Source organism: Lycium ferocissimum, chromosome 12, assembly GCF_029784015.1.
Source record: "Lycium ferocissimum isolate CSIRO_LF1 chromosome 12, AGI_CSIRO_Lferr_CH_V1, whole genome shotgun sequence".
Classification (NCBI taxonomy): Eukaryota; Viridiplantae; Streptophyta; class Magnoliopsida; order Solanales; family Solanaceae; genus Lycium; species Lycium ferocissimum.
Genome location: NC_081353.1, coordinates 53,554,074 through 53,698,252, shown reverse-complemented (window position 1 = coordinate 53,698,252; position 144,179 = coordinate 53,554,074). Strand labels below are relative to the sequence as shown.

Here is a 144,179-nt window from a genome sequence, read left to right as displayed (position 1 = left end):
AGGATTTTCATGGAAGCATCACCAATATCAATATACTCCTTATTGAAAATATTGTTATAGTGCACATCATTATCAAAGTCGAGGTAAACATGTTTAAGATCGAAATAGGCAATGGTAACCTTACCTATAAGATGAAATTGACTGTTAAAATTATTTCTTATCCATCCATAGTAGGTTATCCTCTATAGAATTTTCCGATGATGGTGAATTTGCATACTTGAGCAAGTTTGATAAAGTAGCTCAGCGTTAAAGAAAACTGCTAGTTTACCTAAATGCATACCATGTTCCATTTCAATAATAGGTTCTCCATCATTCAAAGACGGAAGTTTAGCTCGTACAGTAGCCGGTAAAGTTGGTTTCAAAATCTGAGGTTCCCCTCTTTTGTTCCCAATTTGTTTCCCACCTTGCCACTTTTGGGTTGTATTGGGTTCGTTGGTGGGTTTTTCAAATTGGGGTTGTGTGTGCTGAAAGTTGGTGTTTTTGTTCTTGTTGTTTGTCGAAATTCGAAGAAATTTTTTAAAAAGAAGGGGTGTTGTTTGGTTCTTTAGTGGAAGATGGGTTGGTAAGGTTGTTGTTGGTGGTGGTGTTAGCAGTATGATTGTTGTCATTGTTAATTCCGATGTTAATTGCCGCCGGGTTCTGGTCGATTGTACCGGCTAAAGTAGTTGTTACAGGGGAAGAGATGGTTGCAGGGCTGGGGTTAAGAGGTTGGAGTGGCTGAGTTGTTTTAGGGGCATTAGTTGTGTCTGGTGGGTCAGGTAGTTGGAGGATTTTAGGATTCGTTGAAGACATAAATGCTAGAGAGAAGGAGGAGAAAAATTATAGAGAGAGGAATTTTAGAAGGATCCAGGAGTATTTTTTTTTTTTTTTTTAATTTTATCCTATAGCTTGAATAATAGCAATATATAAAATTTGAGGAAGATTAGAACTGATTTGGACTTTTTGGAGTTAAAATTCATATTTAAAATTGAGTTGAAAAATTTCTCTATGGCACATGTATCTCACACAGGGATATACACAAATATACAAGGAATACCAAAGGAATACATAGGGATATACAATTATACTAGCACCCGCATCTTTCGCGACACTCATCTTGTGGATTCTCGGACAATTGAAGCCAATTTAGCTTTAAAGTTGCAACTTATAGTACTTTTTATGTAATTTTCAAATATACAAATTTAATCTTAAAATATTAAGTTAATCTTATCCAACTTGAATCTCAAAAAGTGAAAAGTATCACATAAATCGGGATAGAGGGAATATTAAATACAGGTCTATAGTTAAATATTTAGTAAATTTAACACATATACAGAGTGAAAATATTAAATTCACGTGAATCCATAAATTACCAGTCCAGTCCAATTTTTTGGCATAGATGCGGGTACAAAGGGTATCTTTTTTTTCTTTTTTTTTTCCTCACAGATATTTTAATTACAATATCTGCACCCATAGCTAATAAAAATTTGGCACCCTCTAACATTAAGGAGAATAACAACAGATAAGTTGATCGATAAACCACAACTCAATGGGAAAAAATATGTCTATAAGAGACAAACAACAGCACATTTCTCTTACTTTAAGTAGCAATTATATAGAAGTAGATTGGAACGTGTCAAACTGTCAATCAATCATCGACTAGAAAATAATATTTAAAAAAAAAAAAAACTTGCATACGTACAGAGCTTAATCCTTTTAAAATAAAAGAGTGATAAACTTTTCTTAAATCAATCAGTTTATAAACAAACAAAGGTGAGTCATTAAATTTGTTGGATGTAACCAGTGTGATGTGCTGATTTTTTATTTCTAATTCTAGAACATTGCTTGAGGATAATTTAGTCTTCACTTTGAATAAATCATGAGAGAAACAGTTAAAAGAAACAAGGAATAATGTAAATATTGATTTGATCGCCATCCATATGCAAATACTGAACTGAACTTTATAATTTAAAATATGGCAAAATATTGACAATTTTATTTGAAGATCATTTCAAATTTATATAAAAGTTTTCACTCATAAATCTTTGCTTTTTTCATATAAAATTTATGTTCAAATGAAATTTCAATTTTCGAATAATCTCTTTTAATTTAACTTCAAATATTTTTCTTTTTAAATCTTAACCAAATATTGTCCAAACACCTACTAAAATATATACTTTACATTTGGTAAGAAGTAGAAATGTGAAGAAACAAAAATGAAGTGCGAAAGTATAGTTATAGGTAAACCACTCTGTAACAATCATTTCTATAACCTTATTTTATTTCAAATTTTCTTTAAACCGTTTTTTCATGTTAGTTATGTCAATTTACCTATAATAACGATGTCCATCATTAATTATTCATGTACACTCTTTGTAATTACATTTAGTATAATAACAGCCTTACTTAATAATTGGTTGATTTTGCCTTTTACTATATGATCCCAATTCAGATTGACGGAAGGGAAAGCGTTAACCTTCTACTAAAAGTTTGGATGAAAATTTTCGTTAATTCAAGCGTTGAATTGCCACGAAAAGACTAAAATCTAAGAAACAACCTACCATTGTAGATTTCTTCCATTAAACTTGATTATTATTATTTTTCAATTTTCAATAGTATTAAAATACCTATGTGTTTTAGAGAATTTAAATTTTGCACGTATATTACAATTTAGCTATGAATTTATTAATAATGTCTTATTTTTCTAAAACTTTTAATAAATAAATTTAATATGAATATCTTTTGAGATTTCCAATTGCAATATTATTATTTTTTACAACATAAAGAGTTTGGGAGAAATTAATTTTTATATATTTTTCGTCTATAATAATCCAATAAGATTTAAACGTGAAATGGTATTATAGCAATTAAAAATATTCGAACAAACTACGTCTTAATTGTATATATACAGGGTGAGGAAATTACAGAAGATTTTGAAAGAAAAAAAATCCTTGGGGAAGGAGATGATTATAATAATAATGATGAGACTACGCCTCATGTTTTTATGGAAAATATACGGTCAATGTTTTTCTAGAATTATAAACTTTAATGTTATTAACACCTAATATAACAGACAAAATAGGGTGCACTGTGCAATGTCTAACGAACACATAAATGAAATATACTTGGATGATTATGATGTTAAGCTGCAAAAATCGACAGTACACGTATCAGTTCAGAAAAAGAACACCTTTTTAATTAGCTTGATGGTGGGATTAAGGGTGTCAACCGGTTCGGGCTAACCGGTTTTAACCGAAGTAACGGACGGTTAAACGAACGTAGAACAGGTTAACCGGTTCCGGTTAACAGTTTAATTATCTGCAGTCCGGTTCCAATATTTTAGGAACCGGAACCGTTAAACGCCGAAAACGAACCGGACGGTTTAACCGAAAATTAAAAAAAAAAAAAAAAAAAAAATAATAAGCCGTTGGGCCAGCCGTTAATGGACCGTTGGCAACGGTCCATTGCAAAAATGGCCGATGCCAAACGGCCATTTTGTTAATTTTTGGCCCCCAAATTTTTTTTTTTTTTTTTTTTAACACTTTAACCCATCCCCCACCCCTATATAAACCCTTCTTCATTTTCATTTTAATTCACACCAATTCACTCTTCTTCATCTTTCTCTCAAATCTCAATCTCTCAATTATAATTATTTTGCAATAACTAGCCACAAAGTCTTATTATAGTTTCAACTTTCAATTATTAATTTTGCAATTATAATATTGTTGGTGGAGTTGGTGATTTTGCAACAATCCGAAGTAGCTTTGGTGGATTTGCAATTCTAGCCGCCTTGACTTTCTTTGAAATTAATCCGGCAATTTGGTACCTTCGTTCCAACTCTATCTTTATTTTTCGCAATTTAATTTACGCAATTTAATTTACGCAATTTAATTTGTTGTAATTTATTTTCTTGTGATTTATTTGATTGTGATTTAAATTAATTCTATTTAATAATGTCAAAGAGATTAAGACGTGGTGCCGGTAGTAGTAGTCGTATTGTTAGAGGTGCGCTTAATGAGGAAACATTTGTGGAAGAAACACCTAATGTAGGTATTGATGTTGGTGGAAATAATCCACTTTTAGGTCATGAGGCAATGCAACAACATTTTACCGACACTTTTAATGAAGACTTAAATGATGATGATGAAACACAACCCCCGAAAATCCCATAGGAGATACATGTCCCGCACAATCACATACACAAGACAAACCGCCTAGAACTCGTAAGCCAACAAAAAAAATTTGGAAATTTATGACTAAGAATAGGGAAAGCCAATCGGCCATGTAACATATGTGGACAAGTATTTAGTTTTAAGCAAGGAACTGGTAAGGATGGTGGAACGGGTACACTAAATTCTCATATGAGAACCAAACATATGGATGCTTGGGGAGAGCAAACGGGTTCAAATGTGGGGGGGGATTCAAATGACGATAGACCCACGAACCGGTAGAAATTTTAAGTATGACAAGAAAAAAGAACGCGTAGAAATAGCTAAAATGGTAGCTTATGATTGTTTACCATTTTCCTTTCCCTCGGGTTTGGGGTTTGTTACTTACATTCAACGTTGTTATAATCCGTTATTTGAGGGTATTCCTAGAAGTACTTGTAGAGCCGATGTTATAGATTTGTTTAAAAAATATAGATTTTATTTGCGCCACGTATTTAATTCTTTAAATTGTAATGTTTGTCTTACCGCCGATTTGGGTCTTAGTATTAACCATTTAGATTTTTTTGCTATTACATGTCATTGGGTTGATGACAATGGGTTATGCAAAAAAAGAATTATAGCTTTTTTTATATGACGAAGGAAAAGGTCGTCACGATGGAAAATTTTAGCCGATTCAATGTCTACTATTATGAGATTTTTTAACATTTATAGAAAAACACTTTGTATTGCTTTAGATAATGCTTCTAATAATACAAAGGCAGTTGGTCTTTTAAAAAAGAAATAAACCCTCCTCTAAAAAATATTTTTCATGTAAGATGTAGTTGTCACATTTTAAATTTAATTGTTAAAGATGGTCTTGAGCATTTTGATGATTCGTTCAAAAAGTTAGAAATCTTTGTTGCGTTTCTTTTTGTAATGCTAATAGGGGAAGAATTAGAGATTTTAAGAATGCTTGTGTGGAAAATAACCTTAGACCTAGGAAAATTCAAATAGAAATTGAGACTAGGTGGAACTACACTTACATTATGCTACAACAAGCATATGAGTATAGGATTCCCATACAACAAGTTCACAACAAATATAATACCGATAGTCGATTGGTTAAATTTTATGCATTGGGAAGATGTTAAAGAATGTATTGAACTCTTAGAAAATTTTAATAATGCAACTCTTGCTTTTTCTAGACAATTTTATCCCACGGTAACCGGAATTTTAGCCTACTTAGCGGAAATAGCTAGAGTTTTACAAGAGTATAAACATAAACCCGATTATCAAGTGGCTATTTTTGAAATGATAATCAAATTTAAGAAGTATTTTTTTCCCATCCCAACTTTATTTATATTGGGTTCCCTTTTAAATCCTTGTTTAAAGCTGTCTTATACTAAAAATTTGGTTAGTCAAATTTATACATTTTTAGAAATTGAAGCGGGAACTCAACTATCTTTAGTCAAGCCGAACTCGCTATTGATGATGAGTTTAGAAAAGTTTTTACTCATTATTCTAGTTTGGAAGAACGTGCGACCCGTTGCTCCACGCCCTACTACTTCTCAAAGTAGCAAAAAGGGCTTGTCGGGTTTAAAAGTTTTACATTCACAGCCAACTTCTTCTTCTACTGCAAACTTTGATGAATATAATTTTATTTGATGCACCCAAATGTAGATATCAACCAAGCTGGATGAGGTGGACGTCTTAGCATGGTGGAAGAAGTACAAGGCAAGCTATCCGGTACTTTCAAGAATGGCTCGAGATATCCTTACGGTTCAAGTATCAACCGTGGCTTCGGAGAGCGCATTTAGCCAAGGAAGACAGCAAATTGGAGACCATAGACATTCATTATCCGGCTTTAGCTTGCAAGTACTAGTGTGCATTCGAGATTGGATTAGATCGGAGCGACGCAACCAAAACTCAGAAGCGGAGGAAGGCGAAGAGGAAGAAATTGAAGATTTGATAGCTAGTGGACCGGACCAAATGGAAGACTTTGAAGATATTTCCATGACCGAATATGATGTGGGGAAATTAACGAAATGGTTCAAAATTGGTGATTTTATTATTCTACTATTTTTGTACAACTCATGTATTATTTGCAAGTTAAAAAAAAATACAACTTGCAAATAAATGTTATCCAAGAATGAATAAAAATATGGCTCATTGAGCTTACTTCTATTTACTTGTGTTCATATTTTTACTTTTATTAAGTTAGGAATATACCTAAAATATACTAAGAATATACTTATAAGTATATTAAGTTATATAGTATACTTAAACATATATAAGTATATATAGTATATACTATATATAAGTATATATAGTATATAAGTAAGTATATATAGTATATATATTAAGTTATACATATATTTAGTATATATATTAAGTATATATAGTATATATGTATATATAGTATATATATTAAGTTATACATATATATAAGTATATATAAGTTATACATATATATGTATAACTTAATATATATACTATATATATATATATATTAAGTTATATATATTTAGTATATATATTAAGTATATATATTATACATATATTTAGTATATATATATATATATAGTATATATAGTATATATGTATATATATTAAGTTATACATATATTTAGTATATATATTAAGTTATATATATATATAGTATATATATTAAGTTATACATATATATAAGTATATATAGTATATAAGTATATATATATATTAAGTTATATATATATAAGTATATGTAAGTTATACATATATATGTATAACTTAATATATATATAGTATATATATATTAAGTTATACATATATTTAGTATATATAGTATATATAGTATATATGTATATATAGTATATATATTAAGTTATACCTATATATAAGTATATATAGTATATATAGTATATATATTAAGTTATCCACATATTTAGTATATATATTAAGTTATACATATATTTAGTATATATATTAAGTATATATAGTTATACACATATTTAGTATATATATTAAGTATATATAGTATATATAGTATATATGTATATATATTAAGTTATACATATATTTAGTATATATATTAAGTTATATATATATAGTATATATATTAAGTTATACATATATATAAGTATATATAGTATATAAGTATATATATATTAAGTTATACATATATATATATAAGTATATGTATATATATATATATGTATAACTTAATATATATACTATATATATATTAAGTTATACATATATTTAGTATATATATTAAGTATATATAGTATATATAGTATATATGTATATATAGTATATATATTAAGTTATACCTATATATAAGTATATATAGTATATAGTACATATATATAGTATATATATTAAGTTATCCACATATTTAGTATATATATTATATATATAGTATATATGTATATATATTAAGTTATACATATATTTAGTATATATATTAAGTTATACATATATATAGTATATATATATAAGTTATACATATATATAAGTATATGTAGTATATAAGTATATATACTATATATATTAAGTTATACATATATATAAGTATATGTAAGTTATACATATATATGTATACGAAAAACACTATTCTGTATTCTTTGACTTACACTTTGTTGGTACATTAGTCGATAAATATTTAAACTTTAATTATAAAGTTGTATAACATATGTAAATATACCTACAATATACAAATAAATACTATAATATATATATATATAATACAAAAAACAAAAAAAAAACATATTTTAAACACTCCAAACCGGACCGGTTCCGGTTTGGAGTTTAAAACCCAGAAACCGAATCGGTTAAACCGGAACCGGTTAAGCGGTTCCGGTTTTTTAACCGGAACCGGCCGGTTCCTTAACCGGTTCCATAACCGGTTCCGGTTGGAACCGGTTGACACCCTTAGGTGGGATCACATCTAAATCTAGCATTATTTGGTAGTAATTTATTAGAAATATTATTATACACCCAATTATCTCTCAACATTGATATACAATGATACTCGATAAAATTTATTTTGTGCAGAGTGATGTCTGACTTATTGTCATAATTTAGCTCATCAATAAAATATAAGTTTGGGACAAATGATTTTAAAGGTTTTACTTTTAATTCCAAAATTAGTTTTTTCTTTATGTTCTTTTCAAGCAACGTAAGCTAATTAAATATACATATTATGTTTAGAAAGATATTATTTATACGCATAGAAGAAATTTCTATGCGAATAAGTGTCCAATTACAGCCCCTTAACGTGTTTATATCGTCACGTCGTCAGCGAAGTGGCATGTGAGTATCTTCTCTTACTCAGTGAAGTGGTTATGTAATTTAATGTTTATATCCTATCTAAGTGTTGTGGTTAGGATGAATATAAAATCGCTCCCTTAGTTATAAATTTTGGATTCTGAGTTTCAGAATTGAAAAATCTTACCCCTTCTCTTGTAATTTATGTGGCTTGATTCGGAGTATGAAAGTCAAACTAATTAATATGAGGTGTGAATTGGGACATAGAATCTTCAAAATCTTTTAAATGAAATTGACATTTTTAGAAACTGCATAAAAAATGTTATAAGTCATAAGTAATAATTAACAATTTAAAATATTTACGAAGTATTTATAAATTATGATAAAAAAATATCTTTTGATTATTTTTTATTTTTATTTTTTATCCACCATTTTGGAACATCTACAATGTTTCCACACTTCCCCTCCAGTGTGACTTAAATCCTGAATCTACCGATCGTAGATGGAGATGTTTTATCAACTGAGCAAGATAAAGAGCAACCCGCAATATTAAAACATCAACTAAGACAAACAAATTAAAACGAATGAAACATATTTCTTCCTGCAATAAATTTTACGCGAAGCGAACCTCAATTAATCTGAATATCATATTGTTGCGAACGCCAGATTGACAGAACAACACTTATTCATTCTGTCACACCAACGCTCTCTCCAACCAATACTTCATCCTTTATGTTTCCCTTTCATTATCACCCTCCTTATTATGGTAAGTTGCATTACACTCTGAGATTTCTCTCTTTATATATATCTCCTACTTTTTGGCATTCAGATACATACTCCCCTTTATGTACGTAACTACCAATTTCTGTCACCAAACAAGTACAATCATCTCTAAAACATTAAATTAAATGACTCAAGTTATACAATCTTCCTCTTCTTCCTCCTCATCCAATACCAACAAGGCAAAAACAGAGAAACGTATGACAAAACGAACAAGAGACCATGACCATCCAGTTTACAGAGGAGTTAGAATGCGAAGTTGGGGGAAATGGGTGTCTGAAATTCGACAACCTCGTAAGAAATCACGTATTTGGCTAGGTACTTATCCGACACCAGAAATGGCTGCAAGAGCACATGATGTTGCTGCACTAAGTATCAAAGGAAACTCAGCTATTCTTAATTTTCCTCAACTTGTTGAATCACTGCCTCGTCCAGCTTCAGGTATCCAAAGACACTTCTAGAGTAAATGGTTTCACATACATACTATGAACTTCCACATTGAAATCTTTAAACTAATGCACCTAGATTTCCCAATAGTTACTATATGGAAAACACTATCATAGACAACATTTAGTCCCCGTTTGGCCATGAGAATTATTCACTTTTTTCCTTAAAAAAAAAAAATATCACTTTATTTTAAATCAATATTTGGTCATGAAAATCTCAAATACAACTTAAGTTGTATTTGGATTTTTGGAAAACACATAATACCCTATTTTTATTTTTTTCACTTTTAATACATTCATACAACCAAATATTCTTTATAAAAACTATTACCAAACACAATTTCATCACCTCTAACTTCAAAAATTCCAAATAAAGTAAAAAATATGTAATTTCTATAGCCAAACGCCTACTTAAACATTTAAGTTTACTATTTTCAACAGTTTCACCTAGAGATGTTCAAGCTGCCGCAGCAAAAGCAGCTGCTATGGATGAGCTAACCTCTGCTTCATCCTCATCCTCATTGTCTTCATTGGGTGTGTCGATGGAGACAACAGCAGCATCAGAAGAGTTGGGCCAGATAATAGAGTTACCGAGTTTGGAGGGGACTTTTGACTCGGACGAGTTGAAGTTGAGTGACTCGGCTGATGCTGATGGATGGGTGTATCCACCGTGGGGGGCATTTGACAATGAATTTTGTGGGCATTTCTTTGAAGAGACGCTGAAATGGACTTGATAATCTTGATCAAAGACAAGTGTGAGCGGATTTAGGATATTGAGTGGGTTCTCGCGAATTCAGTAACTTTTGCGTGTTGTATTGAGAAATCTAATAAATATGTAAGAATTACGAATTGGGAATCCATTAACAAAGAGTGTTATTGGTCTAGTCGTAGAAAAGAACCTGTTAACCTTTGGTGCCGTCTTTGTCGAGAGCTCAAATCCCCGTGGTCACCATGTAAGTAGGTCTGTTTTAGATTTTTTTTTACTTTTTTGGTTTATTTTTCTTTGCATTTGGATTATTGTGGTATGCTTTGTCCATAATCATAATTTCTTCTTCTTACACGTTTTGTAAATAAAAGAATTCTCTTTTGTATGTATGATGAAGGGAAAGTGATCAAGATTTGCTCATTTTGTGAAATTGTTCAATTTTATCGTTCGTTACACTTTTGAGTTATTCATATTTTTATTGTTACCAAATCATCTTATATTTGCCAATTTCATTAACTAGATTCTAGGATGAAATGAGTGGACAAAGGGGTAAATTTGATCTATTTTCCTACCATGAGTTAGCATCATTAGTTATTGTATAAATGTCCATCCCAATCAGTTGAAATTAAGTTTAGTCATGTTAATATATTTACTTTAGTTCCAAATTTTATTTTTCTCCTATAACACAAGTCCGTTGCTTTTGAATTGACAGCTTAAAGAAATTAATGCAACACAAAGAAAGGCCAGCCTCAGCATATGATATCTTCTCATGTCCAAAGTTTCAATAACCTTGATTAGCAACATGTTCCTGGTTATTTATGCAAGAGTTTTCTCCTTTTTAAGGTACCAATAAGCACCAAGTATATATAAAGTACTAGTTTCATGCTCAAGATAAATAATTACAGCATATGTTAATTACAGTAACAATGCTATTAAAATTAACCCACCTTTTTAAATCTTACAAAAAATGACCCACTCCCTCTTCCTCCTCCTCTCTTGCTCTTTCTCCCTGCCTTCCCTCTCTCACTCTCGCCCTCTCTTGCCTCATATCTCTCTCTCTCTCTCTCTCTCTCTCTCTCTCTCTCTCTCTCTCTCTATCGATCACCGGATAATTCACTCAGATCTGGTGGTGGTGAGCGAGGTGGTGTGGTTGGTGATTTTCGCGGGAGAGATAGAGATGAACGAAAAGGAAAAGAGTCTGTTGCTGCTCGTGGGACTTCGTTGGTGGTGTTGGAGTTCCCCATAGAATGGAACTTCGGCGATGGCTGGTGGCTGCTGCTACTCCGTCATTGGTGGTGTTGGAGTTAGTTTTACGTATAATAGTGGATAATATTGTATACCCACCTCTTATACACTATTATACATTTTTACACACCTATATACATAATATATCTGCCTTGTATAAAAGTGCAATTCTTATTCAAAACCAGTCCAGATCTATGTTTATATCCACTTATACAACATTATATAATTATGTATAAATGTGTATAAGTGTGTATTTTTGTGTATAATATTGTATAATTATATCTTTGAGTGTATATACCTACACATTATACACTTTCATACACCTATATACGTAATTTACCTATCTTTTGTATATAATTGTATAACATTGTATAAAAGTGTTTTTGAGCTATATTTTTGCAATGTAATTCAACGAATTGTACATTTATGGAATTTCCCCTATAAAAATAGATATCTTAATTAAAGAAATATAATTTATTTTGCACTCTTTAATGTATAATAATTAAAATTTCATATAAGTAAATTTATAATATGTAAAAGCAAAATTTTCATTTCACTTTTTTAATATCTTAACTTTCATTTTGATGAAATTATTTACTTCAACTCAGATGCGGAGTCAGAATTTGAAGTTTATGAGTTCTGATCCTAATTTTTTTTAACCTAAATTAATAATATATACATACTCAATGAGTTTTTAAGACAAATACATAATTTGAACCAAAGCGCTATCGAATCATACTAAATCCGTAGCTGACACACCAACTGCGTCCTGCTTCAAACTCATTTTGTGCTACTTAGAAATTTAATTATGTAATTTATTTTCACCCGCATTAGACAAAATCATGTTTTCATCTTCTAGAATCATCTACGGCAACATATTTTTCAATAACTCCAAATTTATGCACCATATTTATAATCTTAGTTTCGAGTTTTTACACAAATAAACCTAACGATCCTACATGAGTATTAATAAATTATAATTAAAATACATTAATAAAGTAAAAAAAATTAAAAATATACCTTAAAATTTTTTAGGACAGACCTTATACGCATATGAGCTCACTAAAGAAGCAAAATATTAGAGGTTTAATAAAGGATATAGTAAGACCTAATAAATGCTCCGATTGTAAAAGAAAATTTAGCTCCAAAGCTGTGTAAATTTTTACCGAAACGTATAGGGACAACTAATATACTCCATCTATCTCAAAATATTTGTCATTTTAATTTTTCGAAAGCAATTTAATTAATCTTTAGAGCTAAGTCAAATTAGATTAATCAAATATTTTAAAATTTAGATACTCATAATTATATAAAAATATTTGGGATGAAGAAGTAAAAAATATTTTAATAAGGAGAAAAAAGACCAGTTTCAAATGCTACATATGCAAAAGTGAGAATTTGACAAAAGGGTAAGCAACACACCACCCACGTATGCAATTTTACTACACTGTGGGTCCCCCCTATGATATGTGCGGACGACAAAAGTTTCGGATAAACGCTGTAAAGTAATATAGTATGGCCTTAATTTCTTAAAACATGTCTATCAAGATTTTGCACCTGAAGGACCAGTTTCCTTTTGTAAGTTGTCTTTATAAAGTAACAAAAATTAAAAAACAGAGGCGTGGTTCTTTTGTTCAATAATGCAAATTACATCACCTAGTCCTATATTTGCCGTTTGTTCAATCCTCTTTGGCTCTTTGCACTGACAAGTCAAAATTTGCACCATATTTTGGGTGCTGCTCCCCCACGCGTTACAACCAGCAGTTAAAGAGTGATATTTACACTTTCTTATTAAGGAAAACTTAATTCGTTCTATAAATAAACTAGGTGAAGAGAAGAGAAGTACATAAATTGATTGGAAATAGAATCAAATTCATAGGCCTTACCATGTCATTTTCACAGTTCAATACTTGCCAGTGTTGACTGGACTCCTTTAGTCTATGTGAAAAGAAAAAAAAAAATGATGTAGTACATATGATAATCGCTTAAATTTATCAGTAAATTTTATTGATACTTGAACTACGGCATGTTTTCATTGAGTACCTGAACACATAATAAAGTATCTTTATTAGACACATTCGACTCAAATTTTGAAAAAAACTTTGCATGTAGTATCAAGCACCATCAATTACAATTACATAGATATGTGAAGAATCACATAAAATATGTAACTTGTTTTGATTATGCGCATTAGCATCAATAAGCCATAAATTTTAGATTTGTTGAAGTTGACGCTGATGTGCATAATTAATGAAAGTGTCATATTTTATGTGGTTAACTTATCTACATAATGAATGCTTGAGAAAATACATGTAAAAGCTTTTATAAAATTTAAGTCGTAAGTATCTAATAGAAATACGTTATCATATGTTCAAATGTTCAATTAAGACAAACCATTCTTCAAATATCTAAATAAAATTTACAAAACAAGTTTGAGGGTTTGCCAATATACTCAACCAAAAAGTAATTAGTCCTACATGTTTTTATTTTAATTTGAATGAGCTGAGTTGATCGTGATACTGAGAAGTGGGGAGGTTATCTTAAATGGGCAATGATTGTGCACCGTTTTTGACATTGAATATTCAGCCACGTGTTGTATTCAGCTTTATTTTTTCTTGTCAACTTGCCTCTGATTGAAGTGGATGCTCATTCATCTAGTTGTATATGTGTTTCCCTCTTATTTGTCCATTTTTGACCTTTTTGTGTTGTCAACTCTCAGACAAAAATTGTGTGCCAACCCATCCCTCAACTTGATGTTTCCATAGATTACCCCAATTTTGTAAATAAAAAACAAATAGATTATTGCTTCGAAACAATGCGAGTTTTCTCTGAAAAAATTAGATGTTATAAACCATCGGTCAAATTGTAATTTAGGTATATTATTAATGATTATATCTAGAAGTGTATATTGTACCACTTGATTTAAAGTGATAAATACAACTTGAAAGTGCAAGTTGTATCTTAGTTGTACCAAGTTATAGAGCAACTTGTACAAGTCTACAATTTGTACAAGTTGTATATGTTGTAGGTTTAGAGGCAAAACTCTTCTATAAATAGGGAGCTTTGTTTCTCATTTGTAACATCAAGAAAAGTGATAATACAACCTCTCTCTCCTCTCTATAAAGTTATTTTTGGTTTGCTTCTTTTATTTATTTGCAATTACAAAATTTTATAACACGTTATCAGCACGAAACTCTATTACTGAGTTGAATTCCAGTAATTCAAAATTGACGAGTTTTTTAGGGTATGCTGTCTGTCGAGAGAAGGTTTGAACTTTGAATTTATAATTTATTTGCTCACCTTAAAGGTAAGTATTTTTCTATCACCTACATTTATTGTTGTATACCTCAAAAAAAGTCTAGTAGGGGTTATTGCTTATATTACAAGAAGTCAAGCAATTCAATATTTTCCATAATCCTGTAGAGTTAGCAAGCAATGTATGGCCAATAGTAGTGGCAATATTTTCTAATTAAGTTCTGTTATTGCTAAATTATATTTACACCTGTAACCACCAGAAGTGGTAATATTTCATACGCTTATTGTGATTACAACTGAAGATATATTGAGAGAAAAATTCTCTATATTATGTGTATGCCTCGATTTGCTTGGGAAGTAGCAATATCATAAAAGAGGTCCTAAGCTATCATAATTTGATATGCTTAAGGCGCGATAAGATATTTTCATTCCTGAAGAATGAGTACATTTGATAAATGTTACAAATACGGATCCAGTCCCTGAAGTGAATGTGACAGTATGTAGTAAAGCTTATAAATATGGACGTGTGTTTGGTTGTGAAGTTATCACGACTCATCTCCAGAAGAGGTAGAATAATTGGAAAAAAAAAATATTTTAAATATTATATGCTTTACTCCCGATGTAATAAACTCAAAAATCTACTCTCGAAGTAGCAAACTCAGAAATCTGCTCCTGAAATAGCAAGCTTTGAACTCTACTCCCGAAGCAGTAGAACTTTGAACTCTACTCCGGAAGTAGTAGAACTTTAAAAGTAGTCGAACTTTGAACTCTACTCCCGAAGTAGTCGAACTTTGAACTCTACTCCCGAAGTAGTAAATTTTGAGCTCTACTCCCGAAGTAGTAAGACTTTGAATTCTACTCTTGCAATGGTAGAACTCTGAAATCTACTCCTGAAGTAGTAGAACTCTGAAATTTACTCCTGAAGTAGTAAATATTCTGAAATCTACTCCCGAAATAGTAAGACTCTGAATCTACTCTGAAGTAGTAGCATGTTGAAATTTACTCTTGAAGTTTACTCTCGAAGTAGTATGCCTTTAAACTTTACTCCCGAAGCAGTAGAACTTTAAAGCTTACTCCCGAAGCAGTAGAACTTTGAAATTTACTTCTGAAGTAGTAGGACCTTGAAATTCACTCCTAAAGTAGTAAGACCTTGAAATTTAGACCTTGAAATTTACTCTCGAAGTGATATACCTTTAAATTTTACTCCTGAAGCAGAAAAAAATTGGTAAAATATTTGAGAAATATTCTGAAGCAATGTCTTTTTGTGCTTGAGTAAAATAATGAACTATAGATGAACATCGTATATCAAGCACATTCAAATAATCTGGTTTCACTCCCCGAAGCAAATGAAAAAATACCACAACCTACCTCCTAGAGATATAAAATAACAAAAAAAATACATGTGTTATAAAAGTCATTGCAACACGTACCTGTCGTACGTAGAACATCTCAAATAATTTTATTAAGTATCAATCTAAGGCAAAAGAAATCAGAGTAGAATGTTTCTACTATAACCACAATGATACATTATGGTTAGTTGTTATTGATATCCTCGAAGGATATAACAATTAATGTATCTTTTTCATGAAGGATGTGATTACTATGCGATTTCCGATTTGATACAAAATATTCATATGTTAATGGTTAATCTCTTTGCAGGAGATATTTTAAATACTGAAGTTTAGAACTTAACATTTACTTTTTGTAATTTATAAATTTAGATTGTCTTTAAATTTCTATTTGATTATTATTTTCTTTCACGATTACCAGTAGTGACTAACCAAATTTTCTTTCATGGTACCAACAATATTTGGTAATAAAAAAAACTAATTATCAAGGGCTCCAGAAGAGCTAATTGTTTGCTTACAAGATTCATGATACCAATAGTCTCCAAATAATATCTGATGATGGTAAGTAAATTAAAGTCTCTTGAATAGGTTATATATGATAGCACCATTCATCTTAGATCGTAATTGGTAGGATCAAAACATAAATTAAAGTAAACATGTAGTTTACTTGAAATAAAAATGGTTATCATATTGAGACGACAAATGATTGGAAGATTGAATATCTTCAAGTTACTCCGGATAAGAAATACGTATGTGAAACGTTACCCGAGCATGTTAAGATCTCACATACCGCAATAAATCAGAAGTTTATTGATATAAAACCTCATGCAATAGTAAATTCGAAGTTTACTAAACTAAATAGCACAGGTCATAGTAAACTTGGAGTACAGATAATTTTATCAGTTGACATGAAATGGATGTACTGATTTGAATCTGAAGTGCTAATTGAGTACACAAAACATATTAAAGAACTAGAAGATTTTTCAAGAATTTGTTTGTGTTGCTTGTTCTCATGATAAGTTGATTACACCAGCTAACGTTGGGACTGAATCCCCGAAATTCTGGAAAATATAAAAGGTGAATGTGGGCCCCTTCACCTGCAATATGATGTCTTAAATAGATGCATCTATGAGATGGTAACATGTAAGTTTATTGTCAACTGGCAGTTTGACATTTACGAAGTTGCTTGCTCAAAATAATTGAATTGGAAGCACAATTTTCAGAATATGTAATCAAGACAATTCATCTTGATAATGCTGGTTTAAATCTAAGTTGTTTGCCATTGGATGCCTCCATAATATAGCTAAACCGTTGCTTATGAGAACATAGCTTCAGATGTTGGTCTGAGATATGATATATTGCACAAAACGACACATGTATGCTTCAGACCAATAAATTATGATAAATTCTCCCCTTATAATTGGTTCAGGGTCAGGAACTAGATATTTCCATCTTATAGCTTTTGATGTGCGGTATAAAATTAATGTATATACCATGATGCACACAGATGGATTTCCCAAATAATATGACCATATATGTTAGTTTTTCTAACATAAGGGGGAGAAAATACGTAGCTAAGAAATATGTTGTGAATTATGATCAGTATGATCCTCAGATAATTCAAGTCAAATGCTAGAGGCATTTGTTGACCCAACTATTTCATATTTCATCTGCAAAATGCTCCTAATGTCCCCGAAGGATAGAGTCTACAGTATGCATGAAGCATGGTAGACCAATCGGTTTCAAATGTAATAATCCTTGAAAAGGGGGATGAGCAAATGATCATAATAAGGAGGCAATGTGCTCTTGAAGAGCCTACGGCATAACACTTCATGAAACCTTATGGGAGGTTCAGGTACCTGAAAATAATGAAGTGATAAGATCTCAGTAAGTTATGTTAAATTGCGAACTGATACAAAATGATATCTCATCGACGATATCTTTGATACAATATAGCACAATGTTGTAAAAGATTGTGAGGATCTAAGTTCTGCCTCTATAAACGCATAACGTAGAATAATTATCAAGTGAAATGATGCATCTTGATAAGCGTAAAATTTATTGGACCTGCAATCCAGGCATCAGAAGATGTCACGTTATTTAAATACTAAATGAAAGTTCTCACAACCTATATGGCTTACTTGACAAAATTTATATGAAACTTTCTAAATGATTCAAAATGCCTAAAGCGTATACAAGTTCTTGAAAAACTTGTTTATAATCCGTAGATGGATTGAATGAATCAAGACTGATGTACTGGAATTTCCATAATGAATATTCATTGACGAAGGATACAAAGATGAGTCTGTTTACACTTGTCTCTTTATGATAATCATAATCTTTCATATTATAGTACAAGTTGATGACTTGAATATTTCTGGAGCTCTTGAAGAGTTTTCAAAAGTAGTAGATTATCTGCTAAAAGAAGTTCAAATGAGAAAATTATATTGGTCCTGACGTACCATATATTTGTGCAATTGATGCACTTATTTATCTTGCTATAACTATGAGCATGATATAATTTCTCTCCTTCATAGAGATATTGAAATAAGATTAATTGCATATTGTCAATGAAAGCCCTGACATGAATGCGTTTATCCTAACAAATGTTATCAAGTGTTTTGGATATATAGGGCATTCATCTGATCAGCATAAGAGTTCGATCCAGATATGTTATCTATTTGCATGAAGGATTATTGTCGTACCATGCTATTTTACATGATAGTCAAATCATAGAAGGAAAATAATAATTTATGAATCAAGTCAAGAATGTACTTGGCGTGATTCCAACAATATTATATGGTGATGATGCAACTCTATCTAAGTAATGAAGATGCAAATGATCAACCAGTTCGTCAAATGATCATTTGGCAAATCTGATCGCAAAGGCTCTGCCGACCTCAAGATATGATAAGTTGGTATACAAGATCGGAGTGTATAATCTTCAAAAGCTATGTAATGCTTTAACCAGGGGGAGTAAAATACGAGCTGTACTCTTTTTTCCTTAGCCAAGGTTTTGTCCCATTTGGGTTTTTCTGGTAAGATTTTTAATAAGGCAGCTAGCAATGTGTATTACTAGATACGTGTACTCTTTTTCCTTCACGAAGATTTTTTCCACTGAGTTTTTTCCTAATACGGTTTTAATGAGGCACATTATCTATTAATAAACATTCAAGGGGGAGTGTTATAAACCATTTGTCAAGTTGTAATTTGGATGTATTATTAATGATTATACAACTAGAAGTGTATATTGTACCACTTGACTTAAAGTGATAAATACAACTTGAAAGTGCAAGCTGTATCTTAGTTATACCAAGTTGTGTTCAAGTTAGGGAGCTTCAAGAAAAGTGATAATACAATCTCTCCCTCCTCCCTATAAAGTTATTTTTGGTTTGCTTCTTTTATTTATTTGCAATTGCAAAATTTTATAACATTAGATGTATATTTCTATGGTGTCTATATAAGACACTAACCTATAATTTTCTATAACAAGGTAGAGGCTGACACAAATCAAGTTTTGGTTGCCTTGGGCGTGCAAATAAAAATCCATATTTGTAGTCGAAAAGAAACAAAAATTATATATAATGTGCAGGAATACTTTTAATGGTTGAGACTTTTTGAAGAAAATTATTCGAGCTTGGTTCGAAATGAGATAATATCACGTCATGTTAGCTAGAATATTTGGACCACTTTAGCCAACAAGTTGATTATAAAAATGTGGGTGACACAAAATGAGTCTCCACATAAGCCCATAAGGTGGTGAGACATGTGAAACTTAGTTTGAGGGTCTTGGTGGTGGGCCATGAGGGACTTTAATTTGTTCGAGAAGGAAGATTGTTGGGGTGTACAAATAAAAGTCTTATATTGATAATTGGAAATAAAACTACATATGTAGGGATACTTTTAATAGTATAAGACCTTTTGGGCAAGATCATGCGGGTTTGACACAAAGTGAACAAGTTAAAAAAATGTTAGGAGTATCTTTTAGTTGACTTAACCCAAAAACTGAAATCAACATTAATGGTTCGATGAGATGTGTATAGAGATAGCAAAGTTATGTCATGGGCCTTTCTTACTGCGTTTGCCCATTGGAGACGCTCACACACACAAAAAAAGTAAAAAGAGTTTATGCCAGTGAAGTTTCAATGGTTAAATATTCTGACGAAGTGGGTGACACACAGTTAATTTGTAGATAAGTTCATGAAAAAATGGACCATGTGAAATTTTGTTAGTAATTACATCCGAGGGATTGTTGATGAACTATGTAAAACTTAATTTTAAGAGAAAATTGGAAAGTGTGCAAGTCTTATAATGTTAAACTGCACTACTCATTGCCTATCTTACGTTATACCAGATTTTCGCCTAAGGATAGACCACGTTACTTTACCTGTTTCAAGCTAGCGTTGCTGAATAATAAATAACAGTAAAACTAAAGGCACAGTGCTTTTTACGTGGAAACCACCTGGCTCACAAAGGGTGAAAAAACCACGACTTACACCTCTGTAGGATTTTGTCCAAACTTCGCTACAACGGTGAGCCTTTGCAAAGTCAAGTTACAAACTCTGTAACCTAGGAACTAAACTCTAATTCCTATCTCAATAATCTCTCTAGACTATTGAGCCCACTCCAAGTTATCCCAACTTGAATTTGAATTTGACTAATATTTATACCTATAATAATTGCTTCTACAAAAGCTGATAAGGTACAACTCGATAAACAATCCTAATACACGAATCTAGACTCAAGACCGTAAAACATAAACTCTGTAAAACAGATTCTTTAATCTTCTTCGTAGTATCAGGGAGCACTTCGTAATCGTAATCCTCTCAAATATTGCATTGACAATGTTTGCTCAAACTTTGATTTTCTCTCTTTGTAAGTGCGTAGATCTTCTTCATGGCATGACTTGAATATTTATAGTACTAGGTTTTCATCAGTCGGTTGAACTCAATCCCTATATGGTAAGGCCCATTTTGAGAGTTAAGGTTTTAGTTGACTTGGGATTTTTGCATTCACGTGGCTTCAGTGTTCTTGTAGGAGTCTGAAGCATCTTGATAATTATGGCAAGACATCATGTAAACTTTTCCCCCAAGTCTTTACCATAAAACACAAATTCTACGCGCAATGGTACTCTGAGCTGGAACATGTTCTTGGACACCTTCATGCATGTTACACCTCAAAATTTCAGATTGCTGAGCGGTGAAGGGACAAACGTAAGTCAAGGTGTACATGAGGTCCCTACAAGTAAGAAGGGATGCTAAATGATTCTAATTAAGATTCCAAAGACGTTTGAGGCAAGGGAGAAAAATTCGTCAAATGAAACTTCACTGCAGTTCTGCGAAAGGGGGGGTTCGACGGTCGTTCTTTGTACCGTCGGACGGGTTGACGCCTCATCGATTGTGCTGTAGAATTAATTTAGCACAAAGACCATTCAACTGAGCAGATCGACGCTCCATCAATCAGTTCGACGAACCGTCCTTCTCACTGTAGAATGAAAGGAAACGAAAGGTTGCTCACTAGAAATTTCACGACTTCGACGGTCAGATCGACACTCCGTCGATCGATCCGATCGACGCTTCATCATTCGTACCGTATAATCCTCATCGGGTAGCTTTTGATTTTTTATAAAAAGAGACCCCAAGTCCTCATTTTTCATTTCACTCATTCTCCAACTCTCTCCAAATCTCGAGAACCTTCTCCATACCATTTTAACGTATATCCAAGGGAAATCAAGGAGTAAACACCAAGAGTTAGTAGAATCAAGTGCAAGAGTACTCCCTAGGGTTTGTGGAAACCAAGAATCTCTTTGATGTTGAAGTGGGGTTTTCTCCAAGTGAAGTATTTACATCCAAAGTCCATTCCTACATCATCAAAGGTAAGTTTTATCTTCAATTCATGTTATTAAGAATATTGAGAGGTTAAAAGACTTGGATTATGGAAGGGAGGAGAATATGGAGTGTAATATGGAGATAGTGATATTCTTGAATGATGACTTAACTTGAATAATAGTTCTTGACATGTTATGAGTCCAATCTTGTGTTGAATAATACAAATGATGTTAAGGGATTACTATATGAGAATGAATATGAAGTTGTAAAATAGGTATGGTTATGGATGATTTTGAAGGCGGATTTAAGAAGTAAACAATGTTTAACTTGAAGAAGTTATTGATTATGCTATTATGGATGTTGTTATTGATGTTTGGGAGTTGTTGTATCATATGGAGAAAGTTGTAGAAACAAAGGAAGTGCTGCCCAATTTCCGTTAGCCCTTAGTCGCCTTAGTTTAGCTTCAAGCATGTTTCCGGTTATCTAACCTTAGTACGAACTCTCTTGAATGTAGAATTGTGAGTATTGGAGGGAAGCACTTAGTCGATAAAGCTAGAGCGACATAAAGGTATGTAAGGCTAGTACCTTTCTTTCAAAGGCATGATTCTTATTTTGCGATTCCATTTCTATAATCCCATAATCTTCTTACATCCTAAAAGATGAAGGTTAAAGGTTCTTAAGGGCTCTTATGAGATAGAGATGAGATATACTTCATGATGATGATGTTGATAATGATGCTATAATACGCCCGATATTTTATCCTTATGATTTCATTGACGTTACTTCTTGTTGTTATCTCATCTCATGATATTAGTTCCTTCAAGGTGAGACATAGTGATGAGGATTATTCCATAATGTAATCGGAGGTTCCTACCTTACGTCACTCTGATAGATTTACAGTTTTACTTGAGCTCTCATGCATGCTTTAGATTATATATATGTAAGACTACACCGTGCCTAGTTGGTCGGGCAGACACCACTACGATATGCTTAGTGGGCAGCTATGATGATGATTACACCATGTCTAGATAGCATGGGCAGACACCACTAGTGGGGCGGCATGAGACGTTTACCCCGGATGCGGGCTAATAATAATCACACCGCACCTATATGGTCGGGCAGTTATATATATGCTTATATGATATGATGTTATTTATTATATAAGTTAGCATGCATGACTCCACTTTAAGAGGCAATCTGTTACAGGTTATCCCTTTATCTCATATTGTTGCATCTCTTTATCAAGTTATCGTGTATGCCTTACATACTCAGTACATTGTTCGTACTGACGTCCCCTTTTTTTTGGACGCTGTGTTCATGCCCACAGGTAGACAGGGAGGTGGCCCAGATCCTTAGGAGTTATACCAGCTTACACAGGAGCACCCCACTACTCCGGAGGTGTAGCTTATTGATGCATTCTTTTGTGTTCATATTGGGTATGACGGGGTCCTGTCCCATCCTTATATCTCAGTACTCCAGTAGAGGCTCGTAGATACGTATGTGTGGGTAGTAGTTGTCTCATGAATACATCAGTATATATTTTGTATATCATTTTTGCAGCCGTGAGGGCTTATGTTTACATATATGTGTTGCCTTGGGGAGTATGTGTGTACAGGTTAGGTATGATGGTTAGCCTGAATAGTGGTGCTCGGTAGTCAGCTCCGGGTACCCGCCATGGCCCACTTGTTGGGTCGTGACAAAAGTGGTATGAGAGCAGTTCCGTCCTAGGGTGTGTCTACGAGCCATGTCCAGTAGAGTCTTATTTATAGGTGTGAAGTGCGCCACACTTATAAACAAGAGGCTGCAGGGCATTTAGGAAAAATGACCGTCTTCCTTCTTATTAGATCGTGCGATAGAGCTATGTTATAAGATTCCTTTTCCTGAATGGTGCATTATGATTTCAGCGATGCCCGTAAAAAGGAAAGCCACAGCCGCCTAGAAAGGCAAGGCCACGACAGCAAGGCGGATGGAAAGGGTGCCACCAACGAATATAGAGGAAGGTGAATCCCATAATGAGGCTCCATCTCATACCTCTCGCACTCCGCCTGTTTCGGAGGAGCATGAAGGAGCTTCAGCTCCAGCTCCTATGCCTCCAGTTCCTCCACCGGGTGCTTCGGGTCAACAGATGACCGAGGCTATTTAGCTATTGACTCAGTTGGTTGCCGCGAAGGCTCAACAACAGAGTACGGGCCTAGGCGATCGGGCGGTTAGTGCAAGGGCTCATGATTTTATGAGTTTAAATCCTCCAGAATTTTTCGGGTCAAAGCCGGATAAAGACCCGCAAAGCTTTATAGATGAGATATTGAGGACGTTGAGGATCATTCATGCTTCGGATACTAAGTCAATGGAGCTGACATCTTATAGGTTGCAGGATGTGGCGGTTCTATGGTATAACAATTGGATTTCTTCAAGAGGGGAAAATGTGCCTCCCCCGGTTTGGCAAGAGTTTGTAAATGTTTTTATCCGTCATTATTTACCACCCGAGGTCCATCGGGCCAGAGCCGATAAATTCTTGAATCTTAAGCAAGGGAGTATGAGTGCCCGAGAGTATAGCCTTCATTTTAATTCATTGGCTAGGTATGCCCTGATAATGGTAGCGGATATGGGAGATAGAGTACATCGATATGTGAGTGGCTTAGGGCCACATTTGTTCAAGGATTGCTTGACAGCTTCACTACAGGAGGGGATGGACATCTCCCGTATTCAGGCCCACGCCCAGAAGTTAGAAGAACAGCAACAGCCGCAAAGAGGTGAGCGCGACATTAATAGAGGTCAGAGCAAGAGGGACAGATCTGCCGGTGCTATTAGTGAGTATAGAGGGGGTCAGCGAAAACAGTATTCCAGATATTCGAGCCAGTCCGTGACTAATGCACCTTCTCGGTTTGCGGGCAGGAGATTTGATCGCCCCATTTATTCCGGTCCGGGTCAGAGTTTGAGGGTCTCAGGTCCTCAGTTTGGAGGTGATCCTAGTTAGAGGAGACCACCGGTGCCACGATATAGTCAGTGCGATAGATTACATTCAGGCCAGTGTCGCCGAGGTTCAGATACTTACTATGCCTGCGGTCAAGTTGGGCATATGATGCGTGATTGTCCGTCGCCGGCGGTAGAGTTGGGGCTCACCCGGGATCCGCGGCGGTTCTTCCTCGTCCGTGCGCCCGCAGTCGGCGACCCCCGTACTTCGGAGCCGTGGTAGGGGCAGGAGGAGCATCCGGTTCGGTGGCACCCGGCCCGTATTTATGCTTTAGCGACGTCGATCTCGAGTCCTCCCTAGATGTGGTTACGGTACACTATCGATATTCTCCCATGATATTTATGCATTGATTGATCTGGGTTCTACCTTATCGTATATTACTCCGTATATCGCTGATCGTATGGGGTGAAACCCGAGCCAATAAAGCCTTTTGAGGTATCCACTCCTATTGGTGACCCAGTAATAGCTAGGCAAGTATACAAAAATTGTGTGATTGTGGTATGTAATCGTCAGACTATAGCTGATTTGATTGATCTGGAAATGCTAGATTTTGATGTGATCATGGGCATGGATTGGTTGGCCTCTTGTTATGCTAATGTGGATTGCAGAACAAAGATGGTTCGATTCCAATTTCCGGGGAGAACCGCACTCGAATGGAAAGGTAACACAGCATCTCCAAGGGGTAGGTTTATTTCTACCTCAAAGCGAGGAAAATGATCGCTAAAGGCTATATTTATCACTTAGTCCGAGCTCATGACACCGAAGTGAAACCACCGACTTTTCAATCCGTCTCGGTAGTAAATAAATTTCTGAATGTATTTCCAAATGAACTTCCAAGCCTTCCACCGGAGCGGGAGATTGATTTTGCTATTGATGTTCTGCCGGATACCAAACCTATATCTATTCCTCTTTACAGAATGGCTCCTGCAGAATTGAAAGAGTTAAAGGCACAACGGAAGGATTTTCTTGAGAAGGGATTCATTAGACCCAGCTCATCGCCATGGGGAGAATCTTTCTTGTTCGTAAGAAAGAAAGACGGATCTTTGCGAATGTGCATCGACTATAGGCAGCTTAACAAGGTGACAATAAAGAACAAATATCCGCTCCTGAGAATCGATGATTTGTTCGATCAATTACAGGGTGCCAAGTGGTTTTCCAAAATTGATTTGAGATCGGGGTATCATCAAGTGAGAGTTAGAGAAGAAGATATTCCCAAAACGGCTTTCAGAACCAGATATGGCCATTATGAATTTCGGGTGATGTCATTTGGGTTAACTAACGCACCGGTAGTGTTCATGAATTTGATGAATAATGTATTCAGACCTTTTCTAGATCTATTTGTGATCGTGTTTATCGACGATATTCTAGTATATTCTCGGTCCGAAGCGGAGCATGCAGACCATTTGCGTATTGTCCTTGGAATTCTTCGGGCTCGTGAATTGTATGCTAAATTTTCGAAATGTGAGTTTTGGCTGAATTCTGTGACTTTTCTGGGCCATATTATCTCAGCTGATGGTATTCGCGTGGATACTCAAAAGATCGAGGCTGTGAAGACTTGGCCAAGGCCTACAACCCCTACAGAGGTTCGAAGCTTTCTGGGTTTAGCAAGCTATTACAGAAGATTTGTGAAAGGTTTTCTTCTATTTCAGCACCATTAACGAAGCTAACTCAGAAATCAGCAAAATTTTAGTGGACCGATGCTTGTGAACGCAGCTTCCAGGAATTGAAGGACAAATTAACTTCAACCCCAGTCCTGACACTTCCAGAAGGACCAGATGGGTATGTTGTTTATTGTGATGCCTCCGGTGTAGGATTGAGTTGTGTGTTGATACAACACGGTAAAGTCATTGCCTATGCTTCCCGGCAGTTGCGGAAACATGAAAAGAACTATCCGACCCATGATCTTGAATTAGCTGCGGTTATTCACGCGCTGAAAATGTGGAGACATTACTTGCACAGTGTGCATGTTGATATTTATACAGATCACAAGAGTCTCCAATATATTTTCAAGCTGAAGGAGCTAAATCTAGGACAGAGGCGGTGGTTAGAGTTATTAAAAGATTATGATGTGAGTATTTTATATCATCCTGGAAAAGCAAATGTAGTGGCCGATGCACTTCAATGGGTAGTCAATGTGATGTCCACCCAGAGAAGAAAGAATTAATCCATGTGCTCCACCAGCTAGCTAGCCTAGAAGTTCGCTTAATAGACTTGAGCAATATAGGAGTCACTGTCCATAACCCAGTTGTTTCATCCTTAGACATTGAGGTGTGAGAGCGCCAATATGAAGATCCCCAGTTGAGTCACTACAGAGATACATTCCCTAAGAAAGAGAAGTCGCCATTTGCAGTTTTACGTAGATGGAGTTCTCGAGTATCGAGGAAGCTATGTGTGCCGAGTGTGGCGGATCGTGTCGTCAAATTCTAGAAGAAGCTCATTACTCCCGTTATTCTATTCATCCGGGGACAATAAAGATGTATCATGATCTCAAGTTAATGTATTGGTGGGATGGAATAAAGAAAGATATAGCAGAATTTGTGGCCTAGTGTCCCAACTGCCAACAAGTGAAGATTGAACATCAGAAGCCAGGAGGATTGTTGCAAGGAATGGAAATTCCAACTTGGAAATGGGAAGTGATCAACATGGATTTCGTTGTAGGTTTGCCTCGTTCCCGGCGCAAGTATGACTCTACATGGGTGATTGTTGACAGACTCACGAAATCAGCTCATTTTCTTCCAGTCAAAACCACATATTCAGCAGAAGATCATTCAAGGTTGTATCTTAAGAAGATAGTGCGACTTCATGGGGTCCCAGTGTCTACTATCACAGACCGAGGAGCACAATTTACTGCTAAATTTTAGAAGTCCTTTCAAGAAGGTTTGGATACTCAAGTGAGACTTAGCACAGCATTTCACCCTCAAACAGATGGACAAGCAGAACACACCATTCAGACCTTGGAAGATATGTTACGGGCATGTGTGCTAGATTTCGGAGGTAGTTGGGATGATCACTTACCTCTTATTGAGTTTGCGTACAATAACAGCTATCACTCCAGTATTCAGATGGCCCCGTACAAAGCTCTATATAGAAGAAAATGTAGGTCGCCAATTGGATGGTTTGAAGTCGGGGAGACTCAACTGATAGGTCCAAAATTGATTCAGCAAGCGGTGGAAAAGATCAAGCTTATCCGAGACCGATTGTTGACAGCCCAAAGTCGCGAAAATCTTATGCAGATAATCGTCGATGAAACCTGGAATTTCAAATCAATGATTGGGTGTTCTTAAAAGTGTCGCTGATGAAAGGCGTAATGAGATTTGGCAAGAAGGGCAAGCTTAGTCCCCGATATATCGAACCTTATAAGATTATCCGCAAAGTGGGCCAAGTAGCTTATGAACTGGACTTAGCTCCAAAACTTAAATCAGTCCACTCAGTTTTTCATGTGTCGATGCTCCACAAATGTGTTGGAGATCCAGCTAGAATCGTGCCAGTGAATGATGTTCAAGTTACGGAGAAGTTGGCTTATGAAGAGGTACCCATTGCCATACTAGATAGGCAAGTACGGAAACTTAGAAATAAAGAGGTAGCCTCGGTTAAGGTCTTGTGGAGAAATAATAACCGAGAGGAAATGACTTGGGAAGTAGAAGGAGACATGAAGTCGAGGTATCCATATTTGTTTCCACCCCCGGAAGAGGCTCAAGATGAGCCACCATTGTCCCCAGGTATGAGATGCTTTCTTTATTCATTTTCGGGTCGTGTGTGGCCATGTTTCTTGCTGTGATATTGTAGCCCTGTGTGGCAATGTTATTTTGGGTTGTTGTGACAGGATGGTAGTACCATATTACAGGGGAAACTCTGGTGAAATTTCGTAGGATTCCGAGAACTTAACATTCGAGGACGAATATTCCTAAGGGGGAAAGAGTGTTACACCTCGGAATTTCGGGTTGCTGAGCGGTGAATGGACTAACGTAAGTTAAGGTGTATATGATGTCCCTACAAGTAAGAAGGGATGCTTAATGATTCTAATTAATATTCCAAAGACATTTGAGGCAAGAGAGAAAAAGTCGTCAAATGAAACTTCACTGTAGTTCTGCGAAAGGGGGGTTCGACAGTCATTCTTTGTACCGTCGGATGAGTCGACGCCTCGTCAATTGTGCCGTAGAATTGATTTAGCGCAAAGACCATTCGACGGAGCAGATCGACGCTCCATCGATCAGTTTGACGGATCGTCCTTCTCACCGTAGAATGAAAGGAAACGAAAGGTTGCTCACTGGAAATTTCACAACTTCAACGGTCAGATCGATGCTCCGTCGATTTGATCGACGCTTCATTGTTCGTATCGTATAATCCTCATCGGGCAGCTTTTGATTTTTTATAAAAAAATACCCCAAGTCCTCATTTTTCATTTCACTCATTCTCTAACTCTCTCCAAACCTCGAGAACCTTCTCTATACCATTTTAACGAATATCCAAGGGAAATCAAGGAGTAAACACCAAGAGTTAGTAGAATCAAGTGCAAGAGTACTCCCTAGGGTTTGTGGAAACCAAGAATCTCTTTGATGTTGAAGTGGGATTTTATCCAAGTGAAGTATTTACATCCAAAAATCCATTCCTACATCATCAAAGTTAAGTTTTATATTTAATTCATGTTATTAAGAATACTGAGAGGTTAAAAGACTTGGATTATGGAAGGGAGGAGAATATGGAGTGTAATATGAAGATAGTGATATTCTTAAATGATGAGTTAACTTGAATAATACATGTTATGAGTACAATCTTGTGTTGAATAATACAAATGATGTTAAGGGAGTATTATATGAGAATGAATATGAAGTTAATAGGTATGGTTATGGATGATTTTGAAGGTGGATTTAAGAAGTAAACAATGTTTAACTTGAAGAAGTTATTGATCATGCTATTATGGATGTTGTTATTGATGCTTGGGAGTTGTTGTATCATATGGAGAAAGTTGTAGAAACAAAGGAAGTGCTGCCCAATTTCCGTTAGCCCTTAGTCGCCTTAGTTTAGCTTCAAGCATGTTTCCGGTTATCTAACCTTAGTACGAACTCTCTTGAATGTAGAATTGTGAGTATTGGAGGGGAGCACTTAGTCGATAAAGCTAGAGCAACGTAAAGGTATGTAAGGCTAGTACCTTTCTTTCAAAGGCATGATTCTTATTTTGCGACTCCATTTTAATAATCCCATGATCTTTTTACATCCTAAAAGATGAAGGTTAAAGGTTCTTAAGGGCTCTTATGAGATAGAGATGAGATATGCTCCATGATGATGATGTTGATAATGATGCTATAATGCGCCCGATATTCTTATCTTTATGATTTGATTAACGTTACTTCTTGTTGTTATCTCACCTCATGATATTAGTTCCTTCAAGGTGAGACATAGTGATGAGGATTATTTCATAATGTAATCGGAGGTTCCCGACCTTACGTCACTCCGATAGAGTTACAGTTTTACTTGAGCTCTCATGCATGCTTTAGATTATGTATATGTAAGACTACACCATGCCTAGTTGGTCGGGCAGACACCACTACGATAGGCGTAGTGGGCAGCTATGATGATGATTACACCATGTCTAGATAGCATGGGCAGATAACACTAATGGGCGGCATGAGACGTTTACCCCGGACTCGGGCTAATGATGACCACACCGCATCTATATGGTCGGGCAGTTATATATATACTTATATGAGATGATGTTATTTATTAAATAAGTTAGCATCCATGACTCCGCCTTAAGAGGCAATCAGTTACAGGTTATCCCTTTATCTCATAATGTTGCATCTCTTTATCAGGTTATTGTGTATGCCTTATACTCAGTACATTTGTTCGTACTGACGTTCCTTTTTTTTAGACACTGTATTCATGCCCACAGGTAGACAGGGAGGTGGCCCAAATCCTTAGGAGTTATACGAGCTTACATAGCACCCCACTACTCCGGAGGTACAGCTTATTGTTGCTTTCTTTTGTGTTCATATTGGGTATGACGGGGTCCTATCCCGTCCTTATGTCTCAGCACTCCAGTAGAGGCTCGTAGATACGTATGCGTGGGTAGTAGTTGTCTCATAAATACATCAGTGTATAGTTTTTATATCATTTTTGCAGCCGTGAGGGCTTATGTTTACATATATGTGCTTTCTTGGGGAGTATATGTGTACAGGTTAGGTATGATGGTTAGCGTGAATAGTGGTGCTCGATAATCAGCTCCGGGTACCCGTCATAGCCTACTGGTTGGGTCGTGACAATGCACCCTTGTTGTGCAACTGTCTCTGAGCAATTCATACCTAGCTCTTTCACATATCTCTGAGATAGAACATGTCTGCAGACCTGGATCATTTGCTTTGTCTGCATCTGTCTCTTTGTGTAGATCATGTCCCTAGACCTAGTTCACCTACCTTGTTCAATCACTTTATCCAAATTTCTTATAGTCCAAAAAATGAACATTATATCACGATCACACTAAGATTAAGCCAAATTAGCGTATATGAATCAAAAGCATAAGCACACGCTATATCTTCCACCTTTTGGTATCATTAAAAAGTTGTCTTAGATTAGCTTCAAGTGAGCTTTGTTGGTATTGAACTCATGGCCACTGGGGCAATCGCGCATACACAAGGTAACATAATCAGTCACTTAATTGAGTCTAAAAAAACATTCGAATCACACAGATAAGGCACAAATTTTTAAGATAAACAATAGTTTTTCATTAACTTCATAAAGTACAATTTCAGTCCCTTGGTTACAAAAATACAAAACAGATCATTTTCACAAAACTTAGGACCTAGACACGCTATAGTAATCACTTGAATAAAATTAGAGAGGACCTGGTCAGTTTGCTAGGGACTGTGACCAAGGTGGATTTTACAATTTTGGGGCTAATGTCTAAGGAATCCTAACTAGAAGGTTTTGACAATGGCTTGACTATAAGGGAAGTATATATCTTTCTTTGTTTCCTTCCCCACGAATCACCATCTGAATCAACCCCTCGCCCCCAGGAAGGACTACCATTTTTATCCACCTTTTTCCACTAAGAAGACCTACCATTTTTTCCACTGGTTTAGCCCAGGAGGACCAAGATCCTGACTGCTCTTCTTTCCTAAATAGTGGAGGGTTCTTCTCCTTTTCATCCTTCCTTATTTCCCCACTTCTATGAGCCCCAACCATTTTTCTTTCTTTTTTGTCATTTGCAGAAGGTGTATATATTCATATGGGAGGAAATGGTAGGTTAATGAGAGTGAAGTGGAGCGTATAGTTGGAGGTGGTTGAGTCATGAGAGTGTATGGGAGAAAATTATTGATCGGAGAAAGAAGAAGAATCAGACATTTCCGATTGGGTTTTTGGGGTGAGAGAGAGACTGTGATATGGATGAGTGAAGAGGGATGTGATCGGTTTAAGTAGAGGTGAAGAGGAGGTTAGGCAGTGTGAATAGGGCATTTGAAAAGTCTTATTGGGAAGAGGATGATTTGATTGTGGAAGGTTTTCAAGAAGGGTCATCCTGACTCAACCTTTCCTTTTCTCAGTACACCCTTAATGATGGCTATACTTGACTAGGGTAGTGAAAATAGGTTGCCCAAGTTATTTCATGATTTGAATGTATAATTGACTGCAAGGGAAAGAATACATACCTGAAGTGTAAATGGATAATCATGTGCAATCTTTGATTTGAAGCCAGTTTCGGTGACAAACAAATTATTAGACTTTAAGAGATCATGAAACTATTATGGTATAGGACATACAACCAAATGTACAAGACTGAGTAAAATATATTATTCACTTTTTGGAGACCCATTTAACCTGAGACAAAATTTCTAACCAATTTTAAGGATTACATGTGCATCTTTAATCATTCCCAATACTGACATAATTCTTTCTTTTCTAAGCCAATATGGAGAATTCTTCAAATTAGTCAGCCCATAATTTTGAGATAAGTTAAGACCCTTTTTATATGTCTCTCGAGAGTGACGTCTTATATCAAAGAGACATATGGGCTTAAACTGAACCAGATTTTTAGTAATATTGATAGTATTTGTGTGATCACAAAAATAATTTGCATACTAGACTCCTTCATTTTTGTCAAAATCATAATGACTAAGCACAGTGCAAGACATGACCACATATTTTTGCCTCCACAAAGGATATGCTCTCCGAGTTTTGTTTCCTTGATGGCCCTGAATTCTAGCCCTGATTCCCAGGAATAGGCCATACGTGTAGTAATCCACTAATTTTCTTCTTTATTGACAACTCAACAATGAACAGATCAATATTAGCACTTTTTTGGATCATATTGAATTACTTGTTCCAGTTGACCGTCTTCATCCATTTGGCAGAACAGGTTCTTTAACTTGTTTTGTGGGTACATGAGTATCCACAATTTGATGATCCTCCATTTTTGCAGCAGTTTTTTTTTTTTTTGGATGAATGCTCTCTTTTTTGCTCAACTTTTATCTTCGACGTGATCTATGCATTTGAGGCTTGTCTGAGTCCTTAGAGAACTTGTAGACTATTTTCTTTGACTAGGAAGTTCAACATCCTTAGCAACCATCTGAAGAACTGCAAGGTCCCTTCATCACCAATTATTCCCTATTACTTGCACTTGTTACTTTGTTGGCATGACACTTTCAAGGACTTGCATTCCCTGGCATTCATCTCTCTTTCAGGTACTATGGCTTGAGCTTCATTTAACTTGGTTCAATGGTGACTGCATCAGATGTTCCCCCTGTCTTTGTGCAGTATTTCTCTTTAGAAGGAGGGGTTTTCTTCATTTATGCGAACTATTTGAAGTTTTATTTTAGTTGTTTTGCTGGATTTTCAGTGGTGAACCAGGTTCATCTACATGTTTCTTCCAGATTTCCCCAGTCTGAGTGTCAACTTGTTCAGTATTGAATGAACATAGTCTTTTGTTGTATTTACCTTTCTTGTCATCCTTAGAATTACTTTTCCTCTTTTCAAGGCTGAGATTGAGCAGAGAGCGTTGTTTAAACCTCCTGTTATGATTTGAGCAAGCACTATCTATATATTAGTTTTGCTTGCTTTCTGTCACTCTTATCTGCAAGAACAATAAAAGTTCAGTTCTAGGCACCCAGACAAGCTTTGGTCCTTTTCCTTTAACAATCAGATAAATCAGATCTTTCTTTGCCTATTCAAGCAGAGTCCAAGTGAGCCTGTTTCCGACATCTATTGCAATCTTCTTGATTGGCTTGGAGTTTCTATGTGCAATCTTCAGATTTCTTTCCTTCTAGCTTATGTCCACTGTACACTTAGTTTTGCAATGTCCCATCTTACCACAGAACCACAGAGAGTGCATAATTCCTCTTTTAACGGATCCTGTTTGGGGCCTTCTATCAAATCCCAGCCAAGCTGTCATATTATGTGTTTGATTGATGAGGTTTGAGCGTAATTGGGAGGCTTGAGTCCAGCGACTCTCTCTTTCAAGATGATGTTCTGTTCTTAGGATTTTGAAAAAAATTCTCTGGATTTTTCTTTCTCTAGGTGCAACTCCTCTTTTATTCATTTCAGTTCAGATTTAATCCTTAGTTGTTCACTGCTCCTATCAGATATATCGGTTTTAATAGTCAGCTTAAGAACTTCGGATTGAAGAGCCATAATAGATTAACCAAGTTGAGCAACCTATTCTTTCAAAGAGCAGTTCTCTTTTTCAGTTTTATCTTTACAAGCTTCAATATTTATCAGTTGATCTTTTAAGCTAGTAAATTCACTGATTAACTCAACTCTTTTTGTACTCATTTCGTGATATTCATCAATTAGGGTGATCATCAAGGTCATCAGTATTTTCTTTGAAAAAAGATCCAGTTTATCCTTAAACTCAAGAACACTTATCTTGGTGTCATCCTCAGTGTCTGAGCCTGAATCATCAACAGTCATGAGAGTGGTGTGGTCAACTTCAACTTCAGGTTCATCAATAGAACCCCAGGTTGCCACCATAGTTTTTATTGTTTCCATGTTCTTTCTATCGTTGACCTGCTCCATCTTTCTTTCCGTCTCTATCATTTCTCTTTTTCACTATATTTTTCATAGAGGACAATCTTTGATCATACGACCAATCCTCTCACACTTGAAGCACCCTCCAGTCTGCGACTTGTCGAAACTCCTTCCCTTTTCAGATATATTATTTTTTCCATATTGATTTTCCATTTTGAGGAATTTTCAAAATTTTCTGGTGATCAAGGCCATTTCATCTTCGGCTTCTACTTCTGTGACCTTGAGTGCTAAAGATCTTCCAGTACTTGCTTCTTCAGCTTTTGCATTCTCCATGTCCATCTCAAAGATATCTAGATTCCCTACTAGTTCTTCTAGAGACATGACTTCTATGTCCTTAGCTTCTATTATGGATGTGACCTTCATCTTAAATGACTTGGGTAAAGTTCTTAAGATTTTATCTATTAAGTCCTCAGTGGTGGTGATTTTTCCAAGGTATGTCAACTCATTTACGATGGAGGTGCATCTGGTGAATATCTCAAAGACTGTCTCTCCAAGCTTCATTTTGAATTTTCAAAATCAGTAGCCAACATAGCTTTTCTGAACTTTCTTACTTAAGTAGTTCCTTCATGAGCATTCTTCAAGGCATCCCAAATTTGTTTTGCATTTGTACATCCTGATATTATGTTGTACTCATCAGGTCCAAGGCTACAGATCAAGACAATCTTGACCTTTGCATTCTTTTCCAGAATTTTATAGCCACTTTCAACATACTCACTCTTCTCCTTTTTGACATCAGTTCCATCATTAGCCTTTTTCATGGGATATTTTGGTCTTTCAATAACTCTACCTCAGAGCTCATAATCTTCGGCCTGCAAATGATCTTGCATGCGAGCTTTCCACCATCCATAGTATTTTCCATTGAATAGTGATGGCCTTCTAGGTGAGTATCATTCACTGTGTCCAAGTGGTAGTACAACATTCATCATGATCTTTTCTTAAGGTGTTAACCTTTTAAAGAAAACCTGCTCTGATACCAATTGTCAAATTGCACTACTCATTGTCTATCTTACTTTATACCAGATTTTTTACTAATGATAGACCAGGTTACTTTACCTGTTTCAAGCTAGCGTTGCGAAATAATAAATAACAGTAAAAGTAAAGACACAGTGATTTTATGTAGAAACCACTCGGCTCATAATGGGTGAAAAAATCACGACCTACACCTCTGCAGGATTTTTCCCAAAATTAACTACAACGGTGAGCCTTTGCAAATTCAAGTTACAAACTCTGTAATCTAGGAATTAAACTCTGATTCCTATCTCAACAATCTCCCTAGTCTATTGAGCCCACTCCAAGTTATCCCAACTTGAAGTTGAATTTGACTAACGGTTATACCTATAGTAATTGCTTCTACGAAAGCTGATAAGGTACAATTCGATAAACAATCCTAATGCACGAATTTAGACTCAAGCCTGTAAAACAGATTCTTTAATCTTTTTCGTTGTATCAAGGCACACATCGGCAATCAAAATTCTCTCTGCATTGACAGTGCTTGTTCAAATTCTGATTTTCTCTCTTTGTGTGTGCGTAAATCTTCTTCAGGGCATGACTTGACTATTTATAGCACTAGGTTTGCATCAAGTCGGCTGAACTCAATCCTTATACAGTAAGACCCATTATGAGAGTTAGAGTTTAAGTTGACTTGGGATTGTAGCATTCAAGCGGCTTCAGTGTCCTTGTAGGAGTCTGAAGTATCTTGATAATTATGGTAAGAAATCCTTCAAACTTGTCCACCAAGTCTTTATCATAAAACACAAATCCTACCCGCAGTAGAACCTGAGCTGGAACATGTTCTTGGACCTGGTTCAAGCATCTGGTTTAATTTTCTCTGAATCTTCTCAACGTCTGAGATGGAACATGTCCATAGACTTGTTTCATTCACCCTTGTTGTGTAACTAAATCTGAGGTATTCACACCTAGCTCTTCCACCCATCTCTGAGATAGAACGTGTCTGCGGACCTGGATCATTCGCTTTGTCTGCATCTGTCTCTTTGTGTAGATCATGTCTGCAGACCTAGTTCAGTCACTTTGTCCATCATCTTTCTGTGCCTAATTCATTTACTTTATCTCAAACATCTGTCTCTAAAACTGATTTACTAGCCTTGTTCATTCACTTTATCAATCATCAAAACTAATTATACGTGTTTATGCCAACATATATTGATACATGAATAAAAAAAAAAAAAACCTACACAGAAAGCGTAAGGATCCAAAGAAAAAGAAGAGGGGTTTGACATGGTGATGAGAATTGAGATATCACTTACTCCGATAATACTAGAGAAATTGTTCAATGACAATGACATCCTTGTCATTTACATATATTTTATTATTTTAGTACTAATTTGAAGGGTTGAATATTACTCTTTTTTATCTCTTATCACTTCTCAACGTTAGTAAAAGTGAACTTTCAATGCTCAAATATTCAAAAGAGTGTGAAGAGAGAAGAGGATTGACATGTTCAAACGGTATAGAGTCTCTACTCTCCAGTCTCGACCAATATTATGAATCGTTAAATGATGAAAGATTAGGAGAAAGAATTAACATAATAAGGGACAAATCGTTAAATGATGAAAGATTAGGAGAAAGAATTAACAGAATAAGGGACAGGACAAATCAAAGACGACGCCGAGGAAGAGAATATAATAATAATAATAATAAACTGCTAAGCACTAGGGTCGTTTGGTAGCTGATCTTGGAAGTAAGTTATGCAGGTATTAAAGCCTGCATAAGTGATATCACATTTAATAATTAATTTGGAGATAAATTATTCATATATAAATTTAATACGGTATTTGATTTTCAATTTCAAAACTCACATAACTAATACTACATGTACTATTATAAATTATGATAAAATTTATATATTATTTTAAATATAAATAAATATATATTATTAATATTTGCATAATTCTAATCAGCTACCGATCTTCTCTCTTGATTTATACAGCTTTCAATCAACCTGTCATTCTCCCGACGATAAACTAATGGCAGAATGCCACTGAAAAGATTTATCAGATTTTTAAAGGGGACAGTGACAATGACAACTTAATTTTGCTCATTTTTGGCTTATGGTTTAAATTTGAAGGAAAATGGACATCTGCCATATTGGCCATTTTTGCCATGTGTAGTTAATTATATCAACCACCTACCACCTAATAATTGCATATAAACTCCAATGGACCCATATATACATTCATAATTCATTAAACACTAAAGCCAAACATACACCAATTTTCTTTCAGTTTTTTTGTTTTATTCGTAGTTTTTTTTTTTTGGGTTCGTAGCTACTTTCCCTTTCATATAAGCCAAGCAAGTACCAGATAAGACGGGCTGATTTACATATATATCCCTTGGCTTCTTTTTTTAATTACTATTTAATTTTTATTCTTAGTTTTAAAAATTATGCAAATATAATTCTTTAGATATTATTTTTTCCAAATAATGTTAGACTCAGATATAATGTTTGCTTATATATTGCTCACCAATCTCACATATAAAACATTAGATTGTATCTACAACAACAACAATAGACCCAATGTAATCTAACAAGTGGGGTCTGTGAAGGGTTGGATGTGCGCAAACCTTATTCCTATCTATGTGGAGTAGAGAGGTTGTTCCTGATAGACCCTCGACTCAAAAGAAGTGTAATCAAAATAGGTTATGAAGGAAAATAACTACAGTAAAAGGAGAAGGTAAACAAAACAAATGAATCAACATGTAGTAATTAGAATTAAAGAATAAGAGACTATGCAAATACTAATAATACTACTAAATAAAGAGGAAACTAGCCCTTATCTCTCCCACAAAAGAACGACGACCACACTCAGCTACCTACTAATCTTCTACCCTAATTCTCGACCTCCATAAATTCCTATCTTGGGTCATGCTCTAGTAAGCTCAAGATGCATGCATGGGTCATTTCTTGTCTAATCACCTCCTCCAGTTCTTCTTCGGCTACCTCCACCTCTCCTACAACCTGCTATAGCTAACCTCTCACAACTCCTCACGGGTGCATCCGCTCCTTTTCACGTGCCCAAACTATCTCATACTCGATTCCCTCATCTTGTTTGCCACGGAGCCACGCCCACTTGTCTCATATAACTTCGTTCCTAATCCTACCCGTCCTAGTATGCTCACCATCCATCTAAGCATCATCATCTCTACCACCTTCATTTTCTGAACATGCGTTCTTAACTTGCCAGCAACCGGTCCTATATAATAGTGTAGCTCTAACCACCAATATGTAGAACTTAACTTTAAGCCTTGGTGACACATTCTTATCACATAATATCCTAAGAGAGCCTCCATTTCATCCACACTCCAATATAGTGTGCGACACATTGTCAATCTCCAGTACGATGTGCGACATCATTTGTCATCTCATGTTTACAATAATTTATCAAGTTTTAGATCGTGGTCTGACATTTTCTCATAAAAAACTTAATTCACTTAAAAGAGATCTATAAGTCAAGAAAAGAAAATAAAAAAAAATCATTTATTGATTTTCTCAAAAGGATTTTAAGATAAGATTCTTTTGTGGCATGGCACTTTATAATCAAGAGAATCGTAGTGTCCACACTTTATAACCAAGAAGAATCGTGGTGTACGGACATGTGGATCATACTTATTCTCAATTGCTTTAAAATTATTTAGAATTTAGATTGCTTGCGCAGTAAATTTTACATCACTCAACGAGTCCTGGAGAATGATTGTCGTGAGATCTCCATGCAATCCCTGGCATCACTTTCGGCTACATCATCTTTCCAACCTAACAAAGACGGATTTATGATTTAAATTTGATGACTTTAGATAATAAAAAATTTAATTGTACTTTTAAAGTTAGAAATACATATAAGGCTTATTGAAATTTTAATTGATTTTCATGTATATATATGAATCATATTAACATATTGAGTTCAAGTGAACCGCATTACTGATAGCATGTGTCCGCCCCGATAACAAATGACCCACTATATATATTATCTATTGAGAGTAAGCAATACCTGTCTACGCTATTACTAATTGATAACAACAAGAGGGATTGTCAGCATTGCAAAAGTTCAAAATGAAATAGATTTATGATGTGATTTGTTTAGAGGAAAATGTTTTTTAAATTTTTCATGTTTGGCTGTCCAAAATGTTTTTGAAAATATTTTTTCTAGAAAAACAAGTTCCTTAAAAATGAGGAAAATGACTTCCTTCATGGAAGTAGAAAAAACAAATTTCATAAGTGACATTTCAAGTTCATTGTCTTCTCCCCATTCCACCCCCGCCACCCCCATACCCACACTCTTCACCCTATTGCGTTTTGCTAGATTACATATAAATGTTCGTGGGACAATATATTTTTTCGCTTACTTGCCAAATACTAAAAAATAAGTAAGAAACTTATTTCCAAGAAACATTTTCTAGGAACATATTTTTCATGAAAAACATTTATCTTCGCACCAAACACACCCTTAATTAGTGCAATAGTTCTCTTCCTGTCTGCCATAGACAAATTATAGACTCTCACCCGCGACATGTCATACATGGAAACAAAGCTAATGGAAAACATTGTCATGGGAAATAAGCCTTAATTGACTATAATCTTCTACTATATATCTCTTGTTACAAGTATCAATCGTTATTGTAAACTCAATTTGGTTCAGAATGTTTGACGTTTTTAGAAGAAAATAAGAGAGCATTTATTTATTTTTTTCTCCATATTTGACCATACTGCTAATTAGTGGAGCATTCTTCCCTTTACGAAAAGATGTAATTAGGACATATACTCTTTATCATTTTGAGGTTCTCTTGCAGAACCTGTAAAGTTCGCTTACGTTGATCTTGAGGTCACGGAGTTCAATTTTTTAAAAGCCTCTCTAGAAATGCAAGCGTAAGCCGCTGATACGTATCCTCTCTTCGTGGTCCGCCCTTTTCCGACCCCCGCGCATGTTTTCAGCAAATTGCATCGGACCGCTTACTCTTTGAGTCCGGAACCAAATGCCCCCAAAAAATTATTTTGAACCAAAATACCCCAACAAAAAAAAAAAATGTTACGAAACTACCTTTAATACTGCGCTAAAGCACTTAACCGTAACGGAGCCGTTAAGTGCTTTAGCGCAATAAGACTTAACAAAGAATTGCCCGTTGAGTGCTTTAGCTAAGAAAATATCGCTATAGAAATTTGTCTCTCATCTATAGTGCATTATTTTATCAAGCGCTATAGCGTCCGCCATTTTCCAAAACCAAATCTCTTATTACATTTTCACTCCTTTTTACGTAGTTTAACCGTATATTAATCATGCTTTGAGACTCCGGAACTTCAATATTTTATATAGAACCCTATTTATATTTGTACAATTAATAAAATAGGCTCAATACATCAAGAATGCGCAATACTTTGGATTGTCGTTTTAGTGGTTGAAAAGTGCTCGAAGTATTTTTTTTTGTTTGAAGACTTGTAGTCATTAGCTTTACGTTATTTATCTTTTAGGGTTTCGTCTTATTTTTAAATTAATGCTTAACTTTATTTCGAATGTGTCACGTATTTTTTCATTATCAATTTAGGATGTGAAACTATAAACAATAATAAAGACTAAGATAATAAGATAATATGTATAAATATGCAAAAAATATATAATATTTATGATAAATTATACAACACTAATGTATATACACTATCGAGGATGGGTCCCACATGTAGTATGCCGGAGACTATCCCTAGGCCTAAGGCTGATACTATCCCCACCGCCCTCGCCATCGTCTCCATCGCCCTTTTTCCTCTTAATAACCGAGCGCTCCAAGTCATGATCATCTCCTCTTCCCCTAGCCCTTGCGCCCCTTCAACGTGCTTCTTCGGGGATCTAGTCCGCCGGCACGCTCGTAACCTCGAGCCGAGCTAGGTCTGGAAACTCGACCTCTTTCTCGTCGGGAGTCGCCACCTCAGGCGCCGAAGGATGAACCTGCAAGGTATATAATAATTAGTACCATTTCTTATTTATATTGAATACATTAACGTTATTTATTTATTCAAACCTCGCGTGTCAACGGCGCCCGAGTAGGCCCCGAGATAGGTCTGTAGGCTCGAGAAGGGCGGTGGTGAATACGAGGTAGTCTCCCGGACGAGATGTCGTTCGAAGTCCAAGTAAATGTTATAAAAATTAAATAAATATTTACCTCATATTGAATAAAATTAGTTTTAAGTAAAAAACTTACATGCGCCTCGGTAGTCTCATGAGAAGACACCTCCTCGGGCAGTCACGAGAATGCTCCCGAACGGATCGCTCCCGTGGACCCATCGTTCCGAATATCACACCCCACCATTGGCAAGGCGTGATTGGCACCCAGCACCTTGCAGGAACCGAGCGAACCAATTTATAACTTACATCCTTTGTGTCTCAAATGGAAACAATAAGATCAAGAGGCTAAATATGAACATAATATCATGCATAAGCAAATATACAATAGACCCATGATGCCGACATTACTATTGTCACATTATGACAAAAGTCAGTACACAGAACGTCGCAAAGCTCTATAAACATGACCGAAGTATGTATTCTCGACGTGGTCCCCCCGACATACCCTCTTGTCAAAAAAAAAAAAAAAAAAAAAAAAACATACGCAACTCGTACTCGAATGCTCCGGAAGAAGTGGAGCTCACCAAACAAAACTTGTACCTAAAGGCAAACCTACGATGAAAAATCCTCATCTGCGTCTATCTACACTCGCGGCATGAACGCAATGGCCACGGCAGGGACGTCGGTACATTTGCGAGCAATGTACGAGTATGTAAGGCATGAATAGTAGTATGATATCGTAATGAAGATAACATAAGATGAAGTAAGTAATTATACCTCGTACTCTTCTTAAGATCTCTGTCATGTAAACTACTCGTCTACAGGAAAAACATTTCATACACATCCATACACAACATACATACATATGCATTCATATACACTTACTATACATACATCTGTCATATCCGTACCCGGCCCTTTCGGGACTCGGTGTTATCGGTACTCGGCCCATGCGGGACTCGATGTTATCCGTACTCGGCCCTTGCGGGACTCGATGTTATCCATACTCGGCCCTTGCGGGACTCGATGATATCCCTAACTGATCAGTGGGATACAATGCATACATACATATACATAAAAATACATAACTGAAATCAACATCATCATTACCATTATCATTATCGCTATATCCTTCATTAGAAGATCAACTATCTTAAGGTGAAGTCGACGATGTCATGGGAGTCTCGAGAACCATGAACTTAGATAGCATTAGAAATAGAATCGTCGTCGCTATATCTCACCTCGAAAGAACAAGTACTAAGAGGCGAGAATCACAAAGAATAGTCTCAAAGATCATGAATAAGCTCAAAAACATCGTAAGGATCATGAGATTCATAGGCTTCTAGTATTTGTGGAGGCAAGGATATTATGGATATGGCACAAAGGTTTATAACGAAAGAATCATGCCTTTAGAAAGAAAGGGTTTAGCCTTAACATACCTTTTTGGTCGCCTTAACTTTAACTACTCAATGCTTGTCTTAGTCCTTCAAATAAATCTTTCTAGAATCTCGCTTAAATTTCGAAAGATCTCCCATGTTTATATGCCTAGCCCAAAACACAAGTAATTCAAAGAACCAAAAACAACAACATCAATACCAACATTAATCATAATATTCTCAACACCAAAATACTCCATAAACATCCCATATGGGGTTTATCCCATATTGCCACCAACAAAACTATTATACGGCTATTTGACAGTTTTATCTCTATAAACTAGTGCGAAGATGGAAGGTATGTGTCTCTGGCCTCCACCGCTCAACCATGGCCGTGATGAGCGCCCAATCATGCTGTACTCGACCAACGGACACGCAACGGTAGATGCCGCTCCGAAACAATATCTCCAAGACGCGAGGGTGTGGGGGGTGCTCGAGTAAAAGAGTCCACGCTCTCTGCAGCCTACGGGGACGGAGCCTAGTAGATATCCCTATAGTACGCCCATAATAAGTCCGACCTATGATTGTCTTGCAAAGACAATACCGATCTATCGCCAGTGCCCCGGTGAATAACGGGCCCCGGTGATCATCGCCCCGGGGAACATCGGGCCCGGGGGAACATTCGGATCCATGAAAGAGTCCTCCGTACAAACTAAATTAGTCATTATTCTTGAAATGAAAGATAAATTATATTAACTAATTAATAATTTGTAGGGAATATGTGAATTTTGTAGTATTATATCTTGTGAATAATTAACATGAGATATGCAGTAAATTTAATATGTGACAGTAAGAACACATATGTGATGGCAAAAAGTTAATTACTTTTGAATTATGTGATAGCAAAGACGTGTTAAGTTAATTAGTTTGGGAATCGAAATTCAGCAGTAATATTTGTTTAGAACTCTATTTTGAATATGTGATATATTTTTAGTTGACCAAATAGCCAACACAACTACGATAAAATTAAACTAAAAAAGTATATTCGTTGACCACATATTTTCATACAAACTTTACATTTTTTTTTGTTAGTTTATGTATTTATGAAAAGAAGAACTTTAACTATTCTTTTTAAGATAATCTTTTTTTATTTAACATATATATTCACGCTTTTAAAATTATATAGATTAACAATTCATAATCATTTACAACTTGTTTGGATGGTTGTTACCTATTGTATTATATTATGTTGTTAGTTTAAATACAATGTTTGCTTTGATTGTTACTTTAATTTTATTTTTATGTAATGACGAAAGGTCCTATTTTATGTAACCACTGATTTGGCCCTATACAATACAACACAATACGATAAATGTCAAAACAATACATAACAATCATCCAACAAAGTGTTAACAACATAATAATTCATTACCAATCAACTTCTTTCAATTCATAAACAATATTTAACAACTAATAAATTCATAATCAATATTTAACAAATAATCAATTAACAAAATAATAATTCATTAACAATTCATAAATAATTAACAAATTAACAACTCATAAACATATAACAAATTAACAATTCATAAACATTTAACAAATTAACAATTCATAAACATTTAACAAATAATGAATTAAACAAACAAAAAAAATTCGGAACAGTGGCAAAAGCCACTGCTCAATTGAACAAGAACAAAAAAAAATTATTTTTTTTTTCGAAAATGGCAAGGGTTAAATGTTAAGCATGCTTAGAATATAATGTATATAACAAAATAATAACAAAAGTTCATAATAGAAAACCTTAATCGAAGATTTTTTGTAAAGTTATTTTAATCGAGTTGTACGCCACTTTTTCCCAAAATTCGAACTTAGAATCTTGCTCCTTGATTTAAATATACCGAGAATCTAAACTTTCACGGACGAAATTTAATAGAAAATGACGTTTTTGGATGTGGGGACCACCTCGGTTTCGCCTCCAATGGAGGGACCAGTGGTGGAACCCGATGGGTTTAAAGTGGAGCGCTATAGCGCAGTAAAATACTGCGCTATAGGAGAGAGAGGAATTGCTATAGCGCAGTATTTTACTGCGCTAAAGCACTTAACGGCTCCGTTACGGTTAAGTGCTTTAGCGCAGTAAAATACTGCGCTAAAGGTAGTTTTGTAACTTTTTTTTTTTTTGTTGAGGTATTTTAGTTCAAAATAGTTTTTTTTGGGGCATTTTGGTTCCGGACTCCTTACTCTTTATCATTTTAGTTATTGAATAATGTCATTTTCAAAGAGTTACAGGAACTTTAGAAGAGTACGTAATATAGAACAAAATTGAATTGAATTGGTCGGCCTCGCAGCATTATGAACTGTCAACAGTCAAATCAATAGCATTTAGTATTGACGTTGAGTTAACTAATGAATAGTGGTTTTCTTTTTCCAAGACTCAATTTGATGCTTAATAATGTACCAAACGTTCTACTTAGTAGTTGGTGGTTTTTGGGGAAACAAGTAGAAGAAAAGAACTTGGGAGGTGGTGGTCAACACACGTTTTCTCCTTGCAATGATGTGTGAGATTACTGAAACAGAAATCCATCTTCATCCCTACCTTAATAAAAAGATTTTGGTGAATTGGGTATCTGAACATATGATAAAGTATTCTTAGTAGATATTTTCGACTCAAATTTTGAAAAAATTTCTACGCATATTCTTAAGCGCTCATTATATAGACAAATTAACCACATAAAATATGTCACTTTCTTTAATTATGTAGATCATCCTCAATTAGAACATGCTCAGGGTTTTATAGCTTGTTGAGGCTAATATGAATAATGAAAGGAGGTAACACATTTAAGTTGTTAACTTGTTTAAGTAATGGGCATTTTGGAACACATGTGGAAGCCTTTTCAAAAACCGAGTATAAGGTGTAATACAAATATTTTATCAGCGTGTTCGGGTGTTTAATTGAAATATGTTATAATTTGAGTGTATGAATAAAAATTTACTGACAAGTTGAAGGAGCTATGTATCTTATACCGAAGATTTTCTTGCTTGAACTATATGTTTCAACTACTTCAAATAGTCACACTCACTTCTCAAAGTCCCCGCATGAGTGTGTTTGCATTCTCGGCAGGTGACAACAGGAGCAAACGGATTCATTGTCTTAAGCCCTCACGCTCCAACAACATTTAAATTAATACAGTTAGTTAAATAGCGATTTTGGTCCTTCAGTTATTGCTTAGTTCTAATTTTGATCTATGTATTTTCCAATTAAGTACATTTAGGCTTCAATTAAATAAGTTGTTTGTTTTAAACCCTAGGCTGACCAAACTAGCGGAAGTGAAGAGAAGTTGACAGAATGCTTATTAGAAAAATCAGAAAATTGGAAAAAGGAAATAAATCATTTGTCACAAAAACAAAAATAGTGTCTAATAAGTTGATTTAAAATTTTAAATCCATCTTCGAGTTCCAACTCATATAACCATACTAAAGAACAGAACATGGCACCGAAGCTGCAAGGAAAGAACGAAGAGGACAATCAGCACTAACCAAAGATTGACAAAAGAAAAGGAAAACGAATGTATGCTTTGAGTAAAAACTTAATCGCACCCTGTAACTACAGTAAATTGTAGTACTAATTTATCAGGATTAAATTATAAATTAATATGAAAATTGGCAACAATTAACTATAGAACAAAGGCAATGATGAGTATACAATTTACGAGTGGCCATATTAATCACAGTGCTAGCATTTTCATAGTTAAGATTAGGCAGCAATTTTCTACATAATGATGGTGTTTAAATCAGCTTGCTCGCAGAGTCTTATACAGTTTATTTTAATGAAAATATTATGCAACATATAAAAAAAATATTATGTGTGACCTATTATTCCGGTACAGTATCCTTTCTGCAATCTACATCAAATTGGAATAGGGAAAATCAGCTAAATGAACACCACCACCACCCAAGGAAGAAAAATGAAATAAAAAAATTGAGTTCACTCCATTTGGTACACAATTTATAGCTTCATAGTTCCCAGATTATCATTTGAGATCGAAAGCTTCAAACACATTCAGAAAGCTTTTGCACTCTCTACTCTATCCAATCGGAGGTAGCAGACTCTCCTTCCACAACTGTACCACTTCAATAGGATCTTCAAGACAAAATTAGATCGAAGGAAGTCTTACCCTGCAAACTAGATGGAAAAATATTGTAGTTGCTCGAGCCCCAGTAGCCAAAAAACACCCTTCGCACCAACCACTGAAAGCGGAGAACATGTTTCCAGGAGAAAACTAAAAGAACAAAGCAGCTCATGGTTACATAATGATCAGTTGATCACCTCACAATCCCATATACCTTACTCAATTGTGTCATTGCGAAACAACTTCCTTTTGATTTGCGAGCGTATTCTGGAACTCCAAGCGTTTAGCAGACCTGAGATCGACTACACTGGGAGGCATTGGTTGAATGGACCCATGTAGGTCAACTAATTTAAAGAATCCATCCTTAGTAAGACTTTTCTTCTCAACTAGTATGTCAACGACTGCATCCATAAGGTTCCGGTTCTGATGAAGAATCTGTACAGGCAGTTCAAGATTGCATTAATGAAAACCTAAGCAAAACCTAAGCAGCATGCAATTTCGTAACTCACAGTGTCTTTTTTTTTTTTTTTTTTTTTCCCACTTAGATCAGGGTGTAGAGAGGAAGAATGAGTTCTACTGATACCTCTTTTGCACGATCATAGCACATCTGTAAGATGCGAAGTGCCTCTGTGTCAATGTCCTGACAAGTACAATATATTTTGGAATTCAGGTGGCACGCAAAACACATCAATGTAGAAAATACAGATGGAGTGAAGCACCAAGGGAGTGCAACCCAAAAGAAAAGAGATAGGATATTTTATTTTATTTTAATAGCATATTTGAAACTCTAGGAGCTGCATACCAATGAAGTATCTGGAAGGAGGAAGATATATACTTTTGCTAAAAATTAACTTTAAAACCTAGATGAATTGGGGAAGGCGAAACAGTTAAATAACTAAAGTTAGGAGTGCAGATAGTGAAATCTTACATTTATCCTATCTGCTACCCAGAAGTCAGACAAACCATAATGTTTATCAGATAAACCTCCAAGAACAAAAGTCCGAGCCGCCGATCTTGCGTTATCTGCAGTCTCTGCCCATATCGTACTGAACTGAAATATTTTATATGTATTAGTGATGAATTATCGTCCAAATTAGTGATGAATTATCGTCCAAATGGACTTTCTGTCATGAGAAAGCATATTAACTTCCTAGGTTACAGTCCGATAAAAATACTGTGTTCAATGCTATTATTCAAGGTGCTAGATTAAGATATTATGGTAACTATTGACCTGGAAAGGGTAAGCGTGGGGGTAGGCATAGAGATCCCAATAAGTAATACATGGAAACTTCTAAAAGTTTGGTGTTAACATTATACACGGTAAGTACACACAAAGAACACCGGCCCATACATCTACATAGACAGGTCTAATAATTCATATGTTAATCTAACACGTCTCTGATACTAGTAAGAGACATTTGGCAGCTGTTCAGAAATCTTTTCCATACAGTATCCTCAGAGCCTTTCAAAGCAGAAACGGAAAGAGTAAAAATCCTCTGGATGACATGTTTAAAATAGTAAATATGATTAAAACGCATATGCTCCTATAGGTTCGCATTAGAACAGGAAAAATAAAGGAACGAGCCAATCATATGCTACTATAACTTCTTTTTATGCAAAGTAAAAGCAAAAAGTTGGAACTTGGAATATGTGAAGGGCAAGTGAAACATTTCATGTGCAATAGTACAAGTTGACACCCAGAATGAACAGGCACTCAATGGGTGGGTAGTTGGGACAAGTGGAATATGTGTGAACATCTGTGCATTAACATTGGGGTGTGGTCAAATTCCAAAGCAGCATGGTTTCCATGATAATATCACAAAGCACACCTCAGGTTCAAATAAGTTGGCATGAAACAGATCCATGTTAGATAACTTTATGTATAACATATTCGGGATTTCTCATTGAGAAAGTGGCACTGCTTGTGGTGGTATTGGGTTAGACTTGGGGAGTGCTAGTTTTTTCTCCAACAGTGGCAAATGAGAAGATAAGAGGCATCATCTTTCTTTTACTTTAAGAGCTAGAATTAGAACCTAATGAGGATGGTTGTAATTGGTCTGAATAGAGCAGAAAGAATCCAGACGATTCATATAATCGATCAATTTTTTGATTTAGGTGTAACTGATTGATTTGATGAAGATGGTTCAGAATTAATTCTCCACCTTTTTTTAGAAAATCCAAATTTTTGGATGAGAATTTGCTGAGAACACCATATTTCTTATTTTCACCACTAAGGGTTGTGGTGAGAAGGATAGGATGCCCTGAGAATGGAAAAATCCTGGTAAGGAGCGCTTCCCAACTTCATGGGCCTTACACGGCACGAATCCAGATTAGTTGGGGCCCAAAGCGGGTACTCGACACCGGGTGGGAAAGCAAAAAAAATCACTTATTTCTATCTAGAATATGAAAGTGGAAAATGTTAAATGTATCCTCGAAAGAATTTGGGAACAACCCACTGATCCACCTTATATTCTTCTTGCTCTTCTCTTCTTTACTTAAAAAATCCAACCTTGAAGGTCTAAACCACAAATGTATCTTTCGCCGTCATTTCCTACAAATGGGATATTAATATTATGTCTCATTGATCATTTAGCATACTCAACTGACATTTAAAACATCTCTCCAAATATGCAGAAGAAACGTTTGCCCAGTAATCTGTCTCCGGGTTAATTAGGCTAAATTACATAGTTTATCAATAAATTTGTTCCAAAACTACATGCAATGTGCCTCGTGCATATTTATGTTTGTATGTCTATTCCATGTTGGGCACGAGATTTGTGTTTGTGCCCCAATGGCTATGGAATTTCATCATGATACCTATTAGGCTACACCTCAGAATAATCTTTAAGACTCCAACAAAAGCAACATGGATCATTTTCAAGCTATTTAAACACTCCAGAGGCAGATCCAGGATTAAAACTCTATGGGTTCAATCAAAAAATTCTTAGCATTGAACCCATTATATTTTTGAAGTTATGGTTCATATCTAATACTCCCTCTGTCCCGAAAAAATTGTCCTCCTTTCCTTTTTAGTCTGTCCCAAAAAGATTGCCCCCTTTCTATATTAAGAAGATATTTAACTTTATAAGATGATACAGCCACGGAGGGAGTATGTATTACACTTTCAGTAATTTTTTACACATAAATTTATGTTCCGCGTCGAAAGTTATGGGTAATTCAATTGAACCCGTATCTTTTTAATGCTAGATCTAGACACGCTTCTGTAGGTGACAGATGATGCAAAACTAAAACTTAAAAATTTCTGCATATCTTACCTGATGCTCTCCATACCACAGCTCATCAGCAGCACGTGGTGCTAGCTGAACAGTGATGTGATCCAAGAGCGATTGTCGGCTGCATTTAAATGAAGTCAAAAGTTACACATGCGAAGATGCCTATAATCTGGAAATTTTTTCTCTGACAACAGACAGTGAGGTATTTCAAAAAGCAAATACTTTGTGTATGTGGGGTCTACAGATATGTTTCTTCATATCACTTAAGGTAATACATGAGTAGAAGTTTGAAATACCCTCGCTTCTTCCATTACATATACACTAGCATATCTTGTTGCATTTCCCCAAAAAAAATATTAAGAGCATAAATCAGAAAGATAAGTGCAAGATGAAGGGGATAGAAACCGTGCCTCAGCATTCCTTCGCTAAATTTGACATGATCCATTTTCATCCGCACATAACCCAGCTCCCTCCCAGCCCTTGAAGCAATAGTGAGCTTCACAAAAAGAAACATTAACAAAAAACAGCATATCATAAAAGGCACTATGAAGTAATGACGCTGATAACAACTTTTTTGAGAAGGATGCAAATAAGAACTCAACGCCTTTTGGAAGAACAAGAAAAAGATACTTGCATTAGCAAATGGCAAGAGTCTTTTTTTCGTATTTTGCAAATGGCAAGAGTCTTTTTTTTGTATTTTGTCAAGCAAAAGGCATGAGAAATCAGAATTCAGGAAGAAGGACAAAGACTGATTGCTCTTTCATCAAATTTCTCCTAACTAACCCAAGTTTTTTTTGGCTACTGGTACCAGCAGTCAATCCACTCCAAAGCTTGTTCGTGACAAGTCATATTCTATTACAGGGATACATACAGCTTATTTTATTTAAGACATGGTTAAATTACATTGATATTTTCATAATAGAGGATGAGAAATCCACCGGGTTGATCTTTCCTGAAGTCTCTCCTAACTGACCAAATTCCACTCTAAAGCTCCTTCCTAACAAGTTGTATTCTACTACACGGGTATTGCTTTCCTTTAACACATGGTTAAATCAGATTGAGATTTTAGTTATTAATGTAAAATTTAAACTCATGTCCACACACATTGTATAGGGAACAAATATAATAAATTTAACATTTGAGCATGATTTCAACTACTTCATCAATCATTCAAACAGGCATCTATAGCATGCAAGATGATAGCAATGACACTTTGCACTTCTCTCAAAGTTCTAATATCTAAAAAGTAAACATAACATCAGAGCTTGCTAATTCTTGACAAGGTAATATAATGACATGATACACCACCAACACTGAATAAATAGGAAAAAGTGCCAGAATTCCGTACAGGTTCGCAAGGAGTTATCCCAAGACAGAAATCCAAGCAGTACATCAGATCATTAGCTTTATCATAGCTATGATACACGCATCTGGTAAAAACAAATGCACATTTGGGTACAAATGAAAAGTGAACCGAGTGGAAAGCGAAGCAGTAGGGTAAACATGAACATGATTGCCTAACACAATGAAGATACTTCACCAAAATGTCATACCATACAACAACAATGAGAAAGCAGATATCAGGAAGATTAGAATAAAAAAGCAGACAGTAAACAATGTAGAGGAGCGTAAAGAGCATTACAAACTCAATATTTCTAAGATCTGGGAAGTTCACTGCCACCACAGCCATTGCTGCTTCATTAATAGCCACCTGCTTCCACATCTCAGGGCTTCTCTCCTTCCGGTCAAGCATTCCTCGTTCTTCAATTTGTGCAGCTTGTATCAAGTCGTCAGTTGTAATCTGCCAAGTCCAAACTCTAAGGTTATACAAAGTTTACAGAGTCTGATAGCAGAAGAGCACCATGGAGAAGTGAAGTGCAGGTCTGGACGACCCGTCTTAGGTGAGTACTAAACTTCAGAGATGGATGAAGACCAGAATTTCATCTTTGTCATGATAAATCTAGAAGACAAATTTCAGCATACATTTTTTGTTTTGAGTGGGGAGAGGTTCTCTACAATGATATCTAAACACATTTCGAGACCCATTAATCAATATCAGCACATCCCCACTTCTCAGCCTAAAAAGGGCATCATGTTGAAAGCAACAACGAAAAAGTTTTTCCCATGTCGACTGTGTAATAAATAAGAGCTCAGATCTAAGAAGACGTCATGCTGCTTAAAGACTATGCCAAAAAGTCTATCTGTACAGTCAATAACAACTACTACCACATATATTGCTTAATTACTAGGTTAGAATTCTTTTTGACTCAGTCTGAACCCAAAAGCTATTACCTCAACTCTTGAATCGCGCATCATATTAATAGCAGCAACCTCAACAATGTTGGCCAACTCTGCACCAACCATTCCATCAGTCATACTGGCAACAGCCATATAGTCCACATCAGGAGCCATAGGCTTCTTACGAGCATGCACCTAATCCAAGGAAATGAGATGTAAGAAAAGCAAGAAGCAAAATACATAACAACCTTACTAAGATGTTAAAGTGATTAAGCTTTTGAACAGACAAATTACATATGCAACTTGCACCTTAAGAATTTCTATTCGTCCAATGAGGCCAGGTTTTGGGATGTATATCTTTCGATCAAACCGCCCTGGTCGAACAAGTGCTGGGTCTAATATGTCTGGTCTATTTGTAGAAGCAATAGTGATGACTTCACCTTTGCCTTCAAAACCATCCAAGCATACAAGAAGCTGAAGAAAAAAGGGGAACATTCTAAATCAATGTAGCCTGAGATCTCAATAAGATGAAGTGGCAGTTTCTCATTAGTGCAAAATGCCAAGGAAACCTGATTCAAAGTCGCATCACGTTCTTGTCCACCTGAGCCTTTGATCAAACCACGTTCTCTGCCAACTGCATCCAGCTCATCAATGAACACCACTGACGGGGCCTATGCCAAACCACATAATAATGTTCATACACTTTATAAGTTACATATAAAAGCACTCTACGTAAAAGAAAAAATGGCTTGACAAGATTTAGAAACAAGACTTATGAAGCAACCCACTAGCAACAATCAATCAAGCAATCAACTACTAGTCAATGCCAAACTAGCTGTGTTTGCAATATGAAAAGACAAAAGCAAACAATTCACTTAGAATAGGAGGGAAATGGCAGAATCTTAATCAACAGCATAGGTGAATAAAAGTAGCAGACTATAACACCAAGCGCTTACAAACAAATGACTCTGCACGATGGCATGCATAGGAAAGAAGATAGACAATCGACTTACATTCTCCCTCGCCTCTTGGTAGAGTGCTCGAACACGAGAAGCACCAACACCAACATATATCTCAACAAACTGAGACGCAGAAATGGAGAAGAAATTCACCCCTGCCTCACCAGCCACCGCCTTTGCTAACAAAGTCTTCCCCACTCCAGGTGGACCACAAAGCAGTATCCCCCCTGAAAGAGCATTGTTCAATAGATACATAATGATTTAAGACAAGAATAAAGCAGGCCCAAGCTAATGTTCCAAACAAGAAGGCAAAAAAGCTGAGAGAATCATCAGCGAAGTGAAACAGACAGGAGCATAAGAGTTGCCCGGTATTTTTTCTAGTGGGAGGTAGCAGGTGCCCAGTGGAATGGTCAAGGTGCATGCAAGCCAGTCCGAACACCACATTATTTAAAATAAAAAAAAAAAATAAAAAAAAGACAGGTGCATAGTAAATCTTTTTTTTAAGAATGGAAGTACCCAGGAGCATAGTAAATCTTACGCCTCACAATGTTGTCATTAATTGAAAGTTAATAATGGAGGAAAGAACCGGAAAAGAGAAGATAATTGCAAGGAAATAGTTTTAACTATAAAAATGCAGCAAAGTACACACTGCCAACGCTACAACAACAACAAACCCAGTGTGGTCCCACAAGTGGCGTCTGGGGAGGGTAGGATGCACGCAGACCTTACCTCTACCTTTGTGAGGTAGAGAGGTTGTTTCCAGTAGACCCTCGGTTCAGAAAAAGTACCTGGCACAGTAACATGGCAACGCTATTCGTATAAATTGATGTAATGAATAACAACAAGAATCAGTAATCAAAAACTTTGAGGGGAGAGAGACAGACAGACAGAGAGGTTCTTTCTGCTAAAATTACAGAAGCAGATGTCGAACATATTATGTTATATTTAAGTCAGAAAGAGTTCTATTCTTGCATGTGATATTTGCACTTCAAATGTTACATAGACTGGTGATATTTGCCGTTGTTATTGTTTTCAGGGGATTTGGAGATAGGAAGTCTCTACTGACAAAGGACGGAACAATAGCCAACCTCCCTCGAAAAGAAAGAGACATAGGTAACCAAGCTAGTAATGGATTAAAGGGCCTTGGACCTGCTAATGCTGGAATATCACAGTGGAAGAAGCCTATAACATTTTGTCTATTTTATCCACTTAAACACACGATTTCATCAGGAAATGACTGTATAGTGCAGGAATACAAGAGCTAGGTTTACCCTGTGCACACACAAGAGTAGCGGCTGCGGGTTCCCATGTCATCGGAAAAAAAAAAAAATACACTAGTTCGGAGAACTAATAACTAACATATCCAGAGTAATTGATGTGATGGCTTAATTCATGCTGATCTGAAATAGAAAGAAACAGACTTTCCTATTCAAAGAAAATATGGATCAAACAATAAACTCAAATAGGAAACAACATTAAAGAAGACTCCTAAAAAAATCAATATATGCATATATCTGACCTGGTATTTTGACTCCTCGCCTGCGATACATCTCCCCGTGGGTGAAGAACTTAACAATTTCCTCAAGCTCCTCCCTAATTTTTCCAAGCCCAGCAACATCAGTGAACTTAACATCGACACCTCTCTCTAAATACTGGGGAAGTTTCTTATTACGTGCTCTTCGAACACGAGCACCTGACTTCATGAATTGCATAGCCATCTTCATATAAGGATTATCCTCCCCTTTTTTTCCTTCCTCGTCGTCATCATCAATACCCTCAATCCCTTCCATTTCCCTCTCCAATTCCCTCATCTTCTTTTTCTCCTCAGCATCTGCTTTCTCTATCTTCAACCTATCGTCATAATCCTTTTTCTGCCTCCTATAGCTAAATACAACAGTTCTATAAAATATGTAGAAGAATACCAATCCAAGAGCAGTGGAAACATTCGTATCACTAGCTAAACCTTCCCACATTCTTGCCATATCCTGAGAACTTTTACTCGCTTGACGCAACGACTCCTCATACCTCATTCTCTTCAACTCTCTCTTCTTTTTCCTCTCTTCCATTTTCTTCTGCGTTTTTATCGCCTTCTCCATCCTCTCCCTCTCGTTCCGCATCTTCGTCAACTCCTGGTTTCGCCTCTTCTTCAATTCTTCTCTCACCCTCTTCAACTCCAACGCCTTTTTCGACTGTGGCTTGGGCTTCCCAAAAGTAAACAACCAACCTTGAATATTCAACAAGAACCCCAAATAAGGCGATGGAATCTCGGGTTTTTTCAATGGTGGAGTATAAGCATTCATACAAAGTCCATCAACTTTTAAATCATCCCATTCAGTCCAAAATCTTGGATCACTTTCAACAGAAGGTAACACAATTCTAACAACCTTAGAATCCTCTAAAACAGCTAAAACTACCTCGGGACGTTGTTTTAAACCTACATTAGGTGGTTTAATTATATGCTTAAGTTTCCCTTCTCTTTTCAAATCCAATATTTCTGTATAAGGTAACCTATTACTCACAATTGGTAAACCTTGTGACCATTTTTTCAACTCTTGTGGTGTTAAAGCTTCACTTTTTTTCCTCTTTTCGGATACCTTTGCTGCATTTGCAGGTCTTGCAACAAGTGAAGTTGATATTACAGTAAGTGTAACAGAAATATTAAGTAAACCCAATTGATTAAACTTAGTTTTCTTGTCTTGTTCATTTCTTGATCTTTCAGAATTACAAGAAATGATTACTGGAATTCTATTTTTGGGATAATGGGGTTTGTTAATTTGGGAAAAAGAAGGCAAAAATGGAGAATTGAGAATGCAATTACAGGCCATGAGATTGAAAAAGAGAATTTAAATAAAGGGTTTACGATAATTACATTGTAGAGGTCTTCAAGAATTTGAATTTCGAATTGAGACTTCTCTTAGGCATTTTATCAAACAGCTTCAGGGTGAGAATTATCCAGAAACATACACCAAAATCACCAATGAATGTCTGCAATAAACGTAATACTTATACTTAAGTTAATAGTAGGAACAATGAAGTTGGCCAGGCATATTTCTTTTTGGGCTTTTCTGATAGCCCAATAATGAAAGCCCACTAGGAAAATAACATGGTATGGCCACTTTTCGGACATGCAATTGCAAAACAATTTTTTTGCGCGGATTGTTCTTCGTATGGACTGGTCTTTAATTTTTGACCCTCAAATTGCTGGTCTTTAATTTTTGTCCTCCTTTGCATTTAATGAAATTTGTGGGCCAAAGTACCTTATTCGTTGGTCATTGAAACCAGAGATTCTGGGGCGATTCCCAACAAAGTGTAACACTCTGTAAATTCGAGTTAAGTATGAAAGCGTCTTGGAGAAGCGGGACTCCACTGTTTTTTGCTAACGTAAAATACGGCCAAAGAATACGGTCCGTATTTTGAAATACGGCCCGTATTCCTTAGGCGTATTTCACTCGCCTCTTATGGGGTCCACTGTTTTGTTAATGTAAAATACGGCCACAGAATACGGCCCGCATTTTGAAATACGGTCCGTATTTCTGGGCGTATTTCACCCGCCTCCAGGAGTGTATATATAAAGTGGGTTCAGTTAATTTTATCATTTATTCACATTCTCATAAACCCTAAGGACGAAAATCTTCCCTCCAAGTCTTCAACATCTTTAACATTATTAATCAATCCTAGCATTAAACCCATGATTCTTAACATGATTTTTGAATGAAAACGTAGGGTTGTAAGGTAATCTTTCTCAAAGTGACTCCAGCAAAGGTTTGGGTATTCTTCGTTGTAAAAGTGAATTGTTGAGTTACGTAAGGCTTAATTAAGGTATGTCTCTTTTGAAACCCCATTTTGGATGTATGTCTCCTTTTCAAAAGTTCTTTATTGAATAAAAAGGTGAATTTTTCATACTTCGAAACCCTATTTCATGCTTTGATTGTGGTTGGTGTGTGTAAGGGGACAAGCCCACATTAAACCTTGATTGTATTATACTTTATACTTGTATACGCAATTCAAATCATTTTCCTCTATAAGAGGTTATCATTAATAATGGCTAAGGGTTGGTAATGGTGTTTTATGATGAACTATGACAATTGAACCTTGTTTAAGGAAGTGGAAACGTTTCCAAGATTATCAATGAAACGATGTATCTTTGTAATGACATGATGAACTTAAACGCTAATTGATGATGTGACTACCTTAGATGAATTGTGATTCAGCTTCTATGCTATGAACTTTGTTGTTGTGTTTGGCCTAGCTACCCGGGAGGAAGGGTAGTCACTATGGATCCTAGTGTGGTAATGCCTAGCCATTCGGAAGAAAGAATGGCCACTGCAAGTTCGCTACCCGGGTGCGGTTTATGCCTAGCTATTCGGGAGAAAGGATAGCCACCCAGAGTTTAATAATCCGGTGTGGTTGCGCAGTTATGTTTAGGAAACCTCAAAGGTCATCCCTTCGATGTGATTCATTCTTGGGCCTGTATTGGCATGTGTGATATCTCTATCTCTTTATGAAAGTATTACTGATAATAATCTGGCAATTGAAAGGACATACCCAAAAGTTGTAAACTTGATAAAAAGGGGTTTTATTTCGTTTTAACAAGCTTATTGAACCAAGTTGAGTAACTTCTTAATAATGATTTCATATGATTTCCAGAACTGATCTAATTTTATGTCATATTGTCCCCGAGGTACTCACTGAGTACGAAGTACTCAGACATGCCATTATTGTTTTTGATGATATGTTAAGTAACGAAGAAGAGCAGGTTTGTGGAGACTAAAGCGCTAGGAGAACTTGTTGTTGCTGTTGACTTGGTGAGCCCACAGGCTCATTCGTGGGTCATCCTCCATTTATGCATTCTAGTTATCTATATTAGTTTTCCGAGCTGCGTCCTAATGATTAGACAGTCATTCTTTATTCTTAGAAGCTCCATAGTTTACATTCATCCTGTGGGTAGTTGAAGAGTTGTTGCGCAACTCTTTGGGTACTTGTTACGTTTTGATTAAGCTTTATAATATTAAAGACTTTCGCTGATTTAAATCATATATCATGATTTGATTGTAATTATTTTATAAACTGTTAAAGGTGAATATTGAACCTGGCGGGTTCAAGTGTTGTTATTGCATTTTTTAGGTTCTTCTGATGTTGTTCATGACGTCGAATGCCGGTCACGTCTAGGGTGGGTTTTGGGTCGTGACAAGCTTAGTATCAGAGCCTAGGTTTAAATACGTCCTAGGATTGTTGTCGGTGTCTGTGGAGTTGTGTCTAGTGGAGTTTTCCTTATGCAGTCACCTGCATAACTGAGAAATCCCTAGGATATTTATAAGTGTTTCTTATCTTTCTTGATTCTAGATTGTGCTGTAGAGCTTGAAATCCAATTAGGGTCATTCTAATGCGTTCGTTAATTCGTGCCTATTACAGAAATGGTTTTAACACGATCCAGAAAGGGTAACCGAGGACATCCCATGATAGCTAACCGGAATCTTGGGGGCGCGAATACCGGTAACGGAAATAATGTTAGAAATCAAGCACCACCTCAAGCACCGCCTGCTCCTGCTGTTCCTGTTGCGGGTATGCCTGAGGTTGGTGCGATGCAAACTGCTATTAAAATATTGACTACATTAGTTGCGGCTCAACAACAGCGTGGAGGCGTGGAACCTCATGGTGGAGGTAGACTTAAGCAATTCCTAGACTTAGAGTCACCAGAGTTCTTCGGGTCACGAGAGGTGGATGACCCCCAGCATTTTTTATATGAGACTTTCAAGGCGTTGAGGGCAATGAATGCCTATGGTTCCGAAGCTGTAAGGTTTGCTTCTTATCAGTTGAAGGATGTTGCTCACGCATGATTTGAGATGTGGGAGTCTGAGAGGGGTGATGCTGCTTTAGCTCCTACGTGGGTTGAGTTTAAAGAGGCGTTCATAGAAAGGTTTCTATCTGATGAAGAGAGGTTTGCTATGGCTACCAAGTTCGAGAAACTTGAGCAAGGTACAAAATCTGTTCGTCAATACAGCTTGGAGTTCATCCGTCTGTCAAAATATGCACTGTACATGATTCCAACTGAGAAGCATAAGTTGACTCGTTTTTATGTGGGTTGGTCCCACGAATTAAGTCTGCGTGTGTTGCTGTTGCTATGTCTCCTACTTGCACTTTCTCATCTTTGGTTGGGTTTACTGAACAATAAGAGAATTGGAAAAATGAGGAGAGGTGGAGCGAGACTAGAACAAGAAGGCCCGATTGACGGGTGGTTTCCGTGGTAATAATTATAATGGAGGGCAGATGAGAGGATATTCTGCCTACTCAGTCTGGCGCATATTCGAATGCCAGTGTGCCTTCTGGTAGGCAAGGTCAAAAGAATAATAACCAAAGCAGTTTCTCCCAGGGTAGTAGTCGGTCCGCTGTGTGGGAAGATCGTATCTGTCATCACTGTGGTATTAGAGGCCACATTAAGAGAGAGTGCAGAAAGCGGCTACGCAAGATAGCTGCTATGTCTAACCAAAGGAATGATTCACCTGCATCTGCTAAAAATCCGCCTGTTGGTAATGCTAACAATAATAATCAGAATGCTCGTAATAATGGAAAAGGAAAGGAAGTTGCTAACACTTCTGGTGGAGGGACAGCTCGGCTTTATGGGCTGACTCATAGGGAAGCAGCTGAGGCTTCTGATGTTGTGGTTACAGGTATCCTTACCGTCTGTTCTCATGATGCTTATTCATTGATTGATCCGGGTTCAAATTTATCCTATGTGACCCCTTATTTTGCTCTTGATATGGGTATGAAACCCGAACCTTTGTTGGCACCCTTTGCTGTTGATATGCCTTCTGGTGTTCCTGTTATTGCTTCTAGAGTGTATAGAAATTGTGTTATTGTGATTAAAGGTCGTGAGACCGTGGCTAATTTGTATGAACTTGAGATGGTGGATTTTGATGTAATTATAGGGATAGACTGGTTGTCCGCATGTTATGCTAATGTGGATTGTCGCCATAAGTTAGTTCGTTTCGCCTTTCCCGATGAGCCTGTTGTTGTATGGGAGGGTGAAATTGCTAAGCCAAGGGGTAGATTTGTTTCCCATCTTAAGGCTCATAAGATGATTACTAAGGGCTGTATTTACCATTTGGTTGTTGTTAATGCTACAAAAGCCGTAGTACTCGAATTCACATCTGTTCCCATAGTTAGTGATTATCCCGAAGTGTTCCCTAACTATCTTCCTGGTATTCCTCCTGATAGAGTTACTGATTTTGGGATTGATGTCATTCCTGACACCCAACCTATTTCTATTCCACCTTATCGTATGGCTCCAGCGGAGCTAAGCGAATTAAAGGATCAGTCAAGGGACTTGTTGGATAAGGGTTTTATCCAACCAAGTTCCTCATCTTGCGGTGCTCCGGTATTGTTTGTTAGAAAGAAAGATGGTTCCCTTAGAATGTGTGTTGATTACCATCAGCTTAATAAAGTGACCATTAAGAATAAGTATCATTTGCCTAGGATAGATGATTTATTTGACCAACTTCACGGTGCTAAGTTCTTATCAAAGATTGACCTAAGGTCTGGGTATCACCAATTGAAGATAAAGGAGACGGATATTCCGAAAACCGCTTTCTGTACTCGTTATGGGCACTTTGAGTTTCTAGTGATGTCCTTTAGGTTGACTAATGAGCCTGTTGCATTCATGGATTTGATGAATCGTGTGTTTAAGCCTTATCTAGACCGCTTCATTATTGTGTTTATTGATGATATTTTGGTGTATTCTAAAAGTCGTGAGGATCATGCTAATCATTTAAGAATAACTTTGACAACACTTGAGGAGAACAAGCTTTATGCGAAATTCTCAAAGTGTGAATTTTGGCTTGAGTCTGTGGCTTTCTTGGGTCATGTGGTGACTAGTGACGATATTAAAGTAGATCCTCAGAAAATTTCAGCGGTTAAGGATTGGCCTAGACCAACTAGTGTGACTAATATTCGTAGTTTCTTGGGGTTGGCAAATTATTACAGAAAGTTCAGGGAAGGTTTTTCGTCTATAGCCTCTCTATTGACTAAATTGACACAGAAGACTGCTAAGTTTCAGTAGTCCAAAGCTTGTGCAAAGAGTTTCCAAGAGCTTAAAACAAGATTGACTTCGGCTCCTATTTTGACTTTACCTTCTGGGTCTAGTGGATATGTGGTGTATTGTGATGCTTCCTGTCACGACCCAATCCCGTAGGCCGCGACTAGTGCCCGAGCTGGACACTCGTATACACCTGTTAACTATAATTAGCTCACAATCAGCACAATAGGGAACTTATATGTAAAAAGGCAAGACGTCGTCTCAAAGACATATATAGATTTATCATAGCACTTGTTTGTCCCGAGGAGTTACAACTTTCAACGGATGATATTACACATACGCCAAGGTTGTCATAATATTGGGGAACGTCCCCGGCCATACACGAGCAACAAGGCTACCATAACACACGAGCGATGTATATATATATATATATCTACGTGCGACAAGGCCGCCACTACACACAACATCTCAAAACACATATATATACGCAAGCCGACAGAGTTGCCGCCACTACGAATGGGAACGCCCAAAACATAAGTCATACGAGTTGTGAACAAGAACTATATACAAACCCACACATATGTCTACGGACCTAAGAGTGACAACAAGAACATATGACGGGACCCCCGCCGTACCCCCGACTAAGCATATATATACAACAAAAGGATTCGTACCCAAAATATAGGCTCCGAACAAAGGAGCACTCCAAGATAAATAGATATCCTAAGTCGGATCACCAAAATGAGAGTCCGTACCGCGGGCACGAAACGCACCGAAGAAAGGGGGTCGCACAAAATATGTGCGAGTATGTAAAGCATGAAATACGAGAGATTATAACCGAAATAAGAAGTACACAAAATGAGTACAATAACCAATACCAAAATGCTTGCTTTTGAAACACAAATCATGCAGAGTATCATATATCATATCCGGCCCATTATAAGACTCGGTGAACATGGTCGCCACCCCGTCTTTGGCGCCATAACACAACATACCTGCAACACGCATAACTCCGTATCACAAAGATAGCTCCGTATCACAAAGATAGCTCCGTATCACAAAGATAGCACCATAACACGATAACTCCATAACACAAGATAACACCATAATATATATATATACGTACCCGGCCCTCTAGCGAGGGACTCGTGAAAGATGTAATAACGAGTAATGCACAAACGGAGTAGTGAGTAACTATATGCATATAAATCATCTTTTGAGACTCAATAGATAAGTAGACTAACCAACGCTCGAGTACCAAATGATAGTCATATTAAGGAAACTCTCGAAATATAGATACGTATCAAATCAATACGAGTGGAAAGGCGACATTACTTATTACAGAATCCTTTAGGAATAGGAACCTTTATATATCATTTACTATCCAATCATATAGAAAACCCAAGGGCAGTAACTCGACTTACATTGAGAATTCTATTATCAAGAAGTGAATAAGAATCATAAACATGCTCAGAACTTATGAATAGAGTTGCACCAAAGCTCATATCGTATCTTACTTACATCTAGGACATGCCAAAAGAAAGAAGGGATAGGCTTTACATACCTTTAGTGTTTACTCGCAACACAACCCGTATACGCTGCCCAATAGTACTTTAACCTATATTAAGATATCAAGAACTACGATTAGGCTACGAGGGAATTCAAAACGTATTCTAACGTTAGTAACTCCTTTCTAAATAATTTGACGACATTTCCTTTACATTCAAATCAACCACATACAATCAAGGAACACCAATGATCATACGTTCGGTGCTAACCCGAGACCATTCAAACAGGACTACAAGAACACTTTGACAACCCGCACAATATTCAAGACAGGTGATACAATGCGACCCGGATCTTCCCAACTCGACAAGTTAACGACAACAACACATTCTTCTTCCAAATTCATGAACTATACCAACAACCACACGTTAACAACATCATTCACACAAATGCAAGAAACTATATTAACATCATATTAGCTTCTACAACAGCCCACAAACAATTACAACTCCAACCTAACCATTAAACCTTCATTTTCATCATAGAATCCACAACAACAACAACCAAAAATACTAAGTAAATTTAACTCATCATTCCTACACACAAACAGCCCCTACACGACTTCAACACCAACACATATGGTTCCATAAATTTCATTCATTTCTACACACTACAACACGCACAAACCATCCATAATACATGCCAAGAAGATTGAACCTTACCTTTAACACTTGGCTTCTCAACTTGGTTCCAACTTGTGCCTTGAATTTAAACTTGTTCTTGTTGCCCTAGGATCAATTACACATTATTACACATCTTCTAAGGAGTTGAATTGCTTGGAAAAAATATTTTTTTGATCAACTTTTTACAAACTCAATCTCGGCCACCACGTGGCGAGAGTCTCTCTCTCTATCTCTTAGGTTTTCTAATGTTGTGAAGGTGATGAATGATTTCCTTGTCATCAATTTACCTTATATATGATTCATATAAGGTGGACATAACTCATGTACCAATCAAATTTGGCCATGCCATGGGTAAAGAACCTATGCTCACAATGGCCAATTAATGAAGTAATTAAATTTTTTTAATCCCACTTAATAATTTAATCATGGTTAATTAATCCCTAATCTCCAATAATATTTCTATACCAAATAAAATTTATAAGCAACTTTTAAAACAAAATGGGGTTAAAGTCTCTACCTCGTCTCCCAAAATTGTCTTGTCCTTAACTTGCCGCGATTAGCTTAAAATATCCCGATGTACAAAAATACGGGATATAACACTTCCAGAATTGGTTTGGATTGTGTATTGATGCAGAACAGTAAGGCGATTGCTTATGCTTCACGACAGTTGAAAAAGCATGAGAAGAATTATCCGACTCATGACTTGGAGTTGGCTGCCGTGGTATTTGCCCTGAAAATTTGGAATCATTAATTTTATGGTGAGCATTGTGATGTTTTTACTGACCATAAAAGCTTGCAATACATCTTTAAGTAGCGAGAGTTAAATCTCAGACAGATGAGGTGGTTGGAGTTGTTAAAAAGATTATGACTTGAATATTTTGTATCACCCTAGTAAGGCTAATGTGGTTGCTGATGCTTTGAGCAGAAAATCTATGGGCACGTTTGCTTATTTGCCCGTTCATGATATGCCCATGGGGAAGGAAATTTGAAGACTTACTAGTCTTGGGGTCAGACTTGATGAAACTGAAGATGGAGAGTTAGTAGGAATCACGCCAGCACGGTCTGACATTATGGAAAGGATCAAGTCTAAGTAGTATGATGATGAACTTTTGATGAAACTGCCGGATAGAGTGGAAAGGGGTGAGTACACTTTATTCACTGTTGGGACAGGTGATAGTGTGCTACGGTTGCAAGGGCGGTTATGTGTTCCTAATGTTGACGGACTTCGACAAGAATTGATGGTGGAGGCGCATAGTTCTAAATACTCTGTGCATCCGGGGTCCACCAAGATGTATAAGGATTTGAAATAGCACTATTGGTGGAAGAGCATGAAGGTTGATATTTCTAACTTTATGGCTAAGTGTTTGAACTATCAACAAGTTAAGGCTAAACATCAAAGGCTTGGAGGCTTGACTCAAAATATCGAGATTCCGCAGTGGAAGTGGGAGGTGATCAATATGGATTTCGTTGTGGGTCTACCCCGCACAAAGGCCAAGTTTGATTCGATTTGGGTGATCGTGGATAGACTCACAAAGTCTGCCCATTTTCTCTTTGTGAAGACGTCGTATGCCGCGGCAGAGTACGCCAAGTTATACCTAAAGGAGATAGTTAGATTGCATGGGATTAAACATCCGTCATATGGAGCAATTCACTGCTCATTTTTGGAAATCCTTTCAAGAAGGTTTGGGAACTAGAGTGAAATTGAGCACTGCCTTTCATCCTCAAATTGACGGGCAGGCAGAGAGGACTATTCAGACTTTGGAAGATATGCTGCGAGCCTATGTTATAGATTTCGGAGGAAATTGGGATGAACATTTACCTCTTGTGGAATTCGCGTACAACAACAGCTATCAAGCGAATATTCAAATGGCTCCTTATGAGGGTCTTTATGGGAGGCGTTGTTGGTTTCCAATTGTTTGGTTTGAACCAGAGGCGAGGTAGAATTATTGATCTCTCGATTCGAGTAATCGACAAAGTTAATCTTATTGTACATAGCTCAGAGTAGACAGAAGTCTTATACGGACATAAGGCGACGTGAGCTGGAGTTTTTTGTTGGTGACAAGGTATTCTTGAAAGTGTCGCCGATGAAGGGAGTAATGCGGTTTGGTAAAACGGGCAAGCTTAGTCCTCGTTTCATTGGCCCTTATGAGATTGTTAGAAAAATTGGGACGGTGGCTTATGAGTTGCAGTTACCATCTGATATGGCCGTGGTGCATCCTATGTTTCATATTTTGATGTTGAGGTTGTACAAACCTGATCCTTTCCATGTGTTAAACCATGAAGAGATTGAAATTAATGAAGGGCTATCTTATGAAGAAGAACCAGTTTGGATTCTAGATCGGAAGGTTGAGAACAAAAGATGTAGCTTCAGTTAAAGTCCTGTGGCAAAATCATGATACCGAAGAAGCAACTTGGGAAACAGAGAAAGACATGAAGAAAAGATATCCTCACTTGTTCCCTATTGCAGGTATGAGTTAAAGTTTCTAGCTATTTTTATGTGAAACGTTTGCGTTTGGTTGAAACAACTTGTGGTTTAGTGAATCCTTGGTAGGCTATGATTCTCATTCGAGGACGAATGATCTTGAGGGGAGGATAATGTAACACTCTGTAAATCTGAGTTAAGTGTGAAAGCGTCTTGGAGAAGCGGGACTTTACTGTTTTTGTTAACGTAAAATACGGCCCGTATTCCTTGGGCGTATTTCACCCGCCTCCTATTGGGTCCACTGTTTTGTTAATGTAAAATACGGCCACAGAATACGGCTCGTATTTTGAAATACGGTCCGTATTTGCAATTTCACCGCCTCGAACTTGTATATATAAAGCGGGTTCAATTAATTTTATCATTTATTCACATTCTCATAAACCCTAAGGACGAAAATCTTCCCTCCAAGTCTTCTAACATTAAGGTAAAAACATCTTTAACATTATTAATCAATCCTAGCATTAAACCCATGATTCTTAACATGATTTTTGAATGAAAACCTAGGGTTGCAAGGTAATCTTTCTCAAAGTGACTCAAGCTAGGGTTTTGGGTGTTTTTCGTTATAAAAGTGAATTGTTGAGTTACGTAAGGCTTAATTAAGGTATGTCTCTTTTGAAACCCCATTTTGGATATATGTCTCCTTTTCAAAAGTTCTTTATTGAATAAAAAGGTGAATTTTTCATACTTCGAAACCCTATTTCATGCTTTGATTGTGGTTGGTGTGCACGGGGACAAGCCCACATTAAACCTTGATTGTATTATACTTTATACTTGTATACGCAATTCAAATCATTTTCCTCTATAAGAGGTTATCATTAATAATGGCTAAGGGTTGGTAATGGTGTTTTATGATGAACTATGACAATTGAACCTTGTTTAAGGAAGTAGAAACGTTTCCAAGATTATCAATGAAACGATGTATCTTTGTAATGACATGATGAACTTAAACGCTAATTGATGATGTGACTGCCTTAAGATGAATTGTGATTCAGCTTCTATGCTATGAACTTTGTTGTTGTGTTTGGCCTAGCTACTCGGGAGGAAGGGTAGTCACTATGGATCCTAGTGTGGTAATGCCTAGCCATTCGGGAGGAAGAGTAGCCACTGCGGGTTCTCTACCCTAGTGCGGTTTATGCCTGGCTATTCGGGAGGAAGGGTAGCCACCCAGAGTTTAATAATCCGGTGTGGTTGCGCAGTTATGTTTAGGAAACCTCAAAGGTCATCCCTTCGATGTGATTCATTCTTGGGTTTGTATTGGCATGTGTGATATCTCTATCTCTTTATCAAAGTATTATTGATGATAATCTGGCAATTGAAAGGACATAACCAAAAGTTGTAAACTTGATAAAAGGGGTTTTATTTCGTTTTAACAAGGTTATTGAACCAAGTTGAGTAACTGCTTAATAATGATTTCATATGATTTCCAGAACTGATTTTTTCCACTTATTATTGTATCTAATTTTTATATGTCATATTGTCCCCGAGGCACTCACTGAGTATGAAGTACTCAGACATACCATTGTTGTTTTTGATGATATGTTAAGTAACGAAGAAGAGCAGGTTCGTGGAGACTAAAGCGCTAGGAGAAATTGCTTTTGTTATTGACTTGGTGAGCCCACATGCTCATTCGTGGGTCATCCTTCATTTATTCATTCTAGTTATCTATATTAGTTTTCTAGGCTGTGTCCCAATGATTAGACGGTCATTCTTTATTCTTAGAAGCTCCATAGTTTACATTCATCCTGTGGGTAGTTGAAGAGTTGTTGCGCAACTCTTTGGGTATTGGTTACGTTTTGATTAAGCTTTATAATATTAAAACTTCCGCTGATTTAAATCATATATCACGATTTGATTGTAATTATTTTATAAACTATTGAAGGTGAATATTGAACCTGGCGGGTTCAAGTGTTGTTATTGCATCTTTTAGGTTCTTCCGATGTTGTTCATGATGTCGGATGCCGGTCACGTCTAGGGTGGGTTTTGGGGGGTGACACAGAGTTAAAAAAAAAAAATCGCCAGACAAGGTTCCATAGAAACTATGCTTATTCGGACAAAGTTACATAGAAACTATGCTTTATTCGGCATAGTTCTATAGAAATTAAGTTATCCAGCATAAGTTTATGGAAGTATGCCTTGTTCAACATAATTCTATAAAGATTAAGTTATCCTACAGAACTATGCTGGACAAGGCATAGTTTCTATGTAAAATTGCCCGAATAAGCATGGTTTCTATGAAACCTTGCCTTGCGAAATTAGATCATAAATTTAAATTTCTTCTTTTGTTTTTTTTTATATCAGGGGTATTTTCGGCCACTTTTTTATTACTTAAAGTGCCGAAGGAAAATAATTAAAGACCAGCAATTTGAGGGACAAAAATTAAAGACCACCTCAATATAGGGGCAATATCGTGCAAATTGCCCTTTTCGGACATGTAATTACAGGATGACCATGGAACTATTCGAATGGCGAGGGTATTTTTAAGCCAAAAACGTATCAGCGAGGGCATTTTTGAGTCAAAAATATAACGAAGGGTAAAATTGACCCATTTTGAATAGTTTAGGGATATTTTTGGCCCTTTTCCCTAATTTTTAATACAAAAATGTGTACCCACGTAAAACTCTAAAACATTTTTTTTGTGCGGATTGCCCTTCAAAAGCACTAATCTTTAATTTTTTCCCCTCAAATTTGAAATCTTTAGTTTTTGCCCTTTGCCTAAAAATTCATGGGTTCCGAATTCGAATCCCTGCTCAGACAAAAAAATAAAAATCGCAAGGCAGAGGTTTAGATGCGCTAGGGCAAACTCTGCCCCATCGGGCATAGTTTGCCTTAGGCCTGAATGAGGCAGAGTTTGAAGGCAAACTCTGCCTGATGGCTTACAAAACTATGCCTGAGGCCTAACTTTGATGGCTTACAAAACTATGCCTGAGGCCTAACTTTGGCTTGCAAAACTTTGCCTGCAGGTAGAGTTTGCAAGTTTGCAAGAAAACTATGCCTGATGGCTTGCAAAACTATGATTGAGGCCTAATTTTGGATTGCAAAACTATGCCTAAGGCCTGGAAGCAGAGTTTTGCATCAAAATTCTACCTGAGGCCTAACTTTTGCCTGAATAAGCCTAACTTTGCTACAAAACTCTGCCTTGCGATTTTTTTTTTTACTATGCCGGGGGTTCGAACCTCAAATCTCATGATATTAGGCGAAGGGAAAAAGTTAAAGACCACCAATTTGCTGGACAAAAATTAAAGACCACCCAAAATAAGGGCATTCCTGTGAATTGCCCACTCTAAAATAGTATCCTGGAGCCTGTTAGCCTTAATTATTTATTGAAGCATAATATAGGGGATAATATATCCGCGCTTGAATCAAGGATCAAAGGTTTCTCACATGGGTAGAAATTGCATTCAGTAGCCAGTTTTCACCCTTCTATTTATGTTACATTTAGTTTTTTCGAACTATTCAACTTAGTGTTGACAAACTCAAACAAAAGCTTACCTGCTCATCCCCTTTCTTCTTCTTATTCTCCTTCTCATTCTTCTTAATTATAAGAGTAAATATCCATTTATCAAATTAGACCAACAATTTAGATAAAAAAAAAATTTAAAAAAATTGAACCTAAAAAATTCAAATGTCGATGTATTGAAAATTTGAAATTAAGATAAAATCATAGAAAATTCAAGAAACAAAAATATCTCAAGACAAAATACATTGTAAAAACTGGAGAAATAAATGTTCTATAGAAAAAGAATGATGAGACAAAGGAAATAATCAAGAGAGATGGAATAGTTTATGCTGAGGTGGATATGGAGAAAGATGGATCTTCTCAATTTTGGATAAAATTTCGGATTCAATGTTAGGCATAAATATTAAAGTTTATGTATAAACTTCAGACATAACTTCATATCTGGATTTTAAATTTTCAGAGTTCATTCTTATAGGTCTGAAGTTGATTCAGAAACGGTTAAACCTACAAAATTTATCTATTTCGAGTATTACTTAAAAAGCGGTTCTCAAATCCGCTTTTGCACTGAGCACAAGTTGAGTCTAGTTCACATTGTGCCTAGAGTGCATAATTGGAGAACAAAATCTCGCAAATGATATTCCAATTAAGTACTTGAGCCCAATGTACATGTAAATTGATAGTAATAATTTTGTGGCACGTGTGTTGCATGGTATGCTGAATCATGTACTATTCAATTTCGTAAAATACTATTGATATTAAAATAAATTTGAATTAAATGATTATAAATATGTGGATCGTAATATGGTGAATTATTTGTCGATATCAAGATGAGTGAATATTGTTTGAACCTATAAATATAAACAATCGTGAGTGAATTTTATTTCGTATAAACATTTAATGAAGCATATTTCACCCCATTGATTCAGTTGACCCAGAAGGGTGTACAATTTAGATGGTTGAGGAGTGTAAAAAAAGTCTTTAAAAGCTCAAGACCGCATTAACTACCATGCTAGTTTTGGAATTACCCATAGATTCAAAGAGCTATATAGTGTATTGTGAAACTTCACACATTGACCTTGGGCATGTCTTGATACAGGATGGTAGGATAATTACTTATGTTTCACGCCAATTGAAGGTTCATGAGAAGAATTATCATACCTATGACCTAGAGTTAGCAGTAGTTGTATTTCCACTTTAAGATAGGGAGGCATTATCTCTATGGGTGCCTTGTGAGATTTACACAGTCCACCATAGCTTATGTACATATTCAAGCATAAGGACTTGATTTTGGTAACACAGATGGTTCGAGTTTTTCAAAGATTATGATATTACTATTTCATATAATCCAGGCAAGTTAAATATGATAACATATGCATTGAGTCTGGAATAATCTAGTATGGACTTTGAGACTTTTGACGGTTGAGGAGCGTTTGTTTGCCATGGATGTTCAGACTCTGACCAACATATTTGTGAGACTAGATATTTCTGAACTTAAAAAGGTTTTGGCTTGTATTTTTGCACAATCATCCTTAATTGAGTATATTAAGGCTCACCAGTATGAGGATTGGCATTTGTGTGACCTTAGGTATACAGTGCAATGAGGTGATACTACTAAGATGACTATTGACGATGAGGGTGTTTTATAGCTTGAAGACTGGATTTATGTGCCTAACGTTGATGATTTGAGGCAGTTGATACTTGATGAGACTCACAATTTGATGTATTCTATTCATCCGGAGCTACAAAGATGTATCGAGATTTAAAACAATAGTATTGGTGGCCTAGGATGAAAAAAGGATATAATTGGCCATATTGTTTCATGGTGTTCGAATTGCCAACAGGTCAAATGTGAGCACTAGAAATTGAGTGGTTTGACTCAGAAGATAGCTATACTTGAGCGAAAGTGGGAGCAGACAACTTCAACTTTGTGGTACGGTTACTACGTACTTTGGGGAGTTTGATGCAATTTAAGTCATTAGTCACAGATTGACCATGTCAACGCACTTTATATCAGTTCAGAATACCTATTCTTCGAAGAAGCTTGCATATATTATATTCGAAAGATAGTTCGTTTGTCGTGTGACCCTATTTTATAGGGATATAAAGTTCACAACTCACTTTTAGAAGTCTGTACAGAGAAAGTTGAGTACACAAGTGGAGTTTAGTACAATTTTTCACCTGTAGAGCGATGGCCAGTCAGAGCAGGCCATTCACATTCTAAAGGATAAGGGCGTGTGTGATTGACTTTAGAGGTCATTGAAACTATTTTTTGCCCTTAACAGAGTTTGCCTATAATAACAATTACCAGTCCAACATTCAAATGGCACTGTATGAGATTAATTTGGTAGGGGTTGTCGTTCTCTGATCGGTTGGTTTGAGTCTGGTAAAGCTAGGCTATTGAGTACAGATTCGGTGAAGCATACCTTCGAAAAAGGTCAAGTTAATTTAGGAGCGACTTCGTACAACCCGAAGTAGGCAAAAAAGTTATACAAATTGGAACGTTCTTAATTTGGAGTTTACGGAGGGTGAGAAAGTGCTTTTGAAAGTCTCATCTATTAAGGTGTGATACGTTTCGTGAAGAAAGTCAATTGAATCTAAGGTTCGTAGGCCTGTTTGAGGTTTTGGAGTGTTTGGAGAGGTGGCCTACAAACTTGCCCTACCACTAGGCATGATAGTGGTTCATCCTGTCTTCCATGTGTCTATGTTATGCCGATACACTGAGGATAAGTTCCACATGTTGAAGTTGGATACGGTTCAACTCGATGTGAACTTGACCTATGCGGAGTAGCCGTTGGCTATATTGGTTAGGCATGTTCGAAAGTTGAAGTCAAAAGAGATAACTTAGGTTAAAGTGCATTGGAAGCATCAGCCGAGATAGAGGGACTACTAAAGATTTTTTTAGTTACACACCATATTCATTATTATTCTTATACATAGCAAACCATGATATTAGCAATACAAGGGTTATTAATACATGAATAAACATGGTTAAAGACAAATGTGCCCTTAATATACCAAACTAAACATGGATAAAAAATAGTCCCAATATAACTAATCTCAACATTATTAACACGATCGATTTAGTACTATTCTTATACAATCTACCAAATGATCCCTTACTATACCAACATACAAAAGAATAAGTTTCAAAACACATCATCAAAACACATCAATATATACTTGAGATAAGGTGAGGTTGGTTTGGAAATTTTGAAAAAGGTGACTTTTAGTTTAGTAGTTTGGCTCTTTCACTGCACATTAATAAAATGGAAGCAATAAATTTTGAACCATTGGCAGAGTAGAAGATCTCCAACGATTGAGTATAAATTTAAATACAGATACAGATAGTAGGAGTAGTTAAATAAAAGCACTTGTTCTCTTTTTAGTCCTTAGCAACAAATACAAGTAACAGTAATAAACAAAATGAGGGCAGAAATAGAATCGAGGCGCATGCAAAAAGCCTCATCATGATGTTTTCTGTGACCCACGCCTCTCCTTTTTCAGCCTTCCAATTACTCTTTTGCCTTTATTAACCTAGCTCAACTATAATTAAGGCTTTTAATATGCATTACTTTTTGAATATCACATTTTTTCTGTTTATTTATCTCGGTTGTCAGAGCTCTAGGTACATGCAATACCCTTGTTAGGAACCTCTTTTCATAAAAATACGAACTTTAATGAGAATAGAGAAATGTAAAAGAGCATATAGATTTTTTAGCCCCATTAATAGTTGGTACTAATAAAGACAACTTTGGGGCCTATTTGGAAAGCCACCTAGGTTATTGGAATTGGGTGTAATTGCATAGTTTATCCTGTTTGTTTGACCAAGTAATTACACAATTAGGTGAGAATTGAGTGCAATTACACCCTTCAATTCTCAAGAGGGGTTGAAAATTGGGTGCAACTATACCCTGTAATTTACGGGATTACTTTTTAATTTTTTTAATTTCTTTTGATTTTTAATTTATATTTTATTTCTATTATTTTAATTTATATTTTATTTCTACTATTTTAATTTCTTTTTTATTTCTATTATTTTTATTTTTTTATTTCTATTATTTTATTATTTTTATTTTTTAAAATGTATTTTTCTTTTTATATTATTTATTTTCATTTCCTTTCTTCTCATTCCAACCTTTACTTCTTGTAGTTCCTTGTAATTGCTCATTTTTTTATTTTTTATTTTATTCATTTAGCATAACCGTGTTATTATTTTAATTTTTGATACTACACCTTTTAATATTGGAAAGAATGAGCCATTAGCAAACTTGACACATAACGAGTGACGTTAAAGTAGAATTTCGTTGTGAATGAGGTTATAGACTTATATTTTCCCTTTCTTTTGAATTATTTACTTAAGTTACGTTGGTATTACTTATGTAATGTTGGAATTTGACATAAGAGTATTATGTTAAACTTTTTTCTTTTGAATTTTGAATTTAGGTTATATTTTTAATTTTAAGTTATTTGCTTTCACATTGCATGTTGTTTATTTTTCACTTACATTTGATTGATATTTTGTGTCAAAAATTTGAATAATGTTATGGCATTATATTTATCAATATTATTTTTTTGCCAAACATCCAATCTATGACGTTCTCACAAAAAAAAAAAAAAATCTTCTTTTAAGTTTTATAATTAATTAAAATTAAATATTATTAATTTGAAAAATATATATCAATTATTTTTTACAATATTAGTTACAAATATATGATTATTAATTAACATATTTTCAAGAAATATTGTGTTATTAAATAACTAATTTAATATCATTTATGAAGGCAAATATTTTTTGAATTTTTATAGTTAAATTTTATTTTTAAATTTAACTAACTGTGTAATTACACTTGTGCAACCAAACAGCACGCTAGTAATTACACCAATTCCAATTACTGGGTGGCTTTCCAAACAGGCCCTTAATAATTTACGTACACTCTCTTGAGTCTCCCCATTCACTTTTATTTGTTCACGGTTGTCTCTGCACATCAGTTAAGAATTAATAAATAAAGTATGCATTTTACCATAATACTCATATTAATTGGTGTACAGTTTCAATAGATTTTGAGAAATGATTTAAAAATGAGTAATTAATGTTAAAATTAAAATAAGATATAAAAGTTTCTCCTCCTTAAAAATGAACGGAGCATCTTAGTTTATGCGTTAAAAGTGTTTGTATTTGTTACTTTAAATGTTGTGTATATACAATTATATATTGCTAGTAAATAAAATTTGACGTAGATAGTATTTTCACCTGACCATTCTCCATTTTTGCAAGAAAGTGAAATAAATAAACCAATTATATGGTATTATGGTCAAGGAAATACCATGTTCATAGACAAGATCCATCATCCAAGAGTTTTTTAGTATGCAAAGTATTATTAAGCTAAACAAATTTTCTTTGACAGTGATATAGATTTAATATAAACATATATTAATATTTCTTTCTCATATATTACCACCAAAGAAAAAAATCTTTCTCATATACATTACTTCATAATAGTAGTAATTGGGATATGTTGACCAGCAAAAATTGTAGTGGGATGAATAAGAGGCCTCCACCAAAAGTTTAAGATTTTGAGTTCTGTATATAAAAGAATCATATCAGGGAGCACCCTTTAAATTGGTCTTATGCGGCACAAATTCAAATTATTCGAGATGGCCTTATGCGACATAGATTCAAGTTATTCGAGATCCAAGGGCTAGTCAGACGCCGAGTGAGATTTTTTTTTTTTTTTAAAAAGAGTTAATGATAAAAAACACACTTAAATTATCACATTTTCGCGAGTTTCATGCATTAATTGTCTATTGTTTCATTTACCTACCTAAATTAAGACTTCCTTTATATTAAAACACACCTCGATGCTGAGTTGCCAAATATTTGCAATCAGTCGACAACAGACACGTGGAGACCAACTCAGCATCAAAATGCGTTTTAATATAGAGGAGGCGATAGTTTACGTAGTTAAATGAAACAATAGACAGTTAAGGTATAAAAACTCGCGAAAAAATAATGATATTTCAGGTTTTTTTTTTTTTTTTTTTCCAATTAACCCGTTTAAAAAATTTGGAATATGCTAAAAGATCATTTGAAGGGCATAATGGTCAAAGGGAGGTCTCTATCAGAGATATTCCATATCTGGTGCAGCTCAGCAGTCAGCAAAATGTCACACTTCACAGTAGTGTACTAAACTACTACTACTAGTAGATTAGCTTTAGCCTCATCAAAAGAAGGAAAGAAAAGTTGACAAACCACTGATTTTACTTTACTTTGACACCTCAATAATACCACCTTTCCTAATCCAACCAAAAAACACAACATTTACATACACCCAATCACATTATCTCCAAGTTACTGTCCAAATACAGCATTTTCCCCAAGTTTCAGTTTCCTTTTCTAACATATATACCCCAAATCCACCCATTTTATTAAGCCAAGATCTGTCCTTTTGATGAAATTCATACCCTTAAAGATGTTGAAATGTGGAAAAAAATGAAGATTGGTTTATGGGGTTTGCTTATTTTGCTTTTTAAGGCTTAAAGATTGAATCTTTTTTTAATTAGATAAGATACCCATGTTTAATCTTGTGTAAAACCCTTTAAAGATGTTGAAAAGTGGAAAAAAAATGAAGATTGGTTTATGGGATTTGCTGATTATGTTTTCAAAGGCTTAAAGATTGGATCTTTTTTTTTTTTTTTTTGGTAGATAAAATACCCATGTTGAATCTTGTTTTAGAAACCAAAGGTTGGTATTTTATTGTTATGGATGACAGTAGAAATGAAGTTATGAAATAATGGTGTATTTAGTTGGTATTGGTAATGGTTAAAAAAATGTATGTTTAGTACTTTAATTGATATTATTGGTAATAGTGAAAAAAAAATGCATGTTTAGTTCTTGGGAGCTCTGAAATTGAGAGATTTATGTTTTCTAGTGCTTGAGGCTGAGGATAAACGCCGTTTCGTTTAGGTAATTGGTTTTTTTCCAAATCAAGAATCTTGATTTTAGGACCTACCCCTTTTAATATTACCAAGAAAATGTTGTGGTTTTGATACTTATTTTGTTTTATAGAAAGACAATTTAGCTGAAAGTTCAAGTGTTTGAATTGTTGTTGAAGAGTTGGGGAAAGCTGTGAATTTTGTTTTGTGAGTACTTTGAGTAAAGGGCTGTTTGGATTGTTGTGAATAGAGAAATCTGTGAATCTTGTTTTGTGAGTAATTTGAAGGGGCGTTTGGATTGTTGTTGAAGACTGGGGAAAGCTGTGAATCTTGTTTTGTGATTACTCTGAGACTACTGGTAAAGGGGTGTTTGGATTGTTGTGAAGACTGGGGAAAGCTGTGAATCTTGTTTTTTGAGTGATTTGAGTAAAGGGGTGTTTGGATTTGTAAGAAATCATAATGGCAATGTCCTGCAAGGATGGTAAATCACTCGATGATAACGGCAAGTATGTCCGTTATACACCTGAGCAGGTTGAAGCTCTTGAAAGGCTATATCATGAGTGTCCAAAGCCAAGTTCAATGCGTCGGCAACAACTTATTCGTGAATGCCCTATTCTTTCCCACATTGAGCCTAGGCAAATCAAAGTTTGGTTTCAGAATAGAAGGTATTGCTTAACTACTGAAAGTTTATATGTTTAGTAGGTGTTTGGCTATAGATTCCAAATATTTTTCACTTTATTTGGAATTTATGAAGTTGGAGTTGTGTTTGGTTATACTTATTGCAGTAAAGAGTAGAGGGCACTTTATTTGGATCTTTATGAAGATTGATTTGGAATACTTTTTCAAATTTTGAATCCAACTCCAAGTTGGATTTGAAAATTTTATAACCAAACACTGATTTTCAAATGAAGTGAAAAATTATTTCGGGAAAAAGTGGATAATTTTCATGGTAAAGGATGAATTTAGACTTAGTATAATTCATTGTTTCGTTCTTTTCTCGAGGTATATAGATGCAGGGAAAAACAGAGGAAAGAGTCATCAAGGCTTCAGGGTGTGAATAGGAAGCTGTCAGCAATGAACAAGCTATTAATGGAAGAAAATGATAGATTGCAGAAGCAAGTTTCTCAACTGGTATATGAAAATGGCTATTTCCGCAAGCAAACTCAAACTGTAAGATATTCATTTCATCAAACAACTATTGTTTTAAGGAGTTATAATTTTTAGGTAATTGAGGATTGAAGTGTGATTCTTGTTTTGCAGACAAAGCTTGCTTCAAAAGACACCAGTTGTGAATCAGTGGTAACGAGTGGTCAAAACCACTTGACACCTCAGCATCCCCCAAGGGATGCTAGTCCTGCAGGGTTAGTGGGATTATGGTTGTTATGTCATTTTCTTATCTTGTTTTTGGTGTTTAAGTGGGTGGCTTGTGGCAATTTTCTTGTTTTTTTGTGTTTTTTCCAGGCTTTTGTCCATTGCAGAAGAGACTTTAACAGAGTTTCTATCAAAGGCTACTGGAACTGCTGTTGAGTGGGTCCAAATGCCTGGAATGAAGGTATATCATAAACAAAATAATGGATAAATAAACTTAATTATTCTTTATAGCCCAGTGTGGTGTCTGTCTTTAAGACTCTTTAGCAGTGTTTTAAAAGGCGGGGGCGTAAGGCGGGCGTTTTACATATGCCTCGATGAGGCGTAAGCCCCGAGGCATGGGGGTAAGCCCCATGGGTATTTAATTTTTAATATTTCATAAAATAATATAATTACAATAAATATTTTTAAATAGGTAAAATTACATAAAAAATAAAAGAAAACTGTAAATAAATGAAAAAATAATATATATTATATATATAGATGTGTTTGATCCTGATCACAAAATACTAATTAAAGCAATCGATTATACACCACTTACAATTTGTATTTATAAATAACATAATTTTACAAGTATAAACAATACAATGAAATAAAAGCTATTATGAAATGCAAATTAACTCTAACAGTTTAACTTTCAAACAATGAAAAATCACAATTTCTTAAAACAATATTACTATCAAACTATTCATTTTCTCTCCCTATAAGCAAACAATCAATAAAGCTTTATCAGTATTATAATTAAAACTTAATCCTTCATGAATAAAATAAAATTACTTTCAAATAGAGAAATAATAAAATATGACAATTTTGATACATAGGACAAAAGACCAATGATAAGTGAAAATGTACAATTCGACTATTTATTTTTAAAAGAAATATTAAATGATATTCACCCTCACTATGTTCTCAAATAGTAAATGTGCAATATTACGACTTGTTATTTGAGTTACACCCAATCTTCTTATTTCTATAGATGAAAAACTATTAAGTATCATTCATTTGTTAAAGAATTATGAGGTTCAACGATTTTAATTAAAGAATTTAACATATAATTTGTGTAAGAACTGTTAGGCGAGCCCCGAGCGTTGGGCGTTAGGCGTGTTTAGGGCGTACAGTCGGGCGCTTAGGGCGTAAGCCTCACAGGAACTAAGCCCCGCACGTGAGCCCCGGGGCGTTTTGCCAGTGCCCCGCCCCGGGGCGAGTCCTAAAACTGCCTTTTAAAACACTGCTCTTTAGCCTACTATCACATGGTTAAAAAAAAAAAAAATAAAAAAAAATCATGCAAGCTAATCTGTTCCAATTAATATTATGTAATTGAAATCCGCAAACTGTAATGTCCTAGCTTCGAGTACAAGAAATGAGATGCTTCTTTTTCTTGTTAAGTATCTTCAATGAATTAACCAATTCACATGGCTTACATTATCAAGGACACAATTTCTCATACCATAATATTAAAACAGATAATTCCTTTGTTTTCAATCTATGCGGCATAGTTCAACTACATACGGAGTTTAAGAGAAAAAAGTAAGACTTTTGAAATTTATGGTCCATAATATTTATGTGGTAGAAAGCTGTAATTAAGGGTAAAATGAGAAGTTTACGTAAAACTATGTCCAAATTTAGAAAATTACCATTCTCTTGGAACGAACTAAAAAAGGAATGTTGTCAAATAAGTTGGAACAGAGGGAGTATAAGCTTATACTGTGTTGTAATCTTATGGTTTGGAATGTATAATCCATAACTAGTAACTACACCTTTCATGCAATTGGCATTCACCTTTTCGACCTCATTTCTTGCAAGGACCATAGTACTGTCCTGCTACCTTTTCCCTCACTTTAGTTGTAACTATATCACTAGTTAAGTTTGTCCATGCTGGAGTAACTTTTCCTAATCATTGCTCATGCTATTATGACTAGCCTGGTCCGGATTCCATTGGAATCATTGCTATTTCTCATGGTTGCACTGGTATGGCAGCAAGAGCTTGTGGCCTGGTTGGTTTAGATCCAACGAGGGTAAGTTGGTTATATATTCTTAACTCTTCTTTGGGATTATAATTTGAAATTAATTGGCTAAGCTCCCTCTAGGTTGCTGAAATCCTGAAGGATCGCCCTTCGTGGTATCGTGACTGCCGGGCTGTTGAAGTTCTAAATATGCTGCCCACTGCCAATGGTGGAACCATTGAACTTCTTTACATGCAGGTAGGTTAATATTATTCGTAATCTTCGCTACTTGTGCCTTCAGTCCTTTTATGCATGCTTGATGATCTTATAAAAGCTTCGTACTGTTTAGCTTTATGCTCCAACAACTTTGGCGCCTCCTCGTGACTTCTGGCTGTTACGCTATACTACTGTTACGGATGATGGCAGCTTTGTGGTATGAGATTTGATTTTTCTAGTTGGTGGATATATACATTTTTCTTGATGTGTCTATACCTGCAACTAGATTTATGTATTCCTCATTCATCATAAATCAATATTTCACTTAATAAATGCACAGGTTTGTGAAAGGTCACTGGGAAATACTCAAAATGGTCCAAGTATGCCGCCAGTTCAGAATTTTGTGAGAGCAGAAATGCTTCCTAGTGGATACTTGATTCGACCCTGTGAGGGCGGCGGCTCTATTGTGCATATTGTAGATCATATGAATTTAGAGGTAAAGGTGTTGTCTATTTTGTCTTAATTCATGTATCATTTTGCAGTAGCTACTTATGCCATGTTACAGTTTATGTATCATTATTATTATGATTGCCAGGCATGGAGTGTGCCAGAGGTGTTGCGTCCACTGTATGAGTCATCTGCAGTGCTTGCTCAGAAGACAACAATGGCAGTAAGATCTTTTATCGAGTCTAGTGCAACTCGTCATGTAAAACAAGAACACTAATTGTCCTCCTTCCCATGTAGGCACTACGCCAACTGAGGCAGCTAACATTGGAAGTTTCACAGCCTAATGTCACTAATTGGGGCAGAAGACCAGCAGCTCTACGGGCATTAAGCAAGAGATTGAGCAGGTTGGAATATACTAGCTTTAGATGAGTGTTTCTGTTTTGTTTGAGTTACTTGCTATTCACTATTTATTAAAATATTTTGGCAGAGGCTTCAACGAGGCTCTCAATGGTTTCTCCAGTGAGGGCTGGTCTATGCTGGATAACGATGGAATGGATGATGTCACCATCCTTGTTAACTCTTCTCCTGACAAATTGATGGGTTTAAACCTTTCTTTTGCTGATGGATTTACATCTCTAAGCAATTCAGTTTTGTGTGCAAAAGCATCTATGCTTCTACAGGTAAGCTGAATCAGTATGTTCATGCTGAAATTATGCAACATGCTTTCTTGTTTGTAGAAATGGACAAATAACTGATTAGCCATGTTTCTCAAGCTCACTCTATTCTAACTACCAATGAATATCTGAATTCCAAGATGATTAAGAATACTTATGAGAATCATTAAGTAAATTGGATTACTTGGTCGTTCTCTTCTCTTCCCAGTCTCTGTGTTTGGGCTGCAGAAAGACTTATTTTTCCTGGCAGGGATACAAACAACCTAATTAAAAGAAAAAGACCATTTCAATACATTGATAGTATAGTTAGATTGTCCTGGTTATGTTAAAATTCCTTTTAGCTGTTCCCCTATACAAGGTAGATATACATTTAGCTGCTTTTAAAACCCTTAGAAAATTAAATCCAATGGCTTATACTGATGATGATCATCTTGTATAGTGGATTATATGTTGCCCAAATGCTGGAAATTTAATTGCTTGAAAAATGTAAAATGGTTAAATGGAGTTCTTGTTGTCAAAGTTTGTATACTCTGTTATTACCCATAATGTCACTTACTTTTCCTAATCAACTTCTTGACACAGATCGTCTTCTTTCTTTTTTGGGGAATTCATGTACTTTATCCTGACTTGACCATATTCTTTTCTTGCTTTTTGACATCTTTTTTTTTTGTTGTTCAGAGTGTGACTCCTGCGATACTTCTTAGGTTTTTGCGTGAGCATCGATCAGAATGGGTAGACAACAATATTGATGCTTACTCAGCTGCAGCTGTTAAAGTTGGTCCTTGCAGCCTGCCTGGGACTCGAGCCTGTAATTTTGGGGGTCAAGTGATACTTCCACTGGCACACACTGTTGAACATGAAGAGGCAAGTGTTTAGATCTTATTAATCAACTACATGGCATGCCTAAAACTCTTCCTTTCTGTCTTCTTTGGATACTATTGTTGATCCCTCATCATTAATGTTGATCACAAACTCCTTTGTGCTCAGTAGTTGCTGGAGGTCATTAAGTTGGAAGGAGTTTGCCATTCCCCGGAAGATGTTATAATGCCAAGAGATATGTTTCTATTGCAAGTAAGTTCTATTCCCGCACATGTGAATGTGAATGTTGTTCCCATGTAGAGAAATTTAACTGAATCTAACAAAACTCATAGCTTTATATAAGACAGACTTATACTAGATGATGGGCTACTTAATGGTTTGAGAAGCTTCAGTTAACTCTGGTTTTGAACTATCATCCAGATCCACAAGAATATTTGTTATAGATAACACATGGTCCGATTTTGTTCTCCTGATCTACTAAAACACGAAAGTTATCATGCATGTTCATCTTCAGTACCACCAGTCTGCTGGATAGCCAAATAGTGAGCATCCAGATTCTTGATACCTCCGTCAAACCTGTATAGAAAGCTGACTATGCTAAGTTAAAATGCCTGTTTTGACCCTAAACGTGGTTTACAATGCTTTGTCTTCTTTGCTTTTTTTAGTTGTGCAGTGGAATGGATGAAAATGCTGTTGGTACCTGTGCTGAACTAATTTTTGCTCCTATTGATGCCTCATTTGCTGATGATGCACCACTCCTTCCTTCTGGGTTTCGCATTATTCCTTTGGACTCTGCTAAGGTTAGCATGTTCATCACTTGATCACTTATACTTCTGCTGTTTCCTTGTTTGCTTGTTATCCACTGAGTACTTCAATTTCATCCAGGAAGCCTCCAGTCCAAATCGCACCCTTGATCTTACTTCTGCTCTTGAAACTGGGCCAGTAGGAAGTAAGGTGGCTAATGATCTTAAGTCGACTGGTGGCACATCAAAATCTATTATGACAATTGCTTTTCAATTTGCATTTGAAAGCCACATGCAAGAGAATGTTGCATCAATGGCTAGAAAGTATGTCCGAAGCTTCATTTCATCTGTTCAGAGGGTCGCATTAGCACTTTCTCCATCTCACTTCGGTTCCCTGGGAGGTCTTCGTCTGCCTCTGGGGACTCCTGAAGCTCATACACTGGCTCGATGGATCTGCCAAAGTTACAGGTGTGGCATATACTTGCACGTCGCTTAAAATATAAATATTTGATTTTGTAAGTCCAACTCTAAATGAAGCACATGTTTTGTAGACAACCTATGTTGGTTTAGATGTATAATGGCCATGTCATGATATATCTCGTCTTCCGAGTTCGGTAAAGTGTGCCATCTGTTGTATAATGCTCATGCCACATGTTTATTCTTTCTGCAGTCAATTAACAATTCAATCTATTTCCAGTCAATTGTATTTATCTTCTGCTATTGCTGAGATGCATTGCTTGCCTCTAAAACAAGAGAGATTTGATTCTTCTTTGTTTTGAAGTTTGATTTCTTTTTCATTTTTTATTTCTGCAAGCACTGATGTGCAAATGATGTTTACTGGTTTCTGTTTAAGAAGTTCTCTTGAATAAGGGATTAGTATGAGGAAGCTAATGCATCTTTATCCGCTGCTAATCAAGTGGCTTTTTTGACTCTATTCTTCCTTTTTTACAAGGCGTTTTTTGGGTGTGGAGCTTCCGAAAATGAGTAGTGAAGGAAGTGAATCAATCCTTGAAAACGTATGGCATCACTCAGATGCTATTATCTGCTGCTCTGCAAAGGTTTGCTTTCATAGACTGTCTTTCTCTGCCGTTTCTTATGCTTGTGTAGTCAGATCCTTCAGCAAAATCTCTGAATTCAAGTACTTCCCCGCGTCCCAATCTAGGTGATGCACTTTGAACTGGGCACAAAGTTTAAGAAAGAAATACTTTGGAAACTTGTGGTCTAAAACAAGGCATATATGTTTGTGTAGCTATAAATTATCCCATTAAGGGTAAAATGGAAAGTTTAAAGTTAAGTTATTTCTAAATATAGGAAGGTATCGTTTTGTCTAGGACAGTCCAGAAAGGAAAATGCATCACATACGTTGGGACGTAGGGAGTATATCTAGTTCTGGAAAAGATCCAGCAGGGCTATGGGTTAGAAGCAAAACTTCTTGACTGTGACTTTGGCTTTTGACATCCTTGGTGTTTTTTGTAATTGTCTCATCTGCTACCAGTTTTTAACTCTTTTTGCCATATGGATGCTGAAGTTCAATATTTATGCAGGCTATGCCAGTTTTCACATTTGCAAACCAGGCTGGTCTTGACATGCTGGAGACAACCTTGGTTGCGCTTCAAGATATTTCTTTGGAGAAAATATTTGATGAAAACGGAAGGAAAAACCTCTGCTCTGAGTTCCCACAGATAATGCAACAGGTTGGTAACTCTTTGTGAGGAGTTTTATTGAATTAGTGAGGCAGTGTTCTATTAAACACTTGTCAAACTTAGCCAGCACAGTTGAAATGTAACTTCAATCGTGTTCGGAAGTTCACTAGGTCAAATTTTCTGTAACTGTCCAGAATAAAGTGTTTCTCCATCTCTCAGCTGGAGCGCACTAGCTTGAGGAGAGTACTAACCATGTTGCCATATATGCTGACAGGGTTTTGCGTGTCTCCAAGGTGGAATCTGTTTGTCGAGCATGGGTAGGCCTGTTTCTTATGAGAAAGCTGTGGCTTGGAAGGTTCTGAATGAAGAAGATACTGCTCATTGTATCAGCTTTATGTTCGTGAATTGGTCGTTTGTCTAAATTTTTTATTAAGGTATCAGTAAAACTTAAGCAACATCTCTATCTTCCCGTAGGGAAGGAACAAACCGTTTTGAACTAGTTTGGATTAACTTCCTTTTTCTGCTGTTGTTGCTACTGAGAATATTCCCGTAGGTAAGGAACAAACCATTTTGAACTAGTTCGGATTAACTTCCTTTTTGTGCTTTTGTTGCTATTTTTAAGCTCCGTTTTTCGCACAATGTGTGACATGAAATCGTTTTGGGGGAACAGAAAGGATGATTGCTAAAGAATGAATGTTTGACATATAGTCAATCTTGCTGACCGGATAATTTGCCTTTAGACTTTTTGGCTATGCTAGGTTTGTTTTCCTTTTTAGATCAAATAACTTTTTCTAATTGTACAACTCTGTTGGAAACACATAGAAGATTGATCATTCACTTGAGTTGTAAACCTGACTTTTAAAAACAAAGTTCGGTGGTAGCTCAGCCGCAATGTTGGCCTCTTTGTTCATCCACTTGAACAAGAAATCGGACACTGCCCTTCGTAAGTTGTCATTGGAGTCCCGGGGGTTTGTCCAGGTTTTTGAACTGAATGTAGGAACTGAAAATAGTCTCCTCTTAGAGTTGATTCATAACTCGTTGCCATTGTTCCCAGTTACATAGGAACATATTTTAGCTTGAACAAACAGGAAATGAAAGGTTTAAAGGTATACTATTTGGATTCCTGGAAAATGAGCAGGCTTATTGCAAGTATGGGTAGATGAAGCTGAGTTCATGTTGCTAAGGATGGAAGAAGAGGAAGTCAGTAGGTTCCTACATAGATTTGGTGGCTTCTTCTCTTTTTCCAATCCAGCTCTTCGTATCAACGCCTTACTTATGCCATCAGAGGGATTGAGATCTCTTCACGCGAAACTAAAGATATTAGGTTTGAGTTTTGAGAATGAGAACATTTTGGTAGGAAGTGCTTTACACCCCTTGTGGCTCTACTCGGTGCGAATTCGGATCATTCAGGCTAGTGGACTACATATACTTGATTGTTGAACAAAAAATAAAAGGCATAATACATAAATAGGCCCTTAAAACTTGGCTTAATGGTTAGCTTTCATGTATGCCAAGACTTTGGGTGTGCGTAGTAAGACGCGCTTAATTTGTAAAAAGTTGAATAAGTAAACACAAATGCGATGTGGCACGCGACGCGGCCCTTCAATATTTATGTATCACGTCTTTATGTCATCATTTGTGTTTACTTGTTCAACTTTATATAAGTTAAGTCTACTTCGCGCACACCTGTTGGAGATACTTGCCTGCCGCGATAAGTTAAGGCCTATTTATGTATTATACCAAAATAAAAGGCCTTAGTTGTAGAATGTCTCATGTATGACTACCATTTTCTGGTTCGGTAAATATGGCAGAATTGCCCTTCTTTTGGGGTGGTCTTTAAATTTGCCCTTCTTTCAAAATTCGTTTAACATGGTTCGAATCTCCACCTAAAAATTTTAAAAAAATTCGCAAGCGAGTTTAAATTACGTATCTTACGCCCCCACCTAGAATTTTAGTTATGTTTAACCAAAAGTACGCTCGATGGTGTAAACTTCTTTCGAGGATATATATATATATATATATATATATATATTTTTTTTTTTTTTACTTTTCAAGTTAAACTTTTTGGCTTACTTAACTAAAAGTGTGTCCTGATAAGACATAACTAAAAGTATGCCCCCATAAGGAACTTTTCCAAAGAATAACTAAAGTTATCTTGATCCGATAACTATAAGTTCCTACTTATAAGGTTAGTTTATACGCTTAAGGAAAAGTTCCGGCGTACTTAGTTATGCCTTTAACTAAAAAGATGCCTCATAGCCAGCGAACTTTCCTTAAGATAACTAAAAGTTTACCTTATAAGGCAAAGTCTATGTCTTAAGGAAAAAGCTATGCCTTACGGAACCAGCACGTTTAATTACGCCTCAACTGGCCTACCCGTCTTATAAGCGCATCACTAGAAAAGACTTTTAGTTAAGGCTAACTAAAAGTTCGCCCACAAGTATGCCGACCCTACAGACACACTTGTTAAGGAATAACTTTAAAGCTTACGTGACCCGACATACTTATGCCAAGTCCGCCATAAGGCATGATATGCGTCCGTCCGGCATACACACACCCAAACCTTGCCTTGCCATTTTTTTTTTTTTTTTTTAAAATTTACGTCGAGCGGGGGTTCGAACCCGAACCTCATAATTTACGCGCGGTTTCGGGGTTGCAACGCGAAGGGCAAAAATTAAAGACCAAGAATATGGGGGCAAAACTTAAAGACAACAAATATGAGGGGTAAAATTTAAAGACCACCCCAAAAGAAGGGCAATCCGCGCAAAAAAATAGTAAATATGGTGTAGGATAAGCTATTTAACCAAAAAAAAAAAAAAAAAAAACAAAGGCAAAACCTTTTTCCAGTTTCAGGTTGCACAATTTGATGCTATTGCCTACTGCACTCTGCCTGTAAATTACTACTGTTACTAGTTTTGGGACATCGAATTGAAAGTATAATAATAAATAAATACGATCAACACCAATTACCAAAAATCAGCTGAGAAGGAAAGAGTTAATTAACCCTAAGGGTCTGTTTGGAAATTGGAATTGGTAGTAATTACACAGTATTGTAATTACAACGACCTGTTTGTTTGTCATAATATAATTACAGTGTAATTACAAGCGTCTGTTTGGTTGCACAAGTGTAATTACACAGTTTGTTTAATTTAAAAATAAAATTTAATTATCAAAAATTTAAAATTAATATTAAAAAATATGTGCCTTTATAAATGATATTAAATTAGTTATTTAATAACACGTTTCTTGAAAATACATTAATTAATAATCATATATTTGTAACTGATGTTGTAAAAAGTAATTTATATATATTTTTCAAATTAATAATATTTTAATTTTAATTAATTATAAAACTTAAAAGCAGACTTTTTCTGTGAGAACATCATGGATGAGATGTTTGACAATGTTTATAAATATAATGCCATAACATTACTAAAATGTTTGACAAAAAAAATCTATCAATTGTAAGTAAAAAATAAATAACATGCAATGTGAAATAACAAGTCAATAATACTAAAGCAAATAAATTAAAATCGACAATATAACCTAAATTCAAAATCCAAAAGAAAAAGTTTAGCATAATACTCTTATGTCAAATTCCAACATTACATAAGTAAGTTCCAACGTGACTTAAGTAAATATAATACAAAAGAAAGGAAAAATAAAGTCTATAACCTCATTACATGCTAAGTTTGTTAATGACTCATTCTTTCTAATATTAAGAGGTGTAGTTTCGAAAATTAGAATAATAGCACGGTTATGTTAAATTAATAAAATAAAAAAAATACGAGCAATTAGATGGAACCACAAGAAGTAAAGATTGGGATTGAGAAGAAAGGAAATGAAAGAAATAATATAAAAGAAAACTAATTAAAAAGTAAAAATAAAAAAGAAATAAAAAATAAATTAAAAAAGAAAGAAATTAAAATAAAATAAAAAAGAAAGAAACTAAAAAGTAACTTTGGAATTACAGAGTGTAATTACACCCAATTTTCAGCCCCCTCCTGAAAGTTGAAGAGTATAATTACACCCTCTCAATTACACCCAATTCTCACCTAACTATGTAATTACTTGGTCAAATAAACAGATCAAACAGTGTGAAATTACACCCAATTCCAATTACCTAGATGGCTTTCCAAACAGGCCCTAAATATTTTTCTGAAGCTTTCATGCACTATAGATTTTTTTGGATCAGAGGATTACTTTTGTTAACCTATAATCACGATTTATACAGCAGTAACATTGCTTATTATTTTCCAGTGTTAAAGCTTGGTTTATTTCGTTGAAGATCTCATTTAAAGATAAGTAACACGTAATCCATACAAAAAAGAAAAAAGTTAGAACTCATGGGGAGACACCTGTGGTTGACATCTTTTTTCACTTAGACATCTTAACTAAATTTTGTTCCATTTAGACACTTGTGGTAGGCCCAGATTGTGTCATTTAGACACTTTTCGCTGAGTTGGCAAGTTGTGTGATTTTCACACAAAATAGGCGCGTGAAGGGCTTAAATTTTACAATTTTATTTTCTTATTGTCTTCTTCTTGCTTCTCTTTCCTTCTAACACCTCCTCCACCATAAACCACCACCTTATTTCCCCAATGCCACCACCATCTAGCCTTCTTCCTCCCTTATTTCTTATTAAGAATACTTCTAAAATTCCCCTTCTCTCCTCTCTAATTTTGGCGCCGGAAAATTTCACAATGGACATTTGCCGGCGCCCCATAAAGTCCCTTTACCATTCCGATGACATTGCTTCCGCGAACCCCTCAAACCCTACAAACGTCATCGTCAAGATTCCTCTATCAAAGCATTAGATGCACTTCCATTACCTTTGGATATGATTTCTTTCGTAACTCAATGTATATGATCATTTCAAAATCTTAACTAGGGGTATATAAAGAAAATCGATAAATTGCACCAAACTGACAATGAGTTAAAGTGGGAAAAGAAGAAGAGTCGTGACTTGGTTTGATTTGGTATGATATTGAAGGAACTTTGATCATAATTCGTTTGGTTTGGTATTAACTAAAAAAAAGTCAATTAACATCTTGTAGTATTCGTTTTTTGAGATATCATTATCTTTACTATTGGTGACATTGTACTTTACTATGATGCTATGATCATCTCACATTTTGTGTTATTTACTTGAGAAATATCATTTAATAATTGTTATCTTATTAGGACGGAAAAAATATTTGGAGTATTAGTTACATATTTTGTGTTGTGAAGGCTTCACAGAAAACAAAAAAAAAACTGAAAAATTAAAGAAATCCGAAAAATTGAGAATGACCATGAGATTGAAAAAATCGACTTTTGTTGATTTCATTTGGGTTATAAAATTTAATAACTGATTTCAATCGACTTTTGATGATTTCATTTGGGTTTTAAAGTTTAAAACCCGAGGTAATTAGTTTAATTTGGTTAATGAAAAAATTGAACCAACTCTACCTTTGTACAGCCCCTTACACTTAGGCCTCGTTTCTTTGCATTTAATGAAGGTCTGAATCAGGATGGTTTAAACAATAGGCCGTTAAGTGCATTTGTTTACATTAAGATCTAAACATTTATTTGGTCTGAATATGTTTTAATCATTAAGATCTTGAACAAAGTCTTAATATCATTAAGAGGTATTTTTGCATGGATAATTTTACCACCACTCTGTTCACAACCACCAGACCTGCCCACTCCTCCAACCCCACCCCCACAACCACCCCTACACCGACCACCCAACCTCTCTTCAACGCCCACCCACCACAATCACCACCACCCAACCCCTCTTTAACGCCCACCCCCCGCAATCACCACCACCCAACCCCTCTTTTACGCCCGCCCACCACAATCACTAAACACCTCTGCCATTATAATCACCACCACCACTAACCACTTTTGCCATCACAACCACAACCACCCTCACCCTCGCAACCCCCACCCTACGACCCACCTACCTACCCCTAACCACCCATCACCACTCCACTACCACCCATTCATCCCACCCTCACCACCACCGCACTTCAACACCATCATCTTTGCCAATCACTAGCTGCCACCATAAACTACCTCTGCCATCACAACCATCGCTAGCAACTGCCATAACTGACAATCACTATGTCGGTACCACATGCACCTATGTCACGACTCAACCTGCCATGGCTGGCACCCATCTAAATACTAGTGGGCGAATCAACATACAAAACACCTATCCATTCAATCCGGTTTTATATTAACCAAGCTAAACAATTATTACTTATTTAACATCAAAAGAACAAAGTAAATCATGCCATAAATGCTGAAATGAGTGCGGAAGTTCTAACTATTACAATCCACAAAAATTCGAAAGTCATCGTATAGGGCTCTAAGATAAAAACATGTCTAAGAATCTAAAGTCTAACAAGTAAGTAATCCATAATGTCCAGAGTACGAAAAGACATCATAGCAAGAAGATCTTCGGGCGGCCTGGCATGGGAAGAAGCTCACCTAAAATCTGTCAACAAATATCCTCCACGCTAGATGTGGGGAGGAGTAACGGTCTCTATATCACAATCTGCACTCAAAGAATGCAGCAAGGTAGTATCAGTACAAACACTATGTACCGGTAGATATCATAGGCCGACTAAGATTAGTATCATGCATATTTCGTAAAATCAATAGAATAAAACAAGCCAGTCAACAGACATGAATATCAATAAATCACAGCAAGTCAACTAAGAACAATCACAATCAAATCACCACGATGTCAAGCATCACAATCACATAAGTCACAATGAAATAAATTTACCACAATAACCTCACTCGTACATACATGCTACCCGATGTCTTAGCTCGCAGCCATGACCTCGCAGGACCCATGGTGTCCATGTACCACTCGTTCCGGAATAGCCCCGACCCGAGCACAAACCTCCGCCCCGGAACGAACCTCGGTTGCGGGACATATCAAAGTACCTCTCGTTTCCGGAACGATCCTCGGACCATGAGTCCATAATCTAGGTCACATGAGTGCCTTTCCATACCTCTTATGGAATAGTGTTTCTTACCTTCCCAGTTTCAACAATCAAATCATCATTTCATGTCACAATACCCTCGAGAAGATTATATTAGCTTCTCATCACAATACATCTACTGTAGATTTAATCACACAGGAATAATGGCACGGAGCCTACACAATCAATCAATCACATTCACGTAGAAATTTAACCACACAATACCATGCATGAAAACTAGACATGCTTTCTCCTAAGGAGATCACCAAACATACAATCAACTAACCAAAGTCTAACTTACGTAAACCGTAACTTACCTCAAAGCAGAGTTGGAACACGCAAGTTACTCGCGCGCCTTTTCCTTTTCTTAAAGCCTCAATACGTTCACGGTCTAAAAATAGAAGGCTCAATGAGTCACATTGCTCAATTTATAAACACCAAAGCAAGAATACTCTTCCCTTTCCCCATTCTAAGGGTGGATGATTTTCTAGGTGATAAACAATCTATCAAGGCCCCTAGTATTCATTTACCATCAATTTATACAACATTCTATCAAATATTCCCATTACAAACAGTTTTCTATGGCAAAGACACCATTTTTATAGAACCCTAGGTCTCAAATCACTTAGTTATGATTCTAAATGTTCAATTTATGACAAATAGCAACTCATCAATCCATTTAAATGATAAATAAGTGATAATAACCCCAACCCATCAAATTTAGAAGGTTTATTGACATTCTAGGGTTTCTACTTCACTTTCACCATTAAAGACCCATGAAGATGATTACAATAATGAAGGGGAAGGGAACGATAGAATGAAAAGTAATGGAACTTACCTCTTAAGGTTATCTTGCCCTAGCTTAAAAATTCTCTCTAGGTGCTTGTTGGGAAGTGTGTTGGTGTTTTGTGAGAAGAAAAAATAAAACTGAGTATATAAAATTCGGCTCTCGTTTTACATCGATCGCTACGGCGGTCGTCGTGCAATGTCATGATACCGCCAACGCCTGCCACAAAATCGCTGTGACCGCTATAGCGGTCCATCTACCGCCATAGCGGTACATTGCCCGCTACAGCAGTCACCAAGGAAAATGGATGGCCGCTGGCAGCGGTCCGAATACCGCCACAGCGGTACTCCTACAGCCACAGCGGCTCCTTTTGGGCAGTGAGCTCGATTTTGTCCAGTTTTTCCCCCTATCACCCCACATTTCATCCAAGGTCTCAAAAACACAACACAAAACATGCACACATACAAAAAGACGCCCCCTGAATCCACCCGCGGCCTCGGAATTCCTAACGGAGTCCTAATTTCCCCTAACGACCGGAAGGGTCGTTACACCAGATACTAATTAAAACACCATTCGTGAACTGACAAGGGTGAGAAAACTAGGGAGGAGTTACCTGACTCGGCGAAAAGCTGAGGGTATTTGCTGTGCACATTGGACTCTGTCTCCCAACTAGCTTCTTCCACCAGTCGATTCTTCCATTGAACTTTCACAGAAGCTATTTCCTTAGACCTCAACTTTCGAACATCCCCATCTAAGATAGCAATAGGCTTTTCCTCATACGATAGATTTTCATCTAACAAAATCGAATCCCAACGGATGATATAAGAACCATCGCCGTGGTACCTCTTCAACATTGACACATGGAACACCGGATGAACGCCTGATAAACCCGGAGGTAAAGCCAACTTGTGAGCCACCTCTCCCACATATTTGAGAATCTCAAACGGACCAATGCACCTTGGCCTAAGCTTGCCTTTCTTCCCAAACCTCATCACACCCTTCATGGGTGAGACCTTCAACAACACTTGCTCTCCTTCCTCAAACTCAAGATCTCGGACCTTCGCGGTCCGCATACTCCTTCGCCTATTCCTGCGCCGCCAAAAGCTTGGCTTGAATCACCTTCACCTTCGCGGAGGACTCTCAGAAGGTCAGTACCCCACAGTCTCACCTCGAATGCATCAAACCATCCAATAGGAGACCTACATATCCTTCCATACAATGCCTCAAATGGGGTCATATCAATACTCGAGTGATAGCTATTATTGTCAGCAATTTCGGCTAAGGGCAAGAACTGATCCCAATGCCAACCGAAATCTATCACACACGCACGAAACATATCCTCAAGAACCTGAATAGTCCGCTCAGACTGCCCGTCAGTCTGAGAATGGAAGGCTGTGCTAAGATCTAACTTCGTACCCAACTCCTCATGCAACCACTCCCAAAACCTGGATGTGAACGTGGTGCCCCTGTCGGACACGATGGAGATAGGAACCCCGTGGAGTCTAAACACCTCCCGAATATAAACCTTAGCCAATTTTTCCGCATCATAAGTTATCTTCACCGGAATAAAGTGGGCAGACTTCGTTAACCTATCAACAATAACCCAGATAGAGTCAAACTTCCCTAGCGTCTTCGGAAGACCCACCACGAAATCCATGACTATTCTTTCCCACTTCCACTCAGGATTGGGCATTCTCTGTAATGTACCCTCGGGTTTCTGATGTTCATACTTCACCTGTTGGTAATTCAGACACTGAGTAATGAACTCTACTATATCACGCTTCATCCTAGTCCACCAGTAAAATTGCCTCAAATCACGATACATCTTAGTGGTACCAGGATGGATAGAATACCTCGAACTAGCGAGCCTCTCGGCGTAACGGTCTTAATCAAGTCGCCTACACGTGGCACACATACTCGCCCTTTGATCCGCAACATGCCCTCCTCATCAATCACGGCCTCTTGGGTCTCACCACGCAACACCTTATCACGTATTTTACATAGCTCAATTCCTTCTCTCGCAATACTCCAAGAGCAATTCTCAAATGTTTATCATGCTCTTCCTTACTCCTAGAGTACACCAGGATATCATTAATGAACACTATTACGAATGAGTCTAAATAGGGCTTAAACACACTATTCATCAAATCCATGAACGCAGTTGGGGCGTTTGTAAGCCCAAAAGACATAACCAAGAACTCATAGTGCCCATGCATGGTCCGAAAAATGATTTTTTGGAACATCCTCTGCCCGAATCTTTAACTGATGGTACCTTGATCTCAAATCAATTTTAGAGAACACAGAAGCTCCCTATAACTGGTCAAACAAGTCATCAATATGGGGAATGGGATACTTATTTCGCACAATTACCTTATTCAGCTGATGGTAATCAATGTACATATGCATAGACCTATCCTTCTTCTTAACAAACAACACAGAAGCACCCCACGGAGAGGCACTCGGGCGAATAAACCCCTTATTCAGAAGATCTTTTAATTCCTTGAGTTCTGTTGGTGCCATCCTATAAGGTGGGATAGAGATAGGACGAGTCCCTGGGTCTAAGTCAATCCTGAAATCAATGTCACGATCCGGTGACATACCAGGCAAGTCCGCGGGGAACACATCTGCAAACTCGCGTACCACTGGAACCGAATCAAGGGATGAAGTATCTGCACTAGTATCACGGATATGTGCCAGATAAGCTAATCAACCCTCTCTACTAGCTTCCTAGCACAAACAAAGGATATTACTTTCTTAGGGAGGGGACTAAGGTTACCCTTCCACTTGAGTCTAGGTGCTCCTGGCATGGCTAGTGTAACAAGAAACGGCAATCAAGTATAGCATAACGCGGGGACAACCAACTCATACCCAAAATAACGTCGAAGTCTACTATGTCTAAGATCATCAAATCCGCCCAAGTACTATACCCCATAAAAGAAATCGCACACGAAGGGTAGACACTATCCACTATCACAAAATCCCCAACAGGAGTAGACACAAAAATAGGGGTATCAAGAGTATCACACATCATATCTAGACCCACAGCAAAATAGGTAGATATATAGGAAAAAGTAAAACCCGGATCAAACAAAACAGAAGCCATACGGTCATAAACGGAGATAGTGCTCGTGATAACTGCATTGGAGGCCTCAGCCTCGGGTCTACCTGGAAAGGCGTACAAATGACCGCGCCCCCTGTCGCCTGTGAACCACCGCGATTACCATTACCAGTCTGAGCCCCACCTCTGCCGGGCTGCTGTCCGCCTCTATCTGCCTGAGGACCGCCTCGATTAGGCTGGGCACCATCCCTACCCACTGTATGTCCGCCCCGCCCTGCCGGTGCGGGATCCTTAACCCCTCGATCTGGTGCAAATGGAGCTCGGGAGTCCGACATCAGTTCCCCGCCCATTCGTTTCGGGCCGGGGCAATACCTCTTAATATGTCTTATCTCACCGCACTCGAAGTAAGCACGGTCCCCGTGTAGGCCGCCGAACGTGTCGATGAAAGCAGTGTAGCCTCCATGCTAACCGAAAGCCTGAAAATTAGCCCTTGATGGCCCCTCAGCTGACACTTGCATTGTAGACTGAACCGGTCGCCCTGAATATACCTGCGAACTCTGACCTCTCGAGAAGGAGTTACTGAACATCCCACCCTTACGGGCCTTCTTCTCAACTTGCCTTGTACAACTCTCATGGCTAATCCCTTCAACGATACGGACATGCTCCACTATCTCCTGAAATGAAGCTCCAGTGGCTACAAGCTGAAGAGCCGATAACTGCAGTCCGGTGTTCAATCCCTTTACGAACCGCTGGATCCTCTCCCCCTTCAGCAAGCGTGAATCGAAGGGCATAACGAGAAACGGAGTGGAAACGGACTCATACACACAACAATTTGTGCGAGTTCCCCGACCAATAGAGAGAACTCATCCTTCCTTCGTCCCTCGTAGCACGCGGAACGTACTTGTCCGTAAACACAGAAAACCGAACCCAAGTCAACGAGGAGACCCGCTGCCTACACTCCACATAAGCCCTCCACCAAAGCTTGGCATCACCCAAGAACTGGAAGGTTATAAACTCTACCCCGTACTTATCCACGACCCCCATCTTATGGAGCCTCTTATGACAGTCGATGATGAACTCATATGCGTCCTCCGACTTAGTACCACAAAATACAGGAGGCTTCATTTTAGTGAACCTCCAAAACAGATCATATTCTACACCAGTCATCACTGGCCCTGCAACTGGCCTCGGGAAGGCCTCAAAACCCGGAACCTCATCTAAGCGAGGTGCCACCGCTGCTGCATGCTCAACCCCCCAGAGCCTGTGCTCTGTCCGGATTTGGGGCCGCTACCCTTGCACCCCTACCCGCTGGTATAGCTCCGGCCTTTGCTAACCCATGTAACCAATGCAGCACCTGTTCCATAACATCTGGTATACCCTGAGCAGTTGTAGCTCCTGGTGGAACTGGTAATGCTCTGGCTAGGCAGGTGCGGCTGCATCTCCTGCTACCCTCATTAGGAACCACCGCAGGAGCACGGTCAACCACCGGGATGTCGCCTCCTCGTCGGGCCGCCCTCTCGCCACTCTCCTCTGCCTCCACCTCTACCTCTAGCTGCTCCCACGCGTGTTCTCGCCATCTGTGAGAGAATGAAGGATAGTCAGATACCAATTTGAATCAGTAGATACCAATTGGAATTAAGTATCATGAAAGAAGAAAGAAAATGAAGTTTTCCTAGTGTCCGGCAGCCTCTCGAAGATAAGTACAGATGTCTCCGTACTGATCTACAAGACTTTGTTAGATATGTCCTTGTACGATGAGATCGATAAACCTAAAGCTCTGATACCCTATCTAAACCAACTATGTCACGACCCAACCCGCCCTGACTGACACCCCATCTAAATCCTAGTGGGCGAACCAACATACAAGACACCTATCCATTCAATTCAGTTTTATATTAACCAAGCTAAACAATTATTACTCATTTAACATCAAAAGAACAAAGTAAATCATGCCATAAATGCTGAAATGAGTGCGGAAGTTCTAACTATTACAATCCCCAAAAATCCAAAAGTCATCGTATAGGACTCTAATAAGCTAAAAATATGTCTAAGAATTTGAAGTCCAACAAGTAAGTAATCCATAATGTCCAGAGTACGAAAAGACATCATAGCAAGAAGATCTTCGGGCGGCCTAGCATGGGAAGAAGTTCACCCAAAATCTGTCAACAAATATCCTCTACGCTAGATGTGAGGACGAGCAACGTCTCTATATCACAATTTGCACTCAAAGAATGCAGCAAGGTAGTATCAGTACAAACACTATGTACCGGTAGATATCATAGGCCGACTAAGATTAGTATCATGCATATTTTATAAAATCAATAGAATAAAATAAGCTAGTCAACAGACATAAATATCAATAAATCACAGCAAGTCAACCAAGAACAATCACAATCAAATCACCAAGATGTCAAGCATCACAATCACGTAAGTCACAGTGGAAATAAATTTACCACAATAATCTCACTCGCTGTACATACATGCTACCTGATGTCTTAGCTCAGCAGCCATGACCTGCAGGGGACCCATGGTGTCCATGTACCACTCATTCCGGAATACCCCTCGGACCCGAGCACAAACCTCCGTCCCGGAACGAACCTCGATCACGAGACATATCAAAGTACCACTCATTTTCGGAACGATCCTCGGACCACGAGTCCATAATCTAGGTCACATGAGTCCCTTTCCATACCACTTACGGAACAGTGTTTCTTACCTTTCCAGTCTCAACAATCAACTCATCATTTCACGTCACAATACCCTTGAGAAGATTATATTAGTTTCTCATCACAACACATCCACCGTAGATTTAATCACACAGAATAATGGCACTAGAGCCTACACAATCAATCAATCACATTCACGTAGAAATTTAACCACACAATACCATGCATGAAAACTAGACATGCTTTCTCCTAAGGAGATCACCAAACATACAATCAACACCCCAAAGTCTAACTTACGTAAACCGTAACCTACCTCAAAGCAAAGCTGGAACACCTGTGTTACTTTCCGCTACGCCTTTTACTTTCCTCAAAGCCTCAATACGTTCACGGTCTAAAAATAGAAGGCTCAATGAGTCACATTGCTCAATTTATAAACACCAAAGCAAGAATACTCTTCCCTTTCCCCATTCTAAGGGTGGATGATTTTCTAGGTGATAAACAATCTATCAAGGCCCCTAGTATTCATTTACCATCAATTTATACAACATTCTATCAAATATTCCCATTACAAATAGTTTTTTATGGCAAAGGCACCATTTTTATAGAACCCTAGGTCTCAAATCACCTAGTTTATGATTCTAAATGTTCAATTTATGACAAATAGCAATTCATCAATCCATTTAAATGATAAATAAGTGATAATAACCCCAAACCATCAAGTTTAGAAGGTTTATTGACATTCTAGGGTTTCTACTTCACTTTCACCATTAAAGACCCATGAAAATGATTACAATAATGAAGGGGAAGGGAACGATAGAATGAAAAGCAATGGAACTTACCTCTCAAGGTTATCTTGCCCTGGCTTGAAAATTCTCTTTAGGTGCTTGTTAGGAAGTGTGTTGGGGTTTTGTGAGAAGAGAAATAAAACTAAGTATATAAAATTTGGGCTACTGTTTTACGTCGACCGCTACAACGATCGTCACGCCTCTGCAGCGGTACCACTATAGCGGCCCACCACAAAATCGCTGTGACTGCTATGACGGTCCATCTACCGCTATAGCGGTACTGCCATAGCGGTACAGTGCCTGCTATTGCGGCGACCAAAGAAAATGGATGGCCATTGGAAGCGGTCCGAGTACCGCCACGGCGCGGTACTCACACGACGGCGCTCGTTTTGGGCAGTGAGCTCGATTTTGTCCAGTTTTTCCCCCTATCACCCCACATTTCATCCAAGACCTCAAAAACATAGCATAAAACATGCACACATACAAAAAGACGCCCCACGAATACACTCGCGGCCTCGGAATTCCCAACGGAGTCCTAATTTCCTATAACTACAGGAAGGGTCGTTACAACCTACCACCTCTATCATTATATTTATATCAACAACCACCTCCACCACCATCGCTATCACCGTCGTTGTCGTTGCTGCCGCCACTATCAACTACTACTATCACTGCGGCCAATCCTTACTCGCCAACTACCACCAAAACCATCGTCAACCACCACACATTCTTCAACCACCATCACAAACACCGCCAAATTACTAACATCAACCAACTCCACCGCCACCACTACCAACTGCCACCGTCGCGTCGGTCACTACAACACTAACCACCTCCACCATCACAACTTTCACCATTACCACCACTATAAAGCATCTCTACCATCACTAGCGAACATAAATATTTCACTTTTTTAATCAAATAATAGTTTTATTTTATTAGATTATATTCTAATATTAGTTATTTTTCATTTCAATTATATATTTATTATGTTTAAATAAATATATTATTCACATTAAGATATTGAAAAATAAACAGTTTTAATCAATGTTGAGCATTTAATGTAACGACCCGCTAGGTCGTTAGGAGCGTTTTGACCATTTTACCTTTGCCGGTTCATTTCTGAGACTAGGTGTTAGTTTAATGAAAACTTAAAGAGTTAGACTTCTAAAAACTGAGGCATTTGATTGTATGTTGTGCATTGTTTGGAAACTGATTTTATTTTCGTTGGGGGGTGACTCAGTAAATTAGACGTCCGTTGGGAATTTCGAGGCCACGGGTGAGTTCGTAGCGCTTTTTTACTTGTGTGCATGTTTGGTTTGTGTCTGTAGGGCTTTAGATCGATGTTGGGATTTTAGGTGAAAATCTGGTGAAAAATCAGAGGTTACTGGTCAGATGCGACCGCTGTAAGAGGGCGACGGTCGCCGCCGCGAGGTTGGGAGAGTTAATGAAGTCACCGCTGCAGCAGTCGATGAGAGACAAAAATTCACTTTTATATTGCAAATTTCTAAGTCATTAGCCACAAAACCCCAAAAGCAGTTCCCAAGAAAGTGAGGCGATTTTCTAAGGCTAGGGTAAAGTTCTCCTTTGAAGGTAAGTCTTAACCCTTATCCTCTTTAAGTTCTTATGCTAGTTAAGGTTCTTTAATGGTGAATGAAAAGACGAGAACCCTAGAATTGTTAAACCCTAGAATAATTGACGGGTTGTTGATTTTATTTTTGTTTAATCATCTAGGAGGATGGGTAATCACCTTCTAGAATGGGAAACTGGTTAATTGTGTATTAAGACTTAGAGTTCTAATAAAAAGTGGAACTTTGGACTAAAATCTGTTTTGGAAGGATTAAATTGATTAGAAACCCATAAATTAGAAGATTATGATTGTTGCGAATGAGATTATGATAAATTTACCATTTAATAATGGTTTCACCATTCGAAAAGGGTAGAAGTAGTTGGGTTCTTTTCCCCAATGTTGTTCCTATATTTATTAGAACGTCTATTGCTTACTTAACATTATATTGCTAGACTTTGACCGTTCGGAGACGCTTCAGAAACAGAAGGCTCGTGTGGAGTAGTTTGTGGCTCCTATTCTGCATTCGAGGTAGGTTATGGCTTACTTTAGTTTGAATATTATTAGTGAAACGTATGTATTGTATGGAATTGACGGGAGAAAGCATGATTAGGTCTTCAGACATGGTGTTTGGTTGGATATTATCTAGGTTGGTATGATTTCTGATTATGTGGGCTTGTCGCCATTACTTTATGTACTGAAACCTGAGGTGTATTTGCTGTGATATGAGAAGGAAGGAGTCAATATATACTCTTCTTGTTGATTGAGATGGTTAGATATCCTTTCTATTGTTGAGTGATTTATCTGAGTTTTGTTATGACTTGTGGCATGGTGCCTTGTATTTATTGACCTTGGTATTATTGGCTGACCATGTTCCATATTGACCGTTAAATTGGAAATAGTTGAGATTCATATTATGATCAGATAATGAGATTAGGCTTGAATTGGATGTGTACTTCTGATAAGGCACGAATGAGATCTTGATTCTGATTTGCTGATGGAAACGAAGTTATGCAAGATTTGATACAACTTATGGTGTTTGTGATCCTCATAGCATATTCGTTTACATTCATTGCACCGATTCTCATTCTTGTATTCATACATGATTGAAATGGTTCGGAAATGATTGATGAAAGACTTATGGCAAATATGAAAGAAAATGGAACACTTTGGTGATGCAAGACTTAGTTGTGAGGGGTACTTGCTATATGTGGAAGTAAAGGGTGTCATAGACTCTTATGCTGATCGAGAGGATTTGTATAATTCATTCCAGGGTTGAGATAATTATTCTATGTCCTGATATGGTTATGGCATTGTGACTTGCATTTTCATTAGTATTTAATTTCATTGATTGATCATGCTTACCTTGAGTTGATGTTTCATCTTGAGGTTCTAGACTTGAACCATATTTTGAATACTCATTTTGTATACAACATATGTATAAAGGCACATCTGACAAGAGGTGAGGATGTGGCCTATCCTGATATATGCATATAAGGCACATTTGATAGGGAGTGAGGATGTGGCCTGTTTGTGAACTCGTGATCCGAGGTTCGTTTCGGATTATGGACTGGGTCAGATTGCGGAGTAATGAATTTGCCCAGGTTTAGGACTTGGATTCGCGATTACCGATTGAGATTATGGAGACTTGATAGACTTGTGATTTTAGAAGCTTCCTCTTAGGTTGTGATTCAGTTATGGGATATTTTGTGACCTTGGATTGAGTATTATGTGTCTATCTGCTTATCTTGTTGATTTTATACTTGTATGCGTGAACTAATCTTAGTCGGCCTATGATGCTTACTCAGCATGTGTTGTTTGTACTGATGCTACTCTTGTTGTACTCTTCTTTTGAGTGCAGAGTTTGTTACTAGTTCCAGTTCCTGTTTTCGAGAGTGATCCGAGTCTACGTGACAGAGATTCTAGGGTGAGCTTTTGGACTAGATCCTTAACCCGGAGACGTTTTCTTGTAATTAACTGTCTTCTTTGCATTCCTGAGACAGTATTGATATTTGAGATTTGTATTTACTTTCTATCAGACTTGCATCTATGTATTAGTGGCTCTTGTACTAGTCTAAACCAGATTTTGGGGTTATTAATACGTCCGCACTTATCATTTATATAATTTTAATCTGTTAGCTTAATTATTGTTTATTTCTGCATAATTCTTATAAATGACTAAAATGATTTAGGAATGGTTCGTCCACCTGGGGGGACAGCGTAGGTGCCATCACGATTCACGAATTAGGTCTTGACATTTAAAGACTACGATATCTCAAAGAGAATGTTGCAAAAATGTGAATATTGGGATGAATGTGTGATCGCATGTTCAGATTTAGAGACAATATCTTAATCATTCAGATGTGCATTCAGATTCAAACATCTTAATCTCAATGAAAACAAATGAGGCCTTACCATCCAAACGGATCAAATATTGGCCACTTGAATGGGTGTTTTCCCTCATAAGAAAGCAGTCCCGATCCATTCTGCTTATTGAAACGGGCATTGGGACTTACGCCCCTATTTTGTGCTGGTCTTTAATTTTTGCCCTTCATAACAAATAATTTTTTCGTGGGGAGTAAGTCAATTCTTTTCACATCATAATATCCCACAAGTTATGTCCTACATCACTTTTGCTGTTAAAGAACTCATGCCCCAGTAGACATAAGTTCGATTGCCAAAGAGCACAAATCAAAGATCAGCCCATTTGAAGGGCAAAAACTAAACACCAACTCATTTGAAGAGAAAAACGTGCGATTTCTTCTATTGAAACAAATAAAAAAGTTACTAGTAGTATATAAAAGACATCTGGTTTGCTCAAAACAGCTTGTCAATAGGAGAAACACGTGAAACTTGCAAGAAGAAATATCTTCACAGTAGCCCAATTCTTTCTCGGTAGCCATATCGAACGTGAGTACAAATGCAAAGTACGTTGAATCAGGTAACTTAATCAATCAACCCAATGCGACAATTGCAAATCTTTTTTCTTTTCAACCAATACGGCCTAAATAATGGCTGCCCTATTTAGCTATATATCACTTTGAAAAGCATCAAAAAGTGAGAAGGAAAATCATGAGAAGGGACTCGTTTAGCATGAGAAGGGACTCGTCTAGTTAAAATAAGCAAATTTTAAACACATGCCATGTAGCTGTGAAAAATTAAAGTTAATTTTTTTGGAAGAATAAATATCATAGATATTTTAGAAGAGTTTCTAGAAAGTTATATTGTAATATTTTTGATATATACACTTAGGAAATGTCTAGAAATTCTAGACACTTAGATATTTGTAGTTGAGGATAGAATTAGCTAGATCCTTTTGTATCTAGAATAATATCATGATAGTCTAGAATAGTGGTAGAAGATAAAGTTTACTAGATTTTTCTTGTAGATGTATCTAGAATAATTTCTAGAACCATCCCTACACAAGTATAAATCGGAATGGCCTTAGTCATTTGTAATGAACCCAAGTTAACCCATGAAAACCCAATTGTAAGTCATTCAAGCCAATTCAAGAGAGTCTTCTTCCATTACAAAGTTCTCCTTTCCAAAGCTTCCTCTTCTTTAGTTGAATGTTCCGATCTTAGTTAACGATCTTGGGCTAGCAGAAGGTCTACCCGATTTAAGTTTTCTTCTACTATATTTCTCTACATGGTATCAGAGCCATAGCCATACGTTGGCTTCTGGATTTGTTTCAAGATCGGGTTAGTGGTAGATTCAACTAGTTTCTCTTAGTGGATTTGAGCGGCCGTGTTAATGGACTGGGGATGGAGTTGTTGAATCAGTCCAATTACAAGGTATGGAAGACATGTATGGAGTCATACCTTGTGGGAGAGGATTTGTGGGATGTTGTTAATGGTAGTTACACAAGTCCTCCTATTGACGGACCGGAAAATAGCAGCGCATACAAGAAGTGGAAGCAGATTAATGCGAAGGCGGAGTTCATCCTAAAGAGGTCCATCTCGCACAACTTGTTTGATCATATTATAAGGTGCAAATCAGCTCATGAAATTTGGAGGACTCTTGATCGTTTGTTCAACAAGAAGGATGAAGCGCGACTACAGATCTTGGAGAATGAATTGGCTAACACCATTCAAGGTAATCTTTCTATTGCCGAATATTTTTTGAAGATTAAGAGCTTATGTTCAGAGATCTCATTATTAAATCCAGATGAGGCTATCTCTGAAGCACGAATGAGAAGAATGATCATTCGTGGTTTGAAGAAAGAATATATTCATTTTGTTACATCAATTCAAGGATGGGCTCAACAACCATCCTTGGACGAGTTTGAGAATTTGTTGTCATCACAGGAGCTACTAGCCAAACAGATGGCTAGTGTATGTTTTAAAGAAGGGGAAGGAAATGCTCTTGTAGCCGACAAGAGCATTTCCTTCAAAGGAAAAACATTCACAGATACGCCACCCTCCCTATTTCAAAGTGTTTCCAGCTCACCAGAAAAGGAGGGAGAGTCTACTAATAACTATAAGAAGACTCTGAAGTGTTACAGGTGTGGTAAAATAGGACACATAAAAAGATATTGCCGAACAAAAGAGAGCAACATGGCTCAAGTTGAGAAAGCTGCTGAAGAAGAAGAGGACTGGGGAAGGTGCTTCGCAGCTGAGGCTCGAGTAGTAGATGCCCTGGCTTCCTTTAATTTCGAAAGAGACAGGATCATGGATTCAGGAGATAATGCAGTCCATTATGTAGAGAAAGAACGTATTGGCGTCATTAACCAAATGAAAGAAGATTATGAAGATGTTCACATTGGTGATGTGGTAGCTGCTATCGAGGAAATCAACGAAGCTGATCCTGAAATTGGTAATAAAAGTCTGGACGTAAGGGATGTTGAAGTAGAACTTGAGCAGGCAGTGTCTGAAACTATACATGTTAATGGTGACAATTTCAGACAAAGCATTGAGGGAGATATAGTGAAACTTGAAGTCTCTGGTCAATCATCTAACATATCAAGGTCAATTACTGGCTCAGAGGAAATACTAGAAGCAAATGGAGAAGCAAAGTATCAAATAAATGAAGAGGTTGACCTTGAAGGCCTAATTTCATATGAAGATACAAATGGTATGATTTTTGGAGGCTCTGAAGCTGCCAAACAATTTATTGAGGAGCTGCAAAGGGAATCTAGTGGTGGATCCTATGCCGGTATTGAGGCTTCGAAGGAAATCCATGGTCAGATCGTCATCGACTCAGATGGTTCTCCATATAACACAATTATCAAGGAGCTAAGAGAAAGAGGGAGTCTGGAAACTCAAGAACGTAAAACTCAGCATGGAGATGATTCACGTGGTTCGCAAAGGCCAAAAAGAAATATTGTCAAGTCTGGCCGTAACAGAGATGAAAATTTTATCAAGATGTATTCATGTTTCTTTGGAGGCCCAATTATTAGCGGAAAATCATCATCATTTGAAGAAGGAAGAAGTGTTGAGAAAATATTGTTGAGATCTTCACCATGGCATGCTCACAAGCTTCGTCTGAGTTCTTCCACGACAAGTTCAGGATAGCTTCCAAAAAATTACTTTAAGGGGGAGTGTGAAAAATCAAAGTTAATTTTTTGGAAGAATAAATATCATAGATATTTTAGAAGAGTTTCTAGAAAGTTATATTGTAATATCTTTGATATATATATTTAGGAAATGTCTAGAAATTCTAGACACTTAGATATTTGTAGTTGAGAATAGAATTATCTAGATCCTTTTGTATCTAGAATAATATCATGATAGTCTAGAATAGTGGTAGAAGATAAAGTTTACTAGATTTTTCTTGTAGATGTATTTAGAATAATTTCTAGAACCAGCCCTACACAAGTATAAATAGGGATGGCCTTAGTCATTTGTAATGAACCCAAGTTAACCCATAAAAACCCAATTGTAAGTCATTCAAGCCAATTCAAGAGAGTCTTCTTCCATTACAAAGTTCTCCTTTCCAAAGCTTCATCTTCTTTAGTTGAATGTTCCGATCTTAGTTAACGATCTTGGGCTAGCAGAAGATCTACCCGATTTAAGTTTTCTTCTACTATATTTCTCTACAGTAGCCCCCTCTTTGCCTTTTTAACGTTTTTGTTCTAATTAGTTACTACTACTATCAGTCGTAAACAGCTGTGTTTTGAAACTGGGGAAACTTAGATAAAGTTATATTGACTTATAACTAATTATATCAACTTTGGTAGACGAATGAATCTATGAGTACTACAGTGTGGTGTCTTTATTTATTGTTATTACTTCCCCTCTCTCAATTTATGTAATATAATTTGATTAGATACGGAATTTAAGAAATAAAGAAAGAAAGATTTTTGAAATTTATGGTCTAAAATACATCATAGATATATATGTGACCGTAAATCATTTCATTAAGGATAAAATGAAAAGTTTTAAGTTAAATTATTTCTAATAATAAAAATCTATCATTCTTTTTTGGTACGGACTAAAAAAGAAAAATGTATCACATCAATTATGACATATGAGTACTATTCTTTTTGGAAAAACTTCAGAAGAGGAAAAAAAAAAGGGGATAAAGATGGCTGATTGGTGCAATCTATCAGTTCAACTCAACTAGATGGCCAGCACGGGCCCAACACTTTAGATTATAGTGTATCTATGTATATGTAGTTATGTTTGGATAGTGATAATATATATATATATATACACACACACACACACACACACACACGAAGCATGGGTTTTGTGCTCCGTATCTGAAACTTTATTATATTTGTGTTTGCTACGAAAATTTATTAATACTTTTTAAAAGAGAAGACTTGTTTAAAAGAAAACTATTTTCCTCTCTTTGAGATAAAACAATAGCAATATTTAAGCATCAGTTGATACTTTCAATATTAATTCGATTAATTTAAAGGTATAAAATACTTATTATTTTTTATCAAATTTTGATTTGGATAATTTTAATTCAAATTATTAAATTAATTTTACATGTTTAAAATGAAACAAAGTAGAAATTGATTTTCTATTTAAACGAAGAAATGCTATTTTTTAATTTTTGGTAAATATTCTCGGTTTAGTTCATTTTACTTGTTATGTTGTCTTTTGCATGATTTTTTAAGGAAACGTGAATTAGAATTATAATTTGACTAATTTACCTTATTCATTATTTGATCTTCATTTGATATTAATCTCTTTTCACATTTATTAGAGTAAGAATAAAAATGAAAAAGTAATTAAATTCTATCTTATTTTAAAATATAAATATTTTAAGTATATTTATTTTAGTAATCATAACAAATAAATGACATGGCGGAATAGCAAATACAACAATTAAATATCTAGATTAGATCTCAGGCTAATATAAGAAAAGAAAGGAAATTGTATGTATTTGCTTACTAAACCTTTTAAAGAAAAATAATAATATGGGGTCCATATTTTTTGCTGTGCAATAATTTTATTTGCTCCACTAATGGGTTAATACGCATGTAGTAATGAATCCACTATTATTGACTTGATGGAGATACTTTGGGAATTACATGAATATTGTTTGATTTTTTAATATATGGGGTGCACGTTTTTTTTTTTTGACATTGCTTGTTTTTTTTAATATGGGGTCCACTTTTTTTTTTTCATGAGTTTGGAGAGGGTGGGGTCCACCTTTTTTTTATGAGTTTGGAGAGGGTGGGGTCCACTTTTTTCCTTTTTTTTTTTTTAACTATATAGAAGCATTTTTTTTTTAAGAGTGACTGACGACGAAGCATGAGTAAACCAATACTTCTATATAGTAGAAAAATAGAAATATAATAAAGTATTTCTATCTACTTTTTAAAAGAGTTGGTAATATAAAGTATAAAATGTCATTTTTTTGCACTTAAATAAAAAAGTGGGTGGGACCACAAAGAATTTTTTTGCCCTTAAATAAAAAAGTGGGACCAAAGGACGGACGACGATCTTGCTTATAAACCGACTCTTCTATATAGTAGTAAAGTAATATATATATTGTTCAAAACACGATTAATCTAACATTATAGTTTGTGCTCCGTATCCAAAACTTTATTATATTAGTGTTTGCTACGAATACAAAGTTGGCAAAAATTTATTAATAGACTTATTTAAAAGGAAACCATTTTCCTCTCTTTGAGATAAAACAATAGCAATATTTAAGCATCAGTTGATACTAGGGGTGGGCGTTCGGTCTTTCGGTTCGGTTTTTTCAAAGTTCAGTTTGGTTTTTCGGTTTCGATTTTTTGAAAGTGGACACCGAACACCGCACCGAATTAGTTCGGCTCGATTCGGTTCGGTTTCGGTTTTTCTAATTCGTTTTTTTTTTTTTTTAGCAATTACACATCTCTCCATTTATTTCCATTTTTCCTTCTTGATTGCTTCGATTCTGACAAGGCTTCACGCTAGACTAAATGTTTGAAGGTTTGATGACTTTAGAATCCAACCATAGTGATCATCCACACACATACAAGATAATATCTTCTATATACAAAATATAATGTATTATACAACGTATAATAAAATCATCTTTTATATAAAATTTATATAGTGTATAATCAAATTATGTGAGTTATATCTAATTTATTATAATAGGTGAAATAAATTATATGAATATTATTCTATGTATAACATTTTTATTATACTATATTTAACAAAAATCAACACTCAAATTATTATTATACTTGTGTTCAATATCCCGTAGTGTTAAATGAAAAGCGAGATTTTATTTTTATGGAACAATGAAAGAAGTTGAGAATAAGGAGGAAGGAGAAAAGGTAAGAAAAAAACGTTGAAAAAAATCTTGCCGAGAATAAGGAGGAAGTATGAAATTGTATAAAAGCAGTTATACTATGAACAACAAATAGGTATTGGAGTTATTCACATCTGAAGGGTTTCCTTATATATAGCAATTTGATTTACTATAAAACACTTAACCTTCCATGTAATGTTTAATAACATTTAGTTGCTAAGAGTATGTAAATATTATAATATTATTGTCTACTTATGTTTTTTTCCCTAAAAAATTGTATTCATGTAGTAAATCTTCAAAAAAAAAAAAAAAAAACTTTGGTTTAACCAAAAAACCGGTGAACCGGAACCACACACCGAACCGAACACCGAAATTGTTATTAAAAAAAAATCGAAACCGAACCGAAATACCGAAAAACCGAATTAATTCGGTTCGGTGCGGTTTTTCGATTTTCGGTGTTTATGCCCACCCCTAGTTGATACTTTGAATTTTAATTCGATTAATTTAAAGGTGTAAAATATTCTATTGTTAATGTATATAGATTGGGCCTAAACAATACCTATTATTTTTTTATCAAATTTTGATTTGGATAATTCTAATTCAAATTATTATATTAATTTTACATGTTTAAAATGAAACAAAGTAGAAATTTAATTTTCTATTTAAATGAAGAACTACTATTTTTTAATTTTTGGCAAATATTTTTGGTTTAACTCATTTTACTTGTCATGTTTTCTTTTGCACGATTTTTTAAGGAAACGTCAATTAGAATTATAATTTCACTAATTTACCTTATTAATTATATTTGATCTCCATTTACTATTATTTTTTCTTTTATGACATTAATCTCTTTTCACATTTATTAGAGTAAGAAAAAAATGAAAAAGTAATTAAATTCTATCTTATTTTAATATATAAGTATTTTAAGTATGTTCTTTGTACAATAATTTCATTTGCTCCCACTAATGGATTGATACGCATGTGGCAATGAATCCATCATTATTGATTTAATGAGATACTTTAGAAATTACATAAATATTTTTTGATTTTTTAATATGGGATGCACTTTTTTTTTTTGACATTGTTTGTTTTTTTAATATGGGATTCATTTTTTTTATATTGCTTAATTTTGTTAATATGGGATCCACTTTTTTTTTCCCGTGAGTTTGGATACGGTGGGTTTCACTTTTTTTTTTTAATATTGGTTGGTGTTTAGTTGGGGCCCACACTTTAAAAAAAAAATTTTGGTTGATGTTTAGTTGGGGCCCACACCATTTTTTCTTTTTTTTAGTGGAAAACGGCTTCTATATAGTTTAAATAAATAACTGAGCAGCACGTAGGGCTGCAACCGCATTTTTCCTTCTTTTCGAAATCGCTTTCAATTTTTGGGTTTACATTTCAATAAGATTTTATATGAGAATTTGCTAGTTGAAACCTAATTGCTAAACAAAAATTTCGTAAGCCACAATACACATACCTGCTTGTACGTGCTGAAATAATCATATTAAATTGGTCATTATAGATGAACAATTATTTTTGTCTAGTAATTAGTTCAAGAGTTCGAGTGTTAAGATAAATGACAAGTACCAATCGACCGACCAGGTCCGGATTTTTTTTTTTTTTGGTTTTCTACACGGCGTCCCTACTTGCATCGGAGCCCGACTAAAATTTGAATTTGCGCCGGGAAATTCCACATTAGTGGGTAAAAACGCTCCCTAACAAAGGCGACTTTGTACTCAGGGGTACTCGAACCTGTGACCCCTTGTTAAATTATCGATCTTACCACTTGAAATCGATAGACCAACTCTAAGATTTTTTTCTTTTTCTTTTATGGGCTAGAAAATCTTCATCATGTTAACTTTGGTCATGTGTAGTTATTGAATGCAAATTAAAAAAAAAAATCATTTCGATCATAATTCTTAATCATTTCGTGACACCGAGCTATCTTGGATTGAACCATCTATGATGGAACGGGCTAATGCACATAAAAGAAGTTAAAATAAATGAATATGTTCATGCATCTTGCTTTAATATAAAAATTAACTCGACCAATAAAAAATAGAGTTTGGCCAAAGCCCAAAAGAATAATAAAATAAAATAAATTAAAATGACCCACTTCAATTGCCAACCAGATGATCTCAGCTTACCGGGAACAACAAAATACTCATTACACATAAGTACCATAATGACTGCTATTTCATGTTATATGTTTTCTTGCATTGAGATCAGATTAACAATCAATTATAAAGTTCAACAGTGATAAATGTAAGCAGAAGAGGATAATTTCATATATCGGTCCAACTTCCAAGTGATGAGTGGCTCTAGTAGATAGATAAGTGAGGTCACTTTAAATTAAAGCCTCTATAAATCATTTTTCACCTTTATTAATTTTTTCATTGGTCTTGGCATTAACTGTAGCAGCAAATGGCAAAGCTATATGTTAAATGATTGACATGTAATATCAAAGATTGAATAAATTAATTTTATCGGAACTGTGTGTTAATTAGAAAACAGTTGTGTTTCTTAGACTTTGCACTAGTGGAGAGTAGTTTGTGATATTAGCGTATCATCTTTTCTTGAAACCTTTAACTTTAATTAAACATATTCTAAACGTGAGTTATGATGATATTTTTTTTCTTTTCTTTTCACTTGTTAGGCAAAGAGTTCGAGAGATCCAAATACTTTTACGGAAAGAAGTCGTCAAAAGAGAGAAAAATACTCTCCCACACTTGAAAAAATCGAAGTAATGGTATATGATCTTAGCTTTATTTCTAATTTCCACCAATGAATAATAATTCATGGTAAATACCTATTTACAATTGGTGTCATTTCATTAATTATAGTTGATTCAACTCCGAAGGAACTTTAATTAGCAAATTGAGGTGAGTTATGAGTTCTATTATTATTGGGGAAATAAAATTACCCGAACAATGTTTAAGTAGAAAAACTAGATATAGTTTACAAGTAAATGCAAGACTCAATAATATAATTAAGAGTAGCATACTACTAAGCATAAAAGAAAGTAAATAATCATGACATATGTTTGTTTTCTAAGTTCCATAGACCAATACATGCAACATGTACTTTAAGTAATTATAATTAAGTGATAAAATATTACAGGAAGTGATTCCCCTGTAACCATTTAAAATTTAAATAGGAGAAAATGATTTTATAAAAATGTCATGTATTTCACTTACTAATCTCTTTTGTTATCTTTTACTGAGTTTTAATAAAAATTTTATATAACTAAAATTATAACTATATATAGGAGGGAATCAAAAAATTTTGTAGTCCTCACATTAACTTTCATCCTATGAAGCTTTTACAAGTTCTTTTCCTTGTTCTCATTTTCGCCCTCATTTATTTTCTAAGACAATTCATTGGACACTTTATTATTGGTATTGTGTTGTAAATATTAATATTAGTTAATTGTGGATGTCCATACCTCTTAGGTGTAATTGCACCATTAAGTGTAGTAACACCACACATCCACTACCTCCTCATTCATCTCCCACAACCTCATAATCTTCCCCACCTTCTCAAGGGTAAATGCCATGTTTATGACACCTTTTCATGTTACTCAATATAGCCCTATAAATAGAGGCATTGAGAATGATGTTGTACAACTTGAACACATTTGGATGAACGAGAAAGCTCTCATCTCTTGTCTCTCTTTATTGTTCTTGCTTCATCTTTTGATATATTGTACTAACTCTTTTAGAATGATTTAACAACACGTTATCAGCACGAGTCTCTAATTTCTCTTTTTGAGTTTGATTTTATATTACAGGATTAATGAAGAAGTCACAGTAACGAGGCTCTAACTAAGTACAGTATATTTGCTACTTTTATTTCCTCTCACTGCCTAAAGGAGACGAAAGATACAAGAAACAGTTGTTTTCTTCAATCAGGTGAGTAAATCACTATCTATGCATTAAATTTAGATGGCTACTTACAAGAATGGTTGCAGTGATGATATTTATATTTAGTCTCCAATGATAACCTTTAGTGGTTACGTATACAACAACATAATCGCTATATCTGTTAGACATGCAAATTAGAATGATAATAATCCCTACTCTCCTTGAGTTCCAATGAAATTTCAGTTTAGAAAAAAAAAATGGTTGCAGTAATATGTCAGTTTTTTTTTTTTTTAAATAAGAATTGGAAAAATATTACTTTTGTTTTCAGAAGGTCTTCATATATTTCTGCAATATTATCAATTAATATGATAGCTTTTAGAATGAATTGATTTCTGAAAATAATGTTGGGAAAGTATTCGTTTCTGTTTCTTAGGAATAGCATTAATATAAGAGAGATTGCATATGAGGAGTCGAAACTCTTAACGGTAATGTTTCCGTTACTGTTTGCTTCTTGTGAAGTCTATGTGAAGTATATATGACCCTTCATGTATCAATAGGCTGTTTCTACATGGCCCGAGACGTGCACCTGATAAGGTTTTCTTTTGATATTGATTAAATATTTCAGTGTTCTCTTAATTGCCCATAATCTTAACTCCTTTATCTGTTAAGTTTGGTTACTATGATATATTGATTATTATTTGAATGGCTAAACAAGAATCTTATGGCAGAGAGCTAATACGAGTATTAATTACATGGGCATTGTTAAAATTGTTTTGTGACTCACGATGTTGGATAACCATAAAGCTTAAAGCTACTGTTGATTTGAAAAAAAAATCTGGATATTACATGCGGTAATTTTTTTATTTCCACAACAGTAGCTCTAAGGTTTATTAGTGAAAACAAAATATACTTTCTCTGTTGGAGGATGTCCTTCGGCCAGCCGACTAATTCTTGTTGATACCCTACATATTTATTCATCACATTTTGATGGTACTTTTATTGTTTAAGTATTTGGACGTGATACGAAAATCTAGGTAAATCACGTTTCTTTACATTATCTTCTAAATTTATTTATTTGATTTATAAGTTACAAACATTTCACTGAAACTTAATTCTAAAGTGGTACTATTTGTAAAGGCTTGAGGGTGGGTCTAGTACACTTTGGGCTATTATGCCATTGGTCGAGGGTAAGACAGTGGATCAAGTTCCATCACATCAAGAGGGTAAGGTATCGGGTTAAAGTCCCGTTGCACCATGATGAAGAGATGTTGAGTTCGAGTCACATTGCTTTATGGCCTAACACGTCTTTACATAGGTAAGGCATTGGGTTTGAATCCCAATGCACCATATTGTTGATATAATGATGACTCGGGGAAAAATAATGAAAAACACTATGGGTTTTCAAAATGGTCCTTCAAAAGGTGAAGGTAATTTTTGCCTCAATGTGGGGTCACTGGGCATGAGGTTATCGTGCAACCTAATTTGATGAAGGCTTATAAATCCTCCATCAAAGCAAAGGATACAATTTCAAAGTGATGCCGAGGTGGGTATGAATATGATAAAGACAATGGGCTTATAATGCAAAATTTTTGAAGCACGTATATATATGACTATAGTCCATTCCTTGAAGAGAATGTGACTTGTGATAAGCATTATGAATGCTCACCCATTTTTTATAGTGAAATGTGTAAAATGATGGATAAGGACGTGCTCATGTATGGTTGGATAAATACCACAACTCACCTCTACGGGAGGTTTGAGGCAAAATAAAGAAATTTTATTTTGGAACAAAAGGTCATTGGTCATATACTTTTAGTATGTCACAAATATTGTGGTATGTCTTATAATAAATTACCAAAGAAAAAAGTAAGAAATAAGTCTTGCTTATAATGGTTTTGACCATGACCATAATGACAATTATCCCTAAAAGGAGATGTTCACCATATGGATGGTGTTATGAAATATGTGGTAGTACATAATTAATTGGGAGCTCTGAAAAAGCTAATTTGTTACTAACCGGAGGAATGAAATTGGTGTTATTGTAAGTCTCAAAGGAAACTTATTGAGTTTCAAAGTTATTGTCAAAAGAATGAATTCTATTGAGACTATAAATTATGGGAAGGTTTAATATCTTCATATTACTACAACTATAGCGGGTAAATAAAATGTATGTGAAATGTTGCCTATTTTTAAATGTATGTGAAATGTTGCCTATTTTTTCTCCGAATTTGTACCACATAAATAAAAGCATGATGGAATCACATGTTGTGGAGGTTGGCATGACCGATTGGTCATCCCGGTTCAAAGATGATGCGAAAATAATTGAGAATTCATGTGGTTATATATTGAAGAAATAGAAAATTCTTCACAAAATTCTCTTGTACTCCTTGTTCTCATGCAAAATTAATTATTGTACCAGCCAAGATTGGGATTGTATCCCCTAGTTTTTGGAACGTAGAAAAGGTGATATATATGGGCCCAGTCACCTGCCATGTGGACCGGTTTACTATTATAAGGCTTTAATAGATGCATCTACGTTATGGTCACATATGCATTTGGTATCAACTTGCAATTTGGTTTTTGCAAGGTTGTTTGCTCAAATTTTTAAATTAAGAGCATGATTCCAAATTATGAAATGATGTTGATAATGCTGGTTTATATCCAAGTTGGTTTAGCAGAAATTGTATGCCTCCAATTATAGCTAAACAATTGGTTATGAGAACAAACTCCCAAAACGAAAATTGGGATGAGATATGTTATTTAATATGTAGAAGCACTTGCACGCATCAAGCCAACAAGTTATAATAAGTTCCCCTATCATTGGTTCAGGGTCAGGAACCAAATAATTCCCATTTAAGAGTTTGAATGTGCAGTAAATGTATGATTTAATTGCTCTACCACAACACACAAAGATGGGTCCCCAAATAAGGTTGGGAGGTAAATGTTAGATTTCCTAATATTAGGGGGAAGGATGATAGGTGGCTGGAAATAAGGTATCTTTAATGAATTATCACTGGTATGATCCTCATTGACAAGTTAATTCAAGTTAACTGCCAGACGCATTTGCTGACCCAAAAGACAATATTATATTCCAGCTGCAAATGCTCTAATTAGAACTAAAGTCCTTGAAGGACAACGTCTATGATGATAGACCAATCGGTTCCACACATAAAACTCCTTGAATAAAGAGAGGAGCAAATGATCAAAATGGTCATAATAATGAGGCAAGTGCTTTAAAAGAGCACCATGACATAATACTTTATAAAACCTTGGGAAAGGTTCAAGTACCTGAAATTGATGAAAATTAAGAGATCTCGATAAATTATGTCGCATTGGAACCGATATCAAATGACCGTTGACGGTATCTTTGATACAATGTGGCGCTCAACATTATAAATGGTGATGAGGATCTTTAATTTAAATCTGTCAAAGAATTTGGACAAATATAATGATTGACCAAATAAAATACTCAATTCAAGTATATTTTGTTTCATTCGGAAAAGTGATGTTTTGGACCTATAGCCCAAGGACTTCAAGGTATAATGTCAGTGGGGTACAAATGGGTTCTTGTGCGAAGAGTAAAATGAGAAATAAAACCGTAAATATAAAGTATGGCTTGTGCCTTGTGGCATAAAAGTTTTTCGCAAAAGTCCTGACATTATTGTATGGAGATGCATGTGTTCTCCTGTGGTGGATGCAATGAGATTTCTTATCAGTCTGGCAATACATGAAAATTTTGAATGCGTACAACGATTTGTTGTCAACATGGTTATATTGACAATGAAAGAAAATCCGTAGGGATTTAAATTGGTCTGAAGCATATAAGATTTATGAAAGTGAAGCTTCAGCAAATCTTTAATGGGTTAAAGCGATTCCATTGAGTACTCCGATGGTGATAATGTCGCTAGAAATAATAAATATAGTCTAGACCTCATGAAAATGATGGATAGATTGAATCATGATCGATTATATATTGCGAAAGAAATTATTGATATAGATTTGGCTATCCTCACAAATATTATCAAGGTTTTGTTGGTTATGTAAATGCAGGGCATTATTTGTATTATTACATGAAGTTTGTCTTCAAGCAAGTACTGATTTGCATGTGAGAATACTGCCACACTATGACGTTCGACATGGCAGCCAATTATTGATACTTATACAAAGCAATTCAGGAATGCGTGTCTGACTGAGATCAATAATTCAACACATTTTGCAATAATATGATGTTTATTTGAAAATGAAGATTTCAACAATATTGTGCGAAGCTTGCATAGCTCAATTGAAAGAAGGATATAACAAAGGAGACAGAATACAACACATTTTGTCAAAGTTCTTTTCCAGACATGATCTTCAACAGAACGGTGAAATAGATGTTCAACAAATACACTTGATTGATGATTTTGACGGATCTGTTCACTAAAGCATTACCAACCTCGATATTTGAGAAGTTGGTATACAAGATTGGGATGTGTTGTCTCCAAGAATTAAGTGATATTTTAATCAGGGGGAGTATAATACGCGCTGTACTCTTTTTCCCTTAGCTGAAGTTTTGTCCCACTGGGTTTTCCTGGCAAGGTTTTTAATGAGGCAGCTAGCAATGCGTATTACTAGATATGTGTGGATGTTTTTTCCACTCTTTTTCCTTCACTAGGATTTTTTCCACGAGGTTTTTCCTAGTAAGATTTTAACGAAACATACTATCTATCAGTGGACATCCAAGGGGGAGTGTTGTAAATATTAATATTAGTTTATTGTGGATGTCCATAACTCTTAGGTGTAATTCCACCATTAAGTGTAGTAACACCACACATCCACTACCTCCTCATTCATCTCCCACAACCCCATAATCTTCCCCACCTTCTCAAGGGTAAATGCCATGTTTATGACACATTTTCATGTTACTCAATATAGCCCTATAAATAGAGGCATTGAGAATGATGTTGTACACACTTGAACACGTTTGGATGAATAAGAAATCTCTCCTCTCTTGTCTCTCTATTTCTATTGTTTTCATCCTTTACTATTATTACTCTTTTACCTTAATTTTACAACATATTGCTATTACTTTTCCATACATATTCTCACTTTTAGCATCATTCTTTATTCCACTCGGGCCTTTTTGTAATTAGTCAATATAATAGTGACTTTTTGTGATTTTTTTTTTGCTCCTTATTAAATTATTTTTTACTCCTTTATTTCAAAATATTTGTTACGTTTCATTTCTCGAAGTCAAATTAATTACATAAATTTTAACAAATATTTTAAGAATCTTTTCACTATATTGATAGGAGAATTGCAATTATAGTATTTTCCGTATTTTTTTTTTGCAAATATCTAAATTTTAATTTTAAAATATTGAACTAATCCAACTTAATTTAGCTTCGAAATTAGTCAAATTGCCTTAATATTTTGGGATAGGGAGAATATATTATTTGTCCTTATACGTTCAGGTAAAATTAGGGTAACTTTGGAGCCAAATTTCCTTTTACAACTGAAGAGTTTATTAGGTATTACAATATCTTTTTATCCTTAATACGTCCAATAGTTTGCTTCTTTAGTGAGCTCATATACGCTTATTATCCTAAAATTATTTTCAAATATAGTTTTAAAATGTTTTACATTACTAATGTACTTTAATTTTTATTTACTAATATTCTTGTAGGATCACTATGTTAATTTGTGTAAAGTTTCTAAATTAAGGTTATATTTATTGCAGTATATATTTGAAGTTAATGGAATTTTTTGTTGTTGTGTTAGATGATTCTAAAATATGAAAACATGAGTTTATTAATACAGGTGAAAATAAATACATTATTAAAATCTTAAATGAGTTTAAGTTTAGCACAAAATGAGTTAGAAGCAGCGCAGAGCTAGAGTGTGGGCGACAGTTTCGATTGAATTCGGTAGCTTAGGTTCACAAACTTTGTCTTTGTCTATAGATTATTAATTTAGTATTGAATAACTTAAAAATTAGAATTCAGGACTCATAACCTCCAAATCCCGGATTTGCATCTGAATTGAAGTAAATAACTCATTAACAATGAAAGTTAAAATGTTAAGAGGACGTTTGGGCCTGGGCTTAGCACGAACCTCGCGAAACTAGTAACATTTATGAAAGATAAAATCTCTTGATGCATGTCCTACATTTACTAGCTTACTTTTGCAACCAGTGCATAAAAGCTTATTTTTCTTAATTACCCCAACCTAGCTTCCTTCTTTTTTCATTTTTCTCTTTTTTTATTTTTCTAAGTGGAATTGTTGTCTCTGCTTTATTTTTCTCTTCTTTTCTTGTAGGAGCGGAGGAATGCCAGAATATTCAAAAGGCCACTTGACTTTTGGTAGGCAAATAAATTAAAGCGAGTATCATAGTGTCCATTTCTTTCCTCTTCCTTCTTTTTTTTTTTTTTTTTTGAAAAAATTATAAGAAGAAACAAAAGAAATGAAGATATAGAGATCAAAATGATGAGGGTCTTTAAGCTGAATTATATATGTAAAAATTCATATATTAAAAAAAGAAAGATATATAGATATATAAGTTGATTAGCTAGAAATTATTTCCAATAACCTTGAAAATAGGCAGTTTTGAACTTTTTGTCCTCGCTTACCCCATGACCAAACTTTGAAGGTCCAAGATCAAAAGTAAAAAGTATTGCTCATGCGACAGAACTTGTTAAACCTGAAATTTTACTCATAAAACAAACGACGCTATAAATTTACAACTATTCATTTTTAAGATCATTCTTAATTTCTTATAAATCATCCGTTGATTAGTGCATGATGTAGGACCTTAAAAATAATTGAGCACTTCTCTGGCCCACATCCTCTTTCCCCAGGGCTGTGAACTCAATTTTTTCTTTTTTCTTTCTGTGAGAGTCCCTTTGCTTTTGGAGTTAAAATTTCTATTACAAACTTAAGAAGTCTTATATTTTGTTGTTCAAAAACTAGTTCCGAAGAAACAAAAATTGTCGGCCGCAATACACACGCCAACATTAAATAATCATAAATAAAGCTGCCATCATACAGAATTAATTTTTAAAACTCAATCTTGCCCACTAAGCTTAAGTAACACAATGATTGCAATTTCATGCTGAAATAGTTAGGTATTAGAAGGTTAATAAGTCGGTTATCTAGTTCAACATGATAGAGTAGAAAGTGTATTTATCTACACAAATTTGGCTTAACTAACATGTAAACTTCATATGCTTAAAGGAAAAATAGATTGTTACAAGACTATTCACCTGTACCCATTTACAAGATTGACCCATTAAGAAATTATACCTTCGAGTTATACAATTCATATAATTGTATTCTTTCAAGGTATAAAACAGTAAGAATAATTGACTTAGTATATAATGTTATTTATTGTAAAGGCATATAACATATATAAATTGTATGTTTCAAGAGCATACAATATATATACGCATGTATATTTGTTAAATATTTTTCTTAAGCAAATATTAATTATAGTATCTTATAAAATAATTATTTTATATAATTATTTTTGAACGTATGGCCATAGCTTCTTCACTTCCGTTACTTCTTTTTGTTATATGCTTTGATTCTGCTATGTTAAAAAAAAAATTGCTTTGTCTGCTATGTTTAAAAAAAAGAGGGTCTTAATTAACTTCTTTAACGGTTCTAAATGAGTGGTTACTTAGTGCTAGTGAAATCCCTTTAATTAAAGGTGCTCCACCTATATATACGCATGTATATTTGTTAAATATTTTTCTTAAGCAAATATTAATTATAGTATCTTATAAAATAATTATTTTATATAATTATTTTTGAACGTACACTTTACCCTCCCCAAACTCCACTTATGAAATTACACTCGATTTATTGTTGTTATTTTTGACAGTATGGACATTTCTGTTAATTTCCCAAAAGAAAAGATAAGGATGAAGGCGCCAGATGTCTGCTATGAGTTAAAAAAAAAAAGAAGGCCGTGGGCCTTTTGTCTTAATTAACTTCTTTAACGGTTCTAATGATGAGTGGTTATAAAGCTTAGTGCTAGTGAAATCCCTTTAATTAAAAGGTGCTACAAATTAGTGATGTTTCAGCTTTACTGATTTGTTTAGCTCTTTGACATGGTAGCAACAAATGACAAAACTATGTTCAAATGGTTTGAGATGTAACATCAAAATGGTGTTTGGATCAGCTTACCTTTTGGAAAAACAAATTCCCGAATTCAAAACCTAACTTGTTTGGTTTTGGATATATAGTTTAGAAAACATTTCTCTTGTTTAATATAAATCTACAATTTATTTAATTTTTTTTTCTGAGAAGCTCTTTGATCTAAAACTAAATCAAAGCTAAATTCAAGTGGGCATCTCAAAAGGCACTAACTGATTATGACTAAATAATATAAAGTATTAAACAATGATGTATGTCCTACATTATTTGTTTCCGTTGTTGGGACTTAAGGTATTTGCTTTAATTTGTTTTTCTCAATTCTTTCTTGTGGGAGTAGAGAACTGCCGGAATATTCAAAAGACCACTTGAGTTTTTGAAGGCAAATCAATCCAAAAAAAAAGTATACTATGTAAAGTTTGTCTTAAAGTACTTTTGTTGGAACATACAGCTTCAGAAGAAAAATAATAAAGAGAGAGATATTTTATTAGTGCAAATCTATATGTCAGTATAATAATTGACCGAGCACTTCTCTTCACCACATCTTCTTAAACATTCAAGCCCCACAGGGCATGCAAACTCATTTTTCCTTCTTTTCGAGAGTCGCTTTATTTTTTTGCTTTTTTTGTTTTTTTTGTTTTTTTGTTTGTTTTAAGAATTGATGAAACGATAAAGTTATTTTAGTATTGATCTGAAGGTTATATGTTCGATCCGTGGAATGAGTCACTAATGTTTGTACCACAAGTGTACTATGTATTACTCCTAAGGGTGTACATGAATTGGGTTGGTTCGGATTTTTTAAACACCAAACCAAACCAATTGCGTGGAATTTTTAAATTTATACACCAAACCAAACTAATAAAATTCGGGTTTTTCGGATTTTTTTTTTCAGAATAGTCTTGATACAAAACATATAACTTTTACTTCAAATATTTCTTTAGTCTAGTAAGATACAACTGTACAATTAAGTTATGTCATAAGAAAATAACACAAAATGTGAGAAAAGTGATGACATTGTATTAAAATATTCAATAAAAGATAATAAAATCGGTTAAAACAAATATTGCTAATTAATAAGCCATAAAGAAAATGACCACAATCTAAAAATACTAAGTCATGCTAAAATAAATACAGCTAATAAGTATTAATTACATGACAAGAAAAAAAACTTAAGTTATGTATTTTCACTCTCTAAACCAATTATGCAAAACTAAAGAATAAATATCTAACATTATTATCATTCCTAGTGGTAAATTGAATTTCTTTTGTTAGTATTAACATTGAGTTAGTTTTAGTTTGGACTTTATATGAGTTACTAATATCCATACGATATAAAACTTATTGACATTCAAAATTCTAAGTTCAAGCTAGAATAATATGATAATAGATAAAAAAAATTACGAAAAAATTTAAGAAATATTTATAAATTATTAAAAATTGAATACATGTAATGTCGGGTTGGTTTGTCGGTTTGACTTTTTTTAGCTAAAACCAAACCAAATCAATTATGGTCGGGTTTTTTGTTTCAACACCAAACCAAGTCAAACCAAACCACTAGTCGGATATTTTTCTCGGTTTGACTCAGTTTATCGGTTTGGTACGATTGGTCGGTTTACTTTGTACACCCATAATTACTCCTTGAGGGTGGTGTCCTTCACCCGTTTACCAAACTTAACGTACGAAATGCTTTGTGCACCAATATTTACTTTTCTTTTTAGGTTCTGGACTTCTAGCGGATTGATAGAAGTTTTACGATTTGGTTTCCAGAACCTAATTCCTGAAGAAAAACTTTGTAGCCTTGTATACCACAATGCACACACCTGTAATTACGTGCTGAAATAATCATAAAATTTGGCATCATGCACAATTAATTTTAGTTTCTTAATCATCTTGCATCATGCACAAATAATTTTAGTTTCTTAATCATCTTCCCCAATTATTCGCTGAATGGATATTAATGGCTTACTCCATTCCTTTAATAATATTTCCGACAAGATCTGCTTATTAAGTTAGCTTGTTAGAAATGTTATCGGAGAAACAAGATTTAGTACTTGATCTAAGAATATGGCTTTTGTGGATTATTTCTTTAATAAACCATACTCCAATATGCCTAGGAGGATATTATTTATACGTTCCTTATTATAAAAATATGAACTGGCCAAAAACAAAATCCTAATGCCAAAGCTGCATTATCAACTTTGCCATTAAATCCGGTAAGTGTGGTGGGATTGATGACTAAAAGAATCTGCTAGTGCATTTTCTTCTATAAAAGAAAATATGAACAAAGGATATTGTGAGGTGTTAACATATATAATGAATATCCTGAATGTTTTAATTTGTGAATTATTTTTGCATGGAGCACATCATTTGCTTTGTGGACTATACTGGATCTAACTTAGCCTATAAGATTTCAGTAGTATGATATTTTGAATGATCTTCAGAAAATTCCAAGTCATAAAGACAAGAAATGTCAAAAACTTTGGATGAGTAAACGAAATGTATTACAGTATAGTAGCAGACTTTGCAACTTTTTGAAAGGGACATAACATGATGAAATTATTGAACTAGAAAAATAACCAATGGAGTATGGACAAGGTTTGCCACTTGGCTTCATATTAGCTTCAAAAATTATAATTGCACCTTTAGTTTTACATGTCAATCAGTAAGAATGGGGTCACTGATTAGAATTTAGAACCCTCTAAATTTCATCAAATCATATTCGTGACTCAAGTATTATTTTTTCTTTTCCTGAGTTTATCCGATTTTTATCCGGACATTCTCTTTAAAACGACACGCTCAAATGTCAGAGGCTTATCTAAACTTCATTTCTTTTGGAGTGATTAATTATTAATAAAATATACAATAAGGTTTAAGTAAATGTCTTCCAAAACGTAATCATTTAATTAATTGAAATGCTGGACTATATAAATGTTGGGATAAACCATCTGTGCCATTTTAACACGACGCGATATTATTGTTTCGCCAGCCAGGTTTCGCATTTTTTCCCCAAAAGGCCTCACATCATTAAGAGTATCCAACTCCTTATAAGTAGGAATTTTTTCTTTCAAATACCAATGCAGCATTTTTGTTCGCTCACTCAACAATCTCCCCCTCAACTAAGTTCCACGTGGCTCATTATCATACCACCGTCGTCGAGATTCAATATGTTCCAAAGCCACCCACACCGCCGTAGTATTTACGGCACCGAAGCTTCAAAGGTCGAATGCGTTTCAGTTACTGCAAAAGTTGTCGTAAATCGCCCATAGATCGCCAAAGCATCGGTTGCCAGCCACGCCACACTCGGCCATCTTCATACTCGCCCCGCCAAACCATTGGCTCGATACCAGCTTGTTGATAAACCGTCCAAAGATACTCTTAACATGATGTGATATTGTCCGCTTTGGGCCAAACCCGCACGGTTTTCCCCCCAAAGGCCTCACATCATTAAGAGTTTCCAACTCTTTATAAGTAGGAATTTTTTCTTTTCTGCTACCAATGTGGTACTTTGTTTGCACACCCAACAATAAACTTATGGCACAACTTTAGCTCACCAAGAACATTACCCTTGATAAAAGTGTGTGAAGGTTGAGAATTAGGGTAGAAGGTTAGTAGGTAGTCGAGTGTATTTCTGTTCTATCCCAGGGTATTAGTACTACTCTTGTATTTTCTTATTCTTAATATTATCTTATTATCTTCTTGTTGTTTATGCTTGTTGCTATTGCCTCCTTTTCATCTTTCTTTTGAAAGCGAAAGAGATATCGAAACGACCTTTCTACAATTTCTTCCAAAGCAGAGCTAGATAAGTACACACTATCCTCTCCAAACCCCACTTGTGGGATTATTCCGGATTTATTGTTGTTGACCATATAAACTTACTTGCACAAGTATATATAATTACCAGTATACTAATTATTGACAAATAACTAGATACGGAGGCTTTTTTTGGTATATGTAACACGAGGCTCTATTCCGTGTCCTATACCATATAAAGTTATTATATTCAAAATCAATTAATTAATTTACGGAGAATATTATTTCTCAAACAAATGCATTGGTTCGTAGGCACTGTGGAACTATAGTAAGTGAACGTTGCCACATCTAATGCATTAGAGTAGTTTTTATGATGCCTTGTTAGTATTCCCTCCGTTCACTTTTACTTGTCACCTATTGATTTGGCACGACTATTAAGAAGCTAAAAATAGAATGAAAAGTTTATCATATCACCTTTGAATATAATAAATTTAATGTCTTGGGAAATGCATTGGGAGATGACTGTAGTTAATAATAAGGGTAAATTAGGAAAAAAGTGATAAATTATGTCTTAGTTTTCTAAAGTGGACAAGTAAAAGTGGACATCTATTTTTAGTATAATGGACAAGTAAAAGTGGACGGAGGGAGTATTTCTGACTCAGCGTTATTTTGGGAACTTTCTAATTTGGTTTGGACGTCGGAACCACAGATCTAATGATCATTAATTAGGCGGTTTCACTAGTTAAATCCACAGTAATCGAAATGACGCGTGAAGCATGTTTAACGTTAATTTGAAAAATGAAAAATAACTTCATAACTTGACAAGTGTGTGCCAACTTTAATCATCCTTTCACCAAATGAATTACCTAAAGTTGTGGCTTTTTATATTAATCATGGCGTGTTAAATGTATAAGATAAAAAGTTATTAACTTTTGCAAATAATATATCTTGCCCGCAATAACTTAGTCAGAGCTAACGAAAGATCTTGTCTGCGATAAATCACAATCTGTCTCAATCGCACATGTTTCCTTAAGATAATATAGAAGCTCATGACAATAATTCTCGAAGTACATTAAGCGTAATAAATCAAAAGCAATATAAGTAAACAAAGAGAAACTGATTATGTACATTTATAATGTAAATTCTTTATACGATTGATGTAATTTAACTTATTCCAAAAAGTTATCTGCTTTATTTTTCGCTTATTGCACATTTTATAATATCGTGTTTCAGTTAATTCAAAACTTAATACAGTATTAATTAGAGCAGTGATTTAAGGTGATAGTATAAAAGCTTTCTTTCATAGGGTTAGTGTGTATATATACAGTCAAACCTCTCTATAATGGCAGCGTTTGTCCGGAAATTTCATGGCTGTTATATAGAAGGTGTTGTTATGTATGTATACTGACATTTGATAGTTGAATCTCATTTACCTGTTATAAACAAAAGTACGCAAAAATTTATTTTATGTACTTTTTATGTTATAAACGAAAAAAAAATACTTGTTAATTTTAAAATCTCAATTGATTTTCATATTTCAATAATTAAAACTTGAAGTGACTAATAAATTCATAACTAGTTGTATACCATACTGATAAATAATTAAAACCTAAGGAACATATGCATTTAAAATTAATTGAAAATTTAAATATTTCAAATTTGATGTAAGAATTCTACGGAAATTGTGATAAATTTCAAAAATTTTCTTAGTGATAATATAATGCTTGAATTGATGAAGATTTTTGTCCAAACTTTCAGTAAAAAGGAATTCAATAACTTTCATTAGATGATCACAATAAATATTTTAATATTTTATTTTTATACATAATATATTTCTTACAAAATATTATTACACAATATTTGAGTATGACCGTTATAGAGAGGTAATTTTACAAAGATTGTACCTAAGATAATGAATGTCGCTGCTGTTATAGGTAAAATGTTGTTATAGAGAAGTAACACTACAAAAAAATGAGTAATTTGCGGAGGTTGAAAGTTGCAATTCGTTGAGGTTTTAGCCTCCACTAGTTGCTAGAAGAGGCTGTGACCTCCGCGAATTGCAACTTTTAGCCTCTGCAAATTACCCATTTTTTGGTAGTGTAAAATATAACATGAAAAATTGGTTTTTGGAGAAAAGCAGGCTGTTACAGGGAAATGCTATTATAACGATTGACAATTATAGAGAGGTTTGACTGTATAAGGTAAATGTAAAACAAAAGCAAGTACGGTACCCAAGCATACAGGTGATTTTGAACCATAAGGGAGCATATTTTCAATTAAAAGAAGGGAAAAGGATCAAAATGGCCCCTGACTATGCGAAATGGAACAAGTTTTCTTTTCGTTAATAGTTGAAGTCATATATGCCCTCGTCGTTACTAGTATAGGTCAAATTTGCCCCCGAACTATGCGAAATTGAACAAATTTGCCCTTATTTTTAAATGGTGGAAGCTTAGCACTTGGTGATACCACGTGTCACACAATTAGGGTTTCTTTTTAACGGAGGGTAAATTTGAACCTTTCGGATAGTTCAGGGGCAAATTTGACCATTTCGCGTATTCAAAGGCAAATGATGATCTGACCTTCCCTCTAATTTTGAGTTTTAATTTTTTTTTTAATTCCTCCTTTCTCTCTTCCCGCCACTATCTCTGCCACCAATCACCCTTTCTTACTTCTTCCTCCTTGTCTCTCTACCACCATTTTCATCATCACATCTGCCACCATCTTATCTTCCCCTTATAAAAGGAATCAACTTTTTTCTCTCTCCGTGCCACTATACCTCTACCTCGATCTAATTGCTCTTTCTTACTCCTTTTACCTCTACATATGCGGCTATATACCCCTGCATTAAAATAGTATTCTATATTGCATGTTCAAATCGCTTAGCGCATTCCCTATTAGTGGTAGGTGGTGGCAGAGAGAGAGAGAGAGAGAAAGAGAAAGAAAAGGGGGAGAGAAGACAGTGATGGAGGTCATAATGATAATCAGAAAACGGTAACGGAGGTCATAATGATAATCATGACAATGATGGCTGGGAGAGACAAGGAGGAAGGAGGAAGAAAGGGTGATTGGTGGTAGAGTGGCCGGAAGAGAGAATTAAATGAGGAATAAAAAATTAAAAAAACTCAAAATTAGGGGGAAGGGTGATATATTTTGATTTTGAGAATATTGCAGCTAAGGCAAATATGTAAACTAACTTAGAAAACAAGTAAAATGATCAATGGCCACAAGCATGGATACAAGGGAAAATACTTTCAAGTAACGATCCAATGTATTTTATGATTTTACAACTAAGAGCGAGTTTATGTTAATAGATAATAATTTCTAAAATCTCATTGAAAGTCTTCCAACCAAATCAATGAATTTTACTCTAAACTTTTCCAATCCTTAGAGTCTGATATTAAGCACAATCAATTGAATCTCAAGTCATCCTTAGAGTCTGATATTAAGCACAATCAATTGAATCTCAAGTCAACTTTCCTATTCCTATATCAAGTTATTAGATGAGGTTTAAAGCCTCAAATCCTTGTTAATTAATCTTTCCCAACCTCAAATTTTCCTCTTCCGAACTCAAATCGAAGTAAATGAGCGAGTCCTAGGATTAGCTAATGATCCCTTACCCTCTGTTTGGATGGTTATTTCCCGTGGTTCATTAAGGTACAATATAGTATGGTACAATATGGTGTTGTGTTGTATTGTATTGTATTGTATTGTATTGTATTGTATTGTATTGTATTGTATTGTATTGTATTGTATTGTATTGTATTAATGAACACAATGTTTGGGTAAACTGTATCGTTTGTTGTGGTTTAATAACATTTGTATTGTTTGGTTTAACTATATGGTACTGTATAATAACTTGTAAGTTTAATAAAATACCTCAACTCTTAATTAAAAATTAGTTTATATATATCAATAAAACTCAGGTAAAGGATAAAATAGAAACTTTAAAAAATAAATAGGTAGTGGATGGGGGTGGTGATGGGGTGGGTGGTGTGACGTAGGTGGTTGTGGGATGAAGGTGGGGGTAGTGGGTGGTAGGTGGGGTGAGTGGTTGTGGGTTGGGGTTGGAAGGTGGTGAGGTATAGTAGGTGGGGGTGATGGAGGAGTGGGTAGTGGGTGGTAGGGTGGGGGTGAGTGGTTGTGGGGTGGGGTTGGGTGGCAGTGGTGGGTGGTAGGGTGGGGGTAGAGTGGGGGTGAGTGGTAGGGTGGGGGTGGGGTGGTAGGGTGGGGTATAATGGCAAAATGAAATACGTAACCATGCAAAAAACACCAAATTCGTGATTACAAAAATTGAACTTTTTGATGGTTATATAACCATAGAATTACAACGAGTTTACAACAGTATACCACGTAATTTTAAGAACAATGGATACAAATATGGTTTCATAGAAAACCATACGTTAATGAACCACGAGAAACAACCATCCAAACATGGGGTTAAGAAACATTAAAGAACAATATTACTTAATGAAACAAAGACCCATTTCATTAGAAATAAAAATCATTCAACATATAAGCATAACAAGAATTTCAATCCAAAACTCGGACAACGAATGTTTTTATAAACAAGATTCAAGTAATGGAATGGAGTACAACACACTTAGATAGTCAATACATAACAAGGAATTGAAGAAAGACTTAAGAATTTGCTCATTTAAGTGTTCCAATCTTCTCTTCTAAAGTGTTGGTTTATGAACCTTAGCTCCTCAAGCTTGAAAATATGGCCAAAGATGAAATAATCTCCTCAAGTCTTGCAGATCTAGCCGTTTTTGCAATTTTAGCCACTTTTCTCATTTTCTTCAATTTGACCTCTTTTGACTTGTTTTTCACTTGATTTCTACCCGATCACTTCTCAACCATATAAACCCTGTAAAACACCCGTAAAAAAAATTATAAGTGCACTAATTTTCTCACTATTATTCACAAAAGTATAAGTAAAAAGAAGAGATAAATTGGTAAATTACCAACTTATCAAAGGGTCAGACTTGCCCTTGAACTATGTGAAGGGGTCAAATTTGCCCTTGAACTATGCGAAAGGTTCAAATTTATCCTCTGATTTTAAAATTTAATCCTTAGCTACTTGACATGTGGTATCACCGGATGCGCTAAGCTTATTCCACTATCTAAATTAAGGGCAAATTTTGTCTCATTTGACATAGTTCAGGGGCAAATTTGACTCCAACTAGTAACGAATAGGGCATATATATTTGAACCCAACTATTAACAGGGAAAATCTGTTCCATTTTGCATAGTTCAGGACAAATTTGAGTATTTTTATCAAATATAAGAGGACATTAATTTCTTCAAGTGTGTGTTGTATGTTAAAAAGTGTTTTAATTTGTGAGGTTTCAACAGCATACTATATATCAAAAACCAAACTTTGTATCAATTAATCTGTATTTTTTTGTTTGAAGTTAACTTTGTATTAAGCACCACAGAATATTTGTAATAAATATCTTTTTTGTAAAAATGTTAATTTCAGTACTTTCTCTTTTCCATTTTTCTTTTGGGGTCTGATGAGAAAAATGATGTTGATGAGCAATCGTTTCAAGCCGGTTTTTGTCTTTGTCCCAGTTACTTTACATCTGCCACAGGGTGGTTTTATTTCATAATCAGGTCCTTCAACCCAACTGAAATAACTTTACATCCGTCTCAATTTACACGAAGGTGTTTAAATATTGAGCACAAAATTTAAGAATAAAAGATTATTTTACTAAAAAATGTGACTTAAATTAAATAATATTGTAGGTAATTGCGGTTATAAGTCCCCTCATTAAAAATAAAATGAAATATTTAAAGTTAAATTATTATTAAATATAGGAAGATATATTTTTTTTTAAAAATTAATCAAAGTGTGACATAAAAGTCCCCTCGTTAAGAATAAAATGAAAAATTTAAAGTTAAATTATTATTAAATATAGGAAGATATTTTTTTTAAAAAAAATTAATCAAAGTGTGACATAAATTATGACAGAAGGAATATATGGTAACTAAGCACCTCAAATAATTTTCTCAAGATTTGAGGAAAAAAAACAAATGCAATTATTGAAGGGGTCGTTATGATTTTTTATGTGTCCGCGAAAGGAGGTTTTCCAAGTAGACCACCAACCCAAAAAATAAATGGAGTTGCTTTACACGAAACACTATAAATAACTTTATTAAAAGGTAAAAAGAGAGAATGATTAAATAAAAATCTAAGAGAAGACTGTTTTGCTTTTGAAATTAGTGGAATCACATCGGTCAATTTTGCTCCATTAGAGCATTATTTTTAGTGAATCGAGGCAATTCTAAATGAAGAATACAAGTTTCTTTGTTACAATTAGGATTTATAACTATGAATATTTAACATGGGGATGGGGTATGAATGTGTTGTGATTGTTAAAAATATGAACCTTTTCGAAAATCACCGAGGTTATGCACTTGTGCACGAAAGAAGTACTCTACCTTGCTAATTTAATTAGTTCCTTAATTACTTACTTTTGTTACTCTTTTTCTTCTAGTTTACATGACTCTATTTTCTTTTCAATAGATTCAACGATTAATTTTCCTTTCGTTTTGATTTAGTGTCTTATAGTTTAAGTAGGCGCTTGGCCATCAATTTTGAAATCATGGTTTCAAACTAGCGTTTGGCCATCAATTTTAAGTCGTGGTTTGAAACCATGGTTTGAACCCAAATCATCCAAAAAAGCATGGTTTGGGTTTGAAACCATGGTTTCAACTCTTTTAAATACAAAATTTAACCCATAAGTTAATCTTTTGTAAAAAAAAAACCCATAAGTTGGTAAATATTTTTAACAATTACCCCCATCAATCATTTACCAATCTCATTAACTTCTACCAACTTTTATTTATGTCTACCAATCTTTAATTTATGTGGGAAGATAATATTAAATAGTAGTTACATTACTATTCATGTTAAATTTTCGATTTTATTGAAGTAAAGTTTGATTAATTGATGTTGCATTTTTTAGAAAAGCTTCTAGTAGTGTACTAATTTTGTTATAAACTATGATTTGCTCATTTGGTAAGATCAGATAAGAACCGAGAATGTTTTGATGGTTTTCACAATTTGTGGGGTTTTTATGTCTATAAGAGAAAATACAACTTAAAATATTCAAATTGTATGTCCAAACATGGTTTGAAACCAGGTTTCAAACCATGTCCAAACGGGGCCTAATTATACGCGGCCTTTAATAAAATAAGAGAAATTTTTAAATCTTATGAGATTATTAGAGATGTTTGTATTGTGTACTAAAATGTATTTTGAAACTTCTGGCCTTAATTCCACGTAGAAAGTTGGATTAAAAGAGCTACCGAATATAGCAAGAGGCATTTGTTTTAACAGACTAAAAAAAGAAAATAAATCACTTAAATTGAAATAGAGGAAGAAATTTCTTTCTAAATTTTGAACAATTTAACTCAAACTCTTTATTTTAATGAGGAGAATTTTTTATAGTCACAAAAACGACAAGTTGATGATCATAAATTTCTAATGTCTTATAATCACACAATTTTTTTGATATGTTTAAAACTATGAATTCCGAAAAAAATCTTCTTTTCTTTATGAAACACGATAGAATGGGGTACCTTCTTTTATGGGGAAATTAGCAGGAATGCCCTTATTATGGAGTGGTCTTTAAGTTTTGTCCTTCAAAATGGTGGTCTTTAAAGTTTGCCTTTCGCTAGGGACCGATTGGTCACGGGTTCAAAGCCCCACTCAGGCGAAAATTTAAAAAAAAAATTCGCAAGGCATAAGTTCAGAAAAAAGGCACTCTGCCTTAAGACAGAAAGGGCAGAATCCCTGCAAATTCTACCTGAGGGCAGAATCTGCCCATTTTTGTTTTAAGGCAAAATTTGCAAAAATGGGCAGAATTTGCACCATGCTAGTTCTGCCTTAAGACAAAAATTCTGCCTTACGAAAAAAATTTAAATTTTCATTGAGCGGGGGTTTGAACCCGTGACCAAGGGGTCCCTAGCAAAGGGCAAACCTTAAAGACCACCAGTTCGAAGGGCAAAACTTAAAACCACCCCAAATGAAGGGCAATCCGCGCAAAAAAAGTCTTCTATGACCTTTTCTCTTTTCCTATTTCCAAGAAATATGAATTAAGCAGGTCTCAAGAAACGAATAAAGGAAAAAAGTGCAAAAGGAAATTTATTGCTTCAAAATTGTAGGACATAAGAAAACATTACAGCATAAGAAGTAATCAAGAGCAGAGAATTACATTTCATTCAAATACTAATCATGTTATTTTCTTTTGCTGTAGATTTCCATAATACCCCCAAAAAAAAAAAAAGTCTTGAAGAGAGAACGGAAATCATATATATGTACATGCTAACAAAGCACATACACTATTCACAGCTCCCAATCTTCATACACTTATAATTAAGCTTCCCATATTTGCATGCATGAAATTACCCAAAACACGCGTATTCAAAAACTAGTTTATTATTAAGCACACGGTGACGCTTGCCACCTCAGATTTCTGTAAAACTTAGAAATAAATGCCTCAGCTGCCTCATCAACACGGCTATCTTGCTCCACATTTATAGGAAATGGTGAATCAGTAACCCTAAGTTGCCTCACCATAGGTGTCCTTCCAAACCCGGGCAAATAATTAGGGTTAGGTGACGTGGTTTCACTCTGAATCATCTCTAGCGCTTTCATCACAGCAGCATTCACCACAACAACATCATCTTCATGATTTCCCACGAAAAAGTGGTTGTTATTTTTGTTACGTTTGTTGAAGTTGAAAGAAGGGAGTTGGTAATTATTCGGGGTGTCACTGCAGCTGAATTCGTACTGGTTGTTGTGTGGAGGAGAGAATGGTAAATTCTTATCCCGGCGATTAGTCGAAGACCATTGGTGTGTCATGTGGTGGAACATGAGATTTTGTATAGCAGCTTTGCTAGCAATTTTGCCACGCTTCATTATTAAGTTGAGATCAAGCATTAGTTGTTTCCTCTTTGATATGCTTTTTCTCAGCATTAAAAATGCCACTCGTACTATGTTCCAGAATTTCTTTGCTATCACTGGCAAATTTTGTTCCATCTCTATCTCTATATGTAGAGTGTACTTTGTCAGTTTTTGTTTTTTGATAAAAGGCTAGATTCTGTGACAGATTTGGTGTTTGGAAGGATAGAGAGATTGGAGAGAAGTGTGTTGAAATGATTTGTTGGAATGATGAACGTAAAACTGATGAGTGGTATATATAGTGCGGGTTGTGTACGTAGAGGAACTTTGATGTTAAGTTAAAGTGACCAGTTGAGGCACGGTCCAAGGATATTTTCGATTTTAAATTCAATAATACTATTATATTGGCTCAATTATTAAACCGTGGTGGTCCAATGCAGCTTTTAGAAGAGTTGTTTTTAATTAGGTCATTGTCATTAATCAATTTTGTAAATTTGCCTCACCTTTGAGTCGGGGATTAAGTTTTGGACCAGTTCCAACTAGAAAGATTTCTACTCCTAGCTTTTAAGGAGCAAATGAATGAACATAACCATTTAAAGAGTTTAAACAAATTGTCCCGTTCAATATTTTAAGTCATGTTCATCATTATTAAGGTCTAGTAATTGGTAATCTCTATTTCACATTATGTGACTTATTTCGGAGTACAAAGGTTAAATTACTTAATTTCCAGCGTGAATTGGTACGTGTAATTTTTAATTTTTATAAAAAATACTGTAAGTTATAATGATTAAAAAGAAGAATATTTAAAAATTTGAGATTAAAGAGAAATGCATTTGATTTTGAAGTAATAATATCACATAAAGTTTAAGTGAGAAAGTACTAAGAGATACTCCTCGTTTTTCTTTCATACAATTATATTTTCTTTAGCAGGAGTTCTATATGTTTAATCTATTGTCAGGTCAGATCGAAGTATTAATTGTATAACTAAAGCTTAAATACTGTATATTGATGGATTTACGAAATACCACAAGATGTAAACATTTTAAATCTGAAAATTTTAGACAATAATATAGTCAAACATAATTAACTGTATTGGAAAAATTTGTAGACACCAACTAGACGTATTGAATGACGACACGTGGCAACGGTAACAATTCAAATTTGAGTCAGCAAGTAAAAGGCTCTGGGGACATGTTGCACGGCCTCGGAGAAGTAGCATGATATCTCATCTCCGGAGACAGAGATCATAGAGTCCGGAGAATCATTCTAATACGTACACCAGTCACACGAAGTGAAAGTTGAACAAACAACTGTTACAAGAAGATTCCGAGTCTTCCTAGGCTCTTAAATGAGCGTTATTGCTCTTCATTATCATAGCATTAATATTACCAGAGGCGGAGTTAGGATTTGAAGTTTGTGGGTTCGAGATTCTAATTCGTTTAAGTTACTAGATTCTAAAGTAACAATTTATACATATTCAATAAATTTTTCACATAAAATACTGACTTTGAACCAAAGATTCTTGGGTTGGCTACAACCCGCAAATCATATGCTGGCTCCGCCCCTGAATATTACGTAGGTAATAAAGAGGGCACGATTCATGGGTCATGCACCTCATGAGCTCTAGTATAAATAGGACTTCTCATTTCTTTGTAAGGACATGTGAAAAATAATAGCAAACAAGCATTCTTAATTGAGCAATTTCTTTATACTTATTCTTGATTTACCTGAACGAAGCTTTGGCAATCCGTCCGCCCGAAGACTCTAGTTCACCACTTCGCCGGGGCTCAAGCTACTTATTTTGAATATCATTTGTTTTCTTTACCATTATTTTCCTTGTTCTTGTATATTATTTCATTATTCTGGTCATATCAGTCCCCGTGTTCATAACCACGTTTACAAATTCAACTGTACCATTTTACGGGTAAACATTAACATTTGTAACAAAATGTCTCAAAAGGCAAAAGATGTACTAGTAACGTTTAAAATTAGAATGTCTTTCCTGCTAAATTTAACTTTGCAGTCAAACTTCTGTACTGTATTCTCAAATTCAAGATGCTCCATGAAATGGAGTAATTGTTAGGGTCCGTTTGGCCATCAAAATTTTTTACTTTTTTTGAATTTTTTTTTTACTTTATTTGAAAATTAATGTTTGGTAATGGAAATTTCAAATACAACTTGCGTTTGGCCGTCAAAATTTTTCACTTTTTTTGAAAAACATTTTCACTTTATTTGAAAATCAATATTTGGTGATGGAAATTCCAAATACAACTTCAATATATTCAAGTTGTATTTGGAATTTGAAAAAGACCAAAAAACTTATTTTCACTTTTAATATATTCAAACAATCAAATATTCTTTGCAAAAACTATAACCAAACACAACTCCATCTTCAACTCCAACTCCAAAATATCAAATAAAGTGAAAATATTTTGGTTTTCATGGCCAAACGCCTACTTAAACTACACGTATGTAGTGGTGTACTCAAATTTTTTATTAAAAATATTCAAAATATAAATAAATAAATATATTAGGAAGTCAAAAGCATTCAATATTATCTACTATGTATATATAAATAATAATTTTGTCCTTGTATATTATAGTAGTATAATTTTTCGACTATCGAATGAACACTCGCGCCCGCCCCTTCCAGCTTCACATAGTAGAGTACAAATTTAGGTCTGGCTTCTAGATACGGCCCTTTTATACATTCCTGTAGAGGATATTTCCCAAAGTTTGATATTATAATCCTTCACATATATTTTTTTTTTCCAAAAGGGTAGCCAAGAAAAACAATGCTTATAGAATACAATTGTATTTTATTTGGATGCACTTGTAATTTTTCTGCAGCTTCTGGATATCTCAAGTGTCATGAAGTTTTCAAAATTCAAGGGGTAGTGTTGGAAAAAAGTTTACTTAGCAAGGGAGGTTTTCCCTATTCTGCATCTGTCCATTTCCATCGAATGAGTGCATGAAAACCGTTGTGCTAACCAAAAAGTCCTCGATTTTGTAGAAAGTAAACTGTGGGCGTACCAACAATAACGACACAATCATGAGAAACGTACTATTTCTTCCTTTCCCTTCATTAAGTTTACATTTTATGCATCACAGAATGTCTAAAGTATACAGTTAAATCACTTACTTAATTACGACTAAAGTTTGGTACTAAATATTACTCCCGATGATAACTTGACAAAATAAAATTAATCTATGATAGGCGTTTAGACATGCGATCTCATCTGAGATAAAATCTCAAATCATTTAAAAAGACATAATTTGGGATTTCAAATTTTTAAATGTCAAACTTGCCCGATAAGTTTATATTTTGTAAAAAAAAAGACCCATAAGTTAGTAAATATATTCACCAATCATGTTTACTAACCATTTATATCAAATATTAAAAGATATACAAGTTGGTAATATATTTGTAACAAATTTAGTATTACCGACCATGTGGGAGGATTATATTAAAGAATAGTTACATTCCAACTCATGTTCAATTTTTCATTTTATTGAACTAAAGTTTGATCAATTAATGTAGTATTTTTTATAAAGGCGTTCTAGTAGCTTATTAATTTTGTTATGAACTATGACTTGCTAATTTAGTAGGATTATATAAGAATTAAGAAAGTTTTGATAGTTTTCACAACTTGTAGCGGTTGATTTCATGTCAATAAGAAAAAATGCAACTTAAGAAATTGCATGTCCAAACCTAATTGCATCACATGATTTTAAATCAGAATTTCAAATCATGTCCAAACTGTCCCTTAGACGCATGAATTGGGCCAGGAAGAACTCAACCCACCCCATTAAAGTCGAGCCCTAATGTGACGTGACTACCTTAATGGGCCGGGTTGAGGGCGGATCTTTTTGAGAGAAAAGGAAGTCCGACACATCCCCTTACCTGTTCAGGATGTTAGGCCTTGTTGGGCAGGGTCATTTTTTTAAAAAAAATATGAAGCTTTATTACTAAAATTAATACTCACATCAATATGCAGGTATTTTGCATAAAACTTTATATAACGAAATCTTTTAAAAATTTGAACCAATTGGGGGAAATGTAAATTGAATAGAAAAATAATTGTTTCTCTCGGAAAAAAATTAAAATTAAAATTAAAGGAATAGCATAAATAGGACAAATAAGCACAAAGTTATAGCTGTTTAAAATTTCAACTATTGACAACTAACTTTTCTCTATTGCGAGTTTACCTTTTTGTCTTATTGGCTTGTGAGTTGAGTTAGATTCGGCTACCAAAACGCTTGCTAAATGTAATTTTGTTAAAATAATTAGCTAACAACCGGGCCGGACATTTTTTTAATTAGTATTAAAATACTAAATCTCCCAGAAAATCTAACTCAAAATCTTAAGACAACAAAAGAATGGTCATACAGCAATTATACACATCCTTACACAAACAATAAGAAACAAATATATTTTCCCATAATTTTCACAAATTTAATTTACTTGGTTGTTTGGAGGATGGAGCAAACATTTTTTTTAGACTTTGGTTCCTTTCAACTTGACCCCAACTCTATGGTTGGAATTCGGGGAAGTCCGAAAGTACGTATAGGATTCTGCTTTCGGCTCAATTTGTACTTTGACTAATGTACACTACTTCGATTCTGTAGTTTATATTTGCAGCAATTTGAAATGTTAATGAACTCGAGAAGAAGCTTTTTGAACAATTTGGCATAACTTTATGTTGACGTAACTTTTTTCCAACTTCCTCTGTGGTTTCCTCCGATCTACCAAACGCATGCGGTTGTTTTTGTAACAACAGCAAAAGGTAGTTCCATGGCATGTGTTCAATATTTATATTGTGTATTACAACTTGAATTGAAGAGTTTTACTTTCTCCCTTACTTTTAATTTATTTGCACTTTTTGAACCTCAGAAAAAACTTTTGAAGCTTTTCAAAGATATAAGTAGCTAAAAAGGGTAGCCATTGTTTAGGCCATATTGTTTGGGTTGATTGTTTAAGTCACCTGATTCAACGCACTATGCATTTGTACTCACGTTTTGAATGGCTTTCGAAAAGGAAGGCCACTTTGAAGAAGCTGTTTTAAACAAACCAGCTATGTTTTAGATATTTGTAACTTTTTTCTCAAGCGGTATGTATCGAAATGCTTTCAAACGCGCCCATTGAAAGTAATATAAAAAGCAATTAGAGCAATAATTCTTTTGCACAAATAATAATTACTATATATATTAAATGTGATAGTAATTATTAGAGTAATTATTAATTATGAAATGTAATTTCGTACCACTTCTTAATTTTATTACTACTATTGTTTCTTTTGTTTTGATTATCTTTACTATTTTTGATCAATACTTTTCTTTTCTTCGATATTAACATCATGGTCTTTTACTTTTATACTTCTCAAACTTATTCCAAAAAACACTTTTTTTGAGCCGAGGGTCTATCGAAAACAATCTCTCTACCCCGTAAAAGTAGTGGTAAGGCCTGTGTACACCCCACCCTTCTCAGACTCCACTTGTGAGATCACACTGAGTATGTTATTGTTGTTGATCAGACGTAACTTGAGTTGATCTATGATGATATGACATGTAATTAAATTAGACTTTAAAATTTTAAGGGCTTAATACGTAGGAGTAAAAACTTTTCTTAACTTTGCTTAATTTGCAACTTGCACGCTTACATTATATTGAGTTTGCATTATACCCTTGAACTACAATTTTAGGTGTTCGTTAATTATCGCACTGGACCAAATTTTGGTACGATGGAGTTAGTCCTCACGTCGCTAAACACAATAATGTTTAACATATGATTTTTTTTTTTTAAATAATTATTTCCCCCCAAAGTCATGTGTTATGAATCAAGTTGACTACATAAGGACCTATGAGCTAGAAGTGGTAAAAAGAACTTATCCAGTTGAGATTATTGCGCCGATTAAAATATTAGGGACTTTTATTTAGGATCCATGCTCGATTAGTTATTGGTTAAAAAGAATCAAGGGTTAGATTAGAGGGACTTTTATTTAGGATCATGCGATTAGTGAAGAAAGTGGGGGTTAGATAGGCTTAAATGCATGAAGAAAGTTTTATCTCGTAACGTAACTTCTCATCCCCATTCTTATCTCTATGCTTTGTTACTTGTTTTCAGTAATTTCCATTGTAATTCTATAGTTTGAGTGTTGTATTTATAATTTGGCTATCTATATATATTTATGTTTATGTTGAGAATTCTGATTTGTTTATGTTTTAGACCACTTTTTTTGTCAAACGTGTCTGAACTTTGGTCGCAACTCTGTTTTTTCTTGTGTCCTAGTCCTTCTTCAATTACGTTGAAACCTTAATATAAAGGGATTCCCCAGTATAACCATGTAGTAATAATTAGTTTTTGAAACAGATTACCATTTGGAAGGTTATTTTTCACATTTTCTTTGCTCCGATGCACTAATAAGAAATTGAAACCACTCTAATAGACAAAAAATATTTGTTCAGAGGTATAATGAAAGTCTCACATAGCTTAAGTGTTGCAAATTGACAATTGTGCTACGTTTAAAAGAGTATATATGTTATAAGCCAATTACTGATAACGTTAATATATCATTTTATGATTAATTCTTTATGACGTAAAAATCATATTTTGATGGAAATTGCTGAGAGAAGAAACAACGATTTGGATCCAGTTGTAGTGAATTGGGCATTCTTCTGGAGCACCCTCCAACTTGAGGAACACGTTGACCAGTTGAATTTTCACTATTCATTTTGACTTTTAACGTAACTTAAATCAGCATTCTCTGTTGTATTATATCATCGAATATTTTAGTTGATAGTTTTAATTTATGTCTACTCATGTCTATATGTTTATATTTTTATTGAAATTAAAAGGAGAGATGGCATGATTACGTTTTAAAAAAAAAAAAAATCCATTTTTCTAGTCTTCTGAGCCCCAAACGCTCTGTTTTTTCCTGAAGCTGTCGGTCAAATTTAAGAAAGTTATGGATTAAATTCTTTTTAAGTTTACTTGCATTCTAAATTAATAATTCGTACATAATTAACAAAAATATACAAATATATAATTCGGACTAAACTTCTGGAATCAATCGAACCCATGCCCGATGGGCTAGCTCCGCCCCTATCTCTAATTGCATCGAGTTGTGTCCTATGATCTATCTTTTTGTTTGGAACAGTTTATCCACGAATTGGGAAAAAAAAAAAACTGAAAAGAGGTAAGCAGTGGGATGCAGGCCATGCAGCCTGTGTGCGGCGGACTCAACTGAATTTAATATTTTCATAATATAAAGTTTAACTATATATATAAATACATATATATACACACACATCACTATAATTTGAACAAGTACTAAATCATAATTTGAAAAGTACAATGAATTCAGTGCTAAAAATTTTGTAGGCGAAATCCATGAAGTTATAAATTCTGAATCTGCGACGTGGATCCTAACAATAACATTGAGAACATACGCTAATATTCACTGCTCCCAAGCTTCAAAGTTTTGTAGCACTATTAACTTTTTCTTGTTTATAGTACTGGATACAACACGCAAAAGCAAGAGTTCTAAATTTCTAATAGGATTGCTTTGCAAACTTAAAAAAATACATGCATATTCATGTACATTAAGCAGTAGAAAACGAAGATTGACGCCTCAAATTTCTGTAGAACTTAGAAATAAACTCATCAGCTGCCTCATCTACATGGTTTTCCAATGCTTCCACCTCATTTCTTACCGGAAAAGGCGAATCAGTAACCCTCACCTGCTTCCCGAACCCACGCAAATAATTATCAGGCGATGAGCGTAGGCTGTCTGCGTCACACCTCTTAGGGTGTGGCCCTTCCTTAGACACGGCTAACACGGGATATTGCTTTGTGCACTGGGCTGCACTTTTTGACTCCGTTTCAGCCTTAATCATCTCTTGCAAATAATTATTAGGCGACGAGGGTAGGCTATCTACATTAAACCCCTTGGGTTTCTGCCATTCCTCAGACTCTGCTGACGCAGAATGCTTTTTGCACTCGACTTCCTTTTTTGACGCTCTTTCAGCCTTAATCATCTCCAATGCTTTCATTACAGCAGCATTCATCATAGTAACATCCTCTTCGGTGTGCTTGTTCAAATTCGGGGTGCTACTGCAGCTAAACTCGTATTCATCCTCTCGAGGAGAGAATGGTAAATTACTGTCGTTCTGCGAGCGGCGGTTATGGATGAGGTTGAAGTGGAACATGAGATTTTGGACAGCAGATTTGTAGCTACTAATCTTGCTACGTTTCATCATTAATTTGATATCAAGCATCAGCTTTTGCTTTGATACGCCTTTTCTCAACATGCACAAAGCTACTCGTACTATCTTCCAAAACTTCTTTGCAACGACTGGCAAATTTTGTTCCATCTTTTTTCTATATAAGATTGAAAATTGCCAACTTGTTTGTTCTGTTTTTCTTGTGTTCTTGTTGCTAATTGGTAAGGCTAGAGATATGTGTTGTATGTGATTTGTGTGAATGAAGAATGTAAAAGTATATGAGTGGTATTTATAGAGGACCAGTTTAACGTTACTAAGTTAAAGTGAGCAGTTGAAGAAAGGATACATTGATATTTCGAATAAAAATCGAATAGTTTATCGACTCAATTATTAGCGGTGGAGCCGTGGAAGTGGTGATTTGTGCAATCCAGCTTAAGGTCACTGTCACTCCCAAATTTGTGATTTTTCCTGATATTTCGCATGAAAATCAATTTTAATTTGGTAAAGTCCCAATTAAACGCCTTTTTCTTTACTGCTCCCCATTCAACCATTTTCCTCTTGATCCTCTTTAATACTTCAAAATTCAAACCATATGAACTCTAATAAAAGTAATATCTCTAGCTTAATTTTAAAATAATTGATACCAGAATATGCATATTTCTCTCATCCTGATTAATATCTAGCACATGTACTTAGCAGCTATAATAATAATAATCAATTTTTCAGGTTAAGATCGACAGATGATTAAGCTATCTGTACTTAGATAGCACAACACAAAATATCACATAATGGAAATTTTCTTAATAATCTGAAAAGATTTAATAGTACTTCTAAAGATAATTAATGTTTCAGGAATATAGTAGAAAGATGCATATTGTAAAATTTGATTTTTTGTTTCTGCTAAAATTGCACTAAGGTCTTTTGTAGTGATCTAGTAGTTAGTCTTGTGGTGAGTTGTAAGTATCTCTTTCATTCTTAAAAAGATATTTTGGTTCGAATCCTAAAAATAAAATTGCATTTAATAGAAAATATTTTACTTCCAAAATAAAACTTTCCAATGCGAATTTGAATTTGTCGGGACTCAAAATAAATACCCAACGAACGCCAAATGAGAAACAAAAACCAGATCAACTAGCCTCAAACTTTCAAGATTACTCCATGAAATGATAATTATTCTTAATTAAGTCACTCGTTCAATAATGCTCTACCTTTTGTAGACATTTGATGTCGTGACTCTTAAGATAAATCTATAAACAACAAAAGGGAAGCAATGAAATAAGATAGCAAAATTTTACGTTGGTGCAACTTTTTTTTTGGGTATACTTGTCTTTTCTCTGGTTCTAGATGGGTTTGAAGGGTGTCTTGTATAGCTCCAATACCCTAGCAGTTGTTTGATAAGAAGTTTACTTAACAAGGTAGGTTTCCATGACACGTGTCCCTTCCTGTCAAAGAAAAGAATGAAAAAGAAACCAACACAATCATGAGAACCAACTCCTTTTTCTTTTTCTTTATTTATTCTCTTTCTACAGACCCCATAATTTTACTGCGGCCCCATAGGCCATATCCAAAGAGTATAGCTCACGATTATTCACTGGCATATTCTAGTTCTTTAAACTTTTTTGATTTATTTTCTTTTTTACAAATAAATTCAAAAACTTTCTGATAATTTTCTAGAGGCTTTTACGCCTCGTATAGGAGTAGTAACTTTGAACACTACGTAAGTGTAACATTAGGTGATTATGTACGTCTTTTTAATTTATTCTTAAAAAGAGATAAAAGGAAATGTAGTGACACGGATATCTCATTATACTTGATATATCAGATGAACTCTATTTTAT

The 144,179-nt window shown here is 35.4% G+C and overlaps 5 protein-coding genes across 9 annotated transcripts; 2 read left to right on the top strand and 3 right to left on the bottom strand.

Moving 5' to 3' along the window:
* Positions 1–8,950: 8,950 nt before the first annotated feature.
* On the top strand, positions 8,951–10,727 carry LOC132039645 (dehydration-responsive element-binding protein 3-like). Its single transcript, XM_059430146.1, has 2 exons — positions 8,951–9,596; positions 10,043–10,727. Exons 1-2 carry the CDS (start codon positions 9,284–9,286, stop codon positions 10,333–10,335), a joined length of 606 nt encoding a protein of 201 aa, XP_059286129.1. The 5' UTR covers positions 8,951–9,283; the 3' UTR covers positions 10,336–10,727.
* Positions 10,728–47,205: 36,478 nt separating this feature from the next.
* LOC132040716 (probable inactive ATP-dependent zinc metalloprotease FTSHI 2, chloroplastic) lies at positions 47,206–56,963 on the bottom strand. Of its 2 annotated transcripts, XM_059431381.1 has the most exons (11): positions 55,489–56,963; positions 54,024–54,196; positions 53,580–53,681; positions 53,320–53,484; positions 53,065–53,205; positions 52,415–52,573; positions 51,183–51,268; positions 50,815–50,893; positions 48,468–48,590; positions 48,123–48,179; positions 47,206–47,974 (listed from the first exon to the last, which is right to left on the bottom strand). In XM_059431381.1, the coding sequence occupies exons 1-11, from the start codon at positions 56,792–56,794 to the stop codon at positions 47,768–47,770; spliced, it is 2,598 nt and encodes an 865-aa protein (XP_059287364.1). In that variant the 5' UTR covers positions 56,795–56,963; the 3' UTR covers positions 47,206–47,767. The 2 variants fall into 2 exon arrangements, with proteins under 2 accessions (XP_059287364.1, XP_059287365.1); XM_059431382.1 differs by lacking the exon at positions 48,468–48,590.
* A 19,369-nt stretch (positions 56,964–76,332) lies between these two features.
* LOC132040853 (homeobox-leucine zipper protein ATHB-15-like) lies at positions 76,333–85,493 on the top strand. 4 transcript variants are annotated; one of them, XM_059431535.1, is made up of 19 exons: positions 76,333–77,093; positions 77,196–77,727; positions 78,073–78,232; positions 78,323–78,423; positions 78,524–78,614; positions 80,350–80,445; positions 80,518–80,631; positions 80,723–80,806; positions 80,930–81,085; positions 81,185–81,259; positions 81,334–81,440; positions 81,524–81,716; positions 82,389–82,574; positions 82,701–82,781; positions 83,195–83,329; positions 83,415–83,740; positions 84,225–84,330; positions 84,817–84,966; positions 85,190–85,493. In XM_059431535.1, the coding sequence occupies exons 2-19, from the start codon at positions 77,522–77,524 to the stop codon at positions 85,334–85,336; spliced, it is 2,514 nt and encodes an 837-aa protein (XP_059287518.1). In that variant the 5' UTR covers positions 76,333–77,093; positions 77,196–77,521; the 3' UTR covers positions 85,337–85,493. The 4 variants fall into 4 exon arrangements, with proteins under 4 accessions (XP_059287518.1, XP_059287517.1, XP_059287516.1 ...); XM_059431534.1 differs by having other exon boundaries at positions 76,333–77,399; positions 77,476–77,727; XM_059431533.1 differs by having other exon boundaries at positions 76,333–77,727.
* Positions 85,494–133,333: 47,840 nt separating this feature from the next.
* On the bottom strand, positions 133,334–134,393 carry LOC132039545 (uncharacterized). The gene has a single exon (XM_059430023.1). The coding sequence runs from the start codon at positions 134,254–134,256 to the stop codon at positions 133,657–133,659; it is 600 nt and encodes a 199-aa protein (XP_059286006.1). The 5' UTR covers positions 134,257–134,393; the 3' UTR covers positions 133,334–133,656.
* A 7,128-nt stretch (positions 134,394–141,521) lies between these two features.
* LOC132039595 (uncharacterized) lies at positions 141,522–142,614 on the bottom strand. The gene has a single exon (XM_059430092.1). It carries the CDS (start codon positions 142,489–142,491, stop codon positions 141,721–141,723), a length of 771 nt encoding a protein of 256 aa, XP_059286075.1. The 5' UTR covers positions 142,492–142,614; the 3' UTR covers positions 141,522–141,720.
* Positions 142,615–144,179: the final 1,565 nt, after the last annotated feature.

Coding starts and splice junctions, on each gene's coding strand:
- LOC132039645 (XM_059430146.1), top strand. CDS start 9,284: ATGACTCAAGTTATACAATCTTCCTCTTCTTCCTCCTCATCCAATACC. Junction 9,597..10,042: donor ACTGCCTCGTCCAGCTTCAG/GTATCCAAAGAC, acceptor TATTTTCAACAG/TTTCACCTAGAGATGTTCAA.
- LOC132040853 (XM_059431535.1), top strand. CDS start 77,522: ATGGCAATGTCCTGCAAGGATGGTAAATCACTCGATGATAACGGCAAG. Junction 78,424..78,523: donor AGGGATGCTAGTCCTGCAGG/GTTAGTGGGATT, acceptor TGTTTTTTCCAG/GCTTTTGTCCATTGCAGAAG. Junction 81,717..82,388: donor AAGCATCTATGCTTCTACAG/GTAAGCTGAATC, acceptor TTTGTTGTTCAG/AGTGTGACTCCTGCGATACT.
- LOC132040716 (XM_059431381.1), bottom strand. CDS start 56,794: ATGGCCTGTAATTGCATTCTCAATTCTCCATTTTTGCCTTCTTTTTCC. Junction 54,197..55,488: donor GCGAGGAGTCAAAATACCAG/GTCAGATATATG, acceptor ATGCTCTTTCAG/GGGGGATACTGCTTTGTGGT. Junction 47,975..48,122: donor GCTATGATCGTGCAAAAGAG/GTATCAGTAGAA, acceptor CTGCCTGTACAG/ATTCTTCATCAGAACCGGAA.
- LOC132039595 (XM_059430092.1), bottom strand. CDS start 142,491: ATGGAACAAAATTTGCCAGTCGTTGCAAAGAAGTTTTGGAAGATAGTA.
- LOC132039545 (XM_059430023.1), bottom strand. CDS start 134,256: ATGGAACAAAATTTGCCAGTGATAGCAAAGAAATTCTGGAACATAGTA.